At 40.4% G+C, this 144,179-nt stretch overlaps 1 protein-coding gene across 2 annotated transcripts; it reads left to right on the forward strand.

Moving 5' to 3' along the window:
• Positions 1–58,066: 58,066 nt before the first annotated feature.
• On the forward strand, positions 58,067–112,293 carry AMOT (angiomotin). 2 transcript variants are annotated; one of them, XM_056125668.1, is made up of 12 exons: positions 58,067–58,210; positions 60,161–61,094; positions 68,645–69,146; positions 77,340–77,484; positions 78,292–78,384; positions 84,297–84,442; positions 99,628–99,777; positions 100,812–101,002; positions 106,977–107,099; positions 107,937–108,169; positions 109,923–110,624; positions 111,101–112,293. In XM_056125668.1, the coding sequence occupies exons 2-12, from the start codon at positions 60,223–60,225 to the stop codon at positions 111,196–111,198; spliced, it is 3,255 nt and encodes a 1,084-aa protein (XP_055981643.1). In that variant the 5' UTR covers positions 58,067–58,210; positions 60,161–60,222; the 3' UTR covers positions 111,199–112,293. The 2 variants fall into 2 exon arrangements, with proteins under 2 accessions (XP_055981643.1, XP_055981644.1); XM_056125669.1 differs by lacking the exons at positions 58,067–58,210; positions 60,161–61,094 and adding an exon at positions 64,258–64,373.
• The last annotated feature ends 31,886 nt before the right edge of the window (positions 112,294–144,179 follow it).

Raw genomic sequence — 144,179 nt, forward strand, 5'->3', positions numbered from 1 at the left:
TTCGGATTTTAAAGGCTATTTATACAGAGGAAAATTTGGTTTATTTACCAAATTTACTGTTATAAAATAACTACTAAACCTGCTAGCTGAAATGTGTTGTGTGAAAAGCTGAACTGTGAAGAAGGTAATTACTACTTAAAATGTCTCCATTGCTACTGCTCAATTCCCACTTTCATAGTTTAAAAAGAAAAACAAGTTTAAATAATAAGATGCTCATTAGCATATGAATATGTACCTAATTGTCTCTTCTCCACTTTCAGAAGTAATTGGCAACGTCTTCTAAGTAGATTGAGGAATGTGCCAGACTTGCAATTATAACTAAAAAGTTTCATTTGAAAAATTGTAACCTTATATTCATTGTCTTCTGGTAGCACAACAGCTGCCTGTAACTGCACTTTTCTTAGATTCACTATAGAAATAGGGCTGGAGCGATAACACAGCGGTAAGGTGTTTGCCTTGCACGCGGCCCACCCAATTGACCCAGGTTCGATTCCTCCGCCCCTCTCAGAAAGCCCAGTAAGCTACCAAGAGTATCTTGCCCACATTGCAAAGCCTGGAAAGCTAGCTGTGACGTATTCAATATGCCAAACACAGTAACAAGTCTCTCAATGGAGATGTTACTGGGCCACAGTAACAAGTCTCTCAATGGAGATGAACATGCCAAACACAGTAACAAGTCTCTCAATGGAGGTGTTACTGGGCCACAGTAACAAGTCTCTCAATGGAGATGTTACTGGGCCCACCACTCGAGCAAATTGATGAACAATGGGAGGACAGAGCTACAGTGCAGCGCTACTATAGAAATACGTGTATAGCAGTAAAAAAATGTAAACTCAGTGTACTGAATTATAGCAGAGTCAATCACTGTCCTTTGGCACTATGTAATACACAGTGCTTATGTATTATTAAAAACTCTGGTTGCATTGAACAAAGAGAAAAAGATTACAGAAAAATGAAAACAAATGGTTATTTGGTATTAAATAGACACTGAGATAACTCCCATAGATTTTTTTCTTTAGTTTTGCTTTGTTTTTGTATTCAGCTTCCTTTCGAATTTGAATAATGATTCAGGAAGTGGTATTGCTTGACTGTTCTAGAAGTTTCTCAGAAATCTTTTCAGTGATATTTATCTCAACAGAACCGGGTTTCATCTGACACTTCAAGTTTCTTTTCTCTACCAGCTTCAGGAATGTCTGTCACGTTTCAAAGTATGTTCTTGAGACTGAAGAAACTTTTTATTTGTTTGAGGATTACAAATGCTCATTTTCAAGACACTAGGTTCCTTTCTACATATGATTTCTCAACATGTAGAAGTAAAACATTTTCTCAAATAACTAGGTTTTTTATTTGCTCCATATTGGCAAATACTAATTTGACAAATTGTGTTTGATATTTAGTTTGATTTTTACCAGAATGACTGATCAAATTGTAATTTCACAACCCTCCATACTTAAGAATGTTAAAACATCCTTGTTTTATACACCATGTAATCCACTTTCAGTATATTTTTTATGTTATACTGACATCTATGGACTCTGTAAGAGAAATTCAGTTTTTTGAAAAATTCAACTTTGTAGACTAAGGGGCCAAAATATACTGTGTATGAGTCATTAGATGATCTTTGAGACATTTTATTTACAAAATGCTTCTACCATATATATACAAAAGTTGGTAGGCACTGAATTTCTATTTCCTTATCAGTTATTAGTGAGATAAAAAAGGGATCCTGTTAGCAAGTATATTCAGTAAGTGTATTCTTATAATGATATCCACTGTTTCAATTACTGTTTGCTGAGCACTGCAGGGCATCACTGAGTATGAATCCCAGCACTGCAACAAGTCCTACCTTGGTACACAACCATAGCATCAACAAAATAGAGAAACAAGTTAATCAGCAGCTAACAAAATAATAATTAGAATAAGATGCTCAAAGTGATATTTTCAACTCTAATTTCTCATCACTTTACTGAAATAGAAATACCTAAATGTAACTAGTGATAACTACAAAACTAGTCTAGAGATAACAAGAATAACTAGGAGCTGGAGAGATAGTACCACACAGAAGGTGACTGACTTGTATATAGTCAACCTGGGTTCAATCCCCAGCATCATATAGGATCCCCAGAGTCCTGATAGGAGTGATCCCTCGGCACAGAGCCAGGAGTCAACCCTGTGCACTTCCAGGTGTGGCTTAAAAGAAGGTAAAGGTAAAGGTAAAGGTCCTCCCGTTGATCGTCGATTTGTTTGAGCGGTCCCAGTAACGTCTCCATTGGAGACTTTGTTGTTACTGTGTTTGGCATATCGAATACTCTCGGTAGCTTGCCGGGCTCTCCGAGAGGGGCGGAGGAATCGAACTCGATTCCTCCGCCCCTCTCGGAGAGCCCGGCAAGCTACCGAGAGTATTCGATAAAGGTAAAGGTAAAGGCCCTCCCGTTGATCGTCGATTTGCTCGAGCGGGCCCAGTAACGTCTCCATTGGAGACTTTGTTGTTACTGTGTCTGGCATATCGAATACTCTCGGTAGCTTGCCGGGCTCTCCGATAGAGAGTATTCGATATGCAAAAGAAATAAATAAGAGTAAATTAAGAAGCTAAATTTTTTTTACTGAAATCTAACTTTTTAGTTTTTATTATAGCAACTGATCACTTGATCACTTGACTTCCCGTTACTCATTGATTTGCTCGAGCGGGTGCCAGTAACGTCTCCATTCGTCCCTGTCACGTGCTAGTGTAGCCCAATTGCGTCTGCTTGCTCCAGGAATATGAAGAGACTCAAACCAATTGTTCAGGGTCTTGACGAAGAAGTCTGACCATCTGGTAGGTGGGCGGCCACGCAGTCTTTTGACATCTCATGGAATCCAGTCGGTAACAGCTCTGGTCCAGCGGTCATCTCCAAATCTCATTACGTGTCCAGCCCACCTGATTTTTGACGCCTTAGCAAACGAGACAGGTCCCTGATTCTTGGCCATCCACAGAGGTTGGAACTCTGGATTCTTTCTCTCATTTGAGTGAAACATGATACTCCAAGCATAGCTCTTTCGAGTCCTCTTTGGGAGACCACAATAGCGTTCTCATCCTGTTTTCATAGGGCCCAGGTCTCTGAGGCGTATGTAAATGCAGGAAGAAGAGTGGAATCGAAGAGGTGTGCCCAGAGCTGGAGGTTCTTCATCCTCTTAGCTATTTTTTCAACGCTCTTGAAGGAGTTTCAAGCCTCTCACTTCCTCCTGTGCAACTCAGGTGTCAGGTCATTTGTCATGTTGAATTCCCGACCTAGGTACACATAACTGTTGCATTTGGAGATGGTCGTTCCATTGAGAGAGAATGGAATGTCAGGAACGAGACAGTTTCTCATAAACATTGTCTTCGTGAGATTCAACTGGAGTCCGATCTTTCAACAGTCACAGTCGAAGTCGGCCAGCATTTGTGCCGCTTGGCTAATGTTTGTGTTATTAGAATGATGTCATCAGCAAAGCAGAGGTGATATAGTTGCCGACTGTCTATCTTCACTCCCATTCCTTCCCATTCCAGTCATCACATGACGTTCTTGAGGGTGGCACTGAAGATTTTCGGTGAAATGGTATCACCTTCCCCAACCCTTCTCTTGACATCGATGATCATTTCTTTGTAGAATGGTGAGATCCTGGTAATGAATCCATAATACAGCTCATTAAGGATCCTCATGTATTGAGTTTGAATACCCTGATTGGCTAGGGCTTTGATGACCGCTTCCATCTCAACTGAATCAAAGGCCTTCTTTAAATCAATGAACGTTAGACAGAACGGCATCTTGAACTCCCGAGAAACCTCAATGAGCTTGGTTATCATGTGGATATGGTTGATCATGCTGAATCCTTTGTGGAACCCAGCTTGCTTGCATGGTTGTCCTTCATCTAGAAACCCGACACGTCATTTCATTGTTAAAGAAACGAACAGCACCTGGCCCAGACAAGGTCAGACCTGAAGAACTTGCCATCAGTACTCATCAATACACTGGCTCTGCTCTTCACATGCTACCTTCACATGCAAGGTTCTGTCCCAAAGGAAAACCAGCAGGACTGTACTACTGTACAAGAATGGAGACATCCACGACATAGGCAACTATCGCCTGATCTGCCTATTGTCTGTCATTTACAAGCTGTTCACTCGAGTCATCCTGAATAGGATTGGCAGAACACTAGATAGCAAGTGAAATCTTTAGAAAAGTAGAGACAAATTAAATTATTGACTAACTAGTAATAAGGTCACTGATATATATATATATGATAAATTCAAATAGAATAATTCTAATATTCAAAAGGATTGGAAAAAAAATCCCAGGCCTTATATATGAGAGGGATGTGCTTTATTGCATTTCTCTGACCCTGACTCAATTCCAATGTCCTGTATCTAATTTGTGTAATTATAGATTACTAACAATAAAACTAGTGAAGAGAGCTAGATGAGTTATAGATACAGCAGGTAAGGCACTTACCTTGCATGCAGCTGATGTGGATTTGAAGATTGCTCCACATATGTTTCCCAACCACCACTAAGAGTAATCCCTGAGCACAGAGTCAGGAAGAATGCCTGAGAATACCTGTGTATGGTTCAAACACATCTCTCCTCTCCTCCAAAAAACCCTATTGGAGACTAGGTAAATGACTATAAATATCTAGAACAGATAACTGTCACTGTCACTGTCCTCCTGTTGTTCATCAATTTGCTCGAGCGGGCACCAGTAACATCTCACAACAAACTGCGAGACTTGTTGTTACTGTTTTTGGCATATTGAATACATCACGGATAGCTTGCCAGGCTTTGCCGTGTGGGTGAGATACTCTCGGAAGCTTGCCAGTCTCTCCGAGAGGGGTGGAGGAATCAAACCTGGGTCGGCCATGTGCAAGGCAGATGCCCTACCCGCTATCGCTCCAGCCCAAACAGATAACACTGGGAAAAAGTAAAGTAAAGTAAAGTAAAGTAAAGTAAAGTAAAGTAAAGTAAAGTAAAGTAAAGGCCCTCCCGTTGTTCATTGATTTGCTCGAGCGGGCCCAGTAATGTCTCCATTGGAGACTTTGTTGTTACTGTGTTTGGCATATCGAATATGTCATGGGGAGCTTGCCAGGCTCTGCCGTGCGGGCGAGATACTCTCAGTAGCTTGCCGGGCTCTCGAGAGGGGCAGAGGAATCAAACTCGGATCGGCCATGTTGGCTGCGTGCAAGGCAAACGCTCTACCGCTGTGCTATTGCTCCAGCCCAACACTGGGAAAAAAGAAATTCATTTTTTAATGCCTAACTTTGACTTCTTAGTCTCATTGTCTGAATATTGTCCACCTCTGAATTTCCCTGTCTTATAATATGTCTCCTGTTATGATTCCTATTGTTTCACTGTAAGCCCTACCTGGTCTGACTTTATACAACCCTAATGCATCCAGTTTCTAGACTGGATGGCTACTTTCAAATTTTTTGCCCTGGGATGGAGTGATTACAATGAGAAGGGCATTTTTCTTGATTGCAGCTAACCCAGCTTTGATCCTTCCACCCAGACGTTCCATATTGTCTGTCAAGCCCTGCCACTAGAGATCCCTGTGCACAGACCAGGAGTGATATCTGAGCAGCGAAAGGTGAGGCCCCAAACCAAAACAGTTTGCTCCAATTCCAAATTAGAATGTAATACTGTTGTATTAGTGCTTCGCGTATGTCACAAACACAAATGGTCAGATATCAAGGGTGCCCGCTTTTCACAAAAGGAAGTGTTTCTGTTACAGAAATATATGAGTTATGAAGAGACAAGACTACCAAATGGACAATGACAATAGTGGGAAAGTGTGCCTTCATATGAAAGAATTCCAAATCAAAGTCATTTAGAGGGAAAATAGAAATTATTGGCTTAGGTTACCTGGAAAACCAAGATAAATAGGAAAAATCTGGATCAGATACTCAAATAATACCATAAGGAAGATCTGTAAATCTTTTACTTTGCTTTTGTTTGTTGACCTATTCTTTTCCATAAAATAGTTTTTCTTTATATCAGGGGTAATGACTACTTGCAGATCCCTTTCTTCTTTTAGACTTATAATTTAAAAGCAAGATCATGTTCATCTTAGCACAAAACTGAAAACCTCAAGGACGGATTTAAATTAAGATTGGTCAGAAGCCCAAACCAGAACAATCATTGTGGTTAAAGGAACAGAGTTTTTTATTTGGAGGAACTTGGATCAGAAGCCTGCCCTGTGGCTAATGTAATAGAACACTATGACTATCAGATGCTACCAAAATCCTATCATTAGACCAAAGGAGGAGAAGTTCTCCAAAAGAAGCAAAGGTGCTAGACAGAAAAAAAAAACAAGATAAAACAAGTATATTATCTAAGGACTTTTAATCTTATGTTCAGAGAAGATGACTCTAAATTTAGACCACTGTAGGGAGTTGGCACAGACTGGAACTAAGTTAGTACTGAAGAATATCTATGCTGTTAGAATCTTTGTTGGATAGTCATATCTAATGAAAGCAGTAGATTGGCATGGTTAAAGGAGGCATGGTTAGAATTCTCAGATACCCAAGTATCAACTATATTTGGTGTATAATAGAGTTTTCAAGGAATTTCTTGGAAGAAATAAAGGCTATAAGAAGAGTAATTACAAGTTTAATTACAAGAGTAAGTGCAAGTTTAGCAACTATAAATTTTACAAGTAATACAACTATAATATTATTTTACTATAATGGTGTATATAATGGAGTCATTAATTAAAAAGATATTAGAATGATAATGATATACCAAGTGGAATTGTAAGGCAATGGATAAGGAGACAAAGGTGAATTTGAGATGATTACTTGATATATAGAAATAAGTTTAGGCCACAGCTGGAGATGTTACACTCAAGAAATGATAAAATGACATTTCCTCTCCCTCAAAGCATTATACAGATTCAATGGAGTCTCTTAAGTATACTTATGAAATTTTACAAATAAATAAACAAGACACAGACAGAACTCAGCAGCTTGTGGCAGAAATGTGAATGGACTATGCATTAAACTATGGCACCGTGCCCCCCCCCCCCGGGAGGTAAAGGGTGTCTGTCACTTCCACCTTCCCCCCTCCCCCGGCAGCACCATAGCCGCCTCCTCAGAGCTTATTGGACAGCCAGGTATGAGCCAGTGGTGATGGGGCAACTGCAGCCTCATGGGATGGGGTGCAGAACTCGCACGTCCTTCACGCCCTACTGAGGCCACAAGTTTTCCCCCACGAGTGGCTCTCCCGCACGGTCATGGCCCCAGAGGAACACAAACCAATCGCGTAATTATCTGGCTTTTGGCAGAAATCCCTCCAGACTTAATTAGTAAAATATCAGAAATCCAAAATTGCATGGCCGCACGACATCATATGGTCTGCATAACCAGCAATAGAAAACAAATTATTTCACAATGCCTTTTCAACAGTTTTGATTGTTGGGAGAGAATTCCAAATAATAATGGTGCATCTTTTGTCAAAATAATGAATGTAATCAAAGTAGAGAGAGGGTTAAGTAGAAATCATCTGCCTCACAAGCATCAGGAGGGGTGGCCCCTCCCGTTGATCGTCGATTTGCTCGAGCGGGCCCAGTAACGTCTCCATTGGAGACTTTGTTGTTACTGTGTCTGGCATATCGAATACTCTCGGTAGCTTGCCGGGCTCTCCGAGAGGGGCGGAGGAATCGAACTCGGGTCGGCCATGTTGGCCGCTTGTAAGGCGAACGCCCTACCCGCTGTGCTATCGCTCCAGCCCCAGGAGGGGTGGCAAGTGGGGTATATTGGGGTTCTTGGTGGTGAAAAATGTTCACTAGTGAAGGGATGGGTGTTTGATCATTGTATGACCGAGACTTAAACCTGAAAGCTTTGTAACTTTTCTCACGGTGATTCAATAATTAATTTTTTTAAAAAAGAAGAAAAACAAAGAAATAAACAAAACTTTCCTGAAATTCATATAGGTCAATAAACCCCACAAATAACTAAAGCAATCCCTGGGAAAAAGAAGATGGAAGGCATCACGTTTCCCAAATTCAAACTGTGCTGCAAAGCAGCAGTAATTAAAACAACATGATCTTGAAATAGAGACAAACCTGCACACCAATGGAACACAGACAGACCCGTACACCAATGGAATAGAGTTAAATATACTGACAGAGTACATCATATATATGATCACCTAATCGTTGACAAAAGAGGAGGAAATGATAAGTGGAGTGAGAAAGTCTCTTCAATGTGGAGCATTTTTTCATGTGCCTTTTGGCCATTTCAAAACAACGAGATATCATCTCTCACCACAGAGACTGGCACACATTCAAAAGAACAAAAGCAACCAGTGCTGGCGTGGATGTTGGGGAAAAGGGAAACTCTTTCACTGTTGGTGGGAATGCCCACTAGTGCAGCCTTTCTGGAAAACAATATGGACAGTCCTTCAAAAAATAGAAATTGAGCTTCCATATGACCCCGCAATACCATTTCTGGGAATACATCCCAAGGGTGCAAAAAAGCACAGTAGAAATGACATCTGTACCTATATGTTCATTGCAGCAGTGTTCACAATAGCCAAAATCTGGAAACAACCCAAGTGCCCTAGATGACTGGTTAAAGAAACTTTGGTACAGCTACACAATGGAATACGATGCAGCTGTCAGGAGCGATGAAGTCATGAACATTGCTTATAAATGGATAGAGATGGAGAGTATCATGCTAAGTGAAATGAGTCAGAAAGAGAGGGACAGACATAGAAGGACTGCACTCATTTGTGGAGTATAAAACAACATAACATGAGGCTGACACCTGAGGGTAGTAGATACACGGGACAGGTGTATTGCTCTATAGCTGGAAGTCTGCCTCATGAGCAAAAGGGAGAAAGCAGCTGGAATAGAGAAGTGATCACTAAGAAAACGATGGCTGGAAGAATCGGTAGACATGGGAGATGTGTGCAGAAAGTAGATAAAGGACCAAACATCATGATGGCCTCTCAATAGCTATATAGCAAAACAATGCCCAAAAGTAGAGAGAGAGTATGGGGAAAATTGTCTGCCATGGAGGCAGGGGTAGGGTGGGAAAGGGGGGTATACCTGGGATATTGGTGGTGGGGAATGTACACTGGTGGTGTACATTCTACCGAGAGTATCTTGCCATCACAAGAGTATCTCGCCCTCACGGCAAAACCTGGTAAGCTACTCGTGACGTATTCAATATGCCAAACACAGTAAAAACAAGTTTCTCAATGGAGATGTTACTGGGCCCACTCGAGCAAATTGATGAACAATGGGAGGACAGTGCAGTGCAGTGATACCCATCAGATAAGGGGTTAATATCCAAGATATATACGGCACTGGTAGAACTTTATAAGAAAAAAACCTCCAACCCCATCAAAAAATGGGGAGAAGAAATGAAAAGAAACTTTCTGAAAAAAGAAATACAAAAGGGTCAAAAGACAAACAAAAAATGCTCTACATCACTAATCATCAGGGAAATGCCAATCAAAACAACAATGAGATATCACCTTACACCACAGAGACTGGCACACATCAAAAAGAATAAACACAAGCAGTGCTGGTGCAGATGCAGGGAGAAAGGGAGTCTCATTCATTGTTGGTGGGTATGCCGACTGGTCCAGCCTTTTTGGAAAAACTAGAAATGGACCAGCACCACATATATTCCCCTAAGCCTCTCCAGAATTCTTTCCTGAACACAGAGCCAGGAATCCAGGAGTAAGCCCTGAGCACCACAGGGAGTAATCCAAAAGCATTATATATAGTCCCACACTGCTCTAGTCCATCATGAAATAACTATGTTAATGAACTCTTGAAAGTCTTTAGGGTTATTCAGCAGAGGAAGTGAATTTTTACTGAATACATTTTCTGTATTCGGTTAATAGTTGATTTTATCTTTCGGAACTCCTTGTAACACTATGGGTTAGTCTGAACAATAGGTTCCCACTAAACAGATACACAGAGAGATAAGCAGATGTTGGGAAGGGGGAAGCCACAGTGTTTTAAATACTTGTGAAATAAGGTTTTCAGGGCTCAAGGTGTTTCTAGATTATTAAAGGACTTCTCAGAAGTTTTAATATAGTTCATATATTCTACAAATCTTTAGAAGAAGTTTCTAATATTAACTAGATTTCAAATGTATTTTACCATAGATTTTTACTTTTTCTTTATTTTTGCTTTTTTGTCTTGTTTTGTTTCATTAGGAAGGAGTGGAGGTGTGAGATTTAGGGTCATAAGCAATACTGGCTATTTGTTCTCATAGGTAACTCCTGGAGATACTGAGCTCATCATACAGTACCAAGCACTGAACCTGAGTAGGTTACATGCAAAGCAAACACCTTAAATCCTGTACTATCTCTCTCCATTCCTCTATTTTGTTGACTACATATTAACATCTAATATAAAAATGAGTATATTTTGTTAAAATACAGTTTAAGGTGGTGGAGCTATAGTACAGCAGGTAGCGTATTTGCCTTGCATGTGGCTGATCTGGTTTCAATCCCAGGCATACAATATGGTTCCTGGAGATCACCAGGAGTAATTCCTGAGCACTGAGCGAGGCATAACCCCTGAACAGTGCCAGGCATAACCCCTGAACAGTGCACTGAGCGAGGCATAACCCCTGAACAGCCCCAACCTCCCAAGAAACACAGTTTCAGAACTACGAATTTAGGCCAGTTTAGAAATTGGCATAACAAACACCAATTGTTATCTATACTGGAGAACAAAGGCACTATCAGAACTTTCTGGCAGCCACCTAACAGCTTTTTTAGCCAAACCAAAAAAGCTCGTAAAGGCAATCCTCACTAGAGAGCTAACTATTGAAGCCCAGGAACCAGTGTGTTCTATAAACTCAGAGCCCGTTTGGATGACTTACCTTTCACATATCTTGTTCTTTTCCATTCCACATGTAAGGCTTGGCCTCCTTAGGTCCAGAGTATATTCCAGTTCTCTCATTGTCATGGAAACTCTTTATATTCCAGTCTTTTGGCATTAAACATTATTTGTCTAGTTCTTCTCAGACCCCTCTCTCTGGAGACTGTAAATGATAAAATAATGAAGTATGGCAAGTAAATGAAATCACATATGTTTTAGAGGGAAATTAAATACTTATGAAAAGCCCTCAGCACAGTGTCATATGGCATACACTCAACAAACTTTAGTTCCCAAATGGATATTGAAAATTGATGTAACAAAATCCACCATCCATAATGTGATTTCACTTTTCATTTTGCACATTTTTATGTTATTTGAATTTCAAACCACAGACATGAATTGCCCTTGTTTTAAAACAAAATAAAAACATAAAACAACCTCAAAAAGAGGGACAAATGATTTTGGATTCCACATGCAGAAAAACCTAGGAGTATTCAAAATCAGAAGACAGAAAGTAAAATGGTGTTTGCCAGAGAATGAGTGAAGGAAAAGTCTGATCATATTATTTGATGAGTAAGAAGTTTCCACATGGGAAGATGTTCTCATCTTTCTGGGGATCAATGGTATTGATTCTTTGAACAACAAGATGAGTATATTTAGTGTCACTGAACTGTGAACTTGAAACGATCAACATGATAAATTTTGTATGGACTATTTTACCATAATAAAAATTTAATTAAAATAATTTTAATTAAAATAACTAAATGAGGGGCTGAAGCAATAGTACAGCAAGTAGGGTGTTTGCCTTGCACGTGGCCAACCCAGGTTCAAATCCCAGCATCCCATAGTCCCCTGAGCATTGCCAGGAGTAATTCCTGAGTGCAAAGCCAGGAGTAACCCCTATGCATTACCGGGTGTGACCCCAAAAGCAAAAATAAACAAATAAATAAAAATAAATAAAATATCTAAATGAAAATAATTATTGTCCTCTTCTTCTTGTCTTTTCTCTTCCTCTTGCCCTTCCTTACTCTTCCTTTTGTCTCCCATTCAACCCTTTTCTCATAGTGTCTCAAGAAAGTTAAAACACAGTTGTCCTCATTATTCAAAGTAGATTAAATGTAGCCTTCAGCCTGATGATAAAGGCTCTTGACCTGTCCTAACCCCATCTCCCTAATACTATCCCACTTTGTCTATCTGATCAAGTCATACCAAATTGCTTTTATTTTTCAAAAATGTGGAATTTCATAACTTCTTGTTTCTGACTAAAATGCTTCTCAAAGTGGCTTACCTGCCTAAGGAATATTTTATTGTTCAAGATTAAACTTAGTGTCTGCTCTGTGGAAACTTCTTTGTTCCCTGGCTGTCAAGGCCAAGCAGAATACTACCTCTTTTGTACCACCACTCTCTTTAATCCAATTCTCTATTATGGCTGGTAGCTCACACCTTGCAGTCGTTTATTTACAAGGCTGTATTCCTTACTAGACTAGGAAAACTCAACAACTCATGCAAGTTAGCTACTCAAGGTACCAAAGTGACTGCTCTGTCAGAACTGATTAAGACATTGCTGAATAAATTAATGTTGAGAAGTGATAGCACATATCAGAAAATTTTTTTCTCCCATTTAAATTTGCTGCCACTAGTATCAATTAAAAATCCTAAAGATAGATCCACAAAAGGACTGTGCTCTCAGTGTAGCAAATAGACCGATTCCTGATCATGAGAAAGAAAAGAGGTGACCAGCCTCAAATGCCCAAACTCGTTGCCTTTCCTCTTTCCGGAACCTGAAGAAACCACAGCAGTCTTGGTGTCAAGTATGCTCACCTTAACATTGTTAAAAGGTTGAAAGTGGGGTTGGAGGAAATAACATGACATAACTTCAGGAAAGGGAAATTTATTCTGATTTTCTTATGTTGGAAATAAACTTTGCTTTCCATAGAAATGCATGCTATACATAATATATTACTTCAAGGACATTATGGATTAAATACCATGGGGTAGGCTGGTTTGGGAATATACCTAAAACTAACAACACTGCTTAGATAGGAAATTTGATTATGAGTTTTTAAAACAATACCTTTTAGGGGTCTGGAGAGAGAGCAGAGCAGGCTTGCACAGGACAGGCCCGGGTTCAATCCCTGATACCCTATATAATCACCCAAGCACCACCAGCAATGATCCCTAATCACAGAGCCAGAAGTAAGCCCTAAGCCTGACCAGGTTTGGACCAAAAAACAAAAAATAAAACTGAAAAACACCATTGGAACTTTAATTGGGGACTTCCTGAATTTTTTTTGGAAGTATAGTGCATACATCTCAATGGATATATACAGGTATACTACAATAAAGTTTTAATCAGGAGAAAAATTATCATGGCTATAGTTAACTAACATTATAGGCATTACAATTAAATTATATCAAACCTATTCTGTAGTCCTTGAATTACCCAATTTAAATTGCTATAATAGTCTGTAACAAGGTAATTGAAATAAAGTTGAAAAATACATGTTTCCGTTTTAAGTTAGTCTCATAAAGGTCCACCAATCAAAATAATTTATGTGTGTCACACAATGCCTGCAACTTTGCTTCATAATACATGCAGCTTGTAAAATTGAAACAGCTCTTTCAAGCACTGTTACAAAAAATGTCAGCATGACAAATGACTCACTGACTTACAGTTTGTCATCAGGGTAAAATATTCCCCCAATAAAGTAGTCTTCTATAGGGACCCTCTGTGCACAAACAGATGCATTTGAAAGCCCATATGACCTAAATGGTTATTTGTGGTCATTGCCCTTCCCACATCCATATGTTTGTGATATATTACTATGCAGTTTGAAGGCTCTGTGAACGGCAATATGGATAATTTGAAAGGAAACAGTTCATTTACTGAGACTACACAGATAAACTGGAGAAATAAGCTTTCTTCTTTAAAAAAAGAACAGAAATTTCAACCTTTTTTAGAATCACCATTTTCCTGTTAGAAGAAACAATCATGGATAATCTGTCAAATACTAATGACAGTCTGTCAATCACACTCCAACCATACCCCCTCCCTGTTTGCAAGAGCTTGTCTTCTTATTGTAAAACTGGCTCTTTAACTATTTCCAAAGCAACAGAATTTTATTGCTGCTATGTGTGACTGAAATGTATGACAGGTTGTTTGGATTGTAATCCCAAGGTCCCAGTTATGACCCTGTCAGGAAACACAACTCTCCTCATTCAAAAGAGCCTGTGTCTACATAATGTCAAGCAAATAGTAAGGCACTAAACAAATAATGAGCTGATTCAGTAACCTGAAAAGTGTCTCGGGCTGTGCCTACACTGTTAGTTGGCAATGTGAAATTCTACTGAGACACAGTCAAGTCTGCCTCACAGAAGCACTGTGAAGTTGAAGAATTATATTGGTCACCATCCCAAACTTCATCTTCATACACAGTACTGAATATATGACAATACATACATCCACAAAATACCTGAATAAACGAACCTTAAGGAAAGAATCTCAGGACTTTCTGAGATGGAATTAACTTACTGATTAGTTCACATTTTGACCATTCAGTTCATACTGATTTAAAGAAACCACCTACTAAGCATGAAATATTTTCCTAAATGTACCCCAGGGATATATGAGACAACGACTATTCAAGGATTGTCTGTTGACTAAGGGCAGGGCTGGATTAAAAGGAAGAGTATATTTTGAGGGTGGCCTGTGAAGGTAGAGCAAGCAAACCATAGACGAAAGTGTTCAGGGATGGTGATTGGATATGTGCCTTGGACCCTGTTTTTAAAGAGTAAAAATTCTCTCTAATTGTTCTCTCTACATTTGTTTCTTTTTTAGGTGTTTTTTCTTTTTACTTTTTTTTAAATTTATTTTTTAATGGATCACTGTGGGGTATAGTTACAGACTTACAAATTTTCATGCTTAAATTTCAGTCATGCAATGATCAAGTGCCTATCCCTCCACCAGTGCCCGTTCTCCACCACCAATGCTCCCAGTATCACTCCCCTCCCTTAGCCCTTGCCCCCTCCGCTTCTGTGACTGGCGCATTCCCTTTTACTCTCTCTCTCCTTTAGGGTTTGTGGTCTGCAATGCAAAAGTATTGAATGGCCATCATGTTTGGTCAATAGTCTACTTTCGGCATGCATCTTCCATCCCGAGCAGGCCCTCTAAACACACTTTACTTGGTGGTCCCTTCTCTATCTGAGCTGTCTTTTCCCCCAGCATATGAGGCCGGCTTCCAAGCTGTGGAGCAAACCTCCTGGTACTTATCTCTACTATCCTTGGGTACTAGTCTCCCATTCTGTTACTTTATATTCCACAAATGAGTGCAATCTTTCTATGTCTGTCCCTCTCTTTCTGACTCATTTCACTTAACATGATACTTTCCATGTAGTACCACTCCTATGCAAATTTCATGACTTTATCTTTTCTAACAGCTGCATAGTATTTTGTTGTGTAGATGTGCCAAAGTTTCTTTAACCAGTCATCTGTTCTTGGGCACTCAGGTTTTTTCCAGAATCTGGCTATGGTTAACAGTGCTGCAATGAACATAAAAGTGCAGATGTCATTTCGACTATACTTTTTAGCCTCTCTGGGATATATTCCCAGAAGTGGTATTGCTGGATCAAATAGGAGCTTAATTTCTAATTTTTTGAGGATCATCCATACTGTTTTCCAAAAGGTCTGAACCAGTCGGCATTCCCACCAGCATTGAAGGAGAGTTCCTTTCTCCCCACATCTACCTTTGTTTCTATCTCTGAATTTCTTTGTTTTGTTTTGTTCTGCTTTGGGGTCATACCCAGCAATGCTCAGGGGTTACTCCTGGCTCTGAACTCAGGAATTACTCCTAGCGGAGCTTGGGGGACCATATGGCATACCGGGGATTGAACCCAGATTGGCCACATGCAAGGCAATACACTACCTGCTGTAATATTGCTCCAACCTCCTCTGAATTTCTTTTTTCATCCTTTTCTCCAATCTCAAAATAAGGTGTTAACCCAACCATTGTTTAAACTCAACCTTACTTCGTTTCCTGTGAACATTTTTAGTACATATTGTCACTTTTAGCATGAATAGCTCTACTGTTGAATATAGGCAATACCCTGGCTTGTCTATACAACTGATTATAATATACCTGAAAAGAAAGGGACCTTTATTTCTACCTGTTTGATAGCTATATGAAGCTACACATCTCTTCTCTTTTTGTTCCTTGTTCTTACCTTCAAGTTGGTGAGAACAATAAACCCAGAAGACTCTGTTTTCAAAAAACCTAGGAACAGTGGTGGAGGGCTATTGGTGCTTCTTGTGCAATAACTTTGTGTGTCAATAACATAAATATTAGCACCACTGTAAATCACATTACATTGGTGAAAATAAAATAATAAAATCTTTCATATTAATTATTTAATGGAAATGACTATGTCTTCCCTAAGGTTATGTTATCAACTTGATTTTTTTCTTACTAGATTTTCTACTTTCAGTAATATTCCCATTGGAAATACACTCTAAGAATTTCAAATATTACCTATGAAGGTGGTTTCTAGGTGTCAGTTTTCAACTCTGATTTTGCATCAGAATCCAAATTCCACATCTCAGAAGTGATTGATAACTTGATATGATCTCATACTTGGATAATTGGCCTATGAAAAAAATCTGCATCTTCCCAAAATGACTTTCATTCCTGACATTGCTAATGGAACATAAATCTCCATCATCATTCCAAATTATCCTATTTAGTTCAACTTATTTCCACAAATACTAATTGGGTGGTTATTATAAACAAGCCACTGAGAAATTATGGTGGCATCTTTAAAAGTTCTCTTTAAAATTCCCTTCTCATTCTGTCTTCATTCTATACTAAAGCTCAGTAAGTTCCTCCTTTTAAACGTCACTTGTATCCAAACTTTTCTCTATTCATCTTGCCATTCATTCCTAGAACTTATCATTTTAAGTTTACATTACAGGAGCTTTTCTAACTAGTCTATGTTAGTACCTCGCTTCCCTCCATTGCAGTAGTTCTGAAACTTCGGTTTGGAATACCTGGGATCTTTTTTTTCCTTTTTCTTTTTCTGTTTTTGCAGGGGCCACTCCTCGTGGTACTCAGGAACTATTCTCAGTTCAGTGGTCAAGGACTGCTCTTGGTGGTGCTCAGGGGACCATGTAGAGTCATGAATGTACACTAGAACGTTGAGCTATCACCCCACCCTATGAGTATCTTTTTTAAATCCCATGGTAGGGCCAGAGACGTGACTTAAGCTGTACAGCACATATAAGTACCTCCAAGACTGCAAAACCTCCCTCCTCTGGCACCATTTTGTATGATTACAAAATAATAAGAAAAAAAATAAAACCTCAAAGACTAGGCTATATTACATAACATTAAATTGAGTTTGGGGTTAAAATCAAGGCATCAATGTTTTATCAAATCTTGAGTTTCTTTTAATGTTCATAAAATGCTCTGAATCTGTGCTCTCATTCCATTGTACTACTGCGAGGAATTCCACAAGCACCACTTTTATTATGTAATTTTTGGGCTCAAAAACTTTTAATACACTTTGACTGACCAATTTTAAAGTTCTTTACAATCTGACTCAATTCTATATTATGGGGGCTACCCCTTCAAATCTTCAGGAACATTATCTAGTGCTCCTTTCTGCTACCTATCCAAATATTTCCCTTCCTTCAAGGTAGTCTACCAAGAAGAATGTTTCCCTAAGGAATCCAGGCAAAAATGATTATCTAAACTATGGGTGTGGGAAATCATCCCCCTAACAAAACCCCAAAGTCTGGATAGTTGCCCGGACAAAAACAGTTTAGATCTTATAATGCATGGAAACTTGCTCCCAAGAGAGGATAGATGAGGACAAGCAGAGCAAAGTAACTTGCACCCAGGAAAGAATAAAATAAATGAGAACAAACAAACATGCATGCACCCAAAAAGAATAGAATAAAACAGTTTAGCATCTTTAATATGGAAAGGGTGAAATAGGCAAAAATAGAATAGAGAAATTGACATGAGTTCACTCTATATTTTAAGGGTAACTACTGATTGGCTATGTAAAATATCCCAGCCTCTGCTCTTAATGTACCCACTAAATTTTGATGTGCTCACTAACTGTCCTTAATATCTCTGACAATTTAAACAGTGGCTCACTAGTTGGGAGTCAGGATGGGGGAGCAATACTATATTGAATATTTATTCAATATTTATTCAATATTTATTCAATATTCAGGCCTGCAGACTGCCCAGGCAACCATAAAATTTAGGCAGTCTTTTTGTGTTTGTTTGTTTGTTTGTTTGTTTCCTTATGTGTTGGAAGATACCAATCTGATTTAACTTTATTGTGGTAAATTGCCACTTCATGAGCCCCTACAGCACCGTTTTTTAGTTTATACAGGTTTCCTCCACTTCCGAAATTGGAGCTTTCCATTGAAAATTTTCAAATAGGAGAAAGCAGATAAACTTTCTTTCTGATATGTTTTTAACATTCCTAGACAAAAAAACCATAGTAACAAAGTAAATCATACCAAATAACACATAAAACTTCAAATGTCGTATGCATGTAATGAAAGCAGAATCTGGGCATGTAGCTTTGAAATACTTGCCTTACACATGAGAGGTCCCAGAAAAGCATGGTTCTCCAAGCAACTCCAGGAAGGATTCCTGCACACAGAGACAAGAGTTTTCCCCAGCACCAGTTTCGCGTGTTGTCCTAAAGCAAAAGTGAAATGTTGTCATGTAAACTTCTAAAAATAATGGGGCATACCTGAATAGTCATTTTCTAAGTATTGCTTGTAGAAATATTTTCTGCTTTGTGTCTCATTTGACTAATTAATTTTTAAGACCTGTGGACATAATCTTTATCTAAATGCCTCCACTGTACCTAGTCTAGTATTGTAAACATTATAGATGATTCAATATGTTGATGTGTTTATGTCTATATTAACATAAAGTATGTTTGGTAAAGTGTGTTTCCATCACATGTAACTAACTTTATATGTGTGTGCCATGATATTAGAAAGTAAGCAGCATGTTTGATCTACTCTTTTCTGATTATATCTATGTATGTAGATAATTCTGGATATAATAAACCCAAGGGAGGTAATTAACAATTAAACATTTCCTGTTCCTGTGGGAATGCTAATTTCACTTATCAAACAGGACATAAACATTGTTTCTGTAGACTTATCTTCCTTGTTGACTCCTCAGAACTCAAGGTTATTATCACTAGTGGATTCAGAGGGGGAGAAAACCCTTTCACTGTCCTTTTGACCACTGACTCAAAAAGATACCTGTTTGGCAATGGTGATACATTCCAATGTATCTCAATTACTAATTTAGAAACTTAGCAGTAGTTCAGCGGGTAGGGTACTCATCTTGCGCACAACCCGCCCAGGTTCAATCCCTGGCACTCCCTACAGCCTCCTGAACCCCACCAGAAGTGAGCCCTGAGCAGAGAATGTGTGTGTGAGTGCATGCATATGTACTTATGTACATGTACACATACGCACACGTGTCCAAGAACGTTGAAATGGGCCACTTTCAATTGGAGATAATTATGGTATAGTGTAAAAATAACATGAGTTTAGAGTCAGAGATGCTGAGTTCAAATCCCAGCTGGGCCACCTGATTGTCCATATCCGTGACATTAAGCATGCCACAGAATCTCTATGTGCTGCAGCTTCTTCATCAATAAATGTTATTAAAAATAAATAATATAGTGTTTGGGTGAGTATTAACTGTAAAATACATATGACTTTCCACAGAAATAGTATAGTGGGTAGGAGATTTGCCTGGCATGTGACTGATCCAGGTTTGATCCTTGGCATCCCATATGGGTCCCTGAGTACCACCAGTAGTACTCAGTAGTGCAGAATCAAGAGGAATCCCTGAGTATGGCCCAGAGTATTCCACCCCCAAAAATAAAGCCAAAATTCATGACTGTCCCTTAGACATAGTAGACAATAAATGTTAGCAAAATTTAATAAAAGTACTAAAATGTTACTTACCTGTAAGTATAAAATGCAAATATTTTACAAAAGAATGTCATCTATTTGGCCCAAAAATAGCTTTAGCAGCTGCAGAAATAGCTCGATGGGATTAGAACACATGCTTAGTATACAAGAGCTCTGGATTGAAACCCTGAAAACACATGGTTCCCCCAGCTCACCCAGGAGTGACCCCAGAACACTGAGTCAAGAGTAGCCCTAAGCATCACCAGGTGGTGTCCCTACCCAAAAGTAGTTATTAGTTTAATAAGTCAGAATGAGAAAGATAAACACTAGATGATTTCATAAATATGTGAGATAAAGAAATAAATTGAACCAAGTCCTGAGAGCAGACTGGAAGTTACCAGAGAGTGGAAGAAAAAGCTAGGACAGGGTCAGTGGACCATGCTATTTTAGTAGTAGGCATAGTGTAGTAACATACATTTGATACTTCTAAAATGTACAGTTTTGTATTCAGAATTATCATTTTACTTGGAAATCATTTCAAAGTATAAAACTGCAATAATATTTTGGCGCAAACAACACTCACATACCTTTTGCCCATACCCATGTAAACATTTTACCTTATTTTCTTTTATTGAACTCTCTTCCTAACCCACTTTGGAGTAAACTGCATGCATCATGACCCCTTACTTTTAAATGCTATGGTATGTTTTTCTTAAGTGTAAGAATATTCTCCTATGTGCTACAGTAATGTGAATGGCTTCAGTAATATTTGCACTAGAACAACCACTTTATTACATTTTTTTCATTTGGCCTAGTAATGTTCTCAATAGCATACTGCATCCCACCTTTATTAGACCCAGTCTATAATAGGATATTGTAGTTATCTGCTATATCCCATATCCTCATTTCATCTGGAATACTTGTATATCTGTTCTTCCTTTGTTTTATGCAACATTGTCACAGTCGGTCACAGTCCTCCCGTTGTTCATCGATTTGCTCGAGCAGGCCCAGTAACGTCTCCATCATGAGACTTGTTACTGTGTTTGGCATATCGAATATGTCACGGGTAGCTTGCCAGGCTCTGCCGATGCAACATTGTATGTTCCATAAATTTAAAAATCGAAGAAATATTCTTTCAGGAAGTATCACTGTCACTGTCCTCCCATTGTTCATTGATTTGCTCGCGCAGGCCCAATAACGTCTCCATTGTGACATTTGTTACTGTGTTTGGCATATCGAGTATGCCATGGGTAGCTTGCCAGACTTTGCCATGTGGGCGAGATACTCTCGGTAGCTTGCTGGGCTCTCTGAAAGGGGCAGAGGAATCAAACCTGGGTCGAACCTGAGCCAGATTGTCTGGGTGAAAGGCAAACACCCTACCCGTTGTGCTATCACTCCAACTTGTATAGTAGTTGTGAACACAGGTTCTGAAGCCAGAATGGCTAAATGAAAATTTCATCTCTTCCACCAATTCAATGTGCAACCTGAAACAAGGTAATAAATAGCTCTGTATAACAGCTTCAATATGAAAAAAATTTGATATTGTTACTTCGAATGTGGTAAGGATTAAATTAGTTGATATACACAAACCATATAGATAGTATCTAGCACATGTTAAGTGCTCATGTTTTAGGTGTATCAACATTAATTATAACTCCAATGCCAAATCAAATTTATAAGCATTCACCAAAGAATATACCTCTAACATGTATGGTATTTTACTAAGGGGAAATGACATTTACCTTATCATTCACAGACTCATAAAATGATGGCCTTAAAAGAAATTAAGGTTCTTTAGTTTTTAATTTTAGCTGTATCATAAACCATGAGAATCTGAATTAAAAAACCAAACTATGGCCCTGTCCAAAGGGGAAAACTGCAACATGAGTGTGTTAAAACAGTGACTCAATAAAACTTTTTTTGCAGATGTAATTTAAGGATTTTTAAATGAGGAGATAATTCTGGATAAAGAAGTTTGGGCCCCAAATCCAAGGACAAGTGTGTTCATATAAGAAACACAAAGAGGAGACAGAAGAGGAGGAAGTAATGTGAAGACTGAAAAGAAGTATGGCTACAAATCAAGGAATGCTGGCAGTGATCAGTAGCTGCAAGAGGCAAGGAATAAAATCTCCCCTAGAGCCTCTGGAGGGAATAGGATTCTGCTGACACCTTGATTTAGTACTTTGGCTTTCAGCACTGAGAAGGAGCCGGGGATAGAGGGGGAGGGGAGTAGTTCTGTTGTTTTAAGTCATCAAGTTTGTGGTAATTTGTTATATGAGCCAAAAGAAACTAATGGGAACACATATTTGTTCATAAGCTTATAAATTTCAGTTAGTCTGTAGATCCTAGGCTCAACATGCTTCTCACATCAGATTTTTTTTATTTACCAATCAAAAGCCAGAAACTTGGGCAGAATCCAAAGCCTGGTATTGACCTAGAAAGAAGAAGGATGATTGTAGTAACCCATAGGGCCTTGTGTGAGATTGGATCTAAAAGAATCTTAAGGAACACAACCATATTAGCTGGGGTTGTCAGATCAAGAAGTAGGATTAAAATGCATTTCCTGTACTTTTATCAGTCCTTTCTTCTTCAAGAACACTCCTTTCTCCCATCACGAATATTTGAAAGCTAGAAAAAATAAACACATTGCCACACGGAAAGAATTTAAGCAGAGAACTTCAAAAAAGTGAGCAGATCAGACATAATAGGGATAGGCATACTTTTTTTTTCAAGCAAGTTAAAATATTAAAAACATGGACATTCGAAAAACTGCTATGTATATTTTTTCCTACAGAAAGAATGTTAGGAACAGAGTGAGTCTGATCATTGTAGAGATCAGGCCTAAAGTGAGATTTGACAAAAGGTTATGATATCAAACTTAATAAACAGGAAATGTTAGGGACCTGAATTCATTTGGGCCCTGTTGGTGTGCTGAATGGTGTTGAAGTTATGTTGAAATCCTAACATCCGGGTATCTATAAATGTGACCTCAGAAATAAGATATAATAAGTAGAGATGAAGTCATTCAGGTGTGCCCTAATCCAATATGACTTGTAGTTTAAAAAGAAAAGGTAGAATTAGAGAGTGAAAGAGAAGGAAACAAGAAAATGCCTTGTAAAGAGATAGACACACAGAATAAATATGATTCCGTGAAGAAGGCAGAGACTGAAGTTATGTTGATAGTAAACAAGCAATGCCAGAAACCTGAAGAAGCAGGGAAGAATTTTCCACCAGAAACTTCAGAGAAGTTTGGCCCTATGAACACCTTGATTTTAGATTTCTGGACTCCAGAACCTAAAAAAAAGTAAAAGTCTTATATTTAAGCCACTTAATTTGTGGCACTTTATTAAGGTAGTCCTAGAAAAGCCTTTGTTGTTGGGGGTGGTGGGGTTTTTTTGTTTTGATTATCTGAAAGGCATTTACTATAAAATTCCTGTGTATTAGACACTATACAAGAAACAGAGGGCAGGGGCCTTTCTTGCTTGAGGAAAATTTCAGTTTTCTATGAGGCTTTTATATATATATATATGTATATGTATCACTGTAGTAGCACTGTCCTTCCATTGTTCATCGATTTGCGTGAGTGGGCACCAGTAACGTCTCCATTGTGAGACTTGTTGTTACTGCTTTTGGCATATCGAATATGCCACAGGGAGCTTGCCAGGCCCTGCCGTGCAGGCGGGATATTCTCGGTAGCTTGCTGGGCTCTTCGAAAGGGATCGAGGAATCGAACCCGGGTTGGCCGCATGCAAGGCAAACACCATACCTGCTGTGCTATAACTCCAGCCCCTTCTATTCGTAGGCTAGGAAAACAAAGTCAGGGGGTATTGGCTTTCCCAGTGAGTGAGAAATTAAGCACCTTCTTGGTTATGTCTGTCTAAAAATTGTAGAAAGACTCATTTCAAAAAACAATTTAAACACAAATGAGGCAACTCATATTTACAAATATTCCTCTGAAGAAAGAAATCAGAATCAAACTTAGAGCCATCCTATTGCTGAGTTCACATGTAAGCAAATTTAAACAGGAGCAGGGTTATAAAATGGTTTGATGATATCTGTGAGAGAATTTTGAAAATTCCCAAGTCCTGCATAAGGCTATTCCAAATTCATATGTATATATATAGTCTTATATATATAGTTATATATATATACATAGCCTTGTTTATGTATTTTTAGTATACAAGTGCTCTTAAAAACCAGATATTTTTTCTTTTTTTCCTGGTACATTTGATAATACCATTTATTCATGGACACAGTCACTGACACAACTCTCTCTTCTTCTGGGGTGGCCATGATAAGGAAGTAGAGAGAGGAAAGGGAAAAGTTCTAGGATGTCTTTCATTTTGTTTCCTACTCATATCTCTTCTGATAAATCCATAATCCAAGTGTCATCTCTCCTGCTCTAAAATGACGTGTTCCTCACACGTTTTATGGAATGTTATTCAAGGAACATTCTGAGGTACTGTTTCATTCTCTAAAGATAATATAATATTAAATTTATGTCATAATATGATCCCTTTCCCTCATGATGTATGATCTGTATGAGTTCAAGGTTGTGAGGAAAGCAAAGGACACTGACCACCCAGGTCCATCTTTTCCTTGCCTTTTTGGCAGGTAGCCAGAGACAACCTGCAAGATGCCATGATCAGAAAACTCCCAGAGAGTGGAAACATAAGGGGAAGTGCTTTTGCTATCTTTATGCCCAGTACAGCGATTTTCTCAAGGCTTTTCCTAATTGCCTTTGTCTGCCTTTGCTCTATATATTATATAAATATATCCCTTCCTGACAAAGTCCTGACAGAGTTAGGATGCCTGAACTAGCCCACCACAGCTCGTTCCTTGCTTGCCTAGGTTGATTGCTCAACTAATTGGCCTAGTTCTTTTAGGATTGCTGCTGCTTCACTAAGTACACAACATTAAATTCATATCTCTAACCTCTGGCCCTCCTGTTGCCCTTTTTGAATCAGAACTTAGTATGCACAAACTCTTAAATATTTCAGCTTTCAGCTATAATCAGCATTACGATGGTGCATATTAAAGACCAAAGAAAATGTCAACATCAGTAACAGAGCCCATACCTTCATGCTTATAGCCATAGTAAGACCTTGGAAAATTGATAAAATAGGCAATATTTCTCTCTGTTTATTTCCTGTATGTTGTATTACAAAACTCACTTTCTAACATATTCCACCTGCTTCTCTCTGCTTTTCACCAGCAACCTGTCCTTTTGTGTGTCCCTTTAACACTCTTATTTTGACTGTGATCATTTTTCCTTCTAAGGTACTAAGAACGAGGTGGAGAGAGGGAGAGGGAGAGAGAGAAAGAGAGGCAGAGAGGTAGAGAAGGAGAGGAGAAAGAGAGAAGTGGCTGCCATAGAAGCAGGTCGGGGGAGGAGGTCGCAGGAGGGAAGCTGGGGATATTGGTAATAGGAAATGTACACTGCTGGAGGGATGGGTGTTGGAGCATTGTATGACTGAAAACCAATAATGCACAACTTTTTAACTGTGTATTTCATGGTGATTCAATTAAAAAATCAAATATAAATAAATAAAAGACATTTGTCTCCAAAAAAAATGAGGTGTCAGCTTGAGGGATAAATCCTGCTCACCATCAGAGAAGTATTTTATTTTTATTGATTTATTTGGGGCTGGAGCAATAGCACAGCGGGTAGGATGTTTGCCTTACAAGTTGCCAACATGGCCGACCTGAGTTCAATTCCTCCACCTCTCTCGGAGAGCCTGGCAAGCTACCGACAGTATCTCGCCGGCATGGCAAAGCCTGGCAAGCTACCCGTGATGTATTTGATATGCCAAACACAGTAACAATTGTCACAATGGAGACATTACTGGGCCCACTCAAGCAAATCGATGAACAATGAGAGGACAGTGACAGTGACAGTGACAGTGATTTATTTTAGTTTTTTTTTTTAATCACTCGAGCGGGCCCAGTAACGTCTCCATTGGAGACTTTGTTGTTACTGTGTTTGGCATGAGAGATGTGCATGAGTGCTGTGCATGAGAGATGGCTCAACAGGTTGAAGTGCCTGCTTTGCAAACAGGATATGGCGACTCATGGTCACCTAAGCACCAAAAGGACTGACTGGAGAACAGAGGCATCTCCAAGCACAAATGAGTTTGAACTAAAAAACAAGACCAATCAAACTTACCAAAAAGTATAAGGAACATAATTCCAATATGCATTGGATGAATCCTTTGGGGTAAGGTCCTGTACCCTCTAATAGTTACTTGTTCAGTTCCAACCAACAATTGCTTAGCATGTACACTTTGCTAAAATGCTAAATACTTTATTTTGTGCCAAATACTTTATTTCACTCATTCACCTTATTGTAGCATACTTCAAAATAACCCTGTGAAGAGGATATTAACACTTCCATTTTAAGGAAAAGGAAAAATAAGGAAGAGCAGCTTGAAGTATCTAGTCAATGGTCAGATAGCAGGAATGTGTAAGATGTCAAAAGTAGTTCCAATGTATCTCAATTACTAGTTTAGGGACCTAAGCAGTCCTTCAATAGGTAGGGCACTTGCCTAAATGGAACCAACCGGTTTGATCCCTGGCACCCTATGTGGTCCCCTAAACCCCTGATTGATCTCTGAACACAGGGCTAGGAGTAAACTCTGAGTTCAGCAGGGTGTGGCTCAAACCCCCACCCCCAAATTCTGTATCAGGGCTGGAAAGATAGCTCAATAGGCGCATTTGGTCCCCTGAGCAACGCCAGTAGTGACCCTTGAGCATATAGCCATTAGTCGACCAACATCAACAATAAAAAATATAATCAGTAGCAGAAATGCATTTTTGCCTCTATCAATTCTCTACTCTGAAGAGATTAGTCTACTCACTTGTATGCAAAGCAACCATACATTTCCACATTCATAACCCTCCTTAATATTATTATTTCATAAAGTCCAAATGCCCCCCCTAACTCCTCTACCCTCAGTCATTCAAGGAATCTTCACTCAACATATCCAATATACCTTCTTTCCTAATCCAAGTTTCATATAACTATCTTTTCTTCTTGGAGAATGGATCTAGCAACTTTATATGCAGAACAAAATGACATATAAATTTGTATGTCCAAGGGATAATCAAAAGAAGCTATTTAAAATCAAGGCTAGTCTATGGGCCAGAGTGATAGCACAGAGGGTAGGGCTTTTGCCTTGCATGCAGCCAACCTGGGTTCGATTCCCAGCATCCCATATGGTCCCCTGAGCACCGTCAGGAGTAATTCCTGAGTGCAGAGCCAGGAGTAACTCTGTGCATTGCCAAATGTGACCCAAAAAGCAAAAAATAAATACAATAAGTAAAATAAATTCAAGGCTAGTCACTCATTTAGATTGGATCATAGAATTAGGTGTTATAGCATTTAGTCTCTTCAGCTACACTGCAGTTATGGAAGGCCGAGTTGGAGACTGGCAGCATTTCATTCATGGCACCAAATCACCAGATATCTAATAGTAATTCAGTAAGTATATGTGTTTGGACTAACTGCTAAATGTTTTTTGTTTGAGTTTGGCAACATTCTTTAGGTTTGACCCACCCTCAATAACTATGAAAGTAGTGCACAAGGAAAACCAATGAGAAGTAAGATTAAATTCAGCAGAAAATACATTTTAGTAGAAGAGATTAGCCCTTCTGCTGAGTAAACTGAGCCCTAGTAAACTGATCCTGTCTTCTTCCAAAGAGCTATGGAAATAAATCACCTTGTGGGTGAAACAGAGTTAGTCTTCATTTGCAGGGGGATTTTAAGTGTCTCCATGGTTTAGTCATCTACAAAAAACTCTCCATATTCAACATCTGCTCTGTCTTCAAATTACCCAGGTGATTTTTTCTGACTCTGAAAATGAGCAAGGAGCTCTCATTTTCCAAAGTGTCCACAAAAGCCAAAGGGATATTAATTAGAAGAAAGAGGAAAAGGAGCAAGAGCTCATGTCACCAAAGGAAGTTAATTTATTCCCTGGGAAAGAAATGAAATGGGAGTTCAGTTGGCAGAACAGAAATCTTTCAAGGTCTTCATGATTAGACCAGAAATTCAATGCAGAGACAGATAATATGGTAAAAATATATGGAAATAAATAAATAAATTATAAATCTACTCTAACGTTGGGAGAGAAGGTGATAAGGTTCCACTCTATTTTGGTATCTTGAAGAAAATTCTCTAGAAATCATTTTTTTCAATAAAGAATCAGATTATAAATATTTTAAGCTTTAAAAATTATAAGTCTATAGTCAAGGTCACACATTCTCTTTTAAAATATTTTTATGTCCAGGGTTGTGTCTCAGTGGTAAAACACATGCCTCATATGTCTGAAACCCACCTTCTTTCATTTCCTGTATCTAAAAAAAAGTACTTTAAAGTCTCTTTTCTTGGCCTTTCATGAAAATTTTTAAAGGTTTTCGAAGTCTTATAATAGAGCTTTGTTTACACTTGTTCAGCAAGATATTATATTTTTGTGTGTATGTAAATTTCAATTAGATTTCAACTAAAAAATTATATGTTGTGATGAGACTAGTTGTGCAGAATCAGCACAGAAAACTATTTAGGGCCCAGCTTCTTTTTGACTCTGTGGGTCAAAGAAAAACTAAAAATAGGAGTCGATAAAAGTTTGGCAAGTAAAGATTTTCTAAGTGTGCAACTAGCAAAACTTAGTTCAAAATTAACTACATCATGAGTCTGGGGTATTTCTGGCAGCCCTTGCCTATATAGCATTTTGCGGGTGAAAAGGGGCCATGAGTGGGAAACAGTTTAAGAAATTCTGCTCTTAGGATCTACAGAAGTAAACTTATGACAGTAAGAGGGAGAAGAGCATAAGATGATTGGGACTCTGGGTTAACCATGGAGGTATGCTGGAAGGTGTGTGGTGTTGGAATGTTGCATGAAACCCTACCATTAAATAGCACTGTAGCACTGTCCTCCCATTGTTCATCGATTTGCTTGAGCAGGCACCAGAAACGTCTCCATTGTGAGACTTGTTGTTTCTGTTTTTGGCATATCAAATACGCCACGGGAAACTTACCAGGCTCTGCCATGCGGACGGGATACGCTCAGTAGCTTGCCGGGCTCTCTGAGAGGACGGAGGAATCGAACCTGAATCGGCTGCGTGCAAAGCAAACGCCCTACCTGCTGTACTATTGCTCCAGCCCAATTAAATAGTTCTGTAAATTGTAGAGCCTAAAGTAAAAAAAAATACTAAAAAAGAAATCCTGCTTTAGGGTATAAATGTGAAAAGACTTATGAAAAAGTAGTTTGTTGCCCTAGTTGCCCAGTTGCTTAGCCAGAAGTAGGGCAACGTTTACTCCCAGCACCAACATGAATTTAGCTGCAAGGGGAAAGAGGACAAGTTTGAATGAATCTAATTGTGCAAAAACTATCAAAGCATAACGTTAAACAATAATAATCGTAACAATCATTATCGTCTTCATCTGGTGAGTGTGACTTGAACAAGACACTGAGCATCTGGCCAGATTACGGCTAGCGAACTCCCCCAGGAGCTTTCAAAGCAGACCCAAAAGTCTGGAAACTAAGGTCAAGGAGAGGCTTAGTGTGTTTTTTACCACAAAGGCTGGGGGAAAGTCCTGGGCTTTGTAATTAACAAGCAGCTGAGACTGCACTTTGGGAATAAATGAAATATCTGCAAAATGTAACTTACCTTTCTGGGATCTGCCTGAAATATTTTATGGAGTAGACCCTGATGGATATTAAGAAATAATGCCTGAAAATTGTAGCCTGGTGACCTTGGGGATTCTGTTGCAAGAGAGGAAGAGGTAGGAAATGTTGCCTTTCCCCCATCCCCCACAGGAACTACTTTTCACCAGGGAAGACAAACAGGCCTGAAGGTAGAAACTAAAGTATCTAAGAAGCACCTGACAAATTTGTGTTTGAGAAAACAAACAGGAGGGGTCCTCCCTCCCTCCAGATACTGATGGCAACAGGCCTGAGGGCAAAAGTCTTAAACTGAGATCAGCTTGTAAGAAGTCAGGAAGAACAATGCCTCCCCACCCATCTATAGCCTAGGGCTAGAGTAAATGCTTGGTCCCTAATTGGGGAGTGGGGGAGGTTATTATAGGTGGTAAAGGTAAGGTAAGGTAAAGGCCCTCCCGTTGATCGTCGATTTGCTCGAGCGGGCCCAGTAACGTCTCCATTGGAGACTTTGTTGTTACTGTGTCTGGCATATCGAATACTCTCGGTAGCTTGCCGGGCTCTCCGAGAGGGGCGGAGGAATCGAACTCGGGTCGACCATGTTGGCCGCTTGTAAGGCGAACGCCCTACCCGCTGTGCTATCGCTCCAGCCCATTATAGGTGGTAACCAACTGAATCACAGGTAACCTGAAAATAACCATTTATTCCAGTTTTCAAGGCTTTGTCACAACCACTGTTGATCTGAAGTTTAAAAGAAGGCAGTGTGTTGGGGCCAGAGCGAGTCATAGCAAGTCATAATACATAGTACATAGTACATAGTACATAGTACATAGTACATAGTACATAGTACATAGAGAGCCATAGTACAGAGGGTTAGGTGTTTGCCTTGCACACAGCTGACCAGATTTCAATCCCCAGCATCCCACATGGGCCCTCTGTGAACCACCAGAAGAAATTCCTTTGTGCAGGGTAACCCCTGAGCATCGCCCTGTGTGACGCAAAATAAAGCACTATAGCACTGTAGAACTGTTCTCCCATTGTTCATCGATTTGCTTGAGCGGGCCCAGTAACATCTGCATAGTAAGACTTATTGTTACTGTGTTTGGCATATCGAATACGTCATGGGTAGCTTGCCAGGCTCTGCTGTGCAGGCGAGATACTCTCGGTAGCTTGCCGGGCTCTCCGAGAGGGGTGGAAGAATCGAACCCGGGGCGACCAAGTCGGCCGCGTGCAAAGCAAACGCCCTAGCTGCTGTGCTATCGATGCAAAAAAAATGAAGGATATGTGGTCTTAAGACATGACAGTTAAACTGTCCCAAATTTTGTTTTGTCACACCTTGAAGTGCTCAGGGGGCACCTTTGGCTCTGTGTTCCGGAACATGCCTGTGCTGGGGTGGGAGAGGAGGCATATGTGTGCTTGAATTGGACTCAGGGTCTGGCAAGCTAAGAGAAAGCTTTAATCTTTGTACTCTCTGTGCCGCACCCCATCCACCCCAACTTTTTTCCTTTATTTTGCCTTTTCTTTTTTTTCTTTCTGGGTCACACCCAGCGATGCTCAGGGATTACTCCTTCCTTCGCACTCAAGAATTACTCCTGGTGGTGCTCAGGGGACCATATGGGATGCCGGGGATTGAACCCGGGTCGACCACGTGCAAGGCAAACGCCCTACCCGCTGTACTATAGCTCTGGCCACTTTTAAGCTTTTTGGGTCACACCCAGCGATGCACAGGGATTACTCCTGGCTCACGCACTCAGGAATTACTCCTGGCAGTGCTCGGGGGACCATATGGGGTGCTGGGAATCGAACCCGAGGCGGCTGTATGCAAGGCAAACGCCCTACCCACTGTGCTATCACTCTAGCCCTCACCCCAGAATTTTACTGAAGAAATTGAAGCTCTGAAGGCTTGAGCTGCTTACTTGGTTTGAACAGCTTGTAAATTGCAATGCCACATTCAAATCTGTCATAATTCCAATCTCAATGGTACTTTTGGAGAGGGTGGAGGTTTGGGCAGAGCTCAGGGGCCAGTGCTTAAGAGTCATTCCTGGAAGTGTTCAGGGGTGGTGCTCAGGATCTAATCACGTTCAATAACATGCAAGGAAAACTCCCTAAACCACTCTATTATTTCTCCTATTCCTACGCTACAATATTATTTTTCTAGTACTGTTGGTGGATTTGGTGGGAAAACACCAGGGTTGGAAATAACTGGGAAACAAGGTATTTCCTAGGAAAGGGAACCCCCTACACAGGAGCTAGATATGAAGATAGTGAATAGCAAGAAATATAAGGTTTTGGGGACAGAACTATTGATAATACAATGGGTAGGCCACTACCTTGCACTTTAGCATCAGCGCAGAGCCAGGAATAATCCCCAGTCGCTGCCCAGTGTGGCCTAACTCCTCATTCCCACACCACCACCCCAGAGAAAATATAAGGATTTCGTAAGACGGTAAATTGAAAGGGTTTTTAAATTGAAAACTGTCTGAGTGACAAGTCTGGGCTCTAAGAAAACAAGCAGATCAATTTTTAAATATTGAGGATAACTTGGAAAAGCCACCAGAATGGAGTTGGAATGGCTTCATTGGAGCAGAGTTTACCAGAACAATAACTTAGTCAGAGGCTGAAGAAAATAAATTTGATTTGGAATTTAGACTCAAAGTAGAATAGGAAATTAAAACACTTTGTTTAGGCAAAAACCTCTATCATAAATATGTTTTCTTCACCAAACAATTGTTTCCTTAGCAGCCACTATGTGCCAGGTGCTATGTGCTTAGTGATTATGATGATTATGACGACCTCGCATCTAGGTTCTGTTAATTCCAGTAAGCCACTAAGCATGTCCATGGTCCTCCTTCCCTTAACCTTAACAAAAATGAACGGAGGTACATAAAGAAATAAAGTGTCTTAAGTGACCGAAATGCCAGGCATCATGATAGGGTCTCTAAATATGTTATTTAATTCACACAGCAACCTTTATAATGAGAGAAATTAGTATACCCCACTTTACACATGAGGGAACTATGCACCAGAGTTGTTAAGTAATTTTCCTCAATGGTAAGTGGTGGAGTTATAGAAGCAATCCAAGCTTGAGTGACTCCTAAAGTCTATATCCTTTCCATCACAGAGCACCAAAGATGGCTTAATATTTAACTCTTCCTAAGTGATAAATTTGCACTTAACAGGTGTCTTTCCTGTATAAATCTCATGAGACCATGGCAGAATTAACGAGATGACTGATTAGGGATTGCAAATTGGGCCTGGTTTAAATCACACTGGAATGGCATTGACCTTCCTCCCCTGGTAGTTCCCAAAGAGGCAGTACGCCAGAGTAGATAAAACTCTACACTTATCATAGTGTACTCCTCCATCTGGTATTACAATGCTCTCGAACTCTGCAATTATAGAAAAATAGAAATGTAGAGTAAATCAATAATTTATTTGCAAAAGCTAGTGTCCAAAGATGAACTGCCTTACATCCTGATAACTTTGTTCATTTTAAGGAGTTTATTGGCTCTGGGATTTGGTATTCTCTGACTTGCTTTAAATCATTGATATTTTAAATCATTGACTTAATCATATACCCCCCTCTAATCTCATCATCCTTTAGAGGGCAGATTTTGATGTGTGTTTTTGTCTTCCTTAAAACCCTCTTACAATACCTAACCAAAGACTTCACATGCCTCCTCAGAAGTTTGGACTGTCTGATTTTAGTATATGTGCTGCCGAAGCAAGCACAGTTTGGGCAGTCTGGCCCTTTCCAGAAATTTAAAAAGGAGGTTTGGTGTTTAGGTATTCACTTAGCTGAAGTGAAATTCTGCATACATTACAGGGAAACAAACTCAGGTTGCTCAAGAATAGACCCAAATCTATTATTGGGGAACAGATTTACATTCAGTTTTATTTATTTATTTATTTATTTATTTATTTATTTTTGGGTCACACCTGGCGATGCACAGGGGTTACTCCTGACTCAGAAATGCACTCAGGAATTACTCCTGGCGGTGCTTGGGGGGACCATATGGGATGCTGGGAATTGAACCCGGGTTGGCGGCGTGCAAAGTAGATGCCCTACCCACTGTGCCATCTCTCCAGCCCCAGTCAGTTCTATTTTTCTGTACCACATTTACTCTCAAAATTCTGGGATCCTCAAGAAACTCAGGAAAAATTTGGCTCCCAAATGCTGTAGCAAGCAGGTCTGGGTCTTAGCATAGCTCTCATGGTGCTGTTTTTCCTAAATTATCACCTTGCTATTTTATACACATGAATCAGGTTTCTAATGTCCTATGTCTGGACCATGTGGGACATGTCAAGTGTTCATGTATATGTGTGCTTATATGTGTGCCTGTATATATGTTTGTGCATGTATGTGTATTTATAGGCTTGACAATAGTGGAAAGAGGGATCAATGAAGAAGAGCATTTTACTCACTGCTAATATTACCTAATGTGTCTCTTTGTTCCTTCACCCTTCAGATAAAGTTGCCATTTTCTAATCAGCTGGCTTCTACTTATGCAGGGCTGAGTATCCTTATGAATAATGAGGACCCTACGTGACATTCCTGGAAAAAAATGCATTTTTGTGTTTGATAACTTTGTAGGATTCTTTTTGGGAAAGGTTTATATAGAATTATAAAACCTTAATATTCTCCACCCCCCATCTGCTTGCTGGCCTCTGCTGTTGTTTATAAAATCATTTAAATTATTTCATTCTTCACAGGGCAATTAGAGAAAGATGTATTAATTTCACACACCTGGTTGAACTGGTGGGTAGGGAGAATATCATTCAATGCAAAAACAGTGTTTCTTTGTTGTTTATTTGGTGAGTATCTAGAACTGAATCCAGGCTCTCACATATGCAAAGCAATTGTTCTACTACTGATCCAAGTCCCTGGGCCCTAAAAGCAGGGTTATTTTCTTTGTCTTTGCGTCTATAATCTAGCCAGGTGCTAAGAACTACACTGTGGACCAAATTCTTGCTATTTTCTTGCACAACAGGAAAAATTATTAGATGCAAAAAGCAGGCTTAAAAAATTAATTAAGCTTTCTGCTGCTGTGCTGCCACAGAGATCTGGTCAGTTGAGGAGATTGGTTTCAGATCCTTGCCTGAAGACCCCCAATAAAATACATTGATCTAAAAATTGATACATATATTTATTGCCCAGATGGCAAACAAGTGGATTTAGGGTCTGGGAAGATAGTACAGCAGGTAGGGCACTTGCATTGACTCCCCTGACCTGGGTTTGGTCCCCCATACCACATATAGTGAGTGATCACTGAGTGCAGAGCCAGGAGTAAGCTCTAAACACCGTCAGGTATAACCCCAAAAGAAAAAAAAACTGGACTCTTAGTGTTTAAAATAAACACAGAGATATCCAAATGATTCATCTAGGTATACGTGTACAGTGAACTAGCCCATTGTCAGACTACATCTTCCATTTTTTTCTTTTTGGGTCACATCTGGCTCTGCACTCAGGAATTACTCCTGGAGGTGCTCAGGGTACCATATGGGATAGTGGGAAAACGCCATAACCGCTGTGCTATTGCTCCAACCCCTACATCTTCCATTTTTAAGTTAGAAAACCGCAACAGTTAATGTTTTGTGTATGCCCAGAATCAGCCCTTAGTAACCAGTTTCCCTGTCCCTTCTTCCTATAGGATCCATTTTGGCCTTCTTGAGCTCCCTAAACCAAATACCTGAGACAAACGCAGTGCATGCAAATTGGGTAAGTGGCAAAGCTTAATAAAACAACTAAAACAGGAAAAACAATAAAACCAGTATGCTTTACATTAAAAGCATTTGACTTGAGGGCTGAGGCGATAGCACTACGGGTAGGGCATTTGCCTTGTACGCAGCTGATCTGGGTTCGATTCCAAGCATCCCATATAGTCCCCTGAACACCGGACAGGGGTAATTCCTGAGTGCAGAGGCAGGAGTAACCTCTGAGCACTGCCAGATTTAACCCAAAAAGAAAAAAAAATAAGTATTTGACTTGAAATGCTTGAAATGATTTTAACATTTGGCATGGGAGGGGGGTGCGTAGGGAGGCTTGGGAGTGCAGAGCGGTATCTCAACAGCTTGCATTGCAGCTGTGCATACAGTCAGCCCCAGTTCAATCCCCAGTATCACATGGTCCCCAGGAGTCACTGTAAGCAGACTCCCCCATCTCCCCCCACAGTGCATAATTGATGATAGAGCCTGAGGACCACTAAGTGTGGACCAGAACCAAAATCAAAATAAAATAAACCAAAGAGAACAAAGAAACAAACAAATGAAAATTTGACCTTTGGTTTCTTTTTAAAAAATCTGAAGTTTCTGGGGCTGGAGCGATAGCACAGTGGGTAGGGCATTTGCCTTGCACGTGGCTGACCCGGGTTCGATTCCCAGCATCCCATATATGGTCCCCTGAGCACCGCCAGGAGTAATTCCTGAGTGCATGAACCAGGAGTAACCCCTGTGCATTGCCGGTTGTAACCCAAAAAGAAAAAAAATTCTGAAGTTTTGATCTTATTGGGCCGATTTCCCAATGGTGTTGATCAAGCTGACTTCTTTATGTAAGGCCTGCTTTTGCTATCTTTGGTTTTGATTCTGCTTTTGGACCAACACTGCTTGGTAGTAAGGCAGAGGAATAGGAGGTGGTAGATATCTGCAACACTCTAGGGACCACTACTACAGTGATGGGGATTACATCCTAGGCTCCCACATGACCTCCAGCCCTTTGAGCTATCTTCACGACCAACCAGATCCCCAGCTTTCTTTTGATATCCTCCATCTTTGGTATAGATGGTCTCATGACAAAGAGCCTGAGGGCTACTTCCTATAAAATTGTTATTTTTTGTTGGAAAATATAGATAATATAAACTTAGCCATTTTAGGCGTACAGCTCAGTGATAATAAGTACATTCAAAATGTACAATCATCACCATTATTTCCAGAACTTTTCCATCACTCAACAGAAATTCTGCTCAAGAAACAATAATAACCACCATTCCTTTCTCCTCCTAGGTGCTCAAAATCACTATTCTGTTTTCTGTCACCATGACATACCTACTCAAGATAACTCTTGCAATAACACAGTATTTGCCCTCTTGTGCCTGCTTAGTTTCCCTCATTTTCTAGAATGGTTTCGAATACTGATTGACATTTTGTTAGAGCACAAACATTTGTTTATATTTCATGTTAAGAGAGGAGTTACACTGAATGGAAGAAAAAAAGACCAATCAGGACAAGTAGCTTAAGAAAGAACCTCTAGACTTTTATGTTTAAAATGAACATTATATTCATTATTAATGTATGGAGGTGTTTGATGTGTAGTACTTAGGCAAAATTCAGTGTCTTTACACAGGTGTTTTACAGCTAGTGGTTAATTCTTCCAGTATCCCCCAAAGGCTTCTCCGTATTTTACAGTCAGAATATGAATAAACAGGGATGCTGTAGGGATTAATTAAATGTGTGTGGCATACTTTGCTATATAAACTTACTCTCTGGAAGTCTTTTTCATTCCCTGTTCTCAACTTCCACAGCTTTTACTGTCAATCCCATTCATTTAGCACTTAGCACAGGTTTGTTAGTTGTCTTTTTTATGTATATACCCTGGAAGGCAAGAGCCATGTCTTCTCTCTCTTTGTTTTTTTCAGCCTTGTCCATAATAACAGTTCAATGTTTGTTAAGTTGGCCTCCCCCTTTTCTTTTAAGTTGAACCATAAAGCATAGCTTTAAATTAAAAAACTGAAGCATTTTTCAAAGTAAAAAGGAGGAAGAAGTCTTGCAGTGGTAAAAGATAAGGAAGACCTAAGATGTCTAGAAGACCTTGGCAAAGCTGAGGTATCAAAAGCAAAACCAAACCAAACCAAAAAACAAAGCAAAAACTCACCCTGGTTGTTTGTCTCAGACTGAGAATAGATTGATCCACCAGAAATCTTGAAGCTATGCTTACTGGTCTCCATCAAAATTCAAATTTGGGAAGCAGTTTTGTACAGGGTACTTCAGGGATTTCCATTGTCTGGTGAATACAGTAGATGTGGGGATGGCAGACATGCCACAAACACAGCTATCTGATCTTTGCTACTAAGATTTGTTTCAAGTTTCTTATATAATGGCAAAAGATGGGGAGTGGACAAAATTATCTCTCAGTGGGGCAATGAGTAAATGAACTTTGGCACATCTATGCAATAGAACATCAAGCAACCACGAAAAAGAATGGTGCAAAGGAAGTAATCTCCAGTTAAAACATATTTAAGCCACATTGTTGAATAAAGAAATGCAAGATGTGCTTTTTAAAATAATGGTCCCACTTGTAAAAAGGAAGAATGCAAAAAATATGCAAATAATATACTTCGAAGATTACCCACAGGCAAGGAAAGACATTGAAAGAATTGCTGTCTGTAAATGCTGTTTTGTTTTGATTTTTTAAAATTTATGTCCTTATTTCACTTTTTAAAATTTGACAGCATGGCCCAGGCCATTTGGGGGTGAAGGTGGTTTGAGTCACACTTGGCTGTGCAAAGTTGGTGTTTGTTGGTACTTGGGACCTTATGTGGTGACAGGGGTTGAACACCCCTACATGGGGTACTATCTTGCTGTTCCCTGCACTGGCATTTTAACAGTAACTATCCTATTACTGTCATAGGATCTGTAGTAATATTCTTTATATACCCACACAACTTCTACCATCCCTTCAAAATAAGGCTGAAATAATTTTCCCTCGCTTCAGGAACCAGATGCATCCACATTGTTAACACCTTTTCTGTGAAATATCATCCAAATACTCTCACCTCACACATAAACAGAATCATAAAAAGAATCCATTTTGCTCAACCTCCTGTTTCTGACTCTTTTAAACAGCTCTAATAGAGCTCTGTGTACGTTGAGAGTGCCCCAAAACATGCCACGTGCCACCCACTCACTGCTGTTCCTGCACCTGGTTATATCTAAGACCCTGTTCGCTGTAAGCTAGTGTTTCTTCTCCTTACCTTGATCCCTGGCCCATGATAAGTAAGGTTTTCTCAGCCAGGCTTGAATTAGATGTCACTTTTCAGAAGGATAAATTCATTATAAAAGCATGGCATTGTCAAGACCTTTATATTTGGACTGTTTCCTCCTTCACTGTCACTGTCACTGTCCTCCCGTTGTTCATTGATTTACTCTAGCGGGCCCAGTAAGGTCTCCATTTTGAGACTTGTTACTGTGTTTGGCATATTGAATACATCATGGGTAGCTTGTCAGGTTTTGCTGTGAGGGTGAGATACTCTTGGTAGCTTGCCTGGCTCTCCCAGAGGGGCGGAGGAATTGAACCCAGCTTGGCCAGGCTGGCTGCGCGCAAGGCAAACATCCTACCGCCGTGCTATCATTCCAGTTTCCTCCTCATAACCTTTTTTCCCCCTGGAAAATATATAACTGCAAAGAATGATGGTTTCCATGGTAAATGTTCTCTCATATTTTTTCCCAAGTACACTTGTGTGATATACAGCATAATTTTCTCTTTCAGTTTCAGCACCACAATAGATGTAGATCATAGAGCCATTACAGACTTGCTCAAAAAATAAATCTCACCCTCCTGTGGTTGGAATATGGAGAAGTTTATTATTTTGATAGCAGGGAGTCAACTTCACCTATCTACCCTCAAACCTGTAGGAAAGTTGCCTTTCTAAAATGAGGCCAGGGAACCTAAACACTTTGGATGCAAATACTTAAACCATGAAAATATTTGATTTGTAAATGCATGTGACTTTCCACCACGTGGCACACACAAGTAGGAGCACACACGTATAAAGTGTTTTGTGCGTGTTTAATTTTCACAACCATTTCATTCTTTTTATATACCAGTGCAATTAATATATCTTACAGCCTTTATTTACAGATAGGTAAAATAAATCCCAGAGTAGAAGAGGTAACAGAAATCTCCTAACTGGTAAGTGCCCATCAGAAATGAGCTTTTCCTTTAGTTCCAAATTCTGTGTTGTTCTGCTACCCTTAGAAAGTTTCACTGTGCTTTCATTTTCCCAGATGTAAAATGGCAGATTTTCAGTATTCCAGGATGCTGTTCTCAGCCCTCTGTGCTCTGAAGCAATTATCGATGTGAACATTGCATTAACACTTTATGTACTTTCCTCCCCTTGGGCCAAATAAGTAAGGGTTTGTGTGTGTGTGTGTGTGTACTTTCCTCCCCTTGGGCCAAATAAGTAAGGGTGTGTGTGTGTGTGTGTGTGTGTTTGTACTTTCCTCCCCTTGGGCCAAATAAGTAAGGGTGTGTGTTTGTGTGTGTGTGTGTGTGTGTGTGTGTGTGTTTGTACTTTCCTCCCCTTGGGCCAAATACGTAAGGGTGTGTGTGTGTGTGTATGTGTGTTTGTACTTTCCTCCCCTTGGGCCAAATAAGTAAGGGTGTGTGTGTGTGTGTGTGTGTGTGTGTGTGTGTGTGTGTTCGGGGAGAAGGAATGCTACCAACCGGCGTATCGGCAGACACAGTCGGCGCTCTGGGGCGTCTGAAAAACCAAGCATCTCATCTCCCCCTTCTCGGCAGTAGCTGAGGGAGAACAGAGAGCGAGACAATAGCCTTTTGTTTGGTTTTATTAATTTGACGGAGGGTGGGAGAAAAGAGCGGATCGACTGGACCACGGACCAATCGCAACCCAGTCCTCGGCTGGGATTCGCTCACTGCCAGCTGCAAAAGAATGGTGGGTGGGATTTACTCCTTGGCGCCCGCTTTGGCCGGAGCCAGGGCTCTCAGTCTGCCCAGAAGGCAGAGGCTCCCAGGGCTCCGCCTACCCCAGTGCTGCGGGCCGGGCTCGCCACTGGGAGGAGTGCAGGGCCGGCGGGGGGAGGGGGTGTGCGGGGAGGCGAGAGAAGCGTAGGAAGAAAGGAGGGGGGCTGCACAGCTGCGACCTGGGTGGGGGTGGGGGGGCCCGTGGGTCGTCGGAAGATAGAGGGGAAAGGAGGACGACGGAGCGTTCCCACTCCTTCCCGCAGTATCCCAAGGCCCCTCTGCTAGAAACCATTTTCAACATTTCTATTTGTTCGTCTTGCCACGGTGGGCCCGGGGCAGCCGCACTGAATCTCTAGCTGTCGCTCCAGATGGTTACTTCAACCTTGCCAAGTCCCTCTGCCGGTCCTTGAGTGGACTTTCTGGGCTGCTGAAGCCGAGGCGTGCAGCGCTCGTGGGAGGACCCCACGGAGGGCGCCTGAGCGGCCGGACCCCGCCAGTTCAATTGTTTGAATCCTCCCCGCCCCCTGGATCCGCCTCTCTTTCGCCGCCCCCTTCCCCCCCATCCCGGAGTTGGGGCCCGGCCTCTCTCCTTTTCCCCGCCCTCTACTCCGCCTTCCTCCCTGTCCACCTCCCCTCCTGGGCGGTCCTAGCCACTCACCGCCAGAAGAAAAGGCACCGATCGTCCCCCTCCCCTATCTCCCATCCTTTGCCTAGGAGCTGCCTTCCTCGCAGTCACGCCCCTTCCTCCTGTGGAGCTTTCTGACTGCCCAAGCTGCTAGATTCCCCCCTCCCTCCCAATTTATTCCTCCTTCTCCGCTCTCTCGCGCCTCGTCTTCTCGTACTTCTTACTTCTTACTGTCCCCTCCACCCCCACCTCCTGTCTGTCTACGGTCATCAGCTGCTCCACCCTCGGGCCCGGTAACCTGCCTGTCTACTGCCACCCAGGAGAGTTCGGACGGAGCAGCGAGAGGGGAGCAGCGACGAGTTGGGGTTGACCCCCTCCTTCGCCTCCCTAACCCCCCACCCAACCAACTCCGGGCCGCTGCCCGGGACCCGAGGCATTTGAAGTGAGCCGAGTCGTCACCTTGTCTGCGTGTGTTGCCTTCAGGGGTAGGAACCGCGTGCTTACTTTTCTTGGGGAACTGTAGCAGTTTTCGGTGGTGGCATGAACTTGATCGTGCCCTGAGCTGGAGGGAGCGGGTCGAGATGCGTGTGAGATGCCCTTGTATTCTACTTTATTTGCAGCTGTGCTCGCCGTGACTGGGACGGGATGTGGAGTAAGTTCAATCAGTTCAAAAGTGCGCTCTCCTTTGCAGTCCTACGGAGATGCTAGTTTGTGGGTACCACTACTTGATGGTGCTCTCTCTTGCCTTCCCTGGGGTCCTTGTAGGTCTCTAGGTAATTGAGTGCAAAAAGAATTAAAGACTCAAAGGAACCTGAAGTCCACGTTTAGCTCAGCAGGAATGTGTGTCCTTATCTAAGATTAGGAGAGGTGTTTCCTTCTAAATGCTTAGGATTGGGGTGGGTGCTCACACACTCTTCCCTCCAGGGGTCATGAATCCTTGAAACAGGTTGGGAGTAATCTACAAAGTTACACTATTTTTGCTCAGTGTGTGTATGAGAGAGAGAGAGAGAGGGCACACGCGCGCGCCATGTGTATGAGCTTGTGTGTGTCGTCTTAGGGAAGGTTAATAGATGTTGGTAACTATTTTGGTTCTGTTGTTTTGACTATCCCAAACCAGGTTACTGTAAGTTAGTTTTCAACAGGAGGATGAACCTCATCCATATACGAAAATGAATAGAAGCAAAAGTGAGGGAAAATGACAGATTTTTTTAATAGACTGTTACCTGTCCCTGGTAAATTGCCACTACTCCAACTAATAAGTTGTAGCGAGGGACTAAATCAATTTAGATAAGGAAAGAAATAGTTTTTGTAAAAATAGCTTTTACAATTTCTGGCATTTGGAAGTCTCCTTTTCATTTTTCTTCCTCTCCCAGCCTTCATGTACCTCCAAGAGTGAAAGTTGGGAGGCAGTTTAAAACATTTTTAATATAGCCCTCTTCTACCATTCAGTGAAGAAGATAATTAGTCACCATAATCTTCAATAATGGAGGGATAAGAGTATTTAAGTCTCCTTGAACTAGGCTTTGTGAAAAGTCCTTTTTCAGGTCAGCCTTTGTGAAGCCTCCTCAGTTAGATCTTTTCATCACCCTCATTTAGTAACCAAGAATAGTTTGAAATACCATTTTCGATTCAGGATAAATCTTCACCCATCTCCCAAGTATCTCCAATGACATGTTTATTACAAGAATGGTGCTGTTAAAAGACCTTTTACCAAGATAATTCCCAACCCACTGCTTATTTGGGGACAGGTTATTTACATATACATCTTAAATAATTTTGTTGCTTGATTTTAATTTGGGAAAAGAAAGATGGAAGAAGAGAAGGTACCTTACAGGGTGACAGTTTTAAAGGCTATCTTATTTCAGATCAGCTGGGAGGAAGAACTTGGCCTGACTAAACTACATTTTATAACTGGCCAGGGACATTTTAATAGCCAGGTGGTTGTAGAGTAGTCGCATCTATTTACAGATGATAACTCAGGTTCCAGCTATTCTGTGTGGATTTATCCGGTGTCATTTATGGAGACTTTCTGGCACGACCTATTTCATTTTTAAGATACTTCCTTTCTCTGGAAAAGTTTGTGACTATAATTCAAAATGATTTTGCTAACTCCATAGTCTAGATATGAGGTAAGCCTCTCAACACCTGATAACTTATGTATGGTAACTTCTTTGTTAAAGTGATTGGCTACTTCAAAGGTTTTAGAAGGAAATTTTAAAACTTATTTAATACTGTTTTATATTTGGAAACCGACATCTTGTTTCTAGCTTATGAAGTGTAGGATTTATTAGGCATGCTGTTAGTCTAGAAATTTCGTGAAGTTGCTTATTGTCATGCTTTGTAAAAAATGTATTAGATTCTTTCTACAATGACTTAAAAACTTTCAATTCAGAAAGTAGAAGTATGGATGCTATGACCTTGAGGTCCCATTGAGTGCCAGAATTCTAAGTGGGTACATCTGCTTTGGTGCCTCTCCTATGAGCCTCTCTCAGGGCCTAGCCTTCTTTAAAAGGGTGTCTTTGTAATTAAACAGCCCTTCTCTCCCATCCCCCTTTCAGCCTTTGATCCAGTTTTTAAGGTTTTTTTTCCTTTTGGAGACAAGGAGTTTCTCACACTCCCCTACTACCCTCTTAAGGTTTCTTGTGCCCATCCTCAAAAAAAAAGTTCCTTGCGGTTGTCAGGATGGTTTCAAGCTATTTTATTTTGTTGGAGGTAGGTGTTGCCAAAGAGGGGGAATAGAGGGTATATTCCCTCTTAGGAAATGCTTGTGACCAGGTAGCCTCCTCCATGGAGACTGAGCATTTGGAATGCATGAGAACAGTCTATTCTTAAGGACTCCTTGGAAGAAATTGTCCTTTGCACCTATTAAGACCAGCTTAAATCCACAGAAAGGGGTGGAGAGAGGTGTGTGTGGTCGTGACTGAGCCTTTTAGGATGGTAAATGGGTAAATGTTCCTAAATCTCCTATTACATCATCTCTTTCACCCATGGATTCAGTGGGTTTGGGGATCCTGCTTGACAAGTTAATTAGGTAGGGACTAAACCAATTTGTTTAGAATTGAGTTTCATTGATTTCCTGTCTCCAGGAATTTTTGTTGGTGGTTTACCATGACGTGTTGTCTTTAGTCTTGCTTACTTCTTAGTTCCTTGCTGTCTTTTGTGGACTTTGGTCCAAAATCTAGGGTCCCACCCCCAAGTCAAAGGTTAGAATTTGGTCCCAGGAAATAAGGGGGCATTAAACAGACTACTGATATGGCATTACTCTCCTTCATGGCGGGCTTCTGACTTCTTTTAACCCAGAGAAAGGAGGGAAGTTGTGCCTTCATTAATGCATGCCACAAAATCTGGACTTGTAGAGAAGTAAAAACAAAGAAAATAAGTGATTTGCATTTTTAAAAAATTCTCCACAGACTTCTTTACATAAATTTGCTTTCCTATTTAACACCTTTAATCTGTGGCTTGATTATTTTAAAAACTCACTATAAGTGGGATCCCTCAGAAGTTTTATTGCAATGATTAATGCTTAAATTGAGAGAGGCTGTTTGGCCTTTTTGTTATATAGGATAGAATTATTTGTTTCTCAAACTTTTTTCAAACCTTGGCCCCTTCGGACCTTGTTTCCTTCCGTTGACCTCTGTCCTACTGCTTGACCCCATTCTCCTCTCTTTATGCAGTTTTCCCCTGTGACCCCTTTGGAATATGGGGGTGGGGGTCACACACCTCAGGACATGTGGCATGCTGTTGAGAAATGCAGGTCCAAATCATTCTGCCTTGTAAATAATGCTGTCTACATTTATCCCTGGTCAACAACTACTTGTAGAAGGGAGTTTATATTTCACAGATTTTGATGGATCTAAGGATAGAATTGTTTTCTCAATACATGTAAGATATTTCACTTCCAGGTACATGGTATATGACTACGTTTGTATCTAGGAAATTGTTTCTGGTTAATAATGGCAACAAATAATATGAGCTTTCCTAGTGAACCTCTTGGTGAGAGGGACCTGGCTCACCTCTTACTCAATTTACCTCCTTTGGCAGGTTTCTTCCTCTGTAAATTGTTGGGGGATCATGAAGGGTGATTTTGAAAACAGTCTTTCAAAAGCTTCTGTACCGAGGTCTTGAGTTCTGGCATGAATCTGAGTTATCCTTACTAGAAAGAGGTTGTGACCATTGTTAGAAATACTGACATGCAATCAGTCTTCTGAATGCTGAAATCCTTTAAGGACATATAAATATAAATACATTGTTTTGTATTTTAATATATCAAATAAAAAAGTTTTAGTCCCTACCCAAAACTTAAGCATTCTGTTAAACTAACAGATTACCTGCTTGTATTTTTCCTAGGTCCTTTCAAGTCTTTATTTTGGTTCTTAAGTGAATTTTATATTATTAGGTTCATAGGAATAAATTATATTACACCTAAGCAAGTGCCTGCTTACGATTAAATTTTGTAAACCTCTGTGTGTGTGGAGGGGAAGTGTGTATGTGCGTGTGTATGTGTGTGTATACTGAAATCAGAACATGACTGAGAATACATGAATAATCACATATTCTTGTTCTTACAATGCCATGAGAGATTAACAGATTTACTAAGTAACCCTTAAACACTTTGCTTTTTTTGGGGGGGGGAGATTGGGGTGTTCATGTATCAAAAGGGAGTTAATTTTACTCCTGACCTTTATTACCTCTCCTCTACTCACTTTAAGAGCAACAACAATAAAAGCTAGAGCACATTGCTTACTTTCCACTAGAAATTATTTTAATTTATTTTTTAAAAATTTTACTCTTGGAGTCACACTTGGCAGTGCTCAGTGGCTGTTCCTGGCTTTGTCCTTGGGAAGGGACCATGTGGTGCTGGGGACTGAACCTGGACCTCTTGCCTTGAAAGTGTGCACTAAGCCCCTTAAGTTCTCTCTCCAGTCCCAGCAACAATTTTTGAAGCCACTAAATAATGATATTTTGTCACAAAGTTTCAAATTTGGGTAGATGAAGAAATTTCCCAACTGAGAAAGGGAAGTCAGGAAAGCACACTGATTTTTTTTTTCTTTTTGGGTCACACCCGGCAATGCACGGGGGTTACTCCTGGATCATGCACTCAGGAATTACTCCTGGCAGTGTTCCGGGGGACCATATGGGATGCTGAGAATCGAACCTGGGTTGGCCGCGTGCAAGGCAAACGCCCTAGGCACTGTGCTATCACTCCAGCCCCAGCACACTGATTTGTAACTTTGAAAAATACATTTGATTTAGACAAAAATAGTAAGGAAAGTTAAGGTCACATGTAGATAATTGAGTAGTTGATACGTAGTTTAGCAGGATGAACTACGTATCATGTATTATTGCATTTGGGTCTTTTACCTTATAGTGAAAGTTTTTGCTTAGTTCTTAATTTTTCCTTGCTAGTGAAGATTTAGTATACATGTGATGTCAAGTTTTGGATGGACTTATTTGGAAACCATTGGGTCATTGTAAATTAGATTAAATTTCTTCCAGACAACATAGAAAAGTGCAGTTTTAGTGCTTAGGGATAAGTTAAGTATGAGAAGGATTTTATTGGCAATGACATTTATGAAGAAAATGCAGATAGGTATATTTGGTAATAGTACCTCCTAAGGTAGCTTGCTTTTGTCATTTGTGAAGTCACTTTCATGATTACCTCAGCTCCAACCTGAAACCAGGATTGGGGTTTTTCTGCTCAACCATCTTTTGACTGATCATGTGACCACGGATAAATAGATTAGCTGTTCTGAGCTTCAGTTACCTTTTGCGAAGTGAGGATATTAATACTTCACAGAGGTATTTAGGCATGCTTCATATTGGACACGTGCTTTAAGGTTATGGATGAAAGGTGTTTGCAGGATGGCAGTGCAGGCTTAAAGGGTCCTGAGCAGGTGTTCACTTTTAATGAGCTTTGCTCCTTATTACATACAATGCCCTGTGGTGACCCCTATCTTGCCTTACTGATTACAATTAAGATTGTTGCAACATCTTTATTACTGACCCTCTGAGCTTAAAAAATAAGTATGCATTTTCCTTCTATGCAGTAAGTTAGATTTTAAGCAAGAGGGCTCTAACATCTGCAAGAGTGATGAAAATATCTTCAAAAAAAGTCTTTAGTTGGAATGTACCATAGCGATCCATGAGTTCTTCAAAGCACTTCCAAAGGATTGAAAAGAGTAGAGCAAATTTCTGCATGTGTTTGTATGTGTATGTGTGTTTTAAGGGAGAAAGTTTTGAGTAATATTTGCTTATGACACATACTGATGATAGCCAGTAACTGAAACACAGCCATTGCTGTGCTTTATAAACAGCTGGTTTTTATTAATGATGGAATATTTATGCTTGCAGTGCAATTCGTGGCTCATTTCCATGTGTGTGTCAAAGCTTAAATACCCCCCAAAGCAACATTAAGATAATATTATATATTAATGTGACCAAGCTAGAAAAGGTATATTGGGGGTGTTTTTCTCCCTTATTCTTATTGGTATTGCTTCAGGTCACAATAATTACCCCCTAACTTTAGGCATTGATGCTAATCTTTTCTATATATCTCAGAGCAAAGCTCCCATTTTGATCCTCTTGATAATGACAAATGATCTGTTCCCCCACACACATAATGCAGAGGAAACTGATGTATGTGTTTTTTAAAAGCATATTTTCCCTGCACATGCTTCTCATTATATGAGAGGCCTGGACTCAATCAGTAAAGGAGCAGAGAAACCACATAATTGAAAGGAGAATGACGGTGGTGGTGCATACTTGGAATATTTGTGGGAAGGGGATTGCTGACATCAGAAAATGTAGTGGCCTGAGTGTTAACAGTATTGAAGAGAAGTAAGATTTCTGTATTTTTGTATATTGAGAATTATGTTTAAGGGGATAAAAATATGGGCCACAGTTGGCATCCTGTCATGCAGTTGCCCTGGAAACTTTAATGAAGGTTGTTATAGAAGAGTTCAATTAAAACCTTCCCCTTTAGGAAATGATTAGTATATCACTTACTCGCTTTTTGGTTGTTTTCAAGAGGCATGAACTTACAAGAAATTAATGACATTTCCTCCCCACGTGACAACAAACTTAAAAATTACAGATGAGGAAATTATTTAGATTTCCTATTTTGAAGAACTCTTACTTTCTATTCAAAGGATTTAGATTTTTGTTTCACTTTACATACTGAAGTTACAGTTTAGCTTAGTAACCCATGTTGCATTCTGGATCATGTGCTGTAAACTAGAGATCATTAATTTGAATTTCCTTTATGAATTAGAGAAATATGATGTATAACAAACTTTCATTGAAGTTACATTTGTTTTTTCCTTACACGGTGTGTGCATTGGGGAAAGAAAATTGTTTTTTTTTTTTTAAAAGCAAATGATTTTTGGTACTAAGAAAATTTTGATGACCTCCTTTTGCCCCAAAAACATTCTGCCTGCCTTAGCTTTTCATCTCAGTTCAGCTTCCATTAGGGCAGTGTGATAACTATTCCGACCTAGTGATTTTTGTAACTAGGCTAAGCGGTTATCCCTTGGCAGCCTCCAAGAGAGTGGTTATGATGGGAATCGGATGCAGGATTCCAAGCATGTTCTTTCTACCATACTGTCTTTTTTTAGGGCAATGAATACTTGCTGCTGAGGTTTCAGGGCTATTTGCAATAGAGCAAGTGCTACGTAGGTACTATGTAATATGGTTCTCTGCCGTCCTCTTTTCCCCCATAACTAGCAGGGGACAGCCATTCTGTACTGATATTCTTTTATGCTGCGCCTTCATCAGATGAAATTAAATCTATAAATTAATTTCTGAGAGTGGGAAAGTTGCCCGGGTTATAGGATTCATGGTTTAACTGATTTTACCCTAGCCCTTCCTGAGAAGATAGTGTTTAGGTTTAGTTTTGCAAAGGCAATTCAGCTAAGACAGGTTCCTGGGCCTTTCAAGTCAGTAGCAGGAGGAGGGGCAGCCTTAGGGAGTGACTCAGACTCTTTGGTATGAAGATATGAAAAGCTGGCTCTTGTCCATGCACCTGCTGGATGCCACACTGCAATCCGCACCTGAGCCCCACTCAAACACAAACCCAGTCTGAAGGATATTGGTTTTTTTTTCCGGGGGGAAAGCAAAGCAGGGAGCTCTCAAGGATGTTAGTCATTCCCAGGGAGAGTTAGCATGGGAAAATTTCTTAAATATTTTCTTCTAGGTGACTCAGGCTATTTTCTTCTAGGTGCAGCGTGCTTGTTTGTTCAACAGCCTGTTGGAGTATTGAGGAAATTTGCTTTCCTAACGAATTTCCCTTGTAAAAACTGGAGAATCAACAACAACAACAACAACAACAACAACAACAACAACTGGAGAGTTCATTCTGTAGAGGTTTGTGTCTTAAACTCGGACAGGAAATTATAAGACCTGGTTTCTGATTCTGACTCTACCAGAGAGCAACAGGGAAATTTTGGCCAGTTTACTTGTCCTTAGCTACCTATTCTGGACTTGAGTGTCTCTAGTTGTTAAATGGAATTAATCACATCTACCTTTATTTTCTTTCAGATCCCAATTAACAAAAGTGAAAGACCTTTTGTCTTAGAAGAAAAGCTGAGAAGCTAAAGGTAATAGTCCTTCCTGCTTTCTCACTGTGCGCATAATAAATAAATATTTATTTATTGTACCAGTTAAAAGCATATTGTATCAATAAAAGCATATTTATTGTATCAGTTAAGTGCTGGGAAAGATACATGAAAAGCCATATACCCAGCCATGTCCTGGAAGATCACATTCTAGCAACTTCTATCACTGACTCAACTCTACAGTGATTTTTTTTCTTGGATACTTAGAATTGACAAGAATTAACTTCTGGTTTTCCCTGTATTGCAATGGAACTTCTGTCATAGGAGCAGTATATTCTAAGATTAGATTGAAGCTGTATGGGAGGAAAGCCATGGGGTAAAGGAATTTCCCTCTAATTCTTATATTTTCCAAGTATTTAACCCTAACTTTTTTTCAGGGACCTGTTCTAAGTTCTTGGTTCTGTTCAATTCCTAATCTCTCTAATCCACTCCAGTTTTTGACCTACTTTAGCTGTCATCCGTATGCTAATGACTCCTAAATGTTCATATCAATCTTTTCTCAGACTCCTCCCCTTCTCATTGCCCCAGCATCAAGTTGATTATCAAATTCTATGATTCTTTACTTATAGGACTTTTCCTCTGAAAGCTTTTGTTCAGGTGATCCCAAGTTTTTATAGAATCTGAGTTGTCTGAGCTCTCTGATCTTACTGCTGGTTTCCCATCGGATTGTGTCTCTTCTGTTTGAGTGGGAGCTTCCATAAGACCGAAATTTTGGGGCGCTGGAGATAGTATAGAATTTAGTGTACATGCTGAATATGTTCCTGACCAGGTTTGATTCTCAATACCAAATAGGTCCTCATGGTGTATCACTGGGTGAAACTCTGGAGGTCCCTGGCACTGACTGCCATGGTGGTCATGTTTGGTGTTGAGTATTGAACCTGGGCTGACCACATACAAAGCAAGTTTCTTACCCACTGTGCTAGCTCTTTAGCCCTCATTTCTCTTATTTTTCATTTTACTTATTTATGAGGAGTTCTGGACCACATCTAGTGGTTCTTAGGAGCTATTCCTGGCTCTGTGCTCAGGAGTCTCCCCTGGCAGTGCTCAGGATGTGGAAAGGCAAGGATCTAACCAAAGTTTTGGCAGGTGGCTGCATATAAGGCAAGTGTCTTATGTTCTATCCCTTTGGCCATTATTTTTCTCTTTTTGGTGGTAGTTTTGGGGGCTAAATATGTTGATGGAAATCAAGCTAACATCTGCTGCATGCAAAACAAGTGCCTTAGCCTTTGTACTATGTCTTGGGCTTGCTTTATTTCTCTTTTTAGTCTTTCCAGGGGCCTATATAGTTCTGATTATAGTAATTGCTCAATAAATGTGTACAGAAATTATGATGTGCTGAGTTCTGCAGTTGAGATGTTGACAAAGTTCAATAGGAACATTCAAAAGTTCTTATGGATTTTCTTTATTGAACAGTGTTTTGCTCCCTTGTGGAATGATGAAGGAGTCCGGGAAATCATTTTAAGGAGAAGTACAATGAAAAAACTGACTTCTGAGACTTTTTCCCTAGAAGCCCAATAAAGAAATGTTGTATCTACTTTTTCAAAGCAAGGGGCTTCTTTGTTGTATTACAGCCCTCTGCCGTAGGATCATATGACTTTTATGGGACTGCAGTTTAACTTCTGTCTGAAATATGAATTGTTTAAGACTGGTGCCCTTTAATCACATAATATTATAAAAGAACTGACCTAAAATAAACAACCTTAACTGTGACTGAAAATAGAGGAATACAAGTTTGTTAGTTATGAACACTTACTATTATGCAGCAAAATGCCTTTTAAAATACACCGAAGAGGGACTGGAATGATAATACAGCAGGTAGGGAGTTTGCCTTGCACGCGGTCGACCTGGGTTCAATTCCCAGCATCCCATACGATCCCCCGAGCACCACCAGGAGTAATTCCTGAGTGCAGAGTCAGGAGTAAACCATGAGCATTGCCACCACCACAAAAAAAGCTAAAATACATTGAAGAGGCCTCAAGAAATAGTGCAGCAGTTAAGGTGGTTTCCTTGCAGGCACTAATCCTAGTTCGATCCTGTGCATCACATACAATCCACTGAGCACAGATAGGAGTGAGCCTTGAGACCACCAGTGTAGCCCAGTGCCTATCCCCCATATATTCGAGAGTGGCCTTAAAAACTCTCACATTAAATGACTAGATTATAGCTAGTTTTATCACTAGAACTGAATGTCTTCAAGCTGACTTCAGATCTTTCCAAGGGCAAAAATGAAACTTGATATAAGCCATTACAGGCCATGAACCTGTTCTCACCCACCTGATGCTTTTACTAATTAGCTTCTTGGCCCAGTGGCAATTTGGGGCAAGTGCATGCAAGCTAGATTCACAGGGGAGCCCACATTCCACTCTGCCATTTCGCAAGCAGCTGGGATACTACATTGCTTCTCTTGGCTTCTCCTAAGAATCCTGCTCTCCCATGGTGGAAAAATGGTAGCAGAGAAACTTTTCATTAAATGAAGGAATTAATTTCATGGGGTTTCGGAGTTTTATTTTTCAGAGGTTGTCTAAAAACATTTCATGCTTCTTTGGATCATTAATTTCACTTCTGGGATTCTGTCATTAAGAAACAATTCAAAATATTGGCAAAGGTTAAATCATAAAGATGTTTTTGTAACATAGAGAGGAGCATAAAGTCAGAAGAAATTTAAATATGTTAAGAATTAGCAAATGGGTAAGTAAATCTTGATACACTTATTTGCTGGATTATTAATGGCACTACAGTGTTTTTTTACAAACTGTGTGACACGGAAAAATTATTTAAGAAAAAGTGAAAATTGGGATCTTATATTTACATACTTCATTGTAATAACGTGAATGTACAAAAACTCAAAGAAATACACAGCTATGCTAAAAGTCTTTGATTTGTCATGCTAGGACTAGGTACGATTTTTTAATATATTTTGAATGTTGTGCTTAAATTTTATAATAAAATTAAAGATAGAAGAGAGTAGTGTGTCATTGGAGATAGTAGGTTGGCAAAGTAGGCAGTTTCTAGGTATAGTTCTAAACTTCTTGGTTCAGATTCAGTCTGATTTCCCGACTTTTCTTGTTGTGAGACAAAAATAATGTGATGGTGGCAGGTGATCAATTCCTTCTTAAAATGTGTTTGGAGGGATGGGAGCAAGAATTGGTGTGGAAGATTTCACTGCTCATTTCACATCAGGATTAATTACCTTTGTTGTCTGTTAGCATGTGTAAGTTCATTGCTTTAGAGTCAGAAACTGGGGCTGAAAATCACCACACCTTTGCATTACCATCTCAAAACATAACACTGTTTCTAAGATTTGGCATGATTTTTTTTGTGGGATTGGGGGTTGGGGGAACTACATCCTGTGATGCTTAGAGGTTATTCCTATCTATGCATTCTCCTGATGGTAAGCCAGGGACCATAGGGAATGCCAGGGATCAAACCTGAACCAGCAAGTAACCTACCTACTTTACTATCTCTCCAGCCCCTGGTCCTAAGTAACATTTGGAAACACCAAGAACTTAACTATGGGGGCTGGAGCAATAGTACAGTGGGTAGGGTGTTTGCCTTGCACGCGGCTGACGCAGGCTCAATTCCCAGCATCCCATATGGTCCCTTGAGCACAGCTAGAAGTAATTTCTTAGTGCAGAGCCAGGAGTAACCTCGTGCCCCACTGGGTGTGACCCCCCCCCAAAATTTAAAAAATGGTCTTAACTATGGTTCTTAAAATTATTTCTTAACCTAATTTGGAGTTGATACAGGAGGTAAGAAGTGGGGCCAACTTAAATTATTTCTTTAAGCTAGTGTTTGGGGCTGGAGTGATAGGACAGTGGGTAGGGCATTTGCCTTGCACGCAGCATCCCATATGGTCCTCTGAGCCCCACCAGGAGTAATTCCTGAGTGCATGAGCCAGGAGTAACCCCTGTGCATCGACGGGTGTGACCCCCCAAAAACCAAAAAAAAATAACAACAATAATAATAAGCTAGTGCTCAACTTGAAACCAACTGCCAATATTGTATGATATTGACAGACTTAGAACTGGGTTATGGAAACATTGATCAGTGGGAGCTCATTATTACTCTCCAATCTACCTACATATATTGTTGTATGGACAAATTTTCAGTTGTTTCTGCCATACTTCTAGCTTAAACATATCCCTTTGTTCTCCTTAACATTTTCCTTATGCCATTCACATTTTATTTCAGCAGATTTGGCAAATTGTTGCTGCCATTAATCTAAGTTTATTGTCTCTTAAAACCTGTCAACTTAAGTCTAATAACATTTTAAACATCTATATACATGCCAGGCTGGAACGATAGCACAACGGGTAGGGCATTTGCCTTGCACGTGGCCGACCCATCCCACCCGACCGACCCAAGTTCAATTCGTCCTCTCGGAGAGCCCGGCAAGCTATCGAGAGGATCTTGCCCGCATGGCAAAGCCTGGCAAGCTACCCGTGACATATTTGCTATGCCAAACACGGTAACAACAAGTTTCAACAATGTTACTGTGCCCGCTCAAGCAAATCAATGAACAACAGGACGCCAGTGCTACAGTGCTATATACATGCCAACAGTGCTGGGCAAAGTACTGCAGTGGAAGGGATATTGCCTTAGGAATAATAAAATCTCCATTCTGTTTCCTAATTTTAGCAAGCTCTTTTAAGTTCTTGCATATTTGGCTAGAGAAAGATGGAGGGGTGGGGGTGAGAACACCAGACCATTTCTCATGGGTCTTTCTAGATTTGACCTTTGCTTAGTAGATAAGGATTCCTGTCTTCAGAAGACAGTTACAAAGTTCTTTCTCTTCCTCCTTCTCATTCTCTTCCTTCTCCTTCTTCTTCTCCCTCTCTCTGTCTCCTCCTCCACCTTTTCTTCTTCCTCCTCCTTTTCCTCTCTTCTCTCTTTTTTTGTTTTTTTGGGTCACACCTGGTGGTGCTCAGGGGTTAGTTACTGCAGTCTTTGCACTCAGGGATCACTCATGGGAATATGGGACCATATGGGGTGCCAGGAATTGAGCCCATGTTGGCTGCATGGAAGGCAAGAGCCCTACCAGCTGTGCTGTCTCTCCTCCCGACTCTTTTTTGTAGTACTGGAGATCTAACCCAGGTCTAATGCATGCAAAGCATGTTCCTTACTGTTGAACCACATCCCTAGCGTGCAAATAGAGTTTTGCATACTAACTTAACTTCAAAAATCTACTGTAGCCTTCTAGAAAAAGATCATTTTGAAATAATTTAAAAATAACGATAGTAGTAAAATCACTAGCAACATCATTATTACTAATTTTATCAAGAGACACGTATGAGGTAATCCACAGATGCCAGATTTGAATTTGAGATGTGTCTTAGACTCTTAAGTCTGATGTTTATTTTGTCTATCCATCACGTATTAAAGGTTTAGGTATTGGGGACCAGTTCAATAGTATGGTAAGCAGGACGCTTGCTTTGACTACAGCTGGCCTGGGTTTGATCCCCAGCACCCAACATGATGCCTGGTGTACCACCAGGAGTGATCCCTGAGCATAGAGCTAGGAGTAAGTACTGAGCACAGACAGGTATTGTCCAAAAATTAAAAATTTAGGAACAGGGCTGCGTAGTTCTCTTAAAGGGCTAGAGTGCATACTTTGCACATCAGAATTCCTTGGTTTGATCCCCAGAATAACATGATCAACACTGGTTGTGACATCTCCTAAAAAATTCTTAGGGATAGCCTACAAATGTACCATTATTTCTTACCTTCCTGTGCAAGTGAATTAGTATACTAGTAGGTTTGAAAGACTCTTGGAAAAAGCAGTTTCTGGGAGAGTGCTTCAGCTGACTGAACATGAGGGAATTCAGTTGGCATTTGCCCCCTCTCATGTGTGAGAAGTTGTGTTTGTACATGCTTGTATGCACAAATAGATACACAACGATACAGGGAAAACTCTTATCTGTTTTCTTTTTATTTAGTGTGGAGTTCACTGGCATGAAACACGTTGCTAGGATTTAGTAGTGAAATAGGTTTCTTTGATTCTTCATCCTCTTTGTTGGAGTGATGAGCAGTAGCTGAATGGGAGTAGGAAATTACAGAAACTAGACTTTATAGTAGACATATTTTGCAGTTGTTTTGAAGGTGGGTATTCAGTCAATTCCAGCCACCTTTTACTGTTGATTTCCTGGACTTGCGCTGGGAATCATCTGGGGTCTTATTAAGGTGTTTTGGTTTAGCCTCCCAGCCTTCTAGGTAAACTGAAAGAGACAGACAACTGCAAGTGGGGTAACAATTTTGCTCTGTTGTTAGAGAAAGGTTGGAAAATACACACATACAAACATACATACATATACATATATATATATACATATACAGTTTAATTTTTATTTTTTAGTGCTCAGAGGACCATGTGGTGTTGGAGATCAAATTTGGGCCTCCTCATGCAAAGCTGTGTTCCAACGCTTTGAACTATCTCTTCAGCCTGGAAATAAATATGTGAATTCAAATTCCTTTATAAAAAGAGGACCATGGATATCCTTTTCCCCCTATCCACTATCCTCAGGGACAGTCGGTCTGTTTAAAAGAAACAAAGTGTTTCGCTTTTTTTTTTTCTAAATTGAAGATGATGTCAGGCCCCTGGCAGAGGTGTGATTAAAGCTGTGGGCAGATTAAAGGTTGCGGAGTTCATACTATTTTAGTGCTTGTGCATGAGACAAGGAATTTTCCTCTCCTTCCACTAATAAGTGTGGAGTAGTGTTTTCCTTTTTACTTGACTCGTGTAGCAGAGCCTATGTTCTTAAGAAAAAGAAGGAATAAACTGGAGAAGAATCGAGCCGAATTTTCTTCTTAGGTTGATTTCTTTCCTCCTTCCCTTTAAACAGAAACAAAAAAAGACCTTGGTGGACAGGGACAATCTGTGACTAGTGGGCACATAGGGATTTGGATTTTGAAAATGGTATGGAGAAGAGGACAGAGTGAAGAAAGGAGAGTAAGACTTTGCACAAGTAAAAATTTCTTGGTGAGAAGTCTGGATGTCAGGACGAAGCCAATGAAAATCAGCATGAAGAGTCTAAGTAGTATTGGAAGAGTTGTGTAGTGGTTACTTGACAGGGGCTCAGATTTAAAAGTCTTGGGCTCTTTTCTGCATGTTTCGGTGAAAAAACAGAACAGACAGCTGTTTTGTTCCCAATTTGGACCATAGAAGCAAGGTAAATTTTTTTTTACCAGAGCTCTGTTAACAATGTACCTTTAAGCCCCAATTAGTAGTTGTTTCTCTGCTTTAAAATTAAGGAAGACACCCCAAAATAATTGCCTTGAAGGCTGGAGATGATTTTGCTTTTGACTGTGATTGTACATTGGTCAAAATAATGTGGAAAGGCAAATTTCCGTGTATGTTCACTTTATATCTGTTCACTTTATTTTTGGCAACTGTGCAAGGAAATAATGTTAAATTAATCACTGCGGTTTTGTGGATTTTTTAAAAAACTTGGCTGCTTTGGACCTGCTCCCGAAATACAGAGACTCTTGTGTGCTGCTTTTGCATTGTCTTCCTCCTCAAATGGTGTCTCTGGTATGGATGAAAGCCTTTCCTTTATGTGCTAGTAGTGACTCATGGCTAAACCAGGAGAGAAAATAAGGAATGTGGATCATGTGTATCTCATCTAAACACAACTGCCCCAGCTTTGTAACCATTTCGGTTGAAACTGCAGGGCTTTTCAAAAGAGAGTCAAACAGTAGTTGGAATGAGAACGAATTCAAATCCCTGTCTAGTGCGCATTTATATCCATTCTCTACAATATGAATGTGGTGGTTTGCATTTGCTGAAATACTGAGTCAGTAAAATGCTGAGATAGCAAGTGGAGGCATTTTATCATCAGAGAAGAGTTGCCGCTTTCTACTGAGAGCAGTCACCATTGCTACTTAAATAAGAATGGATGGTTGACAATCAGATTGTAAGCTATAGGACAGGAACTATGTGCTGTGCTTTTTCTCCATAGGAGGCAGGGAGTACACTGCGGATTGAACCCAGAGCCTGCAAAGCATGTGCTCTACCATTGAGCTATATTTCTGGACCCCATTGTGTGGATTTTTATCCCTAATTGAACCTAGCATGAAGCTGGAAAATTCCTGGAATAACCAGTAGGCAACAAGTACTTAATGACTTGGTTGAAAAAACATTTTGGTTTCCTTCTGTCCTTCAGATGCTGAGGCAGTTCACTGGGAGTTTCACTGAGCCTTCTTGTTTTTGCATGTAATCCACAAACCTACTTTCTGATGTGTGCTTTTCATTCTAGGATGTGAGGCAGTGGGTTTCTTACTCACACGTCCTGCTGCTATTATGTTTCAAGGTTGTACCTGAATTATGACCGTAGCTATGGCATTCTCTATGCCCTCCCATTCAGATTCAGAATTGTTGGGAGTAACATTTGAGAGTTGGTGTGGCCAGAACTGAGTGGTTTTTGCCAGTCTTGGACTGGAGCATTTCCATGCTGGAGACCCGCATGATCACCTGGACATAGCTTATGGGTAGTGAGATTTCTTTGTGCCCTAGTGGAGATGGACCTTACAACTCATATAAAGACCAGCACATGGGAGGATGACGTCATTTCCGTGAAAGGACTGGTGTGGTTAACTTTTGGCCGTTGGTGGCAAAATAGAAACGACCTTTTTATTTCTCCCTCCCTCCCCCTCCTGAACATTTCAGAGTGACCAGTGGTTGGAATCTGGCGGCGCTTACCCTGAACCTGAGTGTTAGGGGAGAGGGAATCTGCCGTTGCGGTTTCTGGAGCTGCTCATAAGCAAGAATTCCCTATCCTGATTGAGGCTTTAAGCCTAAAAGAAAGCAGAAATAGGTATGAACCATCCTGTGTGTGTGCGCTTGTGTGTATGTATGTGTGTTTGCACGCACCTGTAGGGTGGGATGGGAATGGGATGGGAGGGGATGGTGTGCACTACAGGGTCTGGGGTAGCACAATGTCTAGATTTCCCTGCTATGTGGAAAGGGTTTATAGTTATTTTGTCTTAATCATATATGTCCTTGTTTCAGGTTTTTGAGAGAGGAAAATTAGTCATCTTTCCAGTTTCAGGCATCAAAGAGATTTTATATGTTGTTCTTGATAGCTTATTAAAAAAATTCCGATATGATAGTTCAAGTCTGAGAGTCCTAGAAGGTCACTTGTAAGGAGGCTGGTTGTTTGTAACCTTTTGATGTATATTTGACCAAAGCATATGATGAATAGAATTTTAAAAGGGACCTTGGAAGGTTAATTGTGGCATCAAACTGCCTTTTTTTCCCTAATTGCAAATTAGGTAGCATGTAAGGATTTCAAAGGAGAGAAGATGACCTTTTTTTCATTTGCTGTACATCTTTTGGGCAATTTTCTGAAAGACAAAAGGGAATGGGATTGTATTTTTTGGGTGCTTTGAAGATACTGAAAATATAAATAAATCAGGTCTTGGGAGCCAGGATGTCAAGGTTCTCATCTGGGAACATGAGGCTATTAGGTCAAGAATGTTGACCTTTTTTGTAATTCACTATGTGGTAACATCCCATTCTCTAACAGTTCTTAAGATCCTTAGAGTAAAAGTTTCATCACTGTATGTTAGTCATGAACTGTAGTACTTAACAAGACAGACAGATTTTTATGTGCTTCTAATAAATTTGTGCGCAGTCTATATTGAGCATTGAGAGAAAGGGATAACAGCTACTAGATGGGAAAAAGAAGTCAGTTGTTTAGGTTACCTTGTGAACCGATAATATGATTAGAATTTGAACCTTGGAAATGACTTACTACTGGTTAACTTTTACTCAATCAGTTATTACTTCTTTAAGAAGAATTGGTGATGATTGTGGTTATGGTGGAGAGGGTATGGTATTCATTCATGCCCTTGCTTAGAAGGGGTGCTTTTATTTTGCATTTTAAAGTTTTTGAGTCAAAGAGATGGCTCAGAGGGCTGGAGTGTATGCTTCCCACGGAGGGAGCTCTGGTTTTGATCCCCAGCATCGTTTTGGTCTCCCAAGCATTGCTAGATGTGCTCCACCCCTGCCTCTAAAAAAAAAACCCTAAACATTATTGGAGGTGGCATACTTTTAACTTACAGAAGGATATCCTCTTTATGCTTCTCTTCCCCAGCAACAACAACCTCAGTGACTGTTCCTGGATAACCAGCAGAGAAATTTTGTCCATACAGTTATCTCAAACCCTTTTCTTACTACGCCAAGGAGCAATTCAAATGTGCAATGCAAAGATATTTTTAAGGAAGATATGTGGCTCAGTTTTATGAGGTCAGAAAAAATGAGTTGCATCAAGAAGGGGATCATTTCTATCTAGTGCAAGTCAAGCTTTCAATACCTTTTTTGGTTTTATTTGGCATTTGTAGCTCACTTTACATGCTGAACTTTATAATTCTATCTCAGAAATAACTCCTGTCCACTGCCCTGTCCCCCTCACCACAGACAGCCATATGTATTGTATTTTTCACTTAAACAGAAAACAGAAATGTGCTTTGTGAGGAAGAACCAAGGAAAAATGTCCTGGGTTTCCCCTCCTCTTAGGAGTTAAGTCAAGATTGAATATTAAACCCAAGGTAAAAGTGAAAGAGGAAACAGAGCTCTTATATCTCCAAGTTCCTCATCCAGGGGCCAGGAATCTCCAACAATTAATCTGTTAATTCTTGATTCAATTCTTTACTTTGTCTCTGGAATTCTCCCCCCCCCCCCTCCCCCAGATACCTATTCTTTTCCTGTAGAGGACTGATTTATCCATCATTTGGGTGTTAAGCTTCCTGTTTCCCCTTCCCAGGTCAAGGGCAGCCCAAGTGCCCAATTTCTCTCTCTCTTCACAAGGCACCACCAGCAATAGAGATGAGAAATTCTGAAGAACAGCCAAGTGGAGGAGCCACAGTACTGCAGCGTCTTCTACAAGAGCAGCTCCGCTATGGCAATCCTAATGAAAATCGGAACCTGCTTGCCATACATCAGCAAGCCACAGGGAATGGCCCACCTTTCCCCAGTGGCAGTGGCAACCCAGGCCCTCAGAATGATGTGCTGAGTCCCCAAGATCACCACCAACAACTTGTGGCTCATGCTGCTCGACAAGAACCCCAGGGGCAGGAAATCCAGTCAGAAAACATCATCATGGAGAAGCAGCTTTCTCCTCGGATGCAGAATAATGAGGAACTCCCGACCTATGAAGAAGCCAAGGTTCAGTCCCAGTACTTTCGGGGCCAGCAGCATGCCAGTGTAGGAGCTGCCTTCTATGTCACTGGAGTCACTAACCAGAAGATGAGGACTGAGGGACGCCCTTCAGTTCAGCGACTCAATCCTGGGAAGATGCACCAGGATGAAGGACTCAGAGACCTTAAGCAAGGGCATGTTCGCTCTTTGAGTGAGCGACTGATGCAGATGTCACTGGCCACCAGTGGAGTTAAGGCCCATCCACCTGTTACCAGCACTCCCCTCTCCCCACCACAACCCAATGACCTCTACAAGAATCCCACAAGTTCCAGTGACTTCTACAAGACCCAAGGACCACCTCCCAGTCAGCATACCATGAAAGGCATGGAGCTTCGAGGCCCCCCACCAGAGTATCCCTTCAAAAGCATGCCATCCCAGTCTCTAGTGTACAAGCCCCAAGAGCCAGGGCTCTTCTATAGTGAGCATCGTCTGAACCAGCCAGGCAGACCAGAGGGTCAACTGATGAGATATCAGCATCCCCCTGAATATGGAGCAGCCAGGTAAGAGAGTTCCCTTTCTGTTACCTCATCCCCAATCAGCTTCTGCTGGCTGTTGGGAATCTTAGGGGAAGAAATGGGCAGGTATTTTGAATTGCAGACATTACAATAGATGGCTGGCTTGGCAAATTTTCTGTCAGCACCATATTAAATATTCCCTTAATATTGTAGGTGGGGCATGGTCTCAATACCTAGTGGATAAACAGGAATACAACTATTTAAGAATAGTCTTTGTTGTCCTGTGTCTTAATATATTCTGAAGAAGATTTAGTGTGTTCCTCTTAGGAACTAAGCCTTTCCTTGAGCAGTAGAAGCAAATTTATTGGACTTTAGTCTGGAATATTCTTTTCTTCCTCCCCTGCAAAATTCTAGCCACTGATTTTTGCCAACATACTTTCCTGTAGAATAACTGTGGTTCTTTTGTTTGTTTACTTGGGTATAAGCTGATGCTGCTAGGGCCTTACTTCTGGCTCTGTGCTCAGGGGTCATTCTTGGCAGTGCTCGGGACCTTATGTGGTGCCCGGGATTGAATTCGGTTTGGTCACATGCAAGGCCAGTGCCCTACTCACTTTATTATGTTTCTGACCAATAACTGTGATTCTTTTGAACACTTAACATTCAGATACTACTGTAGGGGAGATATAAAATGCACACCTACTTGCACTTCGTCATAGTTGTATATAGAATGTACTTGGTTATAGTTCATGGAATTTAGATTGCTTCATGTTTCTTCTGTAGAGTTTGTTAGATGTTTGACATGTTTTAAACATTTAAGTTCATATCATATTATATAATAGAAATTTTTATCAGATGCTAAAATGCAGAAAAAATACACAGAGAAAGAAATATTCCTATAACTTCCGTACCATTCATTTATCATTACTTTAGGTGGATTGTTTTATATATCCAGTTTTCTTCCCTAAATATACTACTTGAAATACTTGGAGCCTGTCATCCCATGACTATACTAACCAAATTGATTCTGATGGCTGTTCCTCTGGTTACTGCTGTGGCAATGTCTGTGATCAGAAATTTATTTCAGTACTTGTGGTAAAGGAAAGTTTTGAACCAAGCACAAATAATGCTGCGTGTGGCATTTTCTTATTATCTTGGGTATTTATGAGTGACCATGAGGTTTGAAGTTCCTGGACTTAGATATCCATAGATAGCCCTAGGGGGGAGGGTATTATCTCTTTGATGTCTCACTTTCTGTAGTCTCTTCTCAGTCATTTGAGAAAAGTCTGTTAGCTTGAAATTGACTGAGTGACATTGAAAAAAAGGCAGTGAGTGGGTGGATTTGTAGGGTGAAGCTAAGAGAAAGCACCTGGACTTTCCTAATATTTCCTCCCCTTCCCCCCACAGGCCCTGTTTTGTAGCTAGAGGCAATTCGGTTTGTGTTACACCCCTAACTTCATTGGTGCAGCTTTTTTCCCCTTAACCCAGGCAGTTTTCTAGACATTTTCAACCCCCCTCTGTGCAACTTTCAAAGGGCATAAGCCTAAAATTTGTTAAGTGGCTTGGTTCACAAAATGGGATAAGAGACAGGGCTCTTCTAGATTAAATGAGAGCTAGAACCCAGTTCCCATCTGCCCATGAAACAGAAGACCAGGGAAGGTTTGGAGTGTTGGATTGCTTAGTTTACTGGGAAGGTATCCCAGGCAGCAAAATATCCTAGAAATGGTGAAATTTGATTTTGCTCTTCTTATTAGTATGGATTTATTGTGTGATTTGTGATTAGTATGGAAGAGTCTGTGGCAGCTCCTTCCCTTTGGTGGATGGGCTAATAATGTCTGTTGCCTGGTGGGTGAGGAGTGTGTTGGCTAGGATGTAGAACAGAATCCAAGCGCTACTTAGCACATGGACTGCCTTCCCAGGAAAGCTATTTTCAGAACTCATTCACTAGCATTGTTTGTGATTTGAAACAACTCCCACAGTGTTTGAAGCTACATCGAAAAGCCCTTTGATCTGCCTAAATAAATAAGGATCCTAAGGAGCCGATTTTTTTTCCTTCTCAACCTGATTAAGTAACCAGAGACATTTAACTGCATGTATTTTGCAGGAAGATTCTGGCATTTTCTCCTTTGTCCTACATTATCTTTGGATCTTTTCTATCACCAAGAGCAGGAGAGCCCATTTTGATTACCTTCCCTTGAGCAGGGTTTTTTGTTTGTTTTGGGGCCCCACCCTGCTCAATGCTGGCAGAGGAGGTGGGGCTGCTACTCCATTTCAGGACCTGCAGTGTGTTGGACTTAAACCTTGCTGTACCAGCATGCAAAGCAGGCACTGAAGTCTTTGCAGCCATCTTCCCACACCCTTAAGCATTATTTTAATACACATGTTTGCTCCCTTTTTTTGTGGGTGTGTGGAAGAGGAAGGGAGTGCTTGATATGTTCTTCAAAAATTCAAACCTAAAATGGTGCTAATCAGAAGATGCTTGCTCTATGGTGAAGTTGGATCTGCATCAGACAAATTCTGGCAGTAATATTTTTCCAGGGCCCTGGGTGAGGGAGTGGCACTCAGTGACAAATTACTGGCATTGGGAGGTAGTTGAACTGCTTTCCGGAAGTGCACTGCTTTTAGGCAATGACACATTTTTCCTCCTTTGTTTCCTTTAACCAACCAGCTAGACAGTTTGTGAGTACCTTTCCAAGTAACTGCTGCTATGCCAAACAGAAGACTAAATTCTTAGCTTTAATCCACAAATTATAGATCAGGATACAAGGCAAGTTCTTTGAACAAATTGTTCAAAAAATCTTGTTTGCCTTCAGAGGTGCAGTGAAATGCTAGAGGTTTGCTGTTAAAATGAACAAAATGTTATAAACAATCTTTTTATTACTTCATCTTCCCTATGCCCTCCTCTCTGCTTAAAAATAAATATACTGAGTGCCCAGAACTCCAGATGGGAAACTAGGCCCAGCCATCTGAAGAATTTTAATTTTTCTGATTCTTTGTTTCTCCAAATTCTAAGCCTTTTCTGCATCCTGGTTTCTACATTTATCAGCTGCTTAAAAAAATGGTAAATCTTTTTTCTGTTTAGAAAGCAGCCACCTCCTTTCAGTTGTTGAAATCATGCCCAGATCTGAGGTTTCTTGAAACCCTTGTTTAGTGGAAGCAAAGGGTGACCTAACTCTAGTTGAGAGCAGGGCTAGTTGTGCAAGAGAAGCAATCAAGACTTTGCAGCCCTCTCCAGGATTCCCAGATTCACTGCCTCGGAACCTGGAAAAGACATAATTTCAGTGGGAGAATAAATCAGGCTCCAAGCCGTTGTTGGCACCTGCTCTGGTAAGAGAGTGTGTGTGTGTGTACACGGTGGTGGGTGCGTGAGCTGCCTGTGTGGGCCAGGAGTGTGGAGAGTGGGTGGGAAGCTATGGGAGTGTGCCTAATCATCGAGGTGGTGGAGTTAAAGGTGCTGTGTCAGCCTATGGGACGGGACTGGCTTTCGCTTTCCCTTTGTGTCCTTTTGCACTGTGCCTGTGCTGGATTCTCCCCGGGTATGGGGGGTGCGTGGGGAACGCTGATTTAGGTCACTGGCCTCTTTTCTTCATGTCTGCCATGTCCCCGTTTCTGCAGAGCGTAAGGGGGACGGGGGACGTGGGTTGCTGAGGAAGAAGAAGGGATGGAGGGAGAAAAGGGCAGGGAGGCAGGCCAGGGCTTCCATGGGACCATGTGATTCTATTGTCTGCTGGAGGCTTGTTGTTCAGGTTAATGTGTCAGTGCGCAGTGAAAGACCAGGGATCGTGTTGCTCACTCAGCTTCCACCTTCTTATTACTATTACTGCACGTGGTGACTTTTGCTTCTCTAACGTGACCTTCCCTCCCCCATCCCCACCTGGCTCCTGCCCCCTCTTTGAAGGAGGGGGGCCGGACACACCATGGCCCTGTTAATATTGCCCTGCTCTGGTGTGGTGCGTGGATGCTGCAGTCCAAATGGAGTTTTTTGGCTGCAGGACTTTCTTTCCTTTTGCAACTGCCCAAGACTTGCGTTGTGTTTGCAGAGCTGCCAGAAATGAAACTGCTTGTTTTCCATAATATCTCAGTGCACAGAAATCTGCTTCCTTTTCCAGCCTGTGTGACTGGAGAGGCAGCTGCCTTATCTCCAGTTACTCCTAGGCAGAGTCCAGATTCATAGTCGAAGTCACTGCTGTTTAGGTTTGATCCAAGTAGAATCTCCTTCTGCTGAGATCTTTGGAGGCTGTGTCCTTTCCCATGTTTTTGAAGGAGCCTTTCAGCCTCCGGGTGGGGAGGAGGCTAGTGACAGAGTTTGTTAGAAAGAGGGATATGGGTTGCTGATGGGGTTTGAGATAGCTGCCCTGAGGAAGCCCAAGTCAGACAGACATTCTGTCTCTAGGCTTCTAAGTCAGTATGGTCATTTTCCCTTAAATTTGGAGAGCTGAATTGGAGAACGCGAAGTTTGTGTGAGGGGTGTGTGGGGGGGGGGGCGGGGGTGCAAGGGTCTGCACATGGTGGTACTTAGGAGGAGTTCAGGAGGTGCCATGAAATGCCAAGAATCGAACCTATGCCTTCTGCATGCAAACAATGTGCTTAGTTGTCTGAAATATTTCTCTGGCCGAAATAATAAATTTTTAAAATTTTTTTAAGTCCTGCCTGTTTCTCTACCCTGGGTGGGAATTTTGCTAAAAAGTCTTAACCCAAATAAGTTTTCACACACATAACTCCCAGGCTTTTTATTGGATGAGTGCTCTGAGCTTTTGGAAACAAAGGATATGTGTGGTAGCAACTTTCTGGTTGTAATCATGAGAACCATGTAAATTCTTTTGTCTACAGTAGTTTGCATGCTCTCTTCAATATTCGGCAATTACAGTGACATATGTATGAAATTGGAGGAATGTTGGTACAGAGGCATAGATGGAACTGAGCACCTCTGAGCAAATGTTTGAGATGTTTTTGAAGATATACAAAGGTAGTGATAATGAGAATCTCTTAGAGGTATAGATAAATGAACAATATTGATAACTGCAGTGTGTAGGATGCATGTACTTTCACATTTGCCTGTTAAAAGTCCATTGCTCCTGGTGATTTGTCCCAGTTCCACCGTGAGCTTTATGAAATTCAGTAGAAAGATGAAACGGATATCCTGTAAGTAAACTCACTAACAGGGTCAATTTATCTCACTGGGAGGTAGTTAAGAGACTATTTATAATTCCTATAGAGTTCAAAAATGAGAAAAACCAGTTATTTTTCTAAGTCACTTGTGACCTCAGGAATGAAACATGCGCGTGCCGATTAGGTAACTGAGCAAGGTTGCAGAGCTAGTAATCAGTAAAAAAGGCCTGCAGACTCTTTAGGGTTCCCAAACTCATGGTTTTACCTATCTTATCTTTCTTGGATTGAGAAATATCAGGACAAGCATCCACAGGATGTGGGAGATTCTGAGGTTAGTTGGGCATGGCCGGGAGGTGAAAAATACTTTTTTCTTCATAGTCCAGAGCTCACTTCTATTTTTTCACTTCTCAGGCTCTGCATTCCTAGGGAATGGGTTCCAGCAGCAGCACTGGCTCCTTCCGTTGGTTTTCACAAAGTGGGTTTCTGTGGGTACAGCAAGCTAATGTTTTAACTGAACCCTGGAAGGTTTCTCTTTAGTTTTCTTTTTCGTGGATTTTCCCCTTGATTTTAATTATCTTATTTTATTTTATGTATTCGTATTTATTGATTGGGGTACTGTGTTTTACAATATTATTAGTAATAGTTTCAGGTGTACATAATTCCATCACTACACCATCACCACCGTCCTCTCCCAAAGTCCCAATGCCCCATTTTTTCAAACTTCTACCCAAAATTCAGTTCTCTGAGTCAATTCTCCCCTTGTGTTACCTTTGGTCCTTTGTTCTGCCTTCCTGTGTAACCCACATAGGAGAGAGATAATTCTGTATATATTCCTTTTTTTCTCAGCATGATATTCTCTAGTTTCATTCATATTGTTGCAAATTGCATGATTTTGACCTTTCTTAGAGCTGCATAGTATTCCATTGTGCACATATACCACAATTCTTCAACTCTTTATCCATAGTTGGGCATTTGGGTTGCTTCCATATCTTGACTGTTATAAACACTGAGATGAACATAGAACATTCTCTTTCAAATTACTACTTTTGTGTTTTGGGGTAGACTTCAGCTTCCCTTTTTTGGGTCATTTTTTGTCACCTATTTTAGGGAGCTATCAAACTCTTAGACTGCTTTATTTGCTTAATAAGAACATTAATTATCTTGACAAGAATCTTAGCCTTTACTTCTTTGTTTATAACATTGCCAACATCCTGCTGTATAATATTGTAGATATACAATCTCTATAATATTTAAATTCTTCCTGTTTTGTAGCACTGTAGCACTGTCCTCCCATTGTTCATCGATTTGCTTGAGCGGGCCCAGTAACGTCTCCATTTTGAGACTTGTTGTTACTGTGTATTGAATACATCATGGGTAGCTTGCCAGGGTTTGCCGTGCGGACGAGATACTCTTGGTAGCTTGCCGGGCTCTCCGAGAGGGGTGGAGGAATCAAACTCGGCTCGGCCTGGCTGGCTGCGCGCAAGGCAAACGCCCTACTGCTGTGCGGCTGTGCTATCGCTCCTGTTTTGTAAAACTGCAAAACTCTTCCAGTTTTGCTCTGGCTACAATTGTGAAGCATTCCTTTTTAAGCAGTGCCTTATCCCTTTATGTCTATAATATCACTTTTCTTGTAGATCTCTAGATATGTGGCCAAAGGGACAACTCCATGTTTTCTAAATGGACTAGAAACCATAGCGTGGAGGCCTCTCTTTCCCTTTCTCCTGGCCATTTTGGCAGTTTACTGGAAGAAGGTTGTTCTGACCACAAAGTGGAAAACATGCTTTCTTATGTTCAGAGTAGGCTGACAGAAGGCTTCCTGGCAGTAGTGACAGAAGTGATCCATTCCCATACTGTGACCTTTTTCTTTGATGACTGAGAGTTTGGAATGTGAAAGTCAAGGCTAGGGGGCTGGAGCACAAGGGGCTGGAGCATTTGCTTTGCATACTGGAGCCCCCGGTTCAATCCAGTAGCACTTCCCTGAGCACTAGATATGTGGCTCCAAAACAAAAAATGGGAGAATCACATTAATAAGTCTCTTTCTTGAACTTAGACTAAGAAGTAGACTTGGGATCTGAATATCAGGGCATGAAAATCAATGCATTATGTTAATAAAAATCCAGAAATGGCAATTAGGATTCAAAGCTTCTACCCTGGCATCACTATTAACTTGCTGTAATATTTGTCGTGTGACTTGCTTTCCCAATACCTGAGTTTGCTCCCTGTCTGTCTAGTGACAGAAAAGGACGAATCAGAATGTCAGAGGAAGTTTCGTTCCAAATAAGAGGGTGAGAGCTGAGGGATGTGGCTCAGTGATAGAGCACATGCAGCACATGTGCGAAGCCCTGGGTTTGATCCCATGTAACTCTGCCTGATCCTCATTTTGCAGGCATCTTGTGGGTTCCAGAAATCTCACTTTACTTATCTTGTGGCTTTCTCTATCACTGCTGTTGGAAAGTGTTTAATCTGAGTGTGCCCTTCATGTTTTACAGGGCGCAAGACATCTCACTGCCACTGTCAGCCAGGAACTCTCAGCCTCACAGCCCCACTTCTTCCCTCACATCTGGGGGTTCCTTGCCCTTGCTGCAGTCTCCACCATCCACGAGATTATCTCCTGCCCAACATCCCTTGGTCCCAAACCCAGGAGACCACGCAGCTCACTTGTCCAGGCCACAGCAGCATTTCCTTCCTAATCAGCCTCACCAGAGTGATCATTACCGCCTCACCCAGCCTGGACTGAGTCAGCAGCAACAGCAGCAGCAGCAGCAGCACCATCCCCACCACCATCCCCAGCAACAGCAACAGCACCAGCCAGGAGAAGCCTATTCAGCTATGCCTCGAGCTCAGCAGTCTGCTTCTTATCAGCCAATGCCAGCAGACCCTTTTGCCATTGTTTCCAGAGCACAGCAGATGGTTGAAATCCTCTCAGATGAGAACCGGAACTTGCGGCAGGAGTTGGAAGGATGCTACGAGAAGGTGGCCAGACTGCAGAAGGTGAGTTCCCCATGTGAGATTTAAGTATTTCTTTCTTTTTTTTTTTTGTTTTTGGGTCACACCCGGTGATACACAGGGGTTTCTCCTGGCTCATTCACTCAGGAATTACTCCTGGCAGTGCTCGGGGGACCATATGGGATGCTGGGAATCGAACCCGGGTCGGCAGCGTGCAAGGCAAACGCCCTACCTGCTGTGCTATCGCTCCAGCCCCTTAAGTATTTCTTGAACCTTTTCTGTTGAGTATATAGAAGTCTCCACTTGCAGGATTTATGGGCAGCCATTGAGGATTCTTTTGCCTTGAAGGCCTAATATGGATCAAACTTATAAAATAGATCCAAATGGGAAAGACATCCTCTCTCACCCAAGTTCAAAATCACCCGTAAGGTCTGTATAGGTATAGGACCTGCCAGGTTTTTTGTTTGTTTTGGAGTCACACCCAGAATTGATCAGTACTTACTCCTGAGTCTTCTTACTCTGGGATTATTCTTGGAGGGGCTGGGACGTCATATAGGGTTCGGGCACTTGAGCTGGAGTTAGCGCGTGTTAGTCAAGCGCTTTACCGACTTCTAATACACTGTTTATCTCACAGACCTTCCGCCAGTATTTTAAAAGACTTTTGGTCTTGATTATATTTTCTCTGTACTAAACTAAATTATGAAACCATAGTTCCTAGAAATATCTTATGACAGAAGTTAGAGATAGCCTTATTCTGGATAGAGCTTCAATACTTTTCTTAGTGGGGTTCTCATAGGAGCAACTCCTTTACAAACACTCCTTCCTTCTCCCCTTTTAGCTTTGGTCCTGCTTACAGTTCAAATTCAACATCTGTTCTTTTTGTCCTGTGTGTGTATGTATGTAGGGGGAAGGGGGCAGGAGGAGCTTAGCGCCACAGCTGGGTGACAGGTGACAGCCCTAGGCTTAGGAAGTTAGAAAAAGGAGTGTGTGTCCTGAGTTCACATTCTCCCCCCCACCCCCCTCCAGCAGCTGGGACTTTAGCTCTTGATTGCCCCAAGCTAGGAACCTTAGCTTTTGGCTTCCAGTGTCTGTTGGTGAATAGGGCTATGCCTTTGGCAGTCTCTTTGCAGCTTTTGTCATTGTGGAGCCTTTGTGGTTTGATCTTCTTACAATATGAACTTTTCTGGGAGGTGAGGGTGAAGGTGGGGGAGGTGGAGGGAGGTTGCCTTGTATTGTTCTGCAACTCTGTCCTTAGAAGACACCCAAGAGTGGAAATTTCAGGGGCTGAATGTAGCTGAGAATTTGTAAACACCAAATTTGCAGTCAGGGTTTCATCTGTGACAGGAGGGAATGAGAAAGAAAGCATCATTTCCCCTTTGCCAGCAGCTGCAAGCAGCTCCATTTTAACTGTCCCCATCCTACATTTTAAACATTGCTGTGAATTCCTGGGCTCTCTCTGGAACTGCGGAAATGTATAATTTCCCCAAGGCCATAAATTCTGCCCCAGACCTTGAACTCACAGGAGACTGAGAGATAATGGGCTTTTCTGCAATATTTATATAGCAGAGGAGGGCTGATTCTGTCCTAAGTTATTTTTTACTTATCTAAACATCATTTCCGTTTTTATTGAGGTATGTAATACCAGGATTTATAATACAGTCAGTTATATGTTTCATGCATACATCATCCCAACACTACACCCATCACCTGAGAGTCTCCCTCCACTAGTGTCCCAAGAGCCCTTCCAGTATATTCTCAGTTCTATAGACAATATCTCCAGTTTGATGACTTTGCTCATTAGTTCCCTTACTATATTTTTAATATGCTATATATTAGAGAGATTTTTTTTAAAATTTTTGAGCTATACCTAGCGGCCTCATGCCTTTTTGGCCATGAGGGATCTTTAAAAGAATAGAGGAGGTGGTAACACTTGTGCGTGTTATAGATCAATAAAACTAAACTCCTGAAATTTCAGAAAATTGTAAGTCAGTAAGTAGTTAAATTTTGTTTGTTTGGGGAGGCTACACCCCGTGATGCTCAGGGTGTACTCTAGACTCTGCATTCAGGAGTCTAGAGTACCCCAGTGCTCAGGGGACCATATAATATAGGATGTTGAGAATCGAACCCAGGTTGGCCACTTGCAAAGCAAGCACATTACCTGTACTATCGCTCTGGCCCCTGATCATTTTTTTCAAGAACTGTGCATTTTCTTTTTTAGCATTTTGGGTCACACCTATTGATATTCAGGGGTTATTCCTGGCTCTTCACTCAGGAATTACTCCTGGTGGTGCTTGGGGAACCAGTGGGATGCCTGGGATTGAACCTGGTTGGCTATGTGCAAGGCATATGCCCCACCTCCTGTATTATCACTCTGGCCTCATCTTAAAGGTATAAATTTTAAAAATACTAGGGATAATTATATATTCATATATTTTAAATATACAATTTAGTAAGAATGAGGAGAGAAGAATGGAGAAAAACTTAAGAGAATAATCTGAAAATATAAGTTTCTAGTTAGGACTTTTTCCCAGGTAATATTCCCAATTCTGTATGGGTGTTGTTGGGATTGAATGTAGACTGTTTTTAACCTGACTTTGCCTCCATTTAAAATTTTATTCCACCTTTGATTTTAACTGCTACTCTCCCTCCCCAGTATAGCAATGCATTTTATTGATCATACTCAATAGAAAAGCGATAGCACAGTGGTAGAGCATTTGCCTTGCACGCAGCCAACATGGCCGACCCGAGTTCGATTCCTCCGCCCCTCTCGGAGAGCCCGGCAAGCTACCCAGAGTATCTTGCCCCCACGGCAGAGCCTGGCAAGCTCCCCATGACCTATTCGATATGCCAAACACAGTAACAACAAAGTCTCCAATGGAGCCGTTACTGGGCCCGCTCGAGCAAATCGACGAACAACGGGAGGGCCTTTACCTTTACCTTTAGTTTTATATTAAAAACAGAAAAAGTAGTTTCACAATGGAGACATTACTGGTGCCTGCTCAAGCAAATCAATGAACAATTGGAGGTCAGTGCTACAGTACTACTCAATAGAAAGAGTTTGGCTAGCTTTATCAGTTAACATTACTCCATACATTCATTTCTGGGTAGTTCCTGGCCTCATTTCGATGTAGTAACAGAAGGATAAACCCAGAAATCTTGCAGTCTCTTCTTTGCAAAGGACCCTGGTTTGTTGTTGTTGCTGTTGGTTTTTTTTTCGTTTGTTTTGATTTGAGGGCCACAACTGGTGGTGCACAGATCTTCTTCATGGCTCTGTTCAAGGATCACTCCTAGTCATCCTTAGGGGGACTATTTGGGGTACTGGGGATCAAACCCAAGTCAACTGCATGCAAGGAGTCATCTTACCTACTGTATTATCTGTCTGGTCCAAGTATATGGATTTGTACTGTAGTTTGTTACCCGGTGTGGGTAAAATTCCTCAAACAAATGCAGTTAGTACAACTTGAGTAATGCAAGAAGTGAAACCATGCTGCAGTGTGTTGGGTAGAAGCACTGTAGCACTGTTTTCCTGTTGTTCATCGATTTGCTTGAGTGGGCACCAGTAATGTCTCCATTGTGAGACTTGTTATTGTTTTTGGCATATCGAACATGCCACAGGGAGCTTACCAGGCTCTGCTGTGTGGGCGGGATACTCTCGGTAGCTTGCCGGGCTCTCCAAGAGGGGTGGAGGAATCGGCCTGGATCGGCCGCTTGCAAGGCAAACGCCCTACCTGCTATGCTATAGCCCCAGCCTGGCAGGGTTGGGTAGAAAGGAACAGAAAATAAAGAGAATAAGATAAGTCCCACCTGATGCTATAAAAATGAGATTTGAGACTTGTGAGGGAAATAAAGACACAGTGAGTCTGGTGACCCACCATATACTCTCTATTGCACGCCCACACCATCATTTATATGAAACCATCAGCTGTGCTCTTTTGTGATTTCTTTACCTGGAAGCCCTGTTGATGGATGTGCAGCTTGCCCCTTTGGATGATACAGTATCTACTTAGTGGGTCAGGAAAGGACTGGTACAAGATATTAAAATGATACTCTAAAAATCTTGTGTAAAGAGACTGCCTTGAAGGTGTGGCACTCTGCAGGGTGCTGGAAAGCCTTCTCTAAAGGCTGCCCAGAGCAGATCAACACCAAGCCTGTTTTTTCAAATGGAAAATGTTTCCTTTCTCTGCTCTGAGCTGACTTTCATGCAAAAGCTTTATCAACTGTGGCCTTGTGGATCTTGTCTTTAAATGCCATTTGCCAATTTTCACCTCCTGTGCTGCTATCTTGGTGCCATCTGCAACTAGCAAAACACTGGAGCCTGCTCTTTTCTGTGGTGTAAGTCTCGTTTGTTTGTTTTGTAGGCAGTCCTGCATCAGACATAATTTTGAAGCTGCAGCCAGGTGAAACTTGAGTTGTTTAATAACCCACCTTTCCCCCAGTCTTCCACATAAAGTACTCTGAGCTTTGTTTAAGGAGGATGGTGGAAAACTGAGGTAATGCAGAATGGATTGCAGAATTGAAATATATAGGGGAAATAGCTAAATAGGCCACAGAGTTTATTTGTCTCATACAAATAATATGCACATATCACTGGTTATTATATGTGCAGTGAAGTTATATACTGGATACAGAAAGGATCTGGGGTGAAATTTCTTTATTCTTAACTTGGGCTCAAGTTAAGGGTAAAACTTTCGAATCTTTGATCCCTCCAAATTCCGCCCCAATTGTACAGGGTTTTTACGAGTGTTATGGAGTACAACTCTGATCATGAATTTTTCTTCTAAAATCTATTCTGGTTTTGGGGGCTGGAGCGATAGTACAGCTGGGGAGGGTATTTTTTTTTTGCACGTGGCCGACCCAAGTTTGATTCCCAGCATCCCAAATGGTCCCCAGAGCATTGCCGGGTATGACCCAAAAAAAGCAAATAAAAATCTATTCTGTTTTCCACATATACTGTGGGATAAAATCCAAATGCTGGCATGAAAGACCTTTTATGATCTATCTTTGTAGCCAGATCTCACTGGCTTCCCTCTTCATATCCCAGTGTCCAGCCAAACCAGACTACTGGTCATTCTGGGAATGCATTTGCTCACTCAGAATAGAATATCCTTCTGCTCACCTCTGCTCATTGAAATACGACCAGGCTTTTAGGATTTGACTCTAAATGCCACGTCCTCTCTGAAGTTGTTTCCCTCTCCTCTGCATATTCGGCACTACTACTCTGTTTCTTAATAGTGTTTCTTTCCTTATGTTCTTTTTTGTTTGTTTGTATTTGGGACTTTCCCAACTGTGCTCAAGGCTGACTCCTGGCGCTGTGCTCAGGAATCACTCCTGTTGGTGGTGTGGAGGATTGAACCCGGGCTGCTTATATGCAAGACAAGTACCTCACCTGCATGTGCCATCTCTCAAGGTTCTTTCTCTGGTTAGATTAAATGCTTCTTGAGGGCATTAATAATATTCTCAGTCATATTTATATTGCCTTAAAGAGTTCTTATAAATATTGGGTCCTTGGTTTCGTGTTTTTAAAATTCAACTGAAATGTGACTAAAGACTGAGATTTGGGGATTTGGGGCATGTCTCTGTAACTAACCTGCTCTTGAAAGCAGTTTTATCTTCTCTGCTAAAATGAAGGAAAAGTGTTTTACTCTCAGAGCACGTGGAAGTAATATTGTGGAAAGCTCTGGAGTAGAGCTTCCTAAACTTACCTAGCCTACTGTCTCATATGTGTATTTGTGTGTGTGTGTGTGTGTGTGTGTGTGTGTGTTTGTGTGTATATATTCACTCAGCATCACATCCCAGTCAGCCGTCATTTTTCAATTTTTGTTTTGGGCTATATCAGACAGTGCTCAGGGCTTACTCCTCGCTCTTTTCAGGCATCGCACCTGCCCGGCTTGGAGGACCATGTGGGGTGCAGAGATTGAACCCTGGTAGGCCCTGTCATGTGCAAGGCAAGCACCCTTTCCACTGTACTATCACTGTAGTCTACCTCTTTAAGTGAATAATCAGAAAGCTGCTCTCATTTGTATCTGAGGCTGCTAGCCACCTCCCACCCTGGGTCACTCCATACACCTTTCCCGGCAAACCCCAGGAGGGTTCAGTATTGCTCTTTTGAGATACACTGCAACATTAGCCTCATGATGTATGTGTTACTACTGAAATTTTTACTGTTGTTATTTTTTTGGCTTTTTGGGTCATACCTGGAGATGCATAGGGGTTACTCCTGGCTCTGCACTCAGGAATTACCCCTGGCGGTGCTCAGGGGACCATACGGGATGCTGGGAATCGAACCCGGATTGGCCGCATGCAAGGCAAAAGCCCTATCCGCTGTGCTATTGCTCAGCCCCTACTATTGATATTTTTAAAAATCAGAAAATTCATTGTTGTTTTGATCTGCATCTCCCTGATGATTAGTGATGTAGAGCATTTTCTAATGTGCCTTTTAGCCATTCAGATTTCTTCTTTGAGAAGTTTCTGTTCATTTCATCACCCCATTTTTTGATGGAGTTGGATGTTTTCTTCTTGTGGAGTTCAACCAGTGCTTTGCATATCCTTGATATCAACCCCTTATCAAATGGGTTTTGGGTGAATATCCTTTCCCATTCTGTAGATTGTCTTTGTATTCTGGTCACTGTATCTTTTGAGCTGCAGAAGCTTCTTAATTTAAGATAGTCCCATTTGTTTATCTCTCTTTCCACTTGGATGGTCAGTGAAGTGTCATCTTTGAAGATACCGTTAGCCTCAATATTGTGGAGGGTTTTGCCGACCTTGTCTTCAAGACTGGCCCACATCCAAAAGAACAAAAGCAACTGGTGTTGGTGTGGATGTGGTGAGAAAGGGACCCTCCTTGATTGCTGGTGGAAATGCTGACTGGGTCAGCCCTTTTGGAAAACAGTATGGACAATCCTCAAAAAATTAGAAATTGAGCTCCCATTTGACCCAGCAATACCACTCCTGGGAATATATCCCAGAGAGGCAAAAAAGTATAGTTGAAGTGTCATCTGCACTTGTATGTTCATTGCTACACTGTTCACAATAGCCAAAATCTGGAAAAAACCCAAGTGCCCGAGAACAGATGATTGGTTAAAGTAACTTTGGTACATCTACACAATGGAGTACTATGCAGCTGTTAGAAAATATGAAGTCATGACATTTACATACAAGTGGTACTACATGGAAAGTATCAGGCTAAGTGAAATGAGTCAGAAAGAGAGGGACAGACATAGAAAGTTTGCATTCATCTGGGGAATATAAAGTAACAAAATAGTAGACTAACATCCAAAAATAGTCGAGATAAGTGCCAGGAGGTTCACTCCATGGCTTGAAGGCCAGCTGCACATTAGGGGAAAAAGCATCTCAGATAGAGAAGGGAACACAAAGTACAGGGTGTTGGGAGGATCCTCCTCCCAGGATGGTAGATGCATGCTGAAAGTAGACTATAGACCGAACATGATTGCCACTCAGTGCCTCTTTTGCAAACCTCAGCAACCAAAAGGAAAGAGAGAGCAAGAGGGAATGCCCTGCCACAGAGGCGGGATGGGATGGGGAGGATGGTGGGGTGGTAGGGATACTGGGATCATTGGTGGTGGAGAATGGGCACTGGTGGAGGGATGGGTATTCGATCATTGTATAACTGAAACTCAAGCACAAAAACTTGTAAGTCCACAATTGTACCTCATGTTGTTTCACTAATAAAAATTTTTTAAAAAATCAGTAAATTCTTACTCAGATACTAAACCCATGTATAACTGCACTTAATTCATTTTTTCTTATCAGCTCTCTAGGGGGAAAGCTTTTCTTTTTGACCGGAGGCATTCTTGAATCTCATGACCCATGGCTAGATAAGTTAATTATTGAGCTTAAGGTTGAATTAAAAAAAATTGGGGCTGGAGCAATAGCACATTGGATAGGGCATTTGCCTCACACACGACCAACCCAGATTTGATTCCTCTGACTGTCTCGGAGAGCCCAGCAAGCTACCAAGAATATCCCGCCCTCACAGCAGAGCCTGGCAAGCTCCCCATGGCGTATTCGATATGCCCAAAACAGTAACAAGTCTCACAATGGAGATGTTACTGGTGCCCTCTTGAGAGAATCTATGAACAAAGGAACAACAGTGCTACAGTGCTGAGGTTGAATTTAGCAATCCTTTCGAAACTTTTTCTTATCTGTCTGCTATGCTTTCAGACCATTTTCCTCAACAGTGTTCTCCTTTTGCTTCTATCATTCCTTTTTGCGATTCAGGTGGAGACTGAAATCCAGCGTGTCTCAGAGGCATATGAGAACCTTGTGAAGTCATCTTCTAAAAGAGAAGCCCTGGAGAAAGCCATGAGAAACAAGCTTGAGGGCGAGATACGGAGGATGCATGACTTTAACAGGGATCTGAGAGGTAAGCCTCTAGTTTATGAAAGATCAGCTGGGATGTTGAAGAGGAAGGCAGTGGACCACACAGTGAGACCCTAAAGGCTTGCTCAGCCCAGTGAGTCTGGTCAGTAAATTGCAGGACATAAGTTGTGACTGCAGAAAGATGTGGTCCAAAGCTAGCCTAATTAAAGTGGGGATGTGCTGATGTGCTCATCCATTGGTATACTTCCTGGGACTCCTGGACGCACCTTGCCTGTCCCCAAAATCTGTGTATCTTTCTTTCTTTAGAGATTTTTGCAGAGACCTGCCTTTCGACCATTCAAGTATGAAATAGTGATGACCATCATTGTTTCTAGGACTCCTTCCTTGTATTTTTACCTTACCTTGCTGCAGATGATGAGAAATATTTGACTTCAGCACCTTCTTTCGTTGGGTTAGGCTGTTATCTATTAAATACAAAAACTGAACTAGATGCTTCTCATGGACTCCTGGCAGGTTTGATCTTGGCATGAGTTTAAAGAATTTATAATAATTTTGATGCTTTTTAAGCTGGTGAATAAAATCTATATATTCAGAGATAGAATCTTTGAAATTTAGAATTTTACACTTGGGTTTTGTCAAGAAGGGGTGAAAACAGTAAAGCAAGCACCTTCTGCTTTGCCTTGGATTAGTGTGTTTTATAATCCACTTTTTCAAACCTGTATCAGTTGTCAACCATATTTGTATAATGAGAAGGGATAGACTTGTTTTTAACTAAGGTTTGTATTTAGAGGGCAAACAGCATGTGCTTGGTTTGCACTGGGGCCCACTTGATTGTCTCTAAATTCCACAGAGCGTCTAGAATCTGCCAACAAGCAGCTTGCAGAGAAGGAATATGAGGGGTCAGAAGATACAAGAAAAACCATCTCTCAGCTATTTGCAAAAAGTAAGTATGAAAGCTTCACCAGGAAGTATGAATGTATGGGTGGGCACATACTGCCTAGAAAGGTAATCCATTTTTGTTTTTTAGAATTCAGTCAAGGTAGAATGCATGTCATTTAGGGATTCTTTTTCCTGTTCAGGCAAAAAATTGGGAGATTCTGTTTTTTACTGTGCAGTGCAAGAATGCACCTTGCGACAACATCTAGTCGAATAAGTATGACCCTTTCTGTATTAAATCAGAGAACCCCTGTGCAATCCCAACTTTGAAGAAGGATCCTATTGATACGGGGTTGAAGGGATTTACTGTTGAAGGCTTAGTGTGCTGGCTCTGGTGAAGGTGAGATTAGCTTGCAGGTCTGAATGTTAGTGTTTGTAGTATATAACCTGCACATAGAGCTCTCTTATCTAAACACACTGCATTATATCATATCATTATACCTGGTTGCAAGTGTAGCTAGAGCTCCAGACTGAGCTAGCAATTGGTTATGGACTTGGAGAGTTTGAGGGAGGACAGAGCTGTGTGTTCATAATTTCATGCTTCCTTTATCTTGGGCTGGAACAATAGCACATTGGGTAGGGCCTTTGCCTTGCACACAGCCAACCCGCGTTCGATTCCTCTGTCCGTCTCAGAGAGCCCAGCAAGCCACTGAGAGTATCCCGCCCTGCAAACTCCCTGTGGCGTATTCGATATGCCAAAGACAGTAACGAGTCTCACAATGGAGACGTTAGTGGTGCCCGCTCGTGCAAATCAGCGAGCAATGGGAGGACAGTGCTACAGTGCCTTTATCTTGAAATATTCCCAGAATTGCGACTATAAATTATTCTTCTTCATTATCAATTCCTAATGAACTCCACCCCACTAGACAAAGCCTCATTATTTTCAATAGCCACAGTAAAAGTAGCAATAAAAACAATGTAGTGGATTGGGTTCCTAGGGAGAGTGAATTGTGGATAGTGGTGGGGAGCAGATGGAACTGTCTTACTTCTGCAGATCCCTCAGTTTGTATCCCCTACCCCCAACTTCCCACAGAGTGGCTCCCAGCTGGAGTAGAACTTGGTGGGGACTTGTTAGGCCCCAACTTAAGCCTCCTCATGACCCTTTCAAGTCATTCTATGCAGTTACCAGTCAGCTTTTACAAGTTTGTTTGATCTTCACTTAGAATATTCCCCCTCCCTTCCTGGGTTGCTCTGTTGTGCTGGGGCTTCAGAACTGTGACTTTTTTTCTTCCTGGTTTCCCTGAGCCTCCTGTTTCTTTGTCACTGTGTCTTAGGAGAAGGAATGTAGTTTTTCTGGTGTCATCAGTGTCTAGTATAAATTGTTGTGAAGTTGCTTTTGTAGTGTCACAGTTACCCGGGAAGTTAGTTCACTAGCAAAAAGAAGGTGGCATTCTCCCAGGATAAAGCAAAGCAAAGCAAAGCAAAACAGAACAGAATGCATGGATTCTTGCCCCGGATGTGCTACTCCTTTCTGTGCAGAGATGGTATTTCAGACACTATCTGAACTCCTAGGAGATCTGCTGTTGGCTTATACAATGTGATTTAGTTGATCAAACTTCTGTGATTAGCTTATAAAATGTTATTTAGTTGATCAAACTTCTGTGATTAGCTTATAAAATGTTATTTAGTTGATCAAATTATATTAGCAGCAGGTTGGAAGTCTGCCAAAAGGCTCTTTTAAACCTTGTGGTTTTGGTATACTGGAAATCGAACCGAGATCCTGCACAAGTGCCCTATCCCTGAGCTATATCCCTGGCTCAGTTTTTCAACCATATTAAGGGAAAAGTATACTACATAGTCAACAGAGAAGAGTATGGCTCCTTCATTTTTTGTCTTTAGAGAATGGGAAGGCTCTGCATGGTTGAGAATGTGGCAGGAGCCTTTGAGCCCTTAAGAGAAGACTCTCGGTGGGAGCTGAAGTGATAGTACAGCTGGTAGGGCATTTGCCTTGCACACGGCCAAACTGGGTTTGATTCCCAGCATTCCATATGGTCCCCCGAGCACTGCCAGGAGTAATTTCTGAGTGCAAAGCCAGGAGTAACCCCTGTGCATCGCCAGGTGTGACCCAAAAAGCAGAAAAAAAGAGAAGACTCTCTGGGCAATGTACTCCAGATAACCTAGAGAAGCCATACCCACAATAGGAGAAGGCAGTCTGGTACAGCACAGAGTTGAATTCAACTTGGCCTTAAGTATTTTCTCCATGATTTATTTAGTAGGTGTGAACCTTGTGTAATATCTTCAAACCACCTTACTCTCTTATTTTCTTGCATGCAAAATGAAAAAAAAAAGAATAACAGCTTTTGTATGATTTCTCTGAGAATTAAGTTATAAGTACTTTAGAACAATTCATAGGCAGCAACTATTTAACAAATAAATGTACTATTTCTTTCCAAAATAGGTCAAGTTGGAGGGTGAAGGAAATCTGTCAAAATATCTTCTGCAAATTATGTATCAGAGTCTCTAGAGGAAGAACATTCTACCTCTAAAAAACAAATCAAAATGGTTCATTTGAGTTTCTGGGGAGAGATCTGTGGTAGTAAAAAGGGGAGGAACCTGGAAAAGCATGGATCATAATTTCATCTATTGTGGTCATAGGTACAATCTGTACATTCCTACATTTAGAAACTACTAAACAACTATGCAATCTCTATTCAGAAACACAAAATTACTAATTCTATTCATCAGGTTAGTCAACCTCATTTGAAACACAGAATTTACTAATTAGCGAAGAAAAAACATATTATGAAAGCCATATTTTATCTCTTTAATCATACCAGTAACATCATTATTCTCTGTATGTAGTAAGTTCTTTTGGTGTTTTATCTGCCTTAATAGTATTTCTTTTATTTAAATAATTCCTTTACCACATTTGATCAAAAAAATATATTCCGACATTAAATGGTATTTGACAAAACTCTGCTTGGATCTCTAGCATTTCTTTTTATTTCTTTTTTGAATTTCTGTTTCTGCTTTGACTACATGTGCCTGCATGTTGTCTACCTTTTCTATTAGGACTCTTATTATATTAATAAGTTGTTAGAAATTCAAATTCTCCATCTTTTATTTCTAATCTCCTTTTCATATTTGGGTCTGGTTTTGTATTATTTCAAACTGCTTTTGGCCTTTGGCTTGCTTTGCCATTATTTTCTTGTAGTTGGAAATTAGACGTGATGTGCTGGGTACAAGAAATTACACTGTTTTCTAACTTTGTTTTGGGGCCACATCTTATGATACTCAGAAACTACTTGTGGCTTATTGCTTGAGAATTACATCTGGTGGTACCCAGGAGAACATGTGATAGAATCAGGTACATATGTATATAGGGCAAGTGCTCTACCACTAAGCTACATCCCTGGACTTAAAGGAACTTCTGTAGGTGGGCCTTTAGTAATATGTTGGCAAAGTGTGGGGGGAAGTGAAATACTCATAGGTAGGTCTATGAGTAATTCTCTCTTTTAATGATCCCGTGCTCTTGTACTATTAACATTGCAAGTACTTTTCAGGGTTTGTTTTCTTAACCCTTTCTGTGATACAGAGGACTAGATTTCTGCATTACCCTTCCTCCAGGTCAGATAAAGTATGATAACTTGTTCCCCAATAGGTTAAGTTCTGCTAAGATAGTTTGTGTTGAACACAGACTTTTAAAAGAACAGAATTCTCTGGTAGATTAGAACACGTTCACATTGCTGTGCGCTACCGCACTATTGGTGACTCAAAATTCAGTGTGGTTTGATTAATACAAATTGCAGTGTAAGCATTTACATATTAAAAAATAGTTTATCCTCTTCCTGTCAGAAACACAAGGGGCAATTTCCCCCTGATATTTACTTTCAGAACCAGGTTGACTTCCTGGAGGTAAAGCTCATAGAAGTGAGAGAGTCCTATGATGAACTGTTTTCACCTAAAATTTTTATTTTGAAGACCTGGATACACTGTACCCTTCTACAATTCATCAGTTTCTTTATACACTGTACTGTTCTTTCATTTATTCTACAATTTGTTTCCTTGATGAATAATCCCGATGCTTTATATATTTGCTTTTTATTGTATGCCTTTGCTTTTGAATTGGATAACAAGTGAACTAATTAGGTTGGCTTCTTCAAGAATCCTTCAAATAAATATGGACACCTAAAACTAGGACCAAGAAATGGAATCCTTAAGTGAACATTAAAATGAGAATTACCTCATTTTTATTTAGTGATATCACTTTAGTTGAACTCACAGTCTTCTCAGTGGCTAAGAAATGAAACAAAATATAGCCATTATAAGAGGGCAGATTGGGGTAAGAATAGTATAGAGACCTGTGTAAAAACCTGTGTTAACAGTATAAAACCTGGGGCTGGAGCGATTGTATAGCGGGTCAGGCGTTTGTCTTGCACCCAGCCAACCTGGGTTCGATTCCCAGCATCCCATATGGTCTCCGGAGCACTGCCAGGAGTGATTCCTGAGTGCAAAGCCAGGAGTAACCCCTGTGCATCGCCAGGTGTGACCCAAAAAGCGCAAAAAAAAACACAGTATAAGACCTGTGTACCAGTATAAAGCCTGTGTGTTAACTCACTCAAAATGCTTACATTTGGTACCAGTCCTCCACTGCTAAAAATTATAAAGTTGGTAACAGACTCATACTTTTAAGTTTTCTTCCTCTGCCTTTCTATAGATGTATTTTGAGTGCTTACTATATAAGTACTGCTTAGCTGAGATATTTATAAAATCCAAGAGACCACTATTTGTCCACTTAGCTCTTCCTAAACTCAAGATAGATTCTATTAGCACCCATGTGTCTATATGTGTGTATGTGTGTGCATATAAGCATACAAACATATCAGATTACTGGTGCAGATTTGAATCTAGGTTTTCACACATCAGATGCATGTGCTTTATCACTAAGTTACAGCTTCACCTTAGATTGCCTTAAAATTTATTTTAAATTTTAAAACTCTGAGTATGCTTAACTCTGATCAACCATCAGAAAAAGTGATTCTAAAGATGTTTTGCAAGTAAGTTGGCTAACTCTATTGCTCTGATCCTGATGTATTCCTGATAGACCATCCTCCTCTTTCTAGTACTCTTACTATACCCTACCTTCCCGGAAGAGAGGCATGGCATAAGTTCCAGTTTTACCACATACTCTATGTAAAACAGTTTTTTTTAATTGAATCACCATGGGTTTCAGTCATACAGTGTTCCAACATCCATCCCTCCACCAGTGTAACTTTGCAACACCAGTGTCGCCAGTTTTCCTCCCAGTTCCCCCAACTCCTCCTCCCAGCCTGCCTCTATGGCAGACACCTCTCCTTCCTCCCTCTCCCTCTCCCTCTTGCTCTCTCTCTCATTACCCAATAGTGCTAGGGAAGGGGGTTGAAGGTCAATAATAAGGATACTACAATTCAGTAATGTGTGATACAGGGTTGATGCTTGGAGAAGTGGGTACCAGAGCCACACTGGCAGTTCTTGGTAGCCACCAGTGCTATACCAGAGATTTGAAGGTAAGAGTCGTGCAATGGAGCTTACTGAATGAATTCAGGGCCCTGCATATGCTAGACATGTGCTCTGTTGCTTGTTCTCTTTCTTGCAATTGCCCTTTTGCCATACAGGGCTGTTTGGAGATGTTAAATTGAAGGCCAAGCCTACCTGCAGTTCTGGTAAGGGTGTGTGTTCTTAGTGTAACAATTCTCATAACATATTTCTCATCTAATTTCTTATGGCTTCTGTACAGCAATTGTGACTTCTAAATTTAAATGACAAGAAAGTGGTAGAGCCAAGGAGCCAAGGATTGAATCTAGCCCTTGGCTCTCTTGGTTTACTTAGTTGTGTATTCCAACACTGGAGTGTTTAGTAAAGGGTATTATCATTCATTTGTTCAGGTAAGGTTTGGGGCCAGCATAAAAATGGCAGCATTAATAATCTGTGTTCTTACAGATAAAGAAAGCCAGAGAGAGAAGGAAAAGCTTGAAGCAGAGCTGGCCACTGCTCGTTCGACCAATGAGGACCAAAGGCGACACATCGAAATTCGAGACCAGGCCCTGAGCAATGCACAGGCCAAGGTGGTGAAACTGGAGGAAGAGGTAAGTGAGTTCTTTAGGTTGTAAATGAAACTGAGGGTGGGAGAGCTTGGAAATCAAGTGCACGTGGGGCTCTCAGTTTTGGTGATTTGACAGCTGCACAATCCTCCAATAGGAAGGAACCGTATACTGCTTACAGCCATGTTGATGTGAGTGGACTATTCTTTCTCTGAAAGTTTCTTCCTTTTGTTTTAGCTACCAGAGTCCAGGAAAAATTCCCTTTCACTCATTCACATAAAATGCTAACCACCTCTTCCCCTTAGTTCTCCTATGTACCTAGTGCCCTGCCATACATTAACATATATATCTATTAAAATATCTGTATCAATTTTTATCTCTATATATCCTATGCAATATGTAGTATATACATGATCTATATCTACACATAGATCATATATATGTAAATATTTCTGGCCTTTACATAACTTTATTTTTTTATTAAAAATTTTTTTAATAGTGAGACATCATGAGGTACAGTTGTAGACTTACACATTTTTGTGCTTGGGTTTCAACCATACAATGATAAAATACCCATCCCTCCACCGGTGCCCATTTCCCACCACATTTACATAACTTTAAAGTTTCATTTTGGAATTGCCAGAAAATGATTCCATATATTGTCTAGTACTCCAAGGGTATTAATTCAAAATATTCCCTGTTTCTTCATTCTTTTTTTTGCTTTTTGAGGTCACACTGGTGATGCTCAGGGGTTACTCCTGGCTCTGCACTCGGGAATTAGTCCTGGTGGTGCTGAGGGAAACATGTGGGATGCCAGGGATTAAAGCTGCGTCGATCATGTGCAAGGCAAATGCCCTACCCGCTGTGCTATTGCTTCAGCCCCTTCATTCTTACTTATCTGTTTCTAAATTAAACAAAAAAAATAATCTGTTGACTGTACCTCTGTTTTTATGAGTTTAATATGCAGATTGTCTTTTGAACAGAGATGGTTTTTGGGAATCTACAATAGTGTGGAACTTGAAACAGTTTTATCATTTATCACAGGTCAGAGCTATCCCCTTGCTTAGTGATGAGGTTTGGGAATATAGGTACATGATGTGGTGAAGTTGTCACTGATTTGTCTAAGAATAGAGCTTTCCTTGGATAAATGGTGAAGTTGTCACTTATTTGTGTGCAAGCGCCTCAAACTTCTAAGCATATGATATGTATCTGATTAGTTTTGCTGTAGTTGTTTCTTAGTTGCAGCAGTAAACTATGCACATGTTAAATACAAGGAACTTTGCTGCTGGCCTGTGATTAATTTTGGATGTCTATTGTCATTGTACTGGAATACTACTAATTCTTAGATATGTTGGACCTCAGGGGATGGGTGTATTCCAGCAAACACTGATACTAAAATATGTTAGCAAGAAAATCTTGCAACTCACTGACTTATCCATTCTAAATTTGAATTGTCTTTAGAGAAAAAATTACCCTTCATTATAATGAATTGAAAACTTCATAAGCATGAGGCCAAAATAGTATTTAGTTATGAACTCATCATTCTGGCTATTGTATAGGCAATATATTCCCTATTGTTATTGCCTGTTTCCTCTACTTTAAAGAATGCTTCTAGTTCCTTAAAATCTCCTAACTTAGAGATAATCTTACGATTTTTGTATTAATTATTTAGATATTGTGATTTACATAGTTATTCATAGTTGATTCTTAGGGATACCAATCTCACCACCAGTGTCGACTTTCTCCCACCAATGTCCACAGATCTGCCCAACCCCAGTCTTTTTTCTCGGCAGGCACATTTTCAAGTTTAGTTGCTGCAGTTTAGATTTTATGCTTGTAGTACAGTTGTCTCTGTAGTTTATATGTGTACATATATACGTATACCACATGTTTACTTGTATAATCCTCTTTGACACCTCTTCACCACTGATGATCTTGAGGCACTTGATCCCTACCTGTTACTTCTCATCTATCTTTTCTTAACCCACTCCATGATTATCTGGGGGGGATATTAAGATGCTTGTTGGAATTGGGTTTTGAGTTTATACTTTTCCACTAGGCAATTGCCATCTAGCCTATGATGTCCTCAACTTGATTTAATTGTGAAAACATGGGCTCTGTAAAATCATGTTACTGTCCTTTATTGGTTCTCAGTATCAGAAATAATACTAAGTTGTTTTATTGAAGGGCTGGAGAGGTAGCACAGTGGGTAGGGCCTTTGCCTTGCACATGGCTGACCCAAGTTCAATTCCTCCGCCCCTTTTGGAGAGCCCGGCAAGCTATCGAGAGTATCTCGCCCTCACGGCAAAGCCTGGCAAGCTACCCTTGACGTATTCAATATGCCAAAAACAGTAACAAAAAGTCTCACAATGGAGACATTACTGGGCCTGTTAGAGCAAATTGATGAACAATGGGAAGACAGTGACAATTTTATTGAAAATGAGAAATACTGGTATTTACCTGGTGTCCAGTCTGAGGATCTTAGAACTCCCATTAGCCTTTGGTGATAACTTATATGTTCTCTTCTTTCTCCTTTTGTACATGAATCACAGGGTGCTGAAGAGGGAAAAGAATGCAGTCTTTCAGAGCAGGAGACCTTGCTGAGAAGTAGTTTGTTGGTTGTCACATGGTAATTCTTGGATAGAGCCAGGATTCAAAGTGGAACCTCATGACTCTTCATTCCCTTGATCCCTCTGCTTATGCTGCTTATCTCCCTGTCTTAATCATCCTTTGGTTCAGCTCCCAAAAAGAAGTGTGGGCAAATGTTCAGATTTAGTAAGTGCAGCATATTTTCTTTTTCCTTTTTCTTTTCTTTTTTCTTTTTGGACCACACCCAGGTGTACTTAAGACTCACTCCTGGATCTGTGCTCAGGGGTCACTCTTGGTACCAAGGATTCAAATCAAGGTCACTGGGATGTAAGGCAAGTGTCTTAATCCCTGTACTATCTTTCTAGTCTGCCTCAGCATATTTAAATTAAAAAATTACTTATCCACTAGTCCCTTTGTTTTCCAACAGATAACAGGATGCTTTTTCAGACTGCTTTGAGATTGAGATACATATACAGCCTCCTCACCATTTCTCCAGGAAGTGTGTCACTTTAGTTTGGGATGAAGACTGCAACCGCATTGGGTGCAATCTCTAAGGGTTAAATGGTAACCGGTTATTAATAATAAAGGAATATATAAGTATAACAAGGATAATGATAGGTGTTTTTACCCAGGTAACCTTTACTTAACAGTTTCTAGCTTCTGACTCCAAACTTCTGATTCTTTTCAGGACATTTGTTCCAGAGATTTTTAGCACTTTACCAGGCATCTGTTCAGAACAATGCACTATTTCCAACTATATCCCGAACTATTAAAAATTCCAGGACTTTGCTCCAAACTACTATCAATAATTTGAAGAAGTTCTAAATGTTGACTTGGTTTTGTGGCGGGGGTGCCTGTGTTGCCAGAGGTTTAACTTAGGGTCTTACACATGCAAGCAAGAGCTCTAGCACTGAACTGTGTGCCTGGCCTTAGAATAGTGGTATATTGTAGTCAGTTCTCAAATGAACTCATAAGTTATTACTAATTATTTTAGTCCTGATCCTATTTATACCTTTTCATGGAGTAAAATATTTGGGAAATACTTGGTTGTTGCTAAAAGATGTAGAACATTTGAAAGGGGAGAGCAAATAGAATCTCAAAAGTTGTATAATGTCTTGCAGAATCTCAAGCAGATCAGGTCCAGCATATACAGGGGCTTAATACCATATTTCAGGAAAAATAAACTGATATTATTTTTATTATAGTTTAGCCTGTAATAGCTGCATTTGCTTTAGGGTAATGCTTTTTCTACTTCTAATGTAACGTTCAAATTAAAACATTCCTTCCCTATATTATATATATAGGGATCAGAAATTGAAATTGGTCTTTTCTGTTGTGATCGATCCTTATTTATGTCTTGTCTTTCTTGGTAAAAAAAATAAAGTATAGAACACTTGGAAGGTATTTAAGGTGAATAGATAGCTGTGTTACGAATCTAGCAAGGAATCAGTCTTCTCTATAATTCCTTCACAAAAACTAGTGGTTATTTCTAAACCAAAGGGTATTCATGAATTGACCATGTGTCTCTTTATTTGCTCGACTTGATAATTACACAGTAACTCAAGAGCTATCTCACAATGCATCAAGATAGATGTTCATGAAGAGATTATTTTACTTTAGTCATCTGAGGCCTCTTACACGTGTATCTTTCTTTCCACTAATTACTTGATTTTTTTTCTGAATTCCAGTTCACTTTCCTAATACTGTTAAGTCTACTGTTAAGTCAAAGACTTTATACTGTAAGTTTTATGCAGAAATGGTGCTCAGGTTTATGGAGAACTTTCTTCTTCTGCAGTCAGTCATAACTTCATTCTTCTTTGAAGTTAAGCACAGATTCTCTCATGGTTCATGCTCTGTTAATATCCAGAGAATTATCTTTCTGAGTAGGGTATAGTACTCTAGGTAATAAACAGACATGTTGTTATCTTGGTGAATCACTGTGATCTAGATCTTGCTACCAATCTGCAGCCTATGCAGAAGGCAGTCAGCCAAGGTAAATGGTGTCTTTCCATATTTGCCGTTATCTTTCAGGACACGTAGGTCCTATTGAAGTGGAGGCTCATTAAACTCCAAGTCAAAAGAACTCTGTGTTCTACAGCAACCATGGTATTCTTTCATTCAAAGAAAACTCCCCCTACCCCCACTAATTTGACCTCACTGGAGAATTTTGACAGATGTCTGGCACATCTATTCACAAGGTTCAAGGCTGTCCAGGCTTCTGGCTGGCTGCTGTCTTATGGTGATCCAGAGCTGAGCCACTGCTTGGGTAATTGTTTCATGGATGGTGGGAAAATGTCTCTGGCAAGATCAAAGAGGTAAGATGCTGCGGGTGGGCTCTATACTGAGCAGAATAGACAGGAAGGGGCAGAGTCAGTGAGTCTTATTCTTTGGCTATAGCCTAGAATGACAGCCACAGAGATTCAGGAAAACAGGGGCCTAAATGTTAGCCTTTAATGAACTGCAGCGGCTACTGATGATTTAGTGATTGTTGTGATGGTGGCAATAAATTTTCCAGAATCCTCTTGCCACTCTACTCATATCTCCAAAATTAAATTCATATTGATTCGCTTCAGTTCTACCATTGTTCCTCAAGTCTCATATTTTCTCTTATTGTCAGGTTCCCTGCTACTCATTTATCTTTTTGAAAGATGTCTGATTTTCTGCTGACGCATACAATATCAAAAAAATTGTCTACCCCTTTCATAATATTAGAAGCAGATGACCTAGGCTTAGACATTTATGTGTCTAACACAATATGTAATCTTCAAAGATGGGATTTTTTTGATATAGGCAAAGTGAGTACAGTGATTATAATGGATTTTAAATGTGGATGAAGGATATCAGGATATGACTCATGTCTTTGCACTACTGATAGGAGTTTAGATGAAATACATAGCCATCATTTTCTATTGTGTTTGGAGAATTTTCTGAGTTTACTTGAAGAGCATTTTATTTACAATAACATTTCCCATATTTGTTAAAATGTGTTTTTTGTAAAGTGTTACTCTGCTGAGTATAATTATGTTCCTACTTCAAATAGAAACAGCTCAGTTTTCTTATTTTTCCTATGATTGGGACTTTTGAAATTTCCAGATTATTTTGTGTATTTCCTGAATCTTTATATCATGAGTTCTGTTTCCTTAGTAGCAAGTTTCTAGAGCTGATTTTCTACTCTTCAATGTTATTTTTGTTCTGGGGTCAGGCCCAGTGGGGCTCAGAGGCTCTGCCCTCAGGAGTGACCTCTGACATTACTTGAGGTACCGTACGTAGGTGGTGCCCGAGATTCCAACTGAGGTTAAATGCATGCAAAGCAAGTACTTTACCTCTTGTACTATCTCTCTGGCCCTATACTCTTCAGTTTTTAGTATCCACCAGTGAGCCACAGCCTCTTGGCAGTGGTCAGAGGCAACTTACTAATACCAGGGTAGTGTTACCAAATTACTTGAGAGGGAACTTTGCCTTAGAGCAGGGACTCCACAGTAAGACTTAACTGAATCAAATGGAAATCACTGAAGGGTCATTGAGCAATTTACTAGTTGTGCAAAGAAAAGCAAAAGAATTATGTTTTAATTGTGACATTATTGACATAGTCAGGGTTTGGAATTGTGGACAATAGAATGAAAGATGAAAATTAGACACAATGAAGTATATCCTTTTGTGGTACTGAACTGAATGCCTTAATTTTAATTTCAAAGACCTTTTGCCATGGATTATGTGTCTATGTTGGGGTTAATGCAGCTGCTGGTTATAATTGTCTTATGTCAAAATACGTAGCCTTTTGTATGTGTTTTTCTTATTTATTTAAGTTTATTTTTCAGGCAGTTTTAGGTTCACAGCAAAATGTAGGTCAAGGTACATTAAGATTTCTCTACTCTCACAAATGCATAAACTTTTCCAGTTTGAGCCCTTCTCTCCCCCTCTACCAGACTAGGATATTTCTTAAAATTGATGAGTCTATACTGACACATTATAGTCACTTCAGAGCTCACAGTTCACATTTGGGTTTATTTTTAGTGGCATTCTCTTGGTCTACACACATGTATAATGACATATATCCATCAATTTTATTGCACGGATAATCTTGTGTTCGACCTATCCTTTCCTACATGCCAAATGTACTTTTTAACCTTTCATAAATATTTCCAAATTTATTATTCTGTCCTCTAAGAACTTTGTTAAGTCTTACACACACTTTTAGGATAGATCAGGAAGTTACCATATATACAGATTGCATTTTATTATTTATGATAAACATAAAAGAAAACCCAGATTTCTTTCCCAAATGTTCCATCCACGTATCAGTGAGTAGATGGAGTTTAATAATTGTTAATTTATTTCCTTGCAAACAGCTGAGAGGAATGGATAGTTTGGGGAGCCTCAGAAATAACGTTTGTTTATACCCATTGTTTTAAAAAAGTTTTTAAAATCAACTATGAATAAATACGTAAATCACAGTACTGAATGTTTAATAAAAATTTTAAAAGTAGTGACTAAAGTTACTGGATGGGAAAATTAATTTTAGAACCAGAGAGATAGTATATAGATTAAGGTGCTTGGCTTGCATGCAGCCAACTTCAGTTATACTTTGGCGTTGCATATGGTGCCCCTAGCACAACAGGCAGGGATCCATGAGTGCAGAGCTGGGAATAGCCCCCGAGCACTGCCAGGTGTGGCCCAACACTCACTCGCTCCTTATTTCTTTGGAAAGACATCAACAGTTGTTGGAAGGAGGGAAGAGATGCTCTAACTTAGTATTCATTTACACGGATCAGATTTTCCTTAGTCAGAATGGGGTTGAGATGTGCCAAATGCTTGGGAGTGTGGTCAGATTACTGCAGAAGTACAGTGGAAAATATAATTAATTTAATTCAAGAGTATCTACCCTTTTCTTCCAGAGTTTACCTTTCTGCTGTTCTTCCTTCCAATTCTATGATTTCCTTTAAACAATTATATTGAAATAAGAATAATTTAAAACTCTTGTCTTCAAAGTAAATTTTGATGCATATGTGTTTGTTTATATATTTTCTGTGTTATTGCTATGCCTGTTCTGTTCATTTTTGTTCTTGTATTCCACAATTAGTATTGACCGGTTACTAGTCCTACAATGAACACTAAAACATAACTAGAGATATGAACGAAATTACAAGGGCCCTACCCTTAAATGACTTAGGGTATACCACCCTCCAATGGAGAAGGAACTTTTTCTTACTTTCAGTTGCATCATTGTTCCTCTAAGATAGGATTTGCTTCAATATCTGTTGACTGAATGAAAGTATCCACACATGAATTCTCCTACTGGACAAGTAGAGGAGTAGACAAGAAAAAAGAATAAATTATTATAGATGGGACCTTTAGGGTCCCACAAAGTGTGGGAAGTGTGAGTAAAGAAAAAGGAGTGTCTAAAACGTCCAAGCAAAAGTTGTGGATGATTTAAAGAACCATACTAAAAGAACATATGTGCTTTAAATGAGGGAAGGGATTTTGCCATGTTTTTGAAAACTGGCATTTAGTAAGGAAATGTTCTTTCAATCACTGATTATCTAAGGAAAATTCATCTTAATTTGTATTCTTTCTTATTCTCTTTTGGTAGTGCTGGGGAATTGCACACATATCTGGTTGTGGTGCTCACAGAGGTTTTTAAATTGTAGTGCTCATCAGTCAGGGGTCATACATAAGGTTGCATTGTCTGCTGTGGTGCTCACTAAGGTTTATGCTGCTTTAGTTGTGATTCTGGCACACATGTACACACTCTCAGTTGAGGCACACGCATTATGATTGTGCTGTTCACCAGATATATGGGTGCTTCCCAGGGGAGTCACATTTCCTGGCCATGGCACTCATACATGTTTTCATTGTGGTCATTGCCAAGGCACTCACCCCTTTTAATGGTGCATACACACACCTGGCTGTAGTGCAGTCAGAAATTGCTTGCAGTGCTGGGAATTGCAGAGAACAAAGCTGCCAGGCCCAAACAACGAAGCTGCCAGGATTAAGCTTTGCACATGTGGTGACACACTGGGGATTTGAATTCAAGACCATATGCTTTGAATTCATGACCATACAATTTCATTGTGCTATTCTCTGGGCATGGGAATTTGGGTCAAATAATGGACTTACCTGACTTTTTCTAGGGGTTCATGGGTACTGGGCTATAGTCCAAACTACTTCCTTGGCTTTGAGTACTTTACAAGTGAATGTTAATTTTCTTGAACACTGAACACAAAAAGAAATGGATCCTGAGGAAAGTACAGATATGATATATTCTGATGCATACATGTTCGTACACAAATAAAGCAGCAAGAACTTACTTTATTTTTTTATCTCCAAGAATGCTTGCCAATACACATAATCTCATTTTGTTTAACCCTGCTAGTTATTGGTGAGTGAGAAAAGTAGTAAAAGTGTTTTCTTACAATTCATAAAATAGTTGGGATTGGAAAGATTATTAGAGATGATTTAAGACCATCTGTCTTAGCCCAATGTTGTTTTTAACCTTCTTAGAACTTAAAAATGGGAAAAACCTTCCTGAGAGAGAGAGGACACCAGCTGCAAAAGCAATGAGTAGTGACCACCATAGGATCTTCAAGAACTTTAAGTTATTTAACCATGGTGAAATGCCAGTTGTGAAAAGCTGATGGTGCCAAAGTTACCATGGTTTGCTGAGTTTTTTTAAACTCCCCCTCATTTTTAATAATTGGTACCTCTGAGGGTGAGTACAGGAAGCAAGTTACTATTAAGAATGATGCTAGGATGAGAATCCTAGTTTGCCTACCTCTACAACTTTTTTCCCTTATTTCTCCTTTTGATGTCAAATAATTTTTTTTTATATACATGTGATTCTCGGAGGGAAATGATTACTTTGTTTATGCATCACATGGTGATTCATAGGGGTTACTACTGGCTCATGCACTCAGAAATTACTTCTGGAGGTGCTCGTGGGACCATATGGGATGCTGGGAGTTGAACCCAGGTCGGCTGCGTGCAAGGCAAATGCCGTACCTTCTGTGCTATCGCTCCAACCTGGAAATGATTACTTCTTATTACTCTTATTTCTTATTTGTGTGTTTTTTTCAATTTATCAATAATTTTAAATTGTACTTTGGGTAACTTGGCTATAATTGGTTTAATATTTATGATGAAAAGAGTTACTGCTCCTTCACCCAAGATAATCCAACACTGTCCTGTGTTATGTCACTTCTAGTCCACTTATTCCTTCCTATCCCACCCTCACCCCTTCCACTCTGGGACTTTATTTAAATAGTTCTGTGACCAAAGTAAAATATTTCTTTTTTATAAAGTGGAAGTATTCACTTTACCCCCCTCTGCACATCAGGTAATTTTGAGACCGTATGATGCCCTTCTAATTGTATTTTCAGTGAGTGGCCTTCCACCATTATGCTATCTATAAAGTTTTATTATTTTAATTTTGGTTTTGGGGCTATACCCGGTGATGCTCAGGGCTTACTTCTGGCATGGAGCTCAGGGATCAGTAGTCATATTGGGGCTCAGAGGATTGTAAAACCTGGGTTGTCCACATGCAAGGCAAGCACCCTGCCCTCTGTATTATCTCTCTGAATCTACAGTTTTATTATATGAATTGTTTAAGGACTGGTGTTATGTATCTTCTTAGTTGGAGGGTAGGTGCTGAGTTTTTCATATTTCAAGTAGAAATTGACAAGAAAATTTGGGCCACAAAAATAATTTTATGGTATGGAGCCCTTGCTTTATATGCTGGAGATCCAGGTTTGATCCCTGTCACCACATAATCCTCCAAGCACTGCTGTGAGTGACCTCGAACACTGAGCAGGGCATAGCCTCCTGAGTATTGTCGTGTGTGCCTCCAGGCCGCCCCCAAATACCAATGATAGAAATATTAGAGGTACTGTTATTATGATAACCTTTGTAGAGTTAAGTGTTCAAAGTGGAGAAGGCTATAAGATACGTTAATTGACATTAACTTTGTCTAAGATAAAGAAAAACCCTGGGGGCTGGAGTGATAGCACAGCGGGTAGGGCATTTGCCTTGCACGTGGCTGACCCAGGTTCGATTCCCAGCATCCCATATGGTCCCTTGGGCACCGCCAGAAGTCATTCCTGAGTGCAGAGCCAGGAGTAACCCCTGAGCATCACTGGGTGTGACCCAAAAAGAAAAAAAAAACCCCTGAGTAATTTTTGTGCATGACACCTTACTGAGCACTTCATTTATTCTCATTTAATCTTCAAAGAAGTAGATCCATTATCATCATATCCATGCTATTGATGAAAAGCTTAATTGATGAGGAGTTAAGTACTTAGCCTAAGGTTGCATAACTAATGAGAAGCAGAGATTTGGCCTGAGCTTATGACTTTAATAGTTTTACAATATGGCCTCTCCACTTAAGAACAACTGAGGGGCACCCTGGTTTAATCTCTAATCTCCCACACTGCGTATTGCTCCCCCAAGTACTGCCAGGAGTGATCCCTGAGCCTCTGAGCCATGAGAAGTCTTAAGCACAGCTGGATGTGTTCAGGAAACAAACAGAATAAAAGAACAACTGATATTTATAATAATATTATAATCAGTTTTCATGATGTCATAATCACCATTCTAATAATTGAAAAGCTTAGCACAGAAGATAAAAGGAGATGTATTAAGGTGTGGGTAAAAATGAAACTATTTATAGATTCCAACATAGAAGAGGAGCTAATAGACATATATAAACTCAGTACTGGGGGCGTTGGAGTGATAGCCCAGCAGGTAGGGCATTTGCCCTGCATGCAGCTGACCGGGTTCAATTCCTAGCATTCTATATGGTCCCCCGAGCACCACCAGGAGCGATTCCTGAGTGCATGAGCCAGGAGTAACCCCTGTGCATTGCCGCGTGTGACCCAAAAAGAAAAAAAATAGCTCAGTACTGTCTGCATATTATAGATGAGACCTAGAAGACCTATAGTATGCTACTTAGAAGATAGCTGACTTCATTAATTTCACTTGTATTCAAGAATTACCCATTTCTGTCATACTTACCTAAGGAGTAAATGTTTATCAGGTGATCCTTGTATGTATAGCCAAGTTGTTCCCTACTTTCGAAAGAAGTTGGAGAGTTATGACAGCAGTGGTCTTGGAACCTTCTGATGAATCATTCTAGTGGCAAACATAATGAAAATTTGCTTATTTGTTTTCTGGAAGTCATCTCACCTGTGCTTCTATTACCAACCAACTCAGAAAGCTTCCTAGGTCTGTATAGTTTTTTCCTTCCAGAGAGTTGACTCCGTCACTTTTTCTCCTGGGGATCCTTTTTTTGTAAAGGCATAGAGTTTTTTTCTCAAGAAAGATCAATCCAGCTAGTCCTGGATGACTTATTTTTTTCAATGTGACTTTTCAAACATTGCAGCAGTTTACATCAAGGCCAAAACTGCATACCTTTTTATGTTTACTTGCCTTTAAGTATATTCAACTGCTGTAAGCCTCAGTAATTACAGTTAACACTCTGCATTAACATTGCCCTGCTCCCCTGAGTTTTGTGGAATAATTCACAAATCGGTACATTTGACTTGAAATAGTTCTTGGGGATTATGGAACTTAAAAGGTGAAGTACTGGGGATAGATTTTGTTTTCCAGTTATTCAAAGCCTAGCAAACAGGAAGGCAGAAAACATCAGTTGCCTAAAAGGTTTTGATTGTCCTAGTGAATGTTGTTATAAATAGGCACAGTACCAGGAAACAAAGGTAAACATAGGTACCTATGGAGAGTAATAGAATGACTCTTTTTTGTTTTATTTCCTAGGAAAATATATAATGAGCATCTAGATTTAAAACTTAACTGGTTTAGTAGGATAGATTGAAGTAGCGCTTGAAATGAAAAGAAATGTAAAAAATACAGAAAATTTATTTTTAAGTCTCATGTCCCCTGTCACCAATGCAAGACATACCATAAATCTTATGGAAAAAGAAGAGATTTTTTTCCACTTAGAGAAGTTTTGGTAATTTTACTTTTGGGAGGTGCACTTACAAAACAAAGAGCTTGCGCATCACTGATGCAATTGCTGTCTGGGCATTACAGATAGCAGTGATTTGGGCTCATTACTAATCAGGTGTTACCTAATTTCTGCAATGAGAGATCAGTTTGGTCCTCCTGAGTTGGCCTAACTAAACTTGCATGGGTAATGTTAGTGAGATGAATTGCCACTATCAACCAAGAATGCTCAAGGCCTTAGGAGTTTGTTGAAAACTTAAGGGATCAGGGATATAGCTCAGTGGTACAACACTTACTGTGCTTGTGGGAAGCCCATGCTCGATTCTCAGGATTGCATGGCACCTTGAGCACTTTTAGGAGCCATTGTTAAACACCGTGCTTAGAGTAGCTCCAAGCACTGCTGGGTATGATGCCAAGACAGACAAAAACTAGAGTTGAATGAAATTTCTGAATGTTCCTTTGACCAAACTGCTGACAATATTTCCATATTTAGATACCAGTGGTGAAAGTATTTCTAACTTCAGCTTCCATAAAATGATGGCGATAGATGGGACTAATTTGGATGGATTTATGCTTTAGAGAAGTTCATGAGTTGATTTTTATTAGCAAGAGAGGCATCTGGCAAATATTAGAAAAAACATATTCTGCATTTTTATTAACAAGAAAGTTTTTTCCTTATCAGGTTGAAGGTATGTATGCCCTCTCTTCTTTAATACAAATTTAAAATTAATTTTTATTAAATTTTATTTTATCCCATAGCTTTTGAGCCCTACCTTAGAGTCAGGACTTACTCCTGACTCTGCTCATGTATCACTCTTGGTAGCGTTTGGGAGACCATATGCAGTTCCAGGGATCCAGACTGTATAAATCACATGCCAGACAAGTGCCTTAATATCTAGCCAAACATTATTTTTCAGGCTACATATATACAAAGCTCGTGCTCTGGCCTATTGAACTATCTCTTCAACCCTGATTCATTATTTTTATTTAATTGTGTATTTTAGCTTGGGAGCTACAGTCAGCATGCTTCTTAGAAGTTGCTCCCTGGCAGTGCTCAGGGGAAGATGTGTTGCCAGGGATTGAACCCAGGGCTCCTGCTTACAAAGAAGCATTCCAGCCCTTTGGTCCTCCTCTCTTGTTCCTCTTATCTGTTCTTTAAAGTGATTTATATTCTATTCAGTGTTTCATTGTCATAGAGGTGAGATTTGACTTGTAAGTTATAAGGCACAAAGAACTTAAATTCTCAGTCCCATTGTGTGTTTACTTACTTTTGGATATGGCGCATAGACTTGCACAGAGGAAGTATCATGTTTAAGTAATTTAGTCTGAGATTTGATTCATTTGTTTGAGATGTTAGGGATCTTTCAGTGTTCCAGAATGGATATTAAGAGGTTATATTTCACTTTGATCAACTTCAGGAGTCTACAGAAATTGCAAACAACTCGCGTCCTTTTTCTTTTTCAATTGAAGTAGCTGGTGTATAACATCATAGGTTTTAGGTGCCCAAACTTATAAATCAGCATGTTCGCTACCAGAATTTTAGTTTTCATACATCATGATGCAGGTGATCCCTTTTTCCCAGTTTACCCACCCTACTTTTCCTTCCCATCTGGTAGCCAACATTCTGCCATTTTGTCCTTATTGTTTAAGAGTATGGTTTTTGTTTTGTTTTTGTAAATTTTAATACAAAGATAACTTTGTATTATGAGTGAAATCATACAGTATTTCTCTTTCTTCATCCAATTTAGCATGATAACCTCTAGATAGGTTATTTCACTTAGCATAATAACCTCTAGATAGATGCATGCTGTTGAAAAAGACATTTCAGCTTTGGGGCGGGGGTGTTTCGGCTACACCTGGTCATTTTCAGGGCATACTCCGGGCTCTGTGCTCAGGGATTATCTAGGGTGTACCCTGGAGACCACTTTTGGTGCCAGGGATTGAACCTGGGTCAGCTACATACAAGAAAAGCACCCTAACAACTGTACTATAGCTGTGACTCAGGATTTTATCTTTATAGTTGATAATGCATAAACATTTTGCATGTTTACTACATTTTCTTAACCTGTCCTTTTAATAAAAGAACTCTCAGAGCATTGCTGGTCAGTGAGTAGACAGAACACTTTTTGTACCATTCCATATAGCTTTAATTTTGAGTAGCAGGAAATTTTCAGGAGAGCAGTGATGGCTCTGTTGAATAATTATCAGGAGCACTTTCTTCAGAACTACAATGCGGGTCTGCTTATACCTTTAGCAACTGACAACTCTTTTCTTCTCACTTGGAGAGGAGTAGGCCTTCTTTTTATACCAAGTTAAACTTTTCTTCCAAGAGAACTCCCTGTTTTTTATTTATTTGCTATCCAAGAATACTGTGATGTTGAAAACAGACTTCAGGTAAACAGAGATGGAGAAACAGGATGATGAGGCCCCAAATTCTCTTTTTAAAATTTTTATTAGTGAAACACCATGAGGTACAGTTGTAGACTTACAAATTGAGGCCCCAAATTCTTATCCCTCCTACTGTGTCTAAACGATAACAAAAAGCAGCATGAAGGACCTTCTCACCATTCATTCTGTTTTGGAACGAGACATGAAGCCATCTAAATGCAATACTGGAATAGAAACTACATAACAGTCTGTTAATCTTTTTTTTTCCTTCTTGCAACTTTGCCAATGTGGATTTTCAGCTGAAAAAGAAGCAGGTGTATGTAGATAAGGTGGAGAAGATGCAGCAGGCCCTTGTTCAGCTCCAGACAGCATGTGAAAAACGTGAGCAGCTAGAGCACCGTCTACGGACAAGACTGGAGAGGGAACTGGAATCCCTCAGAATTCAGCAGGTATGGAAAAATGGAAGAAAATGAGCTTGTTCTTGATCATTTTGTTGATGATTGACAAGAGGCAAAAACTGATCTCTTGCTTATCTTTACATCTCTTTCCTTACCTGACCTTATGTCAAAGCGCTTCCCCTTAGTAAAGTTGAAACACGTTTCCTTAGCCTCCTATTTTAGCAAAGTCCTTAATGCCTGTTATTGTCCTGTACCCCTTTTTTGGTCCTTTGACCACACCCTGCAGTGATCAGGGTTTGCTCCTGGCTCTGCCCTCAGAAATTACTCCCGGCTGTACTGGAGGGACCTATGGGATGCTGGGGAGAAAACTTAGGTCAGCTGCGTGCAAGGAGAATACTATAGCTCCAGCCCCCTATCTTGTACCTTGATTTTCATATGAACTCCATAAACAATAGACTGTACAAAAAGTGAATATGCTATACATAGACTTATAGAATCGGAAATGAATGGAGTTTAGAATTATCTTGCCATACCCTTCTTCATCTGAGGGATGAGAGAAACCCAAAACACAGAAGAGCTGTTTGATTTAAGGATATGTGACAAGTTTGGGGCTAGAAGGAAAGCAAGTAGTAGATTTTTTTTTTGCTTTTGGGGTCACACCCGGCAATGCTCAGGGGTTACTCCTGGCTCTTCACTTAGGAATTATTCCTGGAGGTGCTTGGGGGACCATATGGATGCTGGGAACCCGGTTTGACTGCATGCAAGGCAAACACCCTACCCACTATGCCATTGCTCCAGCCCACAAGTAGTAGATTTTTCATCTGATTTTTGTTGTGGACCATGCTGGCATGCAGGGATGGTGGTTTTCAAGCCCTGAGCAGCAGGGCCATTTGATCCAGCAAGCTCCTTTTCTCATATTCATGCCTAAGATAGCAAAAACCCCAAGTCCTGTTTCTTCTGAATCAGGATTCAAATTGATACAAGTTGGCAGTAACCCTTTCTGAGGGTAGGAACTCTTCAAATGGGACTCAGCACCCATCAGCCTGTCTAACCTGAGGACTCATGTTATCTCTCTCCTTTAACAGCGCCAGGGCAACTCTCAGCCCACAAATGTTTCTGAATACAACGCCGCTGCCCTGATGGAGCTCCTTCGTGAGAAGGAGGAGAGGATCCTAGCCCTAGAAGCTGATATGACTAAGTGGGAGCAGAAGTATTTGGAGGAGAATGTGATGAGACACTTTGCTTTGGATGCTGCTGCAACTGTAGCTGCTCAGCGGTAAGTAGTTCGCTGGTAGAGTCATTGCTTGGATGTGGGATGGAGATCAGATGTGCATAATTAATAGATTGTCAGTGTGAGGGGTTTTATCTTTAGTGTCCCCAATCATGGTTTATGCTGAAGTGTGTTTTATTTTATCTGATTTAAGCAGTGACTGCTTCGTTGTGGGGAAGGAGGGCTGGGAATTTGAAACTCAAAGTTGCTATGAACATCACTGGAAGCATAGGCAAGTTTTCCTCAGAAGCCAGAACAATTACAGAGGGAATTAAATGAACATCTGTATACTTCATTTATCAGAATCACAGAATTTTTTACCCACGTATGTAGGTTTTTCTGTTTAGCCTTAAACCTGGAGTGAAAGCCTCTCCAGAGAAATTCCACAGAAACAAAATTTTACTGTGGTTGCTGCCAATTGATAGCTCTAGCTCATCTAGTTAATTATCAAAGGCTATGCTAAACATAAATCCATCCCTGCCTTTTGAGAAAAAAGTGATATGTGGGCCACATTTCTTTGTTCCTGAGTCCATTGAGTGTAAGCAATTATACTCATTTTGGTAAGGGAGAGAAAGTGGTAGGAGGAACTTTTCCGTTTTCTGCTTCTTTTATCTTCTTTTATATATTATAAACATTAATAATTGGACATTGAAGGAGAGACATTGCTCTCAGCCAATTTCTCTTTCTATATTTATAATTGTCATGTGGAAAGAAGCAAAAAAAAATCCAAATTGATACAAAGCATAGTTTGTTAGTGATACAGATAGAGTTTTGGTTTGGAGTTTGGTATCTTAAGCTGGAAGATAACACGCTGCACCCACAGATTTTTGTGTAGAAAGTAACTTTAAAAGACAGTGTGCTTTTTAACATTTTCCTAAGCTTGGTGAGCTGGCAGAGACTTGATGCTCTTACAATATTTGGAGTTGGAATTTGTGTGGAGAAGGGATGGTGGATACATTAACTTGAGTCTTTTTTGTGTCAAATCTGAGGGAGGTCAGTGCTTAAGACTCAGGCTGGTGGCCATTGACTGTTTTCCAAAATGCAATTTTATGTTTTTTTTAAATATGCCCCATCTCCAGATATGCTCTCTCTATATAAGTCTTAAATGGACCGAAATTGTCTCCACCTTGAATTTGAATGAAGTGTATCTATTTATTTATTTATTTATTTATTTATTTATTTTTAGAAAGGTGATCTCACTACATGTCAGTGTAATAATAAATGACATGGAAATCCCAGCCATGCTAAAAGATGGTTAAGAAGATTGTAGCAGATTTAGAACTAAATTATGTGTAACTGCTAGCTCCAAAGGAAATGTCAGTACCTAGTACTTGTTCAAAGATTAGTCATGAAACTCTTTAACACTGGAAAGGGGATGTGGGGTCATTTTTTTACTGAAGGAAATATCCCAACCTTGGGTTTTTTTGCTAGGAGGTCAAAAAGTTAACATACTTGATCAGTCATTCAGTTTATTAATTTGTATTTACTGAATCAGGCTGTTACTTTCCTGAATGTGTGATGTTTCATTTTTATTTTGGGTGAAGGAAATGAAGGAAAGGACAGCAGAAGATAGAATCTTTCTGTTTATACCTGTTACACATAATTATTCCTTCATAATAGGCTTTTATCATTTAACATTATGTCTTAATCATCTTGTGCTCTATTACAATTTTAAATAGTAACTGATATCTCTAACATAAAAGAATTTTCAACAACTCATTAGAAAATACCATGACTATTAATAAGGATCTTTAACTGCAAATATAATCTAAAACATAACTCATTATAAAGTTTCTTCAAAAATGTTTTCTCAATTTCTTACCACAAAATATGAATGGTATGCCATGTTTTCTTGCCATATGAGTTAGACACAACCAAGTTTTCATTTATTTTTTCCCCTCTCCGTGACATTCATACTTACATTGTTTCTCAAGTTTTAACAGTTCTGTCTCCTATATCCTATTTCCATTTTCCTTGCCACTTCACTGGCTTGTGTTTTCATTAACTCTTGCTGGGATTATTATAATAACCTCTAATTGAGCCTGGCTGATTCCAGTGTATTGTTCATCTAATTCCTTTACCACCTTTAGCAAGAGATAATGCTATCTTCCTAAAACACAGTTTGCATGATTTCTTTCTTTCTTTCTTCTTTCTTTCTTTCTTTCTTTCTTTCTTTCTTTCTTTCTTTCTTTCTTTCTTTCTCTTTATAAAATAGTTCACAATTTTTGGTTACATTTAATATTTGAACACCAATCCCACCACCATTAGACCTTCCCACCACCATATTTCAGATTTTTCCATTCTGAACCCCAACCCCTGCCCCAAAGCAGAACCAAAATAATTTATTTTGTTTGTTATAAAAAATGCTGAAAATGCTCCAAAAATGTTTCCTTAGAGGAAACAGTGTGAAGATTGTTTTGTTTCACCCAGGGGCCATTAAGCCCTTCTAGAAGAGATCACTAATATCTTGTTAAAGGTTGAGCCTTGTGTGCTTATATACATACATACATATGTGTGTGTATGTAAAAAAATATTTCCCTCTAAGACTGCTTGCCTCCTACTTTAAACCCCATCAAATGTGGTGCTGTACTTTTGGTGGTGTGAGGTATCAGTTGTCTCATGGTCACAGGTCCAGGAATACCTTCACTGTGGGTGAGGCTCAGTCTGAGCGTGTGGAGAGTAGCCGTGAGCCGGGCAGCCATTGAGTTCTGGAGGTTTTCAGCTGCTGGTTCTGGGTCCCTAGGGGTGGAGAGGTGTCTCACCCACCCCCCTCCGGGCTGTCCGAATGAACAGCCTGGCGTGGGGTCAGACGGCATGGCTATGGTGTGTGTCGTGTTATGCTACCTTTCCTGGAGAGAAGGACAATGAGACACCAGATTGTGACCTATGATGAAATTATCTGGCCTGCGTAATTTCACTCTTGAAGAACTCTTAACAGTTTTTAGAGCCTATTGGAATAAAGTTCAACCTTTTAACTTCTGCAGTAGTTAATTATTTACTTTTTTATTTATCTGTGCATTTTCTATAGCTAAGGACTGGTTTTACTCATGTAAGTGTACTTTCTAGCAACTTATGGCAACTTTAAACATGCTGCTGTCAAGGTTGAGTTCACATATTCAATAAAGAACAGGATGCTACTGATAGGAAAATATATTCTTGAAGTTAAAAGTACACTAACTGTTTCAATTGGGAGATCATGAGTGACATTCTAGAAAATCATGTAAGTGATGTGATACAGAGATAGCTTCATCAGAGAAAGGATAGATTACTAGAAGAATAACTAACGGAATATGTACTTTCAGAATTTGAGTTAGAAAACTCAATTTCAAAGATACAGAGTTTGGGGACTGCAGGTTTTGTTTGGAGCCCCAGCAACTCTCCTGATGAAAGTAAAATTAGTTTCAGAGTATTAGAAGACAGACGATCAAGTTGTTCCCTCAAACACTTATTTTTTGCTTTTGTTGAAGTTATTGGCTTAGTAGCCACAGTGTACTAGAAGGAGGATCACTGGCATCTCTATAGGGATTCACTAAGTGCCCCACATTTTCAGACTCTATTCCTGAGGAGCTAGCTCAGTGTCCATATCAATTAGCTGGCAAGGCTCTGAGTCCCCAAATGATCTTTTATGCAAAGAAAGTGGCAGGAAGCCAGCATTGGCTCTCCCTCCCATCCCCCAGTGACAAACTTTATGCTCAGTTCCCCAGTGTCCATAGACATTATGCACCTTTTAGACTCGCCTGGGTCTGAAGCTCATTCATAACATTGGAACTCTGCACTGTAGGAATTTCTTCCAGGGTTATATCAGGAGCTGAAATTCTTTAAACACTCTCTTACATGTTATTATTTTTCTCCCTATTTTCCCCCTTGAAATCAGAACTTTGTTGAGTATTTCTTTTTTTTAATTTTTATTAGTGAGACACCATGAGGTACAGTTGTAGACTTACAAATTTTGTGCTTGGGTCTCAATTATACAATGATCAAATACCCATCCCTCCACCAGAGCCCATTTCCCACCACCACTGTGCCTATAGAATTAATTTTGTCCTCCTCCCTCCAAAACCCATGAGGCAAAGGTAAAATTACTATTTCCATTTTTCTCTGTATGAGGAGCAATCTGCTAGTGGCAGAGAATTTGGAAAAGATGGAACTTGACCCTCATGTGATCTTTAGTTAGAAGTTAGGTCCTCACACTATACAATACTACTTCCACTGGGGCTCGTTGGGAGTCTTTGGGCCATTGCCAGTAAAATTATAAGCAAGTATAGAATTTAGAAATGCAGAAATATTTTCTTTGTTCTTTTATTTTGATTTTTTGGGTCACACCCTGTGATGCACAGGGGTTACTCTTGGCTTTGCACTCAGGAATTACTCCTGGTGGTGCTCGGGGGACCATATGGGATGCTGGGAATCAAACCTGGGTTTGTCCGTGTGCAAGGCAAATGCCCTACCCGCTCTACTACCACTCCAGCCCTGAAATGCAGAAATATTTTGATTTCAACAAATTGAGAGCCATTATAGTTGTTTCTCTTTACTCTTTCCAATTAATACTGTTCAAATTGTTCAGTTTTGCATACAAGGTGCAAACATTTTGTGAAACTCATTCCCCTGTCTTTTTAACCCTCATCTTCACTGGTCACAGCCTCATGCTAAAATAATTAGCTAGCTGCTATCAAAAAAATATGCCTGGAGTTCTCCCAGAGATCTTCATTCTCATTTTATGTATAATGAAGTAGTTGTTGGTTCATTGTTTTCTAGGTCTATTGTCTGATTTCCTTTAAAACCAGTATAATAACATCAGTATTCTCTCTAGTCCCCTCTTTTTCCTCTATCAAATTGCACAAATAGAATCTAGTTTCCTTTATTATCTTCCTCTTTCCTCTGCAAGTTTTGAAATGAAGTAAATGAAGGAAGCATAGCCTTATGCATTATCAGGATACAGGATTCCTATATTTCTTCAATTTGTGCTATTGAGACAGCAGTTTTGCTCATAATCTAGATCCACTCCTCTTCCTTCACTTTCCCCTACCCTTCCTTGCCTCCTCCTTCTGTCCTTATTACTTAGTCTTTAAATTAATGGCCTAAGACACTTTTAGCTGGCACACGATGGTCCCTAATGTGATCGGGACTCTGGCAAGACAAGAGTCACTTCATTGGTAGTAGACTCATGGATATGATTCAGAGTTTCAGGTGAACGCTAGATAGGAATCAATTGGCACTGACTAAAAGCCTTGCTTCTCGCTCATTCACAGTTCTACCTGACCATGTAACCTGTTGATATTCTATAGTATGTTTGTAATACTCAGATATAGTTCATAATATTAATATGTAGTGTCACTATTTTGTACTTTCCCTGACTCTCTAGCCTTTATTATTTTATTAATATCATGGGAATAACTTGGAAAGATGTTTTGTGTAACATAAATAATATAAAATATGCATAAATAATATAAAATATGCATATGTATATCTTCATGTAGCCTGACCATGATCTAAAACTTGAAGATGTTTTCTTTCTTTCTTTTTTTTTTTTTTTTTTGCTTTTTGGGTCACACCCAATGATGCTCAGGGGTTACTCCTGGCTCTGTATTCAGGAATTACTCCTGGCATTGCTCGGGGGAACATATGGGATGCTGGGAATTGAATCCGGATCAGCTGTGTGGAAGGCAAACAGTCTCCCCGCTGTACTATTGCTACAGCCCCCTTGAAGGCATTTTCTGCCAGAAGATTTTGGATGGAGATCTGTTTTGCTCTTAAGGCAAGCCTGCATATATCTCATAGAACTCCTAACTGACTTTTGCAGCTATGTTCAGGTTCATAACTTCTAGCACCTAAACATGGGTCTCTGCATTTTGAAAGCTTTTATCAGAAGTCACCCAGAAATCAACAATTGCTGATGAACTTGATTTCAGTTTAGGGATTTCCAGCAATAGCCTTGGCTAAGGGAGACAGTAGGATTCACTGAAATTTCTGCCTTTTTCAGGGACACAACAATCATCAACCACTCTCCTAATACCAGCTATGACACAGCCCTGGAAGCTCGTATCCAGAAGGAAGAGGAAGAAATCTTGATGGCTAATAAGCGTTGCCTTGACATGGAGGGAAGGTAAAATGTTGATCAGGACCCTGTTGAATCTGATCGATGGGTATAAGATACCATATAGGTTTGTAGGGAAGGGCAAGCATCCTTACTCATGACCAGCGAAACTTGATAATATAAATTCCCTGCACCCCTCCATTCTTACCAGTCTGTTCAGGTCCATAACTGAGGATGCCTTATTAACCTTATTAACTAACTTATTATTATATATATTACTATCTATAATATATATTATTATAATTATCAATTAACTTATTAAACTTATTAACCTTATTAACTAGAATTTTAAATAGAATTACTTTCCCTGTTGATATTGGTAATTGTTTTCCATTTACATTCTGTCGGAACGGAATTGTTGGCATTTGCACTCTAGAGTACTCTTTCTAGCACTGCACCTCAACTCTGTGATACAGCAGAGTGCTCTGTGAAATAACATTCACTCAAATTGAGAGGTAGGACACCTGATTTATCTTATGGACACATGATGTCTCTTAAATATATTTACTTGTTACTTGAAAATTGTGATCCATTATAGGCGACCTCGTTTCAGTGAAAGCGTTATTTCCATTGACTGTGTTTCATAATAGCACCAACTATATTGGTTCAGCATTTCATGTATATCAGCCTTTTCTTCACCGGTACTTTGCTTCATCTTGTAAGGTTTAAACAACTCCTGGACACTCTGCTGTGTCTATTTGGGTATGCAGAACAGCACTAAACATTGTTCTGTTTCTTGTCTTGCAACTGAGAAAAAGTTAGACCTCTTGGTTGAAAAGATAATAGAAGCTTAAATACATTAAGACCAGAATATCATCTTTATATGTTCTTTGTCTTTACTCCTAGGATTAAAACCCTTCATGCCCAGATTATTGAAAAGGATGCCATGATCAAAGTACTCCAACAGCGTTCTCGGAAGGAGCCAAGTAAGACAGAACAGCTATCATCTATGCGTCCAGCAAAGTCTCTGATGTCCATCTCTAATGCTGGATCAGGGTTGCTCTCCCACTCTTCCACCTTGACTGGCACCCCAATCATGGAAGAGAAGCGGGATGACAAGAGCTGGAAAGGAAGCCTAGGTAATACATTAGATAATTAAAGAATATTAAGTGAGCTCTGTTATTATAGGTGTTTGCTCATGGAGCAATGTAAAGAAGTGATGTTTCTGGTTCTAGAAAGGATTTGTATATCCTTTCTAGAAGCATATATGTTCTGATTCTAGAAAAATTATATGTTTCTGACAGAAAGTTGGTTGAAGTCCTGGCTTTAGAAGATAAGCATCCTGAATTCTTCTTGGGTGGAAAGGAGATTATTTCATTTTCCTTTTAGAAATTGTCAGATCTGGCCTTTGCCCAGTGGGACACTTTTGCCTTTGTTAAAAACCAGTGTTGTCTTCATGTCATTCAAAACTTCAGAAACCCTCTGGTGTTTCTTTCTATATAATAGGAGAACTCAGAGTTGTACTTAAGCAAAATGGAGGTGGATGTCAGGTTTTGGTGCCGAGTGTTCTGAGATGAGAACAGGAGATACATGTTTTTTCTTTTCATTCCTTCCCCTTTAATAAAAATCCCAGCAATATTATGGATATACAAGTTTTTTAGAGTCGGAGGAGGCAAGCGCTATCGTTTTGTTTGTTTGCTTGTTTTGTTTTGGGGACACACCCTTCAATTATGCCCAGGGATTACTCCTAGCTCTGGACTCAGGAATTGTTCTTGGTGAGTTTTGGGGACCATATGGGATGCCAGGAATCAAACCCAGGTCGGCTGCTTGCAAGAGAAGCACCTTACCTGCTGTTCTATTTGCTCCAGCCTCTATGTGTATTTTTATTTTTTACCTAATTGTTATGCTACCTTTCTTTGTCCTCTGACACATGGGTGTATATTTTGGGTAGAGAATGTATATTGTGGACTGTCATCATTATTAAAACCTTAGATCATACAGTTATTATCAACTGTCTCCAAAGACTGTTTTATCCCATTCCTTCTAGCTGTCAGATAATGGATGATGTTAGTTATAAGTGTAACAGAATAGGAGCATTCTGACAACATGCAATAATGCAATTAGCATTGGAAAAAGAAACCAGAACCAATACCAGCACACTTCACTTAGAGTTTTTTTCCCTTTTTTAACTTCCCAGGCAGTGCTAGGTAGTCTGGGGCCCCCATGGTGATTCTCAGTCTTCTATGCAATCCCCTTGAGGATATTGTGATACTTAGACCCTGATAGTGCAGGGGATACTCACAATACCTCTGAGGTGCTGGAAGCCTCCAGGGCTGCACCTAACAATGCGGGAAACATATGATGCCAGGAATCTAACCCAGTACTAGGCATGCGCCCTAACTGTGACACTACCTTCTGGTTCCCCCTTAAAGAGGTTTTAATACATGTTCTGGAGGTTGGAGAATAAGAAGTAGAGGGGAGCCACAAGAAATCTTTTGCCATGACAGGAAGGTGCCTGAGCATATAATCCTTTGCCAAAGTAAAGACTCCAATGACTTTGTTTAAATTTTTCCTGAACATCTTGCAAGGTAGAACAGATAATCAGATCTCTAGTACAGCAGGTAGAGCGTTTGCCTTGCACATGGCCAACCCGAGTTTGATTCCTCCGTCCCTCTCGGAGAGCCTGGCAAGCTACCGAGAGCATTCTGTCCGCACGGCAGAGCCTGACAAGCTCCCCGAGGCCTATTCGATATGCCAAAAACAATAATAACAAGTCTCACAATAGAGATGTTTGTTACTGGTGCCCACTCAGGCAACAACGGGAGGACAGTGCTACTACAGTGCTATTTGCCTAACCTAGAGTTACAAATTCTTTCCATCTTTCCTTTGTAGGTATTCTCCTGGGTGGAGACTACCGTACTGAGTCTGCTCCTTCTGTACCCTCACCTGTGCTGCCTTCTACTCCCCTGCTCTCAGCTCACTCTAAGACAGGCAGCCGAGACTGCAGCACTCAAACAGAAAGGGGAACGGAATCCAGCAAAGCCCCAACTGTTGCTCCAATCTCTGTTCCTGCTCCAGTTGCCTCTGCTGCCACTGCTGCCACCATCACTGCTGCCACTGCCAGCAACACCACCACCATGGTAGCTGCTGCTCCAGTTGCTGCTGCTGCGCCAGCTGCCGCTGCCACCATTGCCACCCCATCGCCAGCAACTGCTGCCGCTACTGCTTTTGCTGCTGCCGTGGCTCCAGCTTCTGCTGCTCAGATTCCAAGCGCTGTCTCTGCTGTTGCTGCTGCTGTAGCTCCTGCTCCTGCTGCTGCTGCTATCGCTGCTGCTGCTGCTGTTCAGGTTGCTCCAGCTGCTCCGGCTCCAGTTCCAGCTCCGGCTTCAACTCCGGTTCCGGCTCCAGCGACGCCTCAAGCTTCTGCTCCGGCGCCGACTCAGGCACCAACTCCAGCTCCGACTTCGACTGCAACTCCAGCTCCAGCTCCAACTCCAACTTTGGCTCAGGCTGAGGCTCCTGCAAGTCCAGCAATTGGATCTGGACCATGTCGTCTGTCTATTCCAAGTTTGGCCTGCAATTCAGACAAAATAGGTAATAGTTATTCCTCATCGTGTTTCCCTCAATGACAGGTTTATGGGCACCTACTTTTTTTTTCGGTATGTGTGATCTTTATTATTGACTTTTATGGTTCAGGTGGGTTGTATGTCTTTTTGGATTTTTTATTTTTTTATATTTATTTATTTGTTTATTTTTAATGAATCACCGTGAGGTACAGTTACAGACTTACAAACTTTCTGGGCACCTACTGTTGAGGCACAGTTGACCATTTGGTGGGAGTTTTTCCTGTTAAGAGGAGAAAAGGATGGAATGTATAATTGATTTCTAGTGTAAGTGATACTGGAATAGGAATGGGAATGAGTAAAGGAAAATGATCAGGTGGGCAAGGTGGCATGCAGACAAGTTTTACTTTACTGTGGCGGCTACACGGGATGGTGGTGGTATCTGGGTCTCTAGAAATCTGAGTTTTGACCTTACCCTGAAACATTTTAACCCTTCTTCCTGTTTAGATGGCCCTGTTTTCCACTCCAGTACCCTGGAAAGAAAAGCTCCCATTCAGATCCTGGGACAAGAACCTGACGCAGAAATGGTGGAATATCTCATCTGAGGGTCCGAGTCAACAGCTGTGGTTTATAAGCAAGAATGCTTTTAATCATGTTTCCTTGTTGCTTTTCTTATTTTGAGGGTGAGGACAAGAGTTGGGGGATGTTTCAAAGGGACTTGTTGAAACAGTATCATACTTAAATAATGCCGTACAAACTCCAGTCTCTTCTGGTATCCTCAGAGAGTACGTCTAAAGACAGGTTAACCAGAACGTGCTCAAAAGTTCATTGTTGGGATTTATATAAAGACTCGAACTGTTAATATCTTGGTATACACCGATGTATTTGAAGTGCTTTCAATTTGATTAGCATTTTCATGTTTTGGGTCATTTTTTTCATCGAAGAGCACAGTATGTTTGGAAGACAGTTTGTAACATGTAGTGCAGAGTGGGAAGGTGGAAAGAATTTGTGCATGTGCTGTTTTGTATAGTTACCACTTACACAACATCCAGAGAGAACTCTCTCCTTAGGCTCATGAAAGAGAATCGTTTGGGGAGCTATGTAAGCTAGAGAAAAGGTAGTGTGTATATTGGGATATGGAAGCATACTGGAGTTAATTTTCCCTCTCAATTTCCCATTGTCCTGTGCCAGAGAATTATATATTTCTTCATTTCAGTGGTGCTTTGGAAGTGAATTCTTTTGGTTCCCTCCTGGAGGTTCAAGCATTCATATATATTCTTGGGAGAAATTTATGCCTTTGGATGATTAATATATTATTCTCAGATGCTAGGAAAGTAAATTAGCTGAGTGATGTACAGCTTCCTCTCTTAAGGAATTAGGCCATCAGAAGCCTGATGGATTGTAGCATGAGGTGCTGTGTGCAGACTTTTGTGGTTGGTGTATAGCCAGTTACACAGTGTGCTTGCCTTTCCTAAGACCGATCTGCTTTGTGTTTCTTCTGCACAAATTTTACTGACTGTGTCACCAGTCTCAAAATGCCAGTCATTTACCGAATGAGGTGGCATTTTTGTTTTCAGGTAGAGTGCTTCAAATTTCTGGTGACTACTCGGAAATAACTCAGTTTGTTTTCCCATATTGTTATCATACATCTCAAGTGGCATCTTTGATTGTTCACCTCCGAGGGAATAAATAGCATCAGAAGCCCAAAATGCTGTAGTCAGTGGAGAGGTGGGCTGCAGCAGGATCCTTAGCTACATCTTCTCACACTCAGTGAGTGCATGTTGCAATGTTGTTGGAAAGCAGCAAGAAATGCACACATGGGCAGGGACCAAGGAGGCTATGGCTCCAGGTTTGGCCAGAGGACAGCCTCTAGAGACAAAGAACAGCTGCCTATTGACATAGGTCCCTGCTCTGTGTTACCTGTCTGCCCTTCAGTCAGGTGACAATTCTAGACAATGTTATTAAGATCAGTTTTCATGGGTATTGGGAGGGTGGGAGGTGTTGGGAGTATTAGATAGAAGTAGGGAGTAGAGAATTGGGGGTGTGCTAGTTAGAAATCAGATTAATAGAATAGGCTGATATGTTATGTCATTAAGCATAGTACTAGAAGGAATCGTAGCAATATATAACCCTTCGAAGTCACTTGTATTCTATGTCCCTCACTTTCATGATGAGGAATCTGACACCTGGAAATAATCACTGACATTCTCAAAGTCATAGAACACAGTTGTTCATTCTGCCAATCTCCATGCTTATTTGGGGAAACCCTTATATATATAAAAAATCCATATTTTAAGAAAAGTCATCTTCACAGTCTGGGTAATTAATGTACTTTGTAAAATGTTGGTGACTAAGTGGTTTATTCCAGGATAGGAATTCCTATCTTGTCCTTCCTGCAGTGCCTTTTGCAAGGTTTTGCCTTCCTGATCCTTATTTCAACATTAAGTCATAACAAAGGTCTCCCTGCAAGAAATCTGCCTCACTTCTTTTAATGGGATTGACTGCCATGGATCATTTTACAGGGTTCCTCTGTAAATAGAGGAATGGCATAGTCAACAGTATTTTTGTGTTGTTCCTAACTACTTTTCAATGTAGGTGTGTGTATGTGTGTGTGTGAGGGGGGGTGCATGTGCGCGTGCGTGCGCGCATATATGTAAACAAGATGGAGGATGATGTGATTTTTAGCTTGTCACAACGGTTTAAGTAATTAGGTGATCATGCTGCACATTACTCCTAAGTTATTAAGTGAATCTCAAATATAAAGGAAAAAAGCAGTTGTTTCAATACTAATTCCTATGTAAGGAAAAAAGCCCAGATAATAGAAGCAATCACTTAGAGACTTCAGAAGAGCTATATTTGATCCAAATGAATAACACAAAAATAAAAATAAACCTTTTATTTACTCCTTTCCTGATCATATCACATTACTAGAGTTTTTGCTCTCTCTGGGAGCCACGGTGTTAATTTAAGATGACATCATAATACATTCCACACTGTGCAGTAGCCATCTTTAGATTCATGTACTTTGAAGAAAGGGGATATTCTTGGCTAAGTAATTGTTTTGAATTTTCCACAACATCTCTCCTCCCCTCACACCAAAGTCAGTTTTAATCCCAGGTAATTTTCAAAGCTAATATACATCTCATAGTTGCAGGAAGCCCTTGTCAATGTATGATCTTTAAAAAGAAGACAGATTCAGCCTTTGAAAAAATTATCACTGATAGGGGTCCTTTTAAAATTTCAGGTTTATGGGAGAAAACTCAAGATGAATCACCCTTTCACCAGTGTGAGAATGTAATTTGGGGGATTTTTCTTGATTCCCACCTATCTATGCATTGGCACCTCAGGACAGGAGGGTGACCTTGTCTTAATTTGTATTGCCTGGTGGTCGTTGTTGACCTTCTCAGTCACTTGTACCTCCAAAGTCCCCTGTGTAGAAAAAATTCATTTTAGAACAGTCCTTCCCGAGTGACTATTGATACAAAATGTATCTTAATGAATTTTCATAAAATAATTGTAACTTCAGCATTTGTCTAGACTTTCTTATCTTGATTGTATTAATGAAGGATTTATTTTCAATGCTGCTCTGAGTTTCAGAATAACAGAATAGGAAGAACCTGAAATACCTGCCATCATAAGTCATAGGAAACAAGCGCAGAAACCTGTCGCATTCTCTTTTTCTTGTTACATTGTTGGATGGGTACAATAATAGGAAAATAAACTGTGTGGACTACTCTTTATAAAGAAACTTTAAACACATAACGTGGAAGTTTAACATGTATTCAGATGTTTCATAAATTATATTTTCATGTTTGTTAGCTGTACAATCTCCTGTTATCTCAGTTGCTCATTCACATATGGAATGTGTTACTTAAAATATGTGTATTCTTACTGAACATGTTTTCATAAGAAGGCATCAGCTATGGGCTAATGGCCACCATTTTCAACCTGCCGTGATCCTTGGAAATGTGTCTTCCAAGTGCCATCCATCATCAGTAGGACAAGTGTTGGGAGTTTGTTTATTTTTTTCCGGTAGCAACGATGGGTTACACAGAGCCATCATACCTCCCTCTGGCCTCTCTTGTGATTAATTGCATGTGTTTGTAAAATGGATAGTTGGGGTTGACAGATGGCCAGAAAAGAATTGTCTTTGGTTTAAAATGTATGTGACTCCATAGCAATTTGAGAACCCATTCTGTAATCAATTTAGCTAGTTTGAATAAAGTTAAGCAGGTTTGAATCCACTTTGTGCCTATCTTTTCACTGATAATAAAGTTAGCTATTTTAAAATGTAGTCCTGTGTGGAAATGCTTCAGTGTTTATCCAACAGGTTTTATTTGTGCTACGGGAGTGATTACTTTCAATTCTGCATGCAATTAAATTGCCTCCTAAGGTCATTCTGCAGGAGGATTTGCATTTGCCTTAAGTATGTAATGTCATTATAAAGTATTAAGACAACAATACAGACCATGTTTTCTAATTTGTCCCTTTATGTTCAGGCAGCCTATATTAAAGGCTTTGCATTGTTTTTTAATCTCCTGGTTCTGAGAGATGAAATGATGGCCACCCAAAGCAGATAATTCGCCTTTTGGTCAGCATTTTGTAATGTCCTTTGATGTTCCCTTTGTACCCTTCTTCTTATGCCAATTAATCAGTGTTGCTTGAGGGAGTTTGTTATTGCAAGCAAGTAAAAGCTACACACAAATTGGGTTTTTTTCACCCAGAATGCTAAAGTTACCTTTACACTGTCATCCCTGGCCCTTTGGTTTACTACTTATTCCCAATCTGGGTTTTGAAAGGACACTTTCATGGTGAAAATGGCAAGATGGGAGTGGAAAAATGAATGAAGAGAGTGCATAGAATTTATTGAATTCTATATTTCGTTTTTTGAAATAGGTTGGGCTACATTCTCTCCTTATTTATGATACTTTGAAAACTGTGAAAGCCAACCCCTCTTTTTCAGGACATCAGAGATGGTCTTAAGCTAACCAGACTTTCTTGTAGATTTTGTGAAACACTCAGAACTATAGTTTTCCCCATTCTTAATAAACAGTCATTTATGGGGAGAAAAAAATGAGTTCTTTCACAAGTGATTGAGATAAAATTGTAGGAACATTTTTAAATATTAGACAGTGTTATACATTATTCAGTGACCTAAAAGTGGTATTTCATCTCATAGCATGATAAACAATCTGTATAATCTATACTAGTTGGAATTACAGAAGAAAATTCACGCTGGTTCCTACCTTCTACACTTCAAACTTAAATTGAAGCAAAGTATATAATGAAGAGAAGACGCATGAGTAATTTGGTCTTAGAAAAACTTTCACTTGCACTTGTATCTGAGAACAGATCCTTGAGTGACACAAATTTTGTTTTCAGGAAGGAATATGTTTTCCCCACCACCAAGAGAGCATAGAACATTATAAATATTCATATCTAAGTTGCACAAACTGATCTTGCCCATGATATTTATATTGGAACCCATGGTTTTTCACTTTATCTCTTGCCTCTACCACTGATTTCAGGAACATGTGCTTTTTAGGTAACTACTTAATATATCCCCTTATTAAATAGACAATTTAATCTCTGAAGAAGACCATGTTCTCTCTTAAATACATATCTTTCTCACATTTCTCAAAATTTCTTTAAATAAAACTTACTTTGCTTCATTAAAAAAGGTTCCCCATATTTAACCCCTCACCCCATTAAAATAATCCATCATAAGGGAGAACCACACACATAGATATGTTTATAATTCCCTGTGAAGTATGAAATGGAAAAAATTTGATCAAAGTATCTGTGCAAAGGAGGATTTGGAGGTTTACAGATAATGGTGGTGGGACTAAATGTGAAAGATGCTTGGGAAGAACATAAGGATAGGAGCAGCTACTGTATAGAAGGAATAGTACTGTGCTAAGACAATCTCACTTAATACCTGCAATCAATATCAAAAGTCATAGAGAATTGTTGTGAATTTTAACACCCTCTTAATGTTAGTGGAAGATGTCTAAATCAGGAAATAGAGATTATTGGCCCCCAAATTAAAAGAATAAATACCATAGGAAGGTTTCAAATAGATTTGCAAGTAACATGGAAATGAATATATTATCACTGTGGACTTGATGGAGGATTATTCAAGAGCTTCACAACGTGAAAATATAAAATGACCATCAAAATAATGACATGAATCTGCAGAGATGAAGTGATTTATCACTCCCACCCATAGAAGCACATTCCATATATATATATATACATATATGTACACACACATATATATATTATACATGTGTTTATATACTATGTATATATACATGTACATTATATACACATATATAAATAAAATTATATAAATTATTCTCTGGGGACCAGGTAGTGCCAAGGATCAAACCTGGGACTACACATGTAAAGCATGCACTCCTGAATTTTGAATCATCAACCTGGCTGTACAGATGATTTTTTAAAAACTTTTTTTTGCTTATTGGGCCACACCTGGTGATGCACAGGGGTTACTCCTGGCTCATTCACTCAGGAATGACACCTGGAGGTGCTCGGGGTAGCATATGGGATGCTGGGAATTGTACCCAAGTTGGCCGCGTGCAAGGCAAATGCCCAACCCGTTGTGCTATTGCTCCAGTCCCTAAAACAAAAATTTTAATGATGGAAAGTGCAAAATCTCTATGCCTGGAACTAAAATACATAACCCATCCACTAAATAAGAAAATGATTGCATGGCATATTTGTACTTTGCTACTTAAAAAGCTCCTTTGGTACCATGCTTTCTGCCTTAAATTAGAAAGGTATGATTTCAAAATGGTTGGTTTCATTGTCGCACAATACATTATCTAATGAAAAGATATATTTTATTTTTTGTTTGTTTTTGGGTCACCACCGGCGGTGCACAGTGGTTACTCCTGGCTCATGAACTCAGGAATGATTCCTGGTGGTGGTCGGGGGACCATATGGGATGCTGGGAATCAAACCCCTGTCAGCCGCGTGCAAGGTAAATGCCCTACCTCGCTGTTCTATTGCTCCAGCCCCCAGAAAGGATATATTTCAAAGGATCCTCAATGTATGCTTTTAATGTTATTAGGTTATTTATTGTTTATCTTATTTCTATTAGTTTATTTACTATCCAAAATGGGCTCAGCTTTAGTATCCTGGACCAGCTGTTCTCTTGAGACCCATAGTTACCTAATCAGCATTCTGACCAATTAGCAAGTTGCACAATATTCTTGACTCCATCAATCTCCATCTCCACTCTACTTCAAGACTGTTGCTGAAATTCTCTGCTCATAGTCTCACATCTCTTTTTGTGTGTGTTGTTTTATTTTTGGGCATTGCTGAGGTTTTACTCCTGGCTCTGAGCTGCACTCAGGGATCACTTCTGATAGTGTTCAGGGGACCATATATATATAGTACCGGTGATTGAGCCCCTTGTAAGGAAGCATATAAGACAAGTACCCTACCTGTTGAACTATCTCTCCAGCCTCTTCCATCTTTTAAGTTGTATTCTTGACTATCTCTGCTTTGACTTCTGAAAGACCTCAAGTCCCTTGATGACCTCCTGTGCTCCTAGCCTTTAGCCCTGACCTTTAATCTTCCAAACTCTCAAATCATTCATACACCTTAAAGCTTCAACCTTACATAACAAAACATAAACCAGAGTCCTTCTTCACAGCCTCCTTCCCTCAAAGCTGATATACAATCCATCACTGTTTCCATCAAAATAAAAATCTATTCACTATTTTACAATTCTTATTGCCAGTGATATATTTTAAGTTTAGATGATATTTCACCTGGATTATTTCAGTAATCTATGGAATGATCTTCCATGTTGACTCTTGCTGTACTCAACTTCATTATATATTCAGAAAAAATATATAATATTTAAATGATAAAATATATTTTGCTAAACTAATAAAATTTATATGGTGTTATTTCTTTCTTTGGAATCTTTCAAAATGTTTATTTAGTGATATAATGGAATCACAAGAGATAAAACTGGTGACCCAAAGTTTGGTTGTTGGTGGATTTAAAATAACCACTGTGCCTTAGACTATATTTTGTTAAAATTATTATTATGCCTTCTTTTGAGTATCTTCTCTTTTCTTATGCATAAAAACACTACTGTTAGGTAGTGAAGAGATAGTTCAAAGGGCTAGAATATATGCTTTGCATGAGGAAAGCCAAGGTTTGATCCCTAGTACCTAGATCTCTTAAGTACTGCAGGAAGTGACTTCTGAACACAGAACCAGTAATCATCTCCAATTACATTGAGATACAACTCTTAAGACAAACTCCTACTATTGCTGTAGAATCATTATTTTCTTTCTTCTTAACCTGGAGAGCAGCATTTTTTTGTTTGTTTGTTTTTCTCTTTGGGTCACACCCGGTGTTGCACAGGGGTTACTCCAGGCTCCTGCACTCAGGAATGATTCCTGGCGGTGCTTAGTGGACCATATGGGATGCTGGGAATCTAATAACGGTCTGTTGCGTGCAAGGCAAATGTCCTACCCGCTGTGCTATCGCTCCAGCCCCGGGAGCAATATTTCTAAAAGTATTCTGCAAACCAGTTTTATCATAGTCATTCAGCTGCTAATTCATTGCACATGCTAGGGAAGTTTATCCTGTTGTTCTGGGATATGATATAATAATTTGCATTTTAGCAAGCTATCCATGATTTTGACACAACTAATCCTTTGACTGTATTCTTTGAGAAACACTGGATTCCCTGGCTTTTACCTTGCTTACCTTCCACTTTTCAATCACCCTGCTACAATATAAACAACCATAGTTAACCAAGTCCATTTTGGATATTAGCTACAACACACACCCATTATTAGGAAGCCATTTCATTTTCTTCATTCACTTTAGTACTTATGATGAAATGAAAGATTATAATTACAAGATATGACTATTAAGTGGTTAGATTTACTGCTCTGATTAAGTAATACCTGTTACTACTTTGTTGAATACTTTTTATTTTATTGGTTTACTTGGTTATAGTCCTTAAGATAACTGCAATCATATTTACGATCTTGGCCACATCATTTAGCTTCAGTGATTTTTCTGTAATATGAGGTCACTGGATTATGATCTCTAATATTCCTTCTGGCTCTTAAATTCCTTGGTACCATGAGGCTAAAATACCGCCTTTAGGGTCATAAAATCTTTCACACAGATCCAAAATTGCTTATGCGTCACAGATAAAAAGACATTTTAAGAGCTGGGGATGCAGCTCATTTGTAGAACACATGTCTTAAATGTGTAAAAGCCCTGAGTTCGATTCCCAGCAGTTAAAATAAAAGACATTTTAGGGTCAGATTATACTGAAGACATTTTATGGTAAACTTAATTTACCCACATTTGACTTTTTCCTCTACCATTTTAACTTTACCTTCTCCATTCTCCTATTATTCAATGTCATTTTTCAAAGATGGCATTAGCTTCAAGAACAATTTTCCAAGGAAATATGAGAAGATCAAAGCACAGAAAGGCAAGGTATTTTACATTTATTTTCATTAATGAGTTTACCGTGATGTCCATTAATTCAGTTGTAGGGGATTAACTGACACAATCATGGGAGGGTAATGGGAAAATAATGTATTGTGTCATGTGGCATTAGATGACCAGAGAAGAGTGGCAGACTGAGTGATCATAACACTCATGGGACTAACTAGATCTAGGAAAGGCGGAAAAAGAAATAACGTTTTGGAAAAATGCGTTAGGTTTTAGAAACTGTGATAAACACATTTAGGTTTTGTTTTGTTTTGTTTTGTTGCTTTTTGGGTCGCACCCGACGATGCATAGGGGTTACTCCTGGCGCTGCACTCAGGAATTATTCCTGGTGGTGCTCCAGTGACCATATGGGATGCTGGTAATTGAACTCTGGTCAGCCGCCTACAAGGCAAATGCCCTACCTGCTGTGCTGCTGTGTTATCACTCCAGCCCCAAACACATTTAGTTTTTATAGTATATATATATAGTATAGACATTTTATTTGACAACCAAAGTAGAAAGATTTTTAAGTTTTTTAAAAGTTTTTAGGATTAATTTTTTAAGTTTTTTTTTTTTTTTTTTAGGATTGCACTTTTATTAGCCTAAGGAAAACTAAAAATGGTGGTAAAATCTAGCAGCATTTATCACTGGTAATAAATATTAAAAGTGTTTTTCTTTAAAACTTCTAGTTTTAGACTATAGACCGAACATGATAACCACTCAATGCCTATTTTGCAAACCACAATACCCAAAAGGAGAGAGAGAACAAAAGGGAATGCCCTGCCACAGAGGAAGGGTGGAATGGGGGAATGAAGGGGTGGGAGGGATACTGGGATCCGTGGTGGTGGGAAATGGGCACTGGTGGAGGGATGGGTATTTGATCATTGTATAATTGAAACCCAAGCACAAAAATTTGTAAGTCTACAACTGTACCTCATGGTGTTTCACTAATAAAAATAAAAAAAAAAAACTTCTAGTTTAATTGAAGCATGCTGTGTAACCGTGATTCTGATGTATGTTGAAAAGAATAATTTTTTACACATAGCTTGGTTCTTTCTACCATTTCTTTCAATGACACACTTTCTGTGAGGCACTAATACAGACAGAGTCATTGCAACATTATTTATATTCTGTATACTATTAAAAAGTCAGGCAGCATTATAAAGGAAGGATGTAGTAATCAACAGTGTTCTGAGCCTGGATCTGAAAATGACAGAAGACAACAGAAGGTCTTTTTTTTTTCATTCTGCTGGATATTGCTGGAGAAAAGGTTTGCTTTTTGGAGCCTTGAATTCAGAAAAAAGTAAAAGAGAATCGACTCTTTTTTTCCCTTTTATTTTTTTTTATTAGTGAAACACCATGCATGAGGTACAGTTGTAGATTTACAAATTTTTGTGCTTGGGTTTCGATTATACAATGATCAAATACCCATCCCTCCACCAGTGCTCATTTTCCACCACCATGGATCCCAGTATCCCTCCCACACCCATCCCCCCCCATCCCACCCTGTCTCTGTGGCAGGGCATTTCCTTTTGTTCTCTCTCTCCTTTTGGGTGTTGTGGTCTGCAAAAGAGGCATTGAGTGGCAATCATGTTCAGTCCATAGTCTACTTTCAACATGCGTCTCCCCTCCTGGGAGGATCCTCCAAACACCCTTTATTTGGTGCTCCCTTATCTATCTGAGCTGCGTAGCTGTTAGAAAAGATGATGTCATGAAATTTACATACAAGTGGTACTACATGGAAAGTATCATGCTAAGCGAAATGAGTCAGAAAGAGAGGGATAGACATAGAAAAATTGCATTCATCTGGGGGATATAAAGTAACAAAATAGGATATTAATACCCAAGAATGGCCGAGATCAGTACCAGGAGGATTACTCCATAGCTTAGAGGCCAGCCAGGCATTCTAGAGGAGAGAATTGACTCTTAGTTGAGATTCTGGGTGACTTTTTCAACCCCAACTCCACTGATATTTTTCAACCATATCAGTGGAGCTGATATGCTTGAAGTATCCCACCTGGGTTTGGGGGGTTTTGTCTCCATGGAAGATTTGAATTTGCAGCCTAAAAATTCAATTCTGGACACTAGACACTTTGTCATTGAAAACAAATCAGGAAAGTAGATGACATATAGGAATTCTAAAAGCTTGTTAATCTTTTCTTGAACTATCATATCAACAGTTTATCAGAACAAACAAAAAAATTCAACTGTATTTTACATAATGATTACATCTTTTCATACTCTCTTGGTTTCACATGCAGTGGTAGATCTCCATTTTGTGAGTCTTGAAATTTAGATAATCTAAAAACACTTTTTTATAAATTTCTTTACAAAATATAAGGGACAAGAATGATAGTACAGTAGGTATGGTGTTTGCCTTGTACATGGTGGACCCGGTTTCAATCCCCAGCATCTCATATGGTTCCCCTAGCTCTGCCAGGAATAACTCCTGAGTGCAGAGCCAGGAGTAATCCCTGAGCATGACTGTGACCCAAAATAAAAACAAACAAAAATTTTTAAATATTGTGAATTAATTTTATTAAAGTATCATTTATTGATTCAGAGTATTAATACAGCAATTGAGGCACTTGCACATCCCTGGCCTGGATTCTATCCCTGGCATCCCACTATGGCCACCTGAGCACTGCCAGGAGTGAATGATCGATTCACATCTTAGTCCTTTAAGAAACAATATATATCGTGATACTATATTAACTTCACATTATATTGGAGGGTGCAAAAGTGTAACAAAACTAAAGACAAATATTATGGGAGAGTGAGAAAGAAGGGTCAGGTGGGATGGAGAAAGAGAGACGGTCAGAAACAGAGGTGAGACAGAGGCAGTGATGAAGATGGGGACAGAAGCAGAGGCTGAGATGAGATTTATTTTAAGGAATTGGCCCATGAGTTTGTACAAGCTGAAGAAAGATGAGTAGACTGGTGCCACTACACATTCCGAATTTCCAATTTTAGCTGGGGCCTTAGTGGTCAGTCCCCAGAAAGAAAACTTGGCAAGTCTGCTGTTTCCCCCAGAAGGTATTTCACACATAGTATTCTTCTCACACAGCCTGCGGTGGAACTTACAATTCCTTTTTAAAACTTGCCCTAAGAAAATTGAGAGCTAAATTCGTAATTAAAAACTAGCAAGCTCTTCAGAGCAGGGCAGTTACACTATCAGTGCTTCTCTCAAAAGCTTAAGATAAGGATAGGTTGACAGCCTTACTTAGAAATCTTTGTTTAGATTTGCAGATAAAATGAAGTATGCCTCAGGGGTCCAGCCCAGAATGGAATTTATTGACTGGTTTAGTACCCACTAGCATTAGCATCCACTACAGTCTCAAAGTGTGCTTCCCTTTTCTTCTATTACAACCACTACTTCTTGGGACTGGGTCTAAAATATAACTCAGAACATTTGCCTTGTGTGAGACTCTGCATTTGATTTGTGCCCCTGCTAAAAAAAGAAAAAGAAGAGATCATAAAACAAAAAGAAAACAAATAAAACAAACCACTTTTCCTCTTGTTATCAGGCTAACAAAATGGTTCCCTTGAGGATGTGAGCAAGCCATCTTCCAATCTGCAGTCATGTTGCCAATAAAGTTCTCACTTGATCCGTCACCCTGTCTCTCAATTGACCCTGAAATGTCATTTAACCAGGCCTGATTACACACGTTCCTTACTCCCAGATATAGCTTCACTTCCCAATTCAGCAAGAAAGTTGAGTTTTTCGTTGGGAAGTTGAGGCCCATCTTAAAAAATGTACAGCCATTTGTAGAGGACAGTGATTCACCAGTCAGAATACGTTCTATCTGTGAATTGTTGCTATTGTGATGCAGGCAGGAGTCAGATCAAAATTAACCTCAGGAAGATCCTCAACTTTCAGCCCTCCCTAAGGCAATTTGCCTACAACTCTACACTGAGGAGAAGAGAAAGTCCTCAGTTTCTGAGAATAATGCATACTTCTACATCAAGATCTAGATTTTCACCTAAACCTTTGCTCTGGACTTGAAACCAGCGCCTCAGGCACTTTGATCTACCCCAAAATTCTTTTTATTCTTTATTTTCAATCTTTCTCCTGTTCCCTATTTCCTCCTCAATATCTAATAACTGTGTTCAAACTGTCAGTTCTTTTTCAAAAGAGGCCTTGACTATTAGACCAGTTACACAAACAAAAATTCAGGCTATGTTCACAGAAAGAAGTCTTATTTTCCATGCCAGGGCACAGGGCATAGGTGGATAGAAACTATAATTCAGAAGTTCACATAACAAGGGGAGTATACTGGTGATTAACATTTGGAGTTGAAGAGGCTATACACTTGAGTGCTCACAATCTTAAATCTAGGTTTCTCAGTAAACAAAGTCAGGGCTGAGTCATTGGGATGTAGATCAGTGGGCCCAGTTGCAGGGGAACTGAGGCAGGCAGAGGCAGACACCAGAAAGTTGAGGAGGAGGTGGCTGACAGTTACCTTAAAATATTTAAAAGACTGTCAAGTAAAAAATCAAGATTTATATTATACGACCCAGGAATTGGTCTAGGGGTAAGTAATAGAAACAAAGAAGAGGAAATTTTAGTCAGGATGAGGAAACTCTTTCTATCAGAACTATGCAAAAAATGAAAAGAGCTGCTCTGAAGGTGATTAAATCCTCATTGTTAGTTCTTTAATACAGAGATCAAATGATCTCTAATAGGAATTCATCAAACTACATTAAAATTATTCAGGGGCTGGAGTGATAGTACAGCAAGTAGGGCCCTTGCCTTGCAAACTGCCGACCTGTGTTTAACCCTTGGCACCCCATATGGTTGCCCTTCTTGAGCACAGAGCCGAGGAAATCCCGGAGTACTGCCTCGTGTGGGCCCAAAGCAAACAAACAAAAAATTATTCATAGTATTTCTTCAGGGCAAGAACACTGATGATGTATTTTTATGTTCTCAGCTTTTTGCACAGTTCATGGTTTATTACTTGCTGTCGAGTAGATACTAAATGAAAAATAACAGTTATGTCTTTGAGGGTTAGAAGTGTTTGGGGGACGAGGTGTTGCCAAGGGATTGATATAGGCATCTTCCATGCAAAGCTTATGCTCCATTTCCCTGGCCCAAGAGTAGTAATTTCTCAATAAATGTTTCATGGGCTGGAGCGATAGCACAGTGGTAGGGCGTTTGCCTTGCACGCAGCCAACATGGCCGACCCGAGTTCGATTCCTCCGCCCCTCTCGGAGAGCCCGGCAAGCTACTGAGAGTATCTCGCCCTCACGGCAGAGCCTGGTAAGCTCCCCGTGACGTATCCGATATGCCAAACACAGTAACAACAAAGTCTCCAATGGAGATGTTACTGGGCCCGCTCGAGCAAATCAATGAACAACAGGAGGACAGTGACAGTGACAATAAATGTTTCATAAAACAAATGTATTAAAATAAGCTTAATATATGATGAGAAGACAAAATGACTACTCTTAAAATAGTCTTCTGGTGATTGCCATAAAGATGAAATAAACTAATAAGCATATGAGCATTTTGCAAACTGACATACTATGTTTGCACAAACACTGTTAGTGAGACAAACCTAGGGAGGTTGGTTCCTGATTTTGAGAAATTCAGAGTTTAAGGATAACCAAATACAATGTATGTGAAATACAAGGAAAGAATTTCCGTACTGAGTTTGCAGCATTATCTGTACAACAACACTTCTGATACCCAAGATGTAAGTATAGCCCCTTTTTTTGGTGTCTACTTTTAGATTTCAATATTGTCTCTAACTTGTTTTTTCCACTTGGGCAATGTAATAAATAATTTCTGTGTCCTTATTTGTCAAATCTGAATGATACCCTCTGGTTTACTTTTAGGGCTGAATGGAGTAATTTACTAGAATGCACTCAGTTACAGTAAAATATGCTCTATGAATTCAATTATAATTATTATTATGTAACCACTTCCTATCTCTGCTCTTGTGATAAATAGAAAATATTAATTTTTCTGTCCTATTGTGCTGATACTTGATACACAATTGGTCTGACTTCTCATTCTACTTTTTGAAGGCACTTGGTGAAATACGGATTAAAGCAGACACTCCATCAGGGTATACAGATCTATTCAATGGAGATAGAAACATGGAGGGCCTGGGTTGGAGGGGGATGCTTTGAGGACTGCATGCTGAATGACACTTTGGTAATTGACTTGTTGCCTTGTCTCATGTTTGCTATTTTATTTCTGGCTGGGGCTTTCCAGAAGTTGCTTACAAGCTGGTTTAAGTGTTTGTTTTTCTTTTTTTTCTTTTTTTTTTTTTTAGTGAAGTAAATAAATTTTTGTTATTGTTTTTGGACCACATCTCACTGTGCTTAGGGCTGACTCCTGGCTTTGCGCTCAGGGATCACTCCTGGTGGAGCTTGGGAGGCCATATGTGGTGCCAGGGATCCAACCCGTGCCAGTCATGTGCAAGGCTAATGCCCTACACTCTGTACTATTGTTTCAGCCCCACAAAATAGCTTTTATTTAAAGGAATTTACTTAGATGTGAGGGGAGAGAAAAGAGATATATCTTTAAGAGAGTACATGGGTTTGAAAAATCAAGACTAGCTGTTAGTTTGTAGTCATCTATTTCTGTCTTCTTGATATGAACTGAATTTTGGCTCCTTCAATTTTATGCATATGACTGTATTTGGAGCAAGGACTTTTAGAAAGTAATTAAGATTAAGTTAGGTAATAAGGGTATCATTCTAATCCAAATGGATTTGAGACTTCATAAAAATAGAAAAAGGGACAAAGAGATGTCTTTTCTATATGTGAGTACCAAGAAAAGGACATGTGAGCACATATTGAGAAAATTGCTGCCTGCAAATTAAAAAGAGCTAGTTTGTTCTTGAATGTCCTCTTTCTAGAACTGTGATGAAGTACATTTCTGTCATTTCAATCACTTAGACCATGGTATATGTTATCGTAGCTCATGATGACTAAGCTTTTCCCGTCATCTTTGGGCATATCATCAATAGACTTGCCTACAGAAACAGTGGAAATAAAGGCAGCAAATCAAGAGGAACACAAATCTGCCATGATTTGTTGCTCATGAACATGAGAAAAAGTAGTACATGGTATGTGAATGAGTGGTGCCTATAGTTTCCCTAGAAAAGGAACATTGATATTCAGTGTCATATTGGTGGTATCAACTGTTTTTCGTCATTTGTGTTTTAAATTAAAGCCACAGTTTTGAGCAGATTGCTAAATCCTTCTCTGGCAAGCCTGGCTCCATTAAACCTTGAGGGCTGAGTTTTCAAAGTATAGAAGGATCAGTGTTTCTTCTTTTAGTGGTCAAGTCCTATAGTGACCATCTGTAGTAGATGAGATTATTTCTTCGCCCTATTCTGCTTTTCTCCCCAAGCATCTATCCTGTTTCTATAGAATAAGAAGTAAATTAAAAAATTGAAGTAGATTTAGAAAGTAAATGTTTTCTTTTTCTTTTTTTTTTGAAGTCTTGCTCTGACTATTCTTGATTCTCTGCTGCATTTAACAGATCTATTTATTTCTAGGTACCCAAAGAAATAATGACTACTTAAGACCATGCAGCAAGACCATCTTGTAGTCATTGATCTTAGCAGTCAATGCAGCAAGATTTAATGCAAAACCACAGGCTTTGGGACTGCTTTCCTGCTTAGTGATGCTCACTTCAATAAGTTGCCTAAGAAAGGATTTGGTTTATAGATGCCAACGTATCAGTGCTTTTGTTACCCCATATAGTGCATGCCACCTGAACTATAGCATGTAGCTAGAATATGGTGAGGTCTACTTGCTGTATTATATTTTTCCAGAAAAGTGTAAAGGTCGAAACAAAAGGACAAGTGGGTGGTGGAGGTTAGGAAGGATTCAGTGACATCTACTGGTCAATTTTGACACTCTTGAAGGATTGTTTTAATGTCATTTGGGAAGACTTCTAAAAATATAGTTCAAGACCTTTCTGATCTTGAAGATATTAAGGCAGGCAGGTAGTAAAATAGGGTCTCTTTTCAATTAGGCTGAAATTTTGCTAGTATCTAGATGGCATTTTTCTATAAGACCTGGGAATGCTGAAATTCTTCCTTGCCAGTTAATTATTTCCCATGGGGTTCCCTATGGAAAGTTTTGCAAAGAACAGTAGACAACTGGGGACAAAGTATCATCTAATAGAAACCAGTGCAGAGTTGGAAAGGTGAAGAGAGAGCTCAAGGGCTGAGCACAGGTTTTACATGCAGAAATACTAGGTTCTAGCTGCTGTACTGCATACTCCTTAAACATTACTAGGAATAACAAATGAGCACTGATCTGGAAGTAGCCCCTAAGCACCGTAGGTATGGTCTAGTGGTGCTAACAGAACCAGTCCCAATAGAAAAATCTGAAAATTCTATGCATAATATTTCTTGGATTATTGTGTTGGAATTCTTAGCTGAGAAAATTAAGTAGGGACTCTACCTCCTTCTAGAACCTATCACGTTCTGCGTAAAATCTGAAAGAAGCTTCAAGAACAACAGAGTCAAGAATAAATTCTGTGAACACTTTATCCACTCAGGTGCCTAAAATAATAGCGGTAGGTAAAAGAATACCAAATTTAAAATACAGAAGAGAAACAACAGATGAAAGCAGAAGACAAACCAGAGAATGAAATAGTAAAGCAGGCCAGAGAAGTAGAAGATCCCAGACTGTGGAGAAGGTTAAGAAGAAAAGGATCATTAATGTCAAAGGCCCCCAGAGAAGTCACCACAGAAGAAAAGGCAGCAGAAGGCAAGGCTGGATGTTTACATTATCATTTCAGCTCTTTACCCCCAGGCATCAAGGCATCTGCATTGGAGTAGTCTGTCTCTGAATGAGATCAATTGTTCTTTGTTTGAACCTTTGGTTTGCAAGGATGGTAGAATGTGATCTTTGATTTATAACCCGAATTGCTTCTTTGCCTATTAGAAGCTCAGGAGGAGGTACTGTGAACTGACAACTGGCAGACAAGATGAATTTGACCTGAGAAGTGCTTGCGAATATTAACAAAAATTTGTATTCTTGTGTGCCCTTGAAAAAGTAGGTGATTTGACAGGTGCTCTTTAGTTTTCAGTAATCGTTCCTTTTGCTTTATGTCCTGGCTGGTTAACCCATTCATACCAAATAGCCTGCCATTTGCTAGGCAATCACTAGAGTCAGCTTTTTCCATAAAGGGACAGGTTGTAATAGTTTGGGATTTGCATGTCATGCATGCACATCTGTCTGTACTGTTCAGCCCTGTCATTGTAGTGTGAAAGCAGCCTTATACAGATTTGTAAACTAATGAGTGTGGATCTATTCCAATTCAGATATATATGTGTGTATATATATAAAATCTGATACATATCTATACATACATGCATATATATATACATTTCATAAAACTGCCATGGTTCTAAAATATTATTCTTTTGATTTATTTTTAACTTTTTTATGTGCATTGCTTTTCTACAAAATTTTTCATTGGAGGGATTGGAGAAGTAGTGTGGGGTGGGTAAGCTATTGCATCCTGCTGACTCTGGTTTGATCCCCAGCACAATATGTAGACTCCAGAGTACACCCAGGAGTGTACACCCTCTCTGCCCTCTGCCAATATTCACTAAAGAAATGGAAAGATAATAATTATTTTCACTTCCTTTTTTCCATCCATATCTAATATCAATAGAAACTCAATTGAATTAAAAACTGAAACTATTTAAATGAAATTTAAATAAAGGTAGAGGCAAGAGAGATCTTATAGGAAGTAAGCCCTTCGTAATGCTACGGTGATAGCCTGGTTCCAATCCCTGACAGCTATCCTTGCTTGGTAAAGATGATAAGGAGTTCAGATGGGGTCAGCAGTCCACATAAAGGAAAGAAAGAATGAGCCCAGATAATCTGGAAATTTTGGAGACTGAGTATCACTTTATCACTGTTGTCCCATTGTTCATTAATTTACTCGAGCAGGCGCCAATAACATCTCCTTTCGTCCCAGTCCTGAGATTTTAGCAGCCTCTCCTTATTTGTCTTTTCCAAAGCTGCCATATTGGAGGCTCTTTCAGGGTCAGGAGAATGAGACCCGTTATTGTTACTGTTTTTGGCATATCGAATACGCCACAGGTAGCTTGCCAGGCTCTGCTGTGTTGGCGGGATACCTTCAGTATCTTGCTGGGCTCTCCCAGAGGGACGAAGGCTTTTGGGGAGACCTCTAATCACTTTTACAGGCGCTTCCAGTCTACCGAATGCAAGCTTTTGGTCCATTGGCTTGTTGTAATGATCTGCACGCTGAAAAATGAGCCTGCGTCTCTGGGAAACACCTGGAATAATTGTGGTGTTATGTTGATCTCCTTGAAGTTGATGGAGTGCACCCAGAGGTTGTTTTGCAGCTGGCAGAGCAGGACCCAATCGCAGAGGGTCTGTTCAATGTCGAACATCTAAGCCAAGACCCAAGTCACCTGGTTGTCAGAGAGCACCCTGCAGTGGATGTGCTATTGCGTGCAATGTCACCATGGCTCCATGCTCGATGGCGCTGCGATTCAGCCCGGCCTGGGGCAGGTGGCGATGCTGCAGTCGCCATGATTTCTTCACTTCCCTACGATGTCCAGCACGAGTCACATGTCGAATTCCAGCAGGGATCACATGTAGAGTTCCATGCCTGGCGTGCTGACCCATGCACTGTCTAAGGCGAGGTGGTGAGCAGGGTTCGGGAGAGTGAGTGATTCCGGCGGCATTGGCACCATCTTACCTCCAATCTGAGTAAAATGAGAAACATTACCTGTCTTGGAGGTAGGTACCTTGTATGTGGTAAGTGTTCATATGAGGCTCTGTGTGGCTTCAGTCCCAAGGTATTACATAAAATAACTTATTATAGAAGCCATATTTATATCACTTGTATTATGTTATTATTGTCATAATTGATCTATTTTTTTGTTTATCCGGGGGGGGGCACATCTGGCAATGCTCAGAGGTTACTCCTAGCTCTGAGCTCAGGAATTACTCCTGGCAGTGCTTAGGGGAACATATGAGGTGCCAGGGATTGAACTTGGGCTGGTTGCTTGCAAGGCAAAATGGCCTACCCACTGCATTATCTTGGGCCCTGAAGTGATCTATATTTATGATTTGTTATTATTGTTAATCTCTTCACTGTATCACTGTATGGCTGTCATCCCATTGATCATCAATTTCCTCGAGCATGCCATTGATGGGATTACATGACGCTGGGGGCAGTTGGTGGGTGTAACTGCCTAGCTACTGGAAGATGGGGGATCTGGGTGGAGGAGGCCCAGTCCCAAACCAAGCAGGCTTGGAGATCTCAGCCCCGGGTCCCGCACACCTGGGTTCCTCTGCCAGTTCCTTTATGCATGAAGCTCATCCAAGCATGTGGAGAGTGGTCTTGAACATGGCTGTGGCTGTGTTCTGAAGGTCTTCAACTGCTGGGGCTCTGCTTGGGACAGGGAGGGAAACTCAACCCACCCTCCCCTGCAAGGGGCCCCGGTGAAGACAGCCAGGTGTGGGGGCAGGATACTCTGCGTTGTTCTCTTCCGGGAGCCTCACACATGAAGGAACTGGCAGAGGAACCCAGGTATGCGGGACCCGGGGCTGAGATCTCCAAGCCTGCTTGGATCGGGCCTGGACCTTCTCCACTCAGATCCCCCATCTTCCAGTAGCTAGGCAGTTACACCCACCAACTGCCCCCCAGCACCATGTAATCCCATCAATGGCCCAGATCCAGAGACTATAAAACCAAACTCCCTAAAGTTAATCTCTTACATTATCATAAATTTTCCTTGATCATACGTCTACAAAAAATGTAGTATCTATAGTGTTTGATACTATTTATGGATTTAGGAATTTACTGGGAAATCTTGGAATATATTCTTCAGTAGATAAGGGTGGGGTGGCTACTGTACAAAGGATATAGGAGGAGGTGGCTCCATTTTTTACTTTTATTTGCTTCTGAGTTTTCTTTCACCAAACTGAAAGGTATACTGTTACATTTGTCTACTCTCAGCTATCCCAACCTCCCACTCCCAATTATTTAACCTTTTCCTGACCACTCATAGGACTTTCATTAAATATCCTCTTTCAAAGACCCAGGCCCCAAGCTTATGCTCTAGAAACAAGTTATCAGTGATACTTTTTGCATATATTAAAGATTTACAGAGTCAATAGGAGGAGGGTTTAGTCTTTGAAAATCATTTAACACTCCCTACACATATACTAGAATACCAATATGGGGTCAAAAGAGGTGTTGCATTTTTTTCACTATACATTTTTTAATTGAATCACTATGAGATACACAGTTACAAGGTTGTTGATGGTTGGGTTTCAGTCATACAATGTTCCAATACCTATCCCTTCAAGAGGTGTTGCATCTTGATGAATTATATAGTTCAATAATGAAGACAAGAGATCAGTTTTATCTTACTCTCCTTTCAGTGCTTATTGGTCAAGTATTTGTTTTCCAGACTAGGAAGTGAACTAAGTAGACCTCAGTCTGTTACTGATGTCCATGAAAGGCAAAACAAACATATAATCTAGGGAATAGGATGGTCACTCGAGAAGCATCATGTATATGTAGTTCGGAGCCTGAGGAATAGTGAGTTACCATGGCAACATCTGGGCAGAAATTCAGGTTCCAGGGAGCAGATATATTTCACAAATACTGCCTGGGTTCTGATTCCTGTTCAGATGGTTTTCACTACTCCAAGGGAATGGGTCTCTGTCAAGTGTGTGGAGGTCAGGTGGGAAAGACAATGATGATTGTGACATGTATACTCTTATTTCTTTCTGTTTGTGATATCCTCAATTTTTTTTTTACTTTTTGGGTCACACCCAGCGATTCTCAGGGGTTATTCCTGGCTCTGTACTCAGAAATTACTCCTGGCGGTGCTTGGGGGACCATATGGGATGCCGGGGATTGAACCCAGGTCGGCCGCATGCAAGGCAAACACCCTACCCGCTGTGCTATCACTCCGGCCCGATATCCTCAATTTTTGAAGGTAAGAAAGGAAGGAGAGAAAACAGGGAGGAAGAAAGGATGAAAAAGAATAAGGATTTTCTTTTCATTGGTATTTCATGGCTGAGAGATTCACAAGTTTGGGTTGTAAGAACAAATGTTCCTTCTTGGAGGGGCTCCCACTGGTGCTCCAGGACCCAGTGACCACTGTGGGCTATATTCAGTCTGAGCTATGGCCTGTGATGTGGGTATTGATGTGGTATCATTACGGCAGTTCTGAGGGCCACCAGGGCTACACCCTGCCATACTCAGGGGGTCTATGTGGTGCAAAGCATATGTTTCACCACTTTGAACTATTTCTCTACCCCCTAATATACTATTCTTAAAGGATTTCAGCATCAGGAGCAAAACACAAGTCATGGTCAGCAATAAAAAAAGAAATTTAAAAGAGAACAGATAGTGTGAAGGCATATGTCTGGTTTTGGTGTACATTAAAATGGCTTTAGCACCAAAAGTTTAGGGAAAGATCAATTTAGGCTCCCTCTCCTGATCCAGTAAATACATTATGTTCAGTCTCATTGGGGAGCTGAGAAGGCAGTATGGATAACTTGTAAACTGAAGGTGCATTACATGGCCATGACCACATTTTGGAGGGAGTCCAGAGGGATGAGTTAGAAAGTATGATTCTCTAATCTGAATGCAATAGGACAGAAAAATGAAAGATTGCTTCTTTTTGAACTAAGTGATTAAGCAGTACTGCTCCAGTACCAAAGTTCAATTGCTCAATCTGTGAAGAGAAAAGGATGATGCTATCAGCCTGAGTCCATACCTTTCTTCCTCATTGACCCCTGGAACAGTCAGGAGAGTATTCTTTTCACTCTACACATGCCTGGCTCGTTTCCGTTTTTCATTTTTGTGGTTTCCTCTTCTTGGAATTCTGCATCCTTTTCCCTTTTGCTTATCCAAGTTTTAGTATGTGATTCTAAATCAAATTAGATTTATAGTGCTTTCACAGAGCATATCATTATTGTTCCTCCTATGATTATTACTCTTTCATTTCTTTGAGTCTTTATGTAGCAGACAAGGAAAACAACAGCATTCACCTCTTAGATTTTCAATGAGTATTAATTAAAGCAGTACATCCAAACTGCTTATGGAATGGCCTGAAACATAAAAAAATGCTCAGTAAGTCACACTGACTACTACTATTATTATAGGCCAAATTAGAGATCAAGTTGGGTTATCATACGCCAGTTTGAACAGTAAGGAATTGACTGACATCCTGTGAATATGCTGGAGTGCTCTGTCTCTAAGAATAAGAAAGCCAGTTCACATCTATTGAGTGCAATGAGACAAGCAATTTTCTTAGTGTTTTGTGTATCTTAAGTAATTTATTGAATGCTTAGAACACCAAGACAGTTACTATATACATCTGATGATCACAAAAGAGGGCCAGAGAAGCTATGAAATTGACTGTAGGTCATACAGTTCAGCTAGTAAGAAGCAACACATCTAGATAGGTCCTAGACAGTGTGGCTCCAGGGCCTAGATTCTTAACTACTACCCTGTCCCTTTGCAAGTTGGAAGCTGAAACCCCACTAACAGCTATGGGAAGCAAGGGAACCTTTTACAAAACTGAAGGGACATAGCTGGAAAGCATCCAAACTGTAAAACAAGCACAGGTTTTGTGGTGGGTCATATTTTTGGAAAGGAGAAATTCTTGCATGTGAATTTGGTATGCATACAGTGCAGGTTCATTTGTACTCAGGAGATTATGACTGCACAGCAGTCATAATGACTCAGTGTCAGGAAGGGGATGGGAAGATAAGGAGAAGGAGTACTGGGATTCCAAGGCTGTGGGCACCAGAGACTCCTGGCAAGCCCTATGGCAGTGGTAACAAAACTGGAAGAGAGAAATCTTCTCATTTCTGCCAGGCCACTGAACAGCTTTCAGAAAATCTACTTCATAAATCAAATCCCAAGGTCTTATCTTTTACTTCTTTCTTGGCTCCTTCTTTGCCACAATCTTGTTGTTTGTCTGGAAGGAATTTTAAGTGTTACCCAAAGCTAAAAGGGAACATAAATACTAGGATTTGATGAAATGGTACTCAGAGGTGGACATTAAAAAGCTCCTCAGATTCAGGACTGGGTGGGGGATTTTGAAAAAAAGGGGAAATTGTCAAAGTTCCCAGACCTTGAGCCACAGGAGCTGGATGATTAGGAATCCTCTTCTACCTCAAATTCCACAAGTCTGTGGGGAGGCTTTGTTTCTTGTTTTAAGTCTTATTTAAGTCTATTAAACATCTGGTAATTTCACAAATACTTGGAATATTGGGTTCCCTCAAAGGAACTGCCATGTACCTATAGGTTTTAACAGTTAAAAACATTCGCATGATTTTTAAGCATAGGGAATATTAGAGCCTTGTTCCCAAAATAAGGGCTGTTTTCATATTTTCATATTTGTCATCTTACTATTAATATTTAACGACTTTGAGTCTTGCAGTTACTCCTACATCTTCAGAAATGCCCTTGTAAGAACTAGAAGGGTATCTGACGTTCATATGATCCCACTGAGCTAGTCCCAATTAAAGTTATCTAACCTCTATTAAAGTATGAACACCTTTTGATACAGGTAGCAGTCTTGAAATTAACTTGAAGCTTACTATGGGTTCTCTGAAACTCCTAAAATTGTACTCCAAGTTTTATATCAATATTATAGCACAGCGAGTAGGGCGTTTGCCTTGCATGTGGTCGACCCAGATTTGATTCCTCTGTCCCTCTCGGAGAGTCCGGCAAGCTACCGAGAGTATCTCGCCCTCACGCCAAAGCCTGGCAAGCCACCCGTGACGTATTCTTTATGACAAACACAGTAACAATTGTCACAATGGAGACGTTTCTGGGCCTGCTCAAGCAAAACGATGAAAAACGGGAGGACAGTCCCTTTTGGAGAGCCCGGCAAGCTACCGAGAGTGCTACAGTGCTATTTTGCAAGTTTTATGTCAATGTACATTTTTAACCATTGTAAACCCTTGGGCTGGAGCGATAGCACAGCAGTAGGGTGTTTGCCTTGCACATGACCAGCCTGGCCGAGCCAGGTTCGATTCCTCCGCCCCTCTCGGAGAGCCCTGCAAGCTACCGAGAGTATCTCGCCCGCATGGCAAAGCCTGGCAAGCTTCCCGTGGCGTATTCGATATGACAAACACAGTAACAACAAGTCTCAAAATGAAGACGTTACTGGGCCCGCTTGAGCAAGTCGATGAAAAATGGGAGGACAGTGCTACAGTGCAGTGTAAACCCTTATTTAGCAAGTTTTATGTGAATATATGTTTTAACCCATTGTAAACCCTTATTTAGCTAGAGTGTAGTTGTTAGGGCACGGCTCTGTATCTCCAACCACAGACAAGGACCACACAGGAATACAATCAGCAAGCAGGCCGTTTATTAAGCTGGCTAGCCAGGGTTGTGCACACACACACAGTGACACCCAGGTCCCGTGTGAGAGGCCAGACCCTGACCCAAGGTACAGGGGTTACTGATATAGGCCCAAGTTGGCCGTTACAGCAGATTTGAAGGTCACAATTTACGTAAGTGCCCGCTTCAGGCTTCACGCGATATTCGGGTCCGAGGGCTGAGCCCAGACCCATGACAGCCATCTGTTCCATAGCTCAGGGGCCCGTACATTCTTCCAGGAACAAGCAGATAGTAGAGACCTGAGTGGAAACTTTACTATCTTCATTGTCCTTGGCCCAGTCCGAGGCTGTCCTGTCCTAACATAATCAGCTGTGCTAGATGCTTAGTGGTCAATATAGCTCAGTGTGGTGTGGCATAGGCTTTGGAGTCACAAAGACCAGGATTTCAATACTAGAATACTACCACTTATTAGCTGTGTTATACTGGGGGAAGTAACAGTGCCTAACTTGAATTGGTATTGTGAAGATGCAGGACAATAGGGTAGGTCAAGTGCAGAATGCAGTTACTGGTACAAATAAGATACTAAATATTCATTCTTTCAATAAATAATTAGTATCTACTGTATCATTCACTCTTCTATATCCCAGAGAAACAGTAGCTGTTGTATACTACAGACTTTTCCCGTCCTTTCAGTGCACTCAGGTCCTCCTTGCCAGTGAACAAAATCCCTATTATCCTGATATTTACACTAAACTGTAAAATAAAGATGCCATGAAAGGTTCTAAAAGCTGAAGTAGATTCTTTGCATGCAAAAGAGCTGGTTTCAATCCTTGGCACCATATGGTCTATTGAGCACCACTGGAAGGGATCCCTAAGTACTAACCCCAGAGTAGTTTCAGAAAAAAAAGTCAAGTAAGTGTGGGAGGAGGTAGGTGGCTCCAGTAATAGAGCATATACTTTACATGTGCCAGTACCTGCATTTGATCCTCAGCACTACATGGTCCCCAAACACTGCTAGGTGTGGTTCTGATGACTTGAAATATATTTTTTTAAAAAGTCAAGCAAGTGAGATAGCTAAACTTATGATAAGGCCATAAATGAACTAAACAATGAATTAAAAAGAGAGTAATGGTGATGCAGAGGGGATTTAAATAGGATGTTCATTAAGGACCCTCAGACATTGAGACACTTTAGCTGTGATACAAAAGATGGAGAGTAGATGGCCAGGGAAAAGGGATTAAGCTTCAGGGTTCTTTATTCCTACTATGTATTATGACAAAGTGCCACAATTTTAAAATTGTTTTTTATTTATTTTTTCCAGTGATTTATATTTTATACATATATATTTAATTTTTATTAGTGAAACACCATGAGATACAGTTCTAGACTTACAAATTTTTGTGCTTGGGTTTCCGTTATACAATGATTGAGTGTCCATCCCTCCACCAGTTCCCATTCCCAACCTGCAATGCTCCCAGAATCCCTCCGACCCTCCAACCCCCCATCCCACCCCAACCCTGTGGCAGGGCATTCCCTTTTGTTCTCTCTCTCTTTTTGGGTGCTGTGGTTTGCAAAAGAGGCATTGAGTGGCCTTCATGTTCGGTTTATAGTCTACTTTCAGCATGCATCTCTCATCCTGGGAGGATCTTCTCAACACCCTTTACTTGGTGTTCCCCTCTCTGTCTGAGCTAACTTCTCTCCTAGAATGTGTGGCTGGCCTCCAAGCCCTGGGATGAACCTCCTATACTTGTCTCGGTTATTGTTGGGTGTTGGTATCCCATTTTGTTACTTTATATTCCCCAGATGAATGCAATCTTTCTATGTCTGTCCCTCTCTTTCTGACTCATTTCACTTAGCATGATACTTTCCATGTAGTACCACATGTATGTAAACTTCATGACTTCATCTTTTCTAACAGCCACATAGTACTCCATTGTGTAGATATACCAAAGTTTCTTTAACCAGTCATCTGTTCTAAGGAACACGGGTGTTTTCCAGATTTTGGCTATTGTGAATAGTGCAGCAATAAACATAGAAGTGCAGATTTCATTTCAACTGTACTTTTTTGCCTCTCCGGGATATATTTCCAGGAGTGGTATGGCTGGGTTGAATGGGAGCTCAATTTCTAATGTTCTGACAATCGTTAATATTGTTTTCCAAAAGGGCTGACCCAGTTAGCATTCCCACCAGCAGTGAAGGAGGGTCCCTTTCTCGCCACATCCACGCCAACACCAGTTGCTTTTGTTCTTTTGGATGTGGACCAGTCTCTGTGGTGTGAGATGATATCTCATTGTTGTTTTGATCTGCATCTCCCTGATAATTAGCGATGTAGAGCATTTTCTCATGTGCCTTTTTATTTATTTAGTAATTTATTTATTTATTTAAAATTTAAAAATTTTTTTAGTGAGACACCATGAGGTGCAGCTGTAGACTTACAAATTTTTGTGTTTGGGTTTCAATTATACAATGATCAAATACCCATCCCTCCACCAGTGCCCATTTTCCACCACCATGGATCCCAGGATCCCTCCCACCCCCCATCTCTCCCATCCCACAATGCCTCTGTGGCAGGGCATTCCCTTTTGTTCTCTCTCTCCTTTTGGGTGCTGTGGTTTGCAAAAGAGGCACTGAGTGGAAATCATGTTTGGTCTATGATCTACTTTCAGCATAGTTCTCCCATCCTGGGAGTATTCTCCCAACACCCTTCATTTGGTGCTCCCTTCTCTATCTGAGCTCCCTTTTCCCCTATCATGTGTGGCTGGCCTTCAAGACATGGAGCAAAATTCCTGGTACTAATCTCGGCCATTCTTGGGTGTTAGTCTCCTATTTTGTTACTTTATGTTCCCCAGATGAATGCAATCTTTCTATGTCTATCCCTCTCTTTCTGACTCATTTTGCTTAACATGATACTTTCTTTTTTTTATCATTTTTTTTTATTAGTGAAACACCATGAAGACTTATAAATTTTTGTGCTTGGGTTTCAGTTATACAATGATCAAGTACCCATCCCTCCACCAGTGCCCATCCTCCCCCACCACGGGTCCTAGCATCCCTCCCACCCCCCATCCCCCCCCCCCCCCCGTCACACCCTGCCGCTGTGGCAGGGCATTCCCCCCTGTTCTCTCTCTCTTCTTTTGGGTACTGTGTTTTGCCAGAGAGGCATTGAGTGGCAATCATGTTTGGTCTATAGACTACTTTTAGCATGTCTCTCCCACCCTGGGAGGGTCTTCACAACACCCTTTATTTGGTGCTCTCTTCTCTATCTGAGCTTCCTTCTCACCTAGCACATGTGGCTGGCCTTCAAGTCATGGAGCAAAATTCCTGGTACTAATCTGAGCCCTTCCTGGGTGTTAGTCTCCCGTTTTGTTGCTTTATGTTCCCCAGATGAATGCAATCTTTCTGTGTCTATCCTGCTCTTTCTGACTCATTTTGCTTAACATGATACTTTCCATGAAGTACCACTTGTATGTAAATTTCATGACTTCATCTTTTCCAACAGCTACATAGTACTCCATTGTGTAAATGTACCAGAGTTTCTTTAACCAGTCATCTGTTCTCGGGCACACAGTTTTTTTCCAGATTCTGGCTATTGTAAAGAGTGCTGCAATGAACAAACAAGTGCAGATGTCACTTCGACTATACTTTTTTGTCTCTCTGGGATATATTCCCAGGAGTGGTATTGCTGGGTCAAATGGGAGCTCAATTTCTAATTTTTTGAGAATTGACCATACTGTTTTCCAAAAGGGCTGATCCAGTCAGCATTCCCACCAGCAGTGAAGGAGAGTCCCTTTCTCGCCACATCTACACCAACACTGGTTGCTTTTGTTATTTTGGATGTGGGCCAGTCTCTGTGGTGTGAGATGATATCTCATTGTTGTTTTGATCTGCATCTCCCTGATAATTAGTGATGTAGAGCATTTTCTCATGTGCCTTTTTATTATTTTTATTATTCATTGAATCACTGTAAGATAGAACATTAGAAAACTGTTCATGTTTGTGTTTCAGTCATACAATATTCCAACACCCATCCCTCCACCAGTGTAATTTCCCAGCACCAGTGTCTGAAGGATACCTTCCACCCATTCAAGCCACCCCCCCACCCCAGATTACCTTTATGGTGGGCATCGTCTCTCTCTTTCTCTGTCTCTCTCTCTCATTTTTGGTGTTATGATTTGTGATACAGATGCTGAATGGTTATAATGCATATCCATTTACCTACTTTCAACACTCAGTTCTTGTCCAGTGTGATAATTTCCAACTAATATTGTCATAATTGACCCTCCTCTATCTTAACTAACCTCCATTTCCCACACCCTTATTGTAATTCACAACCATTGACCAGTCCCCCTGTCCCATTTTCCCTGACCTTGGGTATTAGTTTTATATTTATTTATAATTCACAAATAAATACAGTCATTCTAGATCTACACCTTTCTTTCTGAGTCATTTCACTCAGAATGATACTCTCAAAGTCTATCCATTTACTGACAAATTTCATGACCTAATTTTTTCTAACAGCTGTTTAATATTCCATTATGTAGTTGTACCATAGTTTCTTTTTTAATGTAGGAGTACTGCTGTTTATTCAGCCACTGATTAGCTGATTGAATTGGGCATGAATTCCACCTTGCTTTTTTCCCATTTTTATAATTTTATTTATTGAATCACCGTAAGAGCAGTTACAAAGCTTTTGTGTTTAAGTCTTGGTCATACAATGAAACACCCGTGCCTTCACCAGTGCCCATTCTCCACCACCAAAAACCCCAGTATATCCCCATCCCACGCCCTCCCCTACCTGTGGGCCGATGATTTCCACATTACTCTCTCTCTCTACTTTGATTACATTCAACATTTTGACACCAGACCCATCATTATTATTTGGAATTTTACCCCAACACTTAGATCTGCTGAAAGGGCAAGAGTAGACAATTCGTTTTCTATTGCTGGTTATGAGTAACATATGATGTTGCGTGGCTAAAGTAGTGGCCGCTCGATTTTGAAATTCCAAAATATTAACACTTAAATCTGGAGGGATTTCTGCTAAAACCGGCTGGGTTCTGAGATTTGTTCCTGAGTCTCTGGAATCATGGACATTAAGCAGCTTGATCAGAAGCCAGAAAGGCCGTTCATGGGCAGTGACCCGGGGTCTCGTAGGGATGGGGATGAAAGGGCTGGCCCCACCACCATCCCGTGAGGCCCCCTGTGTCTCCTCACAGAGGGCCCAAACCTGACTGCCCAATGGCCTCTGGAGGATGGTGGCCACCGAACCACCTAGGGTGGAGCAGGCCAAGGCACGAAAGCTATTCCCACCTGGGGTGGCCCAGCACCAGTAACCTACTGCAGGAACCGGACCCATTTCTGCCAAAAGTCGTTGGGTTCTGAGATTTGTTTCTGAGTTTCTGGGATCATGGCCATTAAGCGGCTTGATCAGGAGCCAGAGAGGCCATTCGTGGGCAGCAATTAAAGGTCTTGTTGGGACGGGGAGGAAAGGGCTGGCTCCATCCCCATCTGTGAGGCCCCAAGTGTCTCGTCACTGATGGCCCACACCTGACTGTCCAATGGCCTCTGGAAGATGACGGCCACTGAGCTGCCAAGGGAGAGCACGCGGAGAGACAGCACCCTTCCTCCCACTGGGGTGGCCTGGCGACAGTAACCTACTGCGCGGTCCAGACACATTTCTGCCAAAAGCTGCTGAGTTTCAAGATTTGCTTCTGAGTCTCTGGGATCATGGCCGTTAAGCAGCTTGATCAGGAGCCTGAGAGGCTGTTTGCAGGCGGCGACTCGGGGCTCTCGTTGGGACAGGAAAGAAAGAGGTGGCTCCACCCTAACCCTCTGTGGCCCCATGTTTCTCGTCACTGTGGGCCCAAACTTGACTATCCAGTTTCCTCTGGAGGATGACGGCCACTGGGCCACCAGGGGCAACAGGCCAAGGCACAAAACCTATTCCCATCTGGGGTGGCCCAGCACCGGTAACCTACTGCAGAGACCGGACGCATTTCTGCCAAAAAACGTTGGGTGTCATGATTTGTTTCTGAGTCTCTGAGACCATGGCCGTTAAGCAGTTTGATTTGGAACCAGAGAGGCCGTGCCTCCAGTTATATAGCTGAGCCGGAGGTGGTTTGTGGGTGTGTCTCCCACATACCTAACTTTTGACCATTTACTTTCTTGGTAAACTTTGCCCCAAGTTTTTGGGGTCTGGCCAAAGGCACAGCAGCAATTTTGGGGTATCTGGAAGTCTGAAGGCGCCAACAGGCTGCTAATGCACTCGCCTCACAGGTACAGATTGATTGACCTGCTGGCGGCACCATACCCCCATGTACCATAGTTTCTTTATCTTATCTGGCACTCAGGTTGTTTCCAGATTCTCACTATTGTAAATAGTGCTGCCATAAATATAGAAGTACGTGCCACAAATGTAATGGCTGAAAACAAAGCCAAGCTAGTGTCTTGCAGTTTCCAAGGGTTTGCTGTTCAGTCACAATTTCTCCCAATTCGAAAGTCTAAAATCGAAGTTCTAATCCATATTTTATTCTTACTGGAATCATTTTACATTTTTCTTTTTCATTTTACATTTTTCTTTTTTGTGGAAGTGTGGGTAACATACCAGAATTGCATCTAGTCTTGCTGTGGGAGATTTCATGTAATACCACAGATTGAGGGCTTTATGTATGATAGACATGAGTTGTAGCCCTTTGAGATATTGCCCTAGCCCAAAATACACACTGATGTTCATTTCCTTTTGACATTTGTACATTCCTTGTTTTCTTCAAGTTAAAAGGTTGACTTATATCTTTCTTTGGCTTCTGATATCTCTGATTCTCTTTATGCACACCTTTGTTCAGGAATTGTGTGATCATCAATCACATTGGGCATACATAGATAATTCAGGATATTCTATTCTTTTTTTCTTGCTGACTTCTGGGCCACACCTATCTGTGCTCAGGCATCACTCTCAGTGGGTCTTGGGGGAACATAAGGGATGTTGGAGCAAGGCAAACACCCTATTTTCTATGCTGACCTAAATATTAACTTTCGTGTTTTAGTACAGACACATTGAAGACAGGCCTCAAGGGTGTGAGGAAAATTCATGGTAGTAGATTTTATTCATTAACTTTTTGCTTTTCATTTAAAAATATTTTGGAGTGAAAGGCCATCATTTGATCTCATTTTATTTTTAATGGCAGAATCCTCTGGTTTTGTTTGTAGATCACAGATTCTCTAAGAGAATAATTTGAGAAACACTGTTTAGAGAACAAAAAAGGAGAGAGAGAGATAGAAAGAATTACACAATTACATGCCCCAACTTAGGATGTGAATGATTCCAGAGTTGAAATCACAAGAAATATTTCTTCTATATTCAAAACAATGTATTGCTTTTATTGTTCAAATATTATTTGGAGAGGAGGCAGGCTTCTAAACTCGGGATGCCTAGGGGCCCTGCTGGAAATATTCAGCTAACTCGATTGCCAATTCAGTACAAGGTGCTGCTTGGTCCTTTGGTGCCAGGGATTACTGGGACCCCTCACAGTGCTTGGGATCATTCAGGGTCATATCCTGGGATTCTTAGTGATAATATAATGGCACAGAGAAAACCCAGATTGTAGTGCTAGGCATGTACCCTAATTGCAGTGTCATCTCTAGCCTCAGCTGAAAGATTATTCCACTCATTTTAAATTCCTTGGATCATAGGCTATTCTTTTATGCATTTAAAGACATCTTTATATTTAATTCTCACAATAAAAACTTTTT

Source organism: Sorex fumeus, unplaced genomic scaffold (genome assembly GCF_029834395.1).
Source record: "Sorex fumeus unplaced genomic scaffold, SorFum_2.1 ptg000058l, whole genome shotgun sequence".
Taxonomy (NCBI): domain Eukaryota; kingdom Metazoa; phylum Chordata; class Mammalia; order Eulipotyphla; family Soricidae; genus Sorex; species Sorex fumeus.

Bases quoted from the DNA above. Each gene is read 5' to 3' on its own strand.
- AMOT (XM_056125668.1), top strand. From the start codon at position 60,223: ATGAGAAATTCTGAAGAACAGCCAAGTGGAGGAGCCACAGTACTGCAG. The intron at 69,147-77,339 runs GTGAGTTCCCCA...TTTGCGATTCAG, and splicing joins AGGTGGCCAGACTGCAGAAG to GTGGAGACTGAAATCCAGCG. The intron at 77,485-78,291 runs GTAAGCCTCTAG...TAAATTCCACAG, and splicing joins CTTTAACAGGGATCTGAGAG to AGCGTCTAGAATCTGCCAAC.